This window comes from Nyctibius grandis, chromosome 10 (assembly GCF_013368605.1).
Source record: "Nyctibius grandis isolate bNycGra1 chromosome 10, bNycGra1.pri, whole genome shotgun sequence".
Taxonomy (NCBI): domain Eukaryota; kingdom Metazoa; phylum Chordata; class Aves; order Nyctibiiformes; family Nyctibiidae; genus Nyctibius; species Nyctibius grandis.
The window spans coordinates 13002262-13119796 of NC_090667.1; the positions used below are offsets into that span (position 1 = coordinate 13002262).

The 117535-nt window shown below is 60.5% G+C and overlaps 4 protein-coding genes across 9 annotated transcripts in view; 3 read left to right on the forward strand and 1 right to left on the reverse strand.

Annotated features, from left to right (window-relative positions):
- The window catches only part of PHF1 (PHD finger protein 1), an 11324-nt gene extending 5452 nt beyond the window's left edge, over nucleotides 1–5872 (forward strand). Inside the window, exons 6-12 of the mRNA XM_068409293.1 lie at nucleotides 95–288; nucleotides 402–469; nucleotides 1710–1841; nucleotides 1982–2041; nucleotides 2137–2193; nucleotides 3992–4051; nucleotides 5439–5872. Of these exons, the coding sequence (XP_068265394.1) occupies nucleotides 95–288; nucleotides 402–469; nucleotides 1710–1841; nucleotides 1982–2041; nucleotides 2137–2193; nucleotides 3992–4051; nucleotides 5439–5676 (809 nt within the window). The 3' untranslated portion in view covers nucleotides 5677–5872. The remainder of the gene's footprint in view (nucleotides 1–94; nucleotides 289–401; nucleotides 470–1709; nucleotides 1842–1981; nucleotides 2042–2136; nucleotides 2194–3991; nucleotides 4052–5438) is intronic.
- On the reverse strand, nucleotides 5767–11705 carry CUTA (cutA divalent cation tolerance homolog). 3 transcript variants are annotated; one of them, XM_068408778.1, is made up of 7 exons: nucleotides 11646–11705; nucleotides 10716–10761; nucleotides 8444–8652; nucleotides 7464–7523; nucleotides 7176–7221; nucleotides 6229–6278; nucleotides 5767–6134 (listed from the first exon to the last, which is right to left on the reverse strand). In XM_068408778.1, exons 2-7 carry the CDS (start codon nucleotides 10731–10733, stop codon nucleotides 6035–6037), a joined length of 483 nt encoding a protein of 160 aa, XP_068264879.1. In that variant the 5' UTR covers nucleotides 10734–10761; nucleotides 11646–11705; the 3' UTR covers nucleotides 5767–6034. The 3 variants fall into 3 exon arrangements, with proteins under 3 accessions (XP_068264879.1, XP_068264881.1, XP_068264880.1); XM_068408780.1 differs by lacking the exon at nucleotides 10716–10761 and having other exon boundaries at nucleotides 8444–8610; nucleotides 11646–11702; XM_068408779.1 differs by lacking the exon at nucleotides 10716–10761 and having other exon boundaries at nucleotides 11646–11683.
- A 2830-nt stretch (nucleotides 11706–14535) lies between these two features.
- SYNGAP1 (synaptic Ras GTPase activating protein 1) lies at nucleotides 14536–52412 on the forward strand. Of its 4 annotated transcripts, XM_068409069.1 has the most exons (20): nucleotides 14536–14605; nucleotides 16391–16512; nucleotides 16609–16714; nucleotides 22427–22524; nucleotides 24071–24192; nucleotides 28686–28839; nucleotides 28919–29017; nucleotides 29977–30531; nucleotides 32565–32709; nucleotides 33436–33580; nucleotides 33665–33901; nucleotides 34862–35063; nucleotides 35896–36071; nucleotides 36364–36405; nucleotides 37207–38050; nucleotides 39518–39691; nucleotides 42469–42680; nucleotides 46143–46243; nucleotides 48948–49016; nucleotides 52274–52412. In XM_068409069.1, exons 1-20 carry the CDS (start codon nucleotides 14584–14586, stop codon nucleotides 52405–52407), a joined length of 3759 nt encoding a protein of 1252 aa, XP_068265170.1. In that variant the 5' UTR covers nucleotides 14536–14583; the 3' UTR covers nucleotides 52408–52412. The 4 variants fall into 4 exon arrangements, with proteins under 4 accessions (XP_068265170.1, XP_068265171.1, XP_068265173.1 ...); XM_068409070.1 differs by lacking the exon at nucleotides 48948–49016; XM_068409072.1 differs by lacking the exon at nucleotides 52274–52412 and having other exon boundaries at nucleotides 46156–46243.
- Nucleotides 52413–55362: 2950 nt separating this feature from the next.
- ZBTB9 (zinc finger and BTB domain containing 9) lies at nucleotides 55363–59225 on the forward strand. Its single transcript, XM_068409073.1, has 2 exons — nucleotides 55363–55387; nucleotides 57539–59225. Exon 2 carries the CDS (start codon nucleotides 57555–57557, stop codon nucleotides 59223–59225), a length of 1671 nt encoding a protein of 556 aa, XP_068265174.1. The 5' UTR covers nucleotides 55363–55387; nucleotides 57539–57554.
- Nucleotides 59226–117535: the final 58310 nt, after the last annotated feature.

Here is a 117535-nt window from a genome sequence, read left to right on the forward strand (position 1 = left end):
ATCCCCCCCCAGCACCCCAAGTTTTTAGGGACCCCCCCCAGCTGATCCCCTTCCCCTCCAGCACCCCATGGTTTTGGGACCCCCCCCCATTCAGCACCCCTATTTTTTGGGGTGCCCCCCATATTTTGGGGCCCCCCACCCATTTTTGGGGTGCCCCCCCCCAGGGTGGACGTCGCCCACCTCCTCCTCTACCACCTGAGCGTCTGCTGCAAGAAGAAATACTTCGACCTGGAGCGCGAGATCCTGCCCTTCGCCAACGCCAACTGGGACGCGCTGCTGCTGGGGCAGGTACCGGGGACCCCCCCGCCCCCCAAACCCCGGAGGGGGGCCCGGGGGGGGGGGGGGTTGGGCTCCCCCTGACCCCCCCTTTGTGTTAATCCCCCCCCCCCCTCCCCTCGCAGCTCGCTGACACCCCCAAGGCCGAGCGCTACGGGCACCTCCTGGGGGCTCTCAGCAGCCACAAGGACAGGTGAGGGCACCCCAAAACCCCCCCCAGACACCCAAACCCCCCCTCGGACCCCCAAAACCCACCCCCGGGCCCCCAAAACCCCCCTGAACCCCCCCAAAAACCCCCCTGAACCCCCCCAAATCACTGATGACCCCCCAAAACCCCCCTGTGCCCCCCAAAACCCCCCCCGGACCCCCAAGTCGCTGCTCCCCCATACCTGCACCCCCTGAAACCCCCCTGTACCCCCAAAACCCCTCCAACCCCCCCAAACACTCCCCGAACCCCCCCAGGGCCCCCCAAACCGCCCTGCCCCCCCCCCAGACCCTCCTGAACACCCCCAAAACCCCCCCTGCACCTCCAAATCCCCCCAAAGCCCCCCCCAAACCCCTCCAGCCCCCCCAATCCCCCCTTACGCCCCCCCAAAACCCCTCAAGCCCCCCCCTTAGCCCCCCTCAACCCCCTCAAATCTCCCTCCAGCCCCCCCAATCCCCCCTTACACCCCCCCAAGCCCTTGCAGTCACCCCAAAATCCCCCCAGCACCCCAAAAACCCCTCAGAGCCCCCCCAAATCCCCCACTTATCCCCCCTATAGCCCCCTTAGCCCCCCTCAACCTCCCCAAATCCCCCCCAACCTACTCAGAGCCCCTCCTGCCCCCTCAAACCCCTCCAGCCCCCTCAACCCCCCCAAATCTCTGCCAAAACCCCCCTTAGACCCCCAAACCCCCCAACCCCCCCTTATCTGCCCCCAAAACCCCCCTTATCCCCCCCAACCCCCCTTCAGCCCCCCACAAGAGTCTCCCAAACCCCCTCCTTAGCCCCTTCCAACCCCCCCAAGCCCCCCAACCCTCCCTTATCTGCCCCCAACCCCCCTTATCCCCCCCAAACCCCCCCAGCCCCCCCAAAACCCCCCCTTAGACCCCCAACCCCCCCCAGAGCCCCCCAACCATGCCTTATCTGCCCCCAACCCCCCCTTATCCTCCCAAACCCCCTTCAGCCCCCCCCAGAACCCCCCAAACCCCTCCAGCCCCCCCAACCCCCCTTATCTGCCCCCCAAACCCCCCTTATACTCCCCAACTCCCCTTCAACCCCCCCCAAGAACCCCCCAAACCCCTCCAGCCCCCCAAAAACCCCCCCAGAGCCCCCCAAATCCCCCCTTAGCCCCCCTTAAGCCCTCCAGCCCCCCCCAACCCCCCCAAACCCTCCTTATCTGCCCCCAAACCCCCCCTTATCTGCCCCCAACCCCCCCTCGGTGCCCCCCCCAGGTTCATCTCGGGCCGGGAGATCAAGAAGCGCAAGGGCCTCTTCGGGCTCCACACCCGCGCCCCCCCCCCGCTGCCCCCCCACTTTTTGGGGGGGGCCCTCGCCGCCGCCCCTCCCCCGCTCCCCGCCACCAGGTGACTCAGCCCAGGGAGGTAACGGGGGGGGAGGGAGGGGGGGGAGGATTTGGGGGTGCCCCCCCACCCCCCTCCCCAAAATTTGGGGGGGGCCCCCCCATAATGGGGCACCATAAAGAGGGGGGGGGTCCCTCTTCCAGCGTCGCCCCCGTGCAGGGTAAAGGGGGGCCCCGCCGGCGCCCACCCCCCCGCCGCACCCAGGTAAGTGCCCCCCCCCCAAAAAAAACAGCACCCTGAGATTTTAGGGGGGGGGCCCCTGACCCCCCCCCTCCCCATTTTTCCCCCCCCCGCCCCCGGGCCCCCCCGGAGGCTCCTACAACTTCCGACGCACCGAAGCGCGGTGCCCCCCCAGGTGGGGGGGGGGGTGGGGGGCAGGGGGGGTTTGGGGGTGCTGGGGGGTTTGGGGGGGTTTTGGGGGTCTAGGGGAATTTTGGGGGGGTTTTGGGGGTGTTTTGGGGGGGGTCTGGGGGGATTTGGGGGGGGTTGAGGGGGTTGGGGGTGCAGGGGGGTTTGGGGGGCCTAGGGTTTTTTTTGGGGGGGGGGGTTGGGGGGGGTCTGGGGGGACCTGGGGGGTTTTGAGGGTCTGGGGGTGGTTTGGGGGGGGTTGAGGGGGTCTGGGGGGGTTTTGGGTGTGCAGGGGGGGTTTGGGGGGTCTAAGGGGGTTTGGGGGGGGGTTGAGGGGGGTCTGGGGGGACCTGGGGGGTTTTGAGGAGCTGGGGGGAGTTTGGGGGGGCTCTGGGGGGATTTGGGGGAGTTTGGGGGGGTTTGGAGGGGGTCTGGGGGGGGGTTGGGGGTGCTAGGGGGGCTCTAGGGGGCTGGGGGGAGTTTGGGGGGGGTTTGGGGGGGGTCTGGGGGGACCTGTGGGGTTCTGAGGGTCTGGGGGTGGTTTGGGGGGGGTTGAGGGGGTCTGGGGGGGTTTTGGGGGTGCAGGGGGGGTTTGGGGGGGTCTAAGGGGGTTTTGGGGGGGGTTGAGGGGGGTCTGGGGGGACCTGGGGGGTTTTGAGGAGCTGGGGGGAGTTTGGGGGGCTCTGGGGGCATTTTGGGGGAGTTTGGGGGGGTTGGAGGGGGTCTGGGGGGGGTTCGGGTGCTGGGGGGGCTCTAGGGGGGCTGGGGGGAGTTTGGGGGGGGTTTGGGGGGGGTCTGGGGGGACCTGTGGGGTTCTGAGGGTCTGGGGGTGGTTTGGGGGGGGTTGAGGGGGTCTGGGGGGGTTTTGGGGGTGCAGGGGGGGTTTGGGGGGTCTAAGGGGGTTTTGGGGGGGAGGTTGAGGGGGGTCTGGGGGGACCTGGGGGGTTTTGAGGAGCTGGGGCGAGTTTGGGGGGGCTCTGGGGGGATTTGGGGGGGTTTGGAGGGGGTCTGGGGGGGGGTTGGGGGTGCTGGGGGGCTCTAGGGGGGCTGGGGGGAGTTTGGGGGGGGTTTGGGGGGGGGTCTGGGGGGACCTGTGGGGTTCTGAGGGTGGTTTGGGGGGGGTTGAGGGGGTCTGGGGGGGTTTTGGGGGTGCAGGGGGGGTTTGGGGGGTCTAAGGGGGTTTGGGGGGGGGGGTTGAGGGGGGTCTGGGGGACCTGGGGGGTTTTGAGGAGCTGGGGGGAGTTTGGGGGGGCTCTGGGGGGATTTGGGGGAGTTTGGGGGGGTTTGGAGGGGGTCTGGGGGGGGGTTGGGGTGCTGGGGGGGCTCTAGGGGGGCTGGGGGGAGTTTGGGGGGGGTTTGGGGGGGGTCTGGGGGGACCTGTGGGGTTCTGAGGGTCTGGGGGTGGTTGGGGGCGGTTGAGGGGGTCTGGGTGAGTTTTGGGGGTGCAGGGGGGGTTTGGGGGGTCTAAGGGGGTTTGGGGGGGAGGTTGAGGGGGGTCTGGGGGGACCTGGGGGGTTTTGAGGAGCTGGGGGGAGTTTGGGGGGGCTCTGGGGGCATTTTGGGGGAGTTTGGGGGGGTCTTGAGGGGCTGGGGGAAGTTTGGGGGGGAGTTGGGGGGGTCTGGGGGTACTGGGGGGGGGTTTGGGGGGCTGGGGGGGGTTAGGGGGTCTAGGGGGGTTTTGGGGGGGTCTTGGGGGGGCTCCGGGGGGGCTGGAGGGGTTTTGGGGGGACTCTGGGGGGGTTTGGGGGGGTCTGGGGGGTTTTAGGGTGCTGCTGCCCCCCCCCATTGTCCCCCCCCCCCCCCAGCGCCCCCATCCGCATGTTCGCCTCCTTCCACCCCTCGGCCAACACGGCCCCTGGGCGCAGGTGGGCACTGGGGGGACTGGGCTGTACTGGGAGGGCCATACTGGGGGGGCTGGGCCATACTGGGAGCAGTGGGAGGCCATACGGGGGGGCTGGGCCATACTGGGAGCACTGGGAGGCCATACCGGGGGGGCTGGGCCATACTGGGAGCACTGGGAGGCCATACCGGGGGGGCTGGGCCATACTGGGAGCACTGGGGGGCCATACCAGGGGGCTGGGCCATACTGGGAGCACTGGGGGGCCATAGGGGGGCAGAGCGGGCTGGACTGGGAGGGCTGGGCCATACTGGGAGGGCCATATAGGGACCCTGGGACCATATAAGCCCCCTCTTGGGCTATATGGGACCCCCAGACCTATATAGGGACTCCCCCCACCCCACAGGACATAACAGGGGCCCCCTGGGCCATATGGGACCACCCCAGGGCCATATGGGGACCCCTGGGACATATAGGGATGCCCTGGGCCATATAGGACCCCCCCCCAGGGCCATAGGGGCTCCTCAGGACCATAGAGGACCCCCCCCTCCTCCCTGGGCTATATGGGACCCCCAGGGCTATATAGGGACACCCCTGGGCCATAACCCCCCAGGGCTATATATGGACCCCCCAGGACATGTAGGATCCCACAGGGCTATATAGGGGACCTCCCTGGGCCATACAGACCCCCCCCGGGCTATATAGGTGACCCCTGTGGGCTATATGGGACCCCCAGGTCATATAGGGACCCCCCTGGGCCATAAGAACCCCCCTGGGCTATATGGGACCCCCAGGCCATATGGACCCCCCCAGGGCTATATGGACCCCCCCCAGGCTATATGGGACCCCCAGGACATATAGGACCCCACAGGGCCATACAGATCCCCAGGGCTATATAGGGGACCCCCCTGGGCTATATGGACCCCCCAGGGCTATGTGGGACCCCCAGGTCATATAGGGCCCCCCCCAGGCTATATGGGACCCCCAGGTCATATAGGGCCCCCCAAGGCCATATGGACCCCCCTGGGCTATATGGGACCCCCAAGTCATATAGGGCCCCCCCTGGGCCATATGGGACCCCCAAGGCTATATGGGACTCCCAAGTCATATAGGGCCCCCCCTGGGCCATATGGGACCCCCCAGGACATATACGACCCCGCAAGGCCATACGGACCCCCCTGGGCTATAGGGGACCCCCAGGTCATATAGGGACCCCCCTGGGCCATATAGGGCTCCCCCCGGGGTATATGGGACCCCCAGGCCATATGGACCCCCCTGGGCTATATACGGGCCCCCCCCGGGCTATATAGAGCCCACCCAGGCCATATAGGGCCCCCCAAGGCCATATGGACCCCCCTGGGCTATGTGGGACCCCCCCCCCGGTCCCCTATAGCCCCTCCCCCCCCCCCCCACAGCACCGCCGCCAGCCCAGACCCGGACCCCGAAAGTCCCGAACGTCCCCCCGGGCCCCTCCCCCACCCTTCACCCCTCCCCCCCCCGCGCCCCAAACGCCGCCGCCGCCCCTCCCCCCACTCCCCCGCCCCTCCCCCACCCGCCCCCGCCCCTCCCCCCACCCGCGTCCTGGCCCGGCGCGTGACGCTGGACGGGACCATCCAGTACCTGGTGGAGTGGGGGGGGGGCGGGGGGCTCTGAGGCCCCTCCCCCACCCCTGTGAATTGGGGGAGGGGGAGGGGCACCCCCAAACCCCTCCCCCCCGCCCCTCCCCCACCTCCAACCCCCGGCTCAAAGCAAGAAAAAGTTTATTTTTATCATTATGGAGAATATTTAAATGAGGGGGGAGGGGCGGGGTGGGGGAGGGGCGGTGGGGGAGGGGCAAGACCCCCCCCTCCCCCCCCCAATAAATGGCTCAAGGTCAACGTGGCCTCGTGTGGTTTGTGGGGGGCCCCTCCCCCCAAGTGCCCCTCCCCCAATATGCCCCCTCATTTGCATGTCCTCGCCCCTAATTTGCATATCTTCACCCCTAATTTGCATATCCCCCACCGTGGGGGGGTCACGGGGGGATGCTCTCGGCCACCCAGCGCAGGTACGGGGGGTTGCCCTGGGCCACCGGCACGGCCACCACCTCGGCCACCTCGTAGGGGTGCGCGGAGCTGGGGGGGGACACAGGAGGGTGTCGGGGGGGGGGGGGGGTGGCACCGTGTCACCCCCCCCGGTGTCACCCTGTCACCCCCCCCCGGGTCTCACCGGATGAACTCGGCCAGCGCCGGGATCCTGGAGCTGCGGGTCTTGATCATCTAGGGGGAGAGGGGACACGTGGGGACAGTCGGGGACATTGGGGACACCGCGGTGACACCATGGGGACATGCCAGGGACACCCTAGGGACATTGGGGTGACCCCAAGGACACCCCGGGGACACCTTTGGGACAGGCCAGGGACATCCGGGACATCACGGAGACATTGGGGACATCACGGGGACACCATGGGGACACGCCAGGGACACCCTAGGGACAGGCCAGGGACACCCTGGACATCATGGGGACATTGGGGACACTGTGGTGACACGCCAGGGACATCTTTGGGACAGGCTGGGGACACGTTGGGGACATTGGAGACATCCCAAGGACACCATGGGGACACCTTTGGGACAGGCCAGGGACATCCTAGACATCATGGGGACATTGGGGACACCGCAGGGACATTGGGGACACCCCGGTGACACCATGGGGACACACTGGGGACACCCCAGGGACGTTGGGGACACCCCGGTGACACCATGGGGACACACTGGGGACACCCCAGGGACGTTGGGGACACCCCGGTGACACCATGAGGACACACTGGGGACACCCCAGGGACGTTGGGGACACCATGGTGACACCATGGGGACATGCCAGGGACACCTTTGGGACAGGCTGGGGACACCCTGGGGACATTGGGGACATCCCAGGGACACCTTTGGGACAGGCAAGGGACACCCTGGACATCATGGGGACATTGGGGACACCATGGACATTGTGGGGACACTGGGGACACTGTGGTGACACGCCAGGGACACCTTTGGGATGGGCTGGGGACACCCTGGGGACACTGGGGACACCACAGGGACACACCAGAGACACCTTTGGGACAGGCTGGGGTCACTGGGGACACCCTAGGGACACCCTGGGGACACCGCGGGGACGTCACTCACCAGCAGGACCTCACTGTCCTCCTCCACCTTCCCCTTCCACTCGTAGCTGGGGGGTGACAGGGACATGGGGGGGGACACGACACATCCCCCGTGTCCCCAATGTCCCCCCCGTGTCCCCCCACATCCCCCATGGCCCCCATGTCCCCCCCGTGTCTGCAATGTCCCTCCCCGTGTCCCCACATCCCCCGTGTCCCCCCACACCCCCATGTCCCCAATGTCCCCCCCGCGTCCCCAATGTCCCCCCAGTGTCCCCAATGTCCCCCCAGTGTCCCCAATGTCCCCACTCACACGGAGGTGACGTGGGGCAGGATGTTCACACAGGCCGCCAGGCGCTTCTCCACCATCGCCCTGGGGGCAGCGGCACCCGCGTCACCCCCTGTCACCCCCCGCGTCACCCCCCGTCACCCCCCATGTTACCCCGTCACCCCCGTGTCACGCCTTCTCACCCTGTGTCACTGTGCCACCATGTCACCCCCCAGTGTCACCCCTTCACCCCTGTGTCACCCCGTCACCTTGTGTCACCATGTCACCCCCCCGTGTCACCTCGTGTCACCCCCATGTTACCCTGTCACCCCCGTGTCATGCCCTCTCACCCTGTGTCACCTCGTCACCCCCCCAGTGTCACCCCTTCACCCTCGTGTCAACTCATCACCCCCGTGTTACCTTGTCACCCTGTGTCACCCCGTCACCCTGTGTCACCATGTCACCCCCCCAGTGTCACCCCCTCACCCTGTGTCACCCCGTCACCCTGTGTCACCATGTCACCCCCGTGTCAACTCACCACCCCCGTGTCACCTCATGTCACCCCCGTGTCACCCCATCACCCCCGTGTCAACTCACCACCCCCGTGTCAACTCATGTCACCCCGTGTCACCCCATCACCCCCGTGTCAACTCACCACCCCCGTGTCAACTCATGTCACCCCGTCACCCTGTGTCACCCTGTCACCCCCGCGTCATGCCCTCTCACCCTGTGTCACCATGTCACCCCTGTCACCTCATGTCACCCCCCAGTGCCACCCCTTCACCCCGTGTCAACTCATGTCACCCCCGTGTCACCATGTCACCCCCGTGTCACCTCATGTCACCCCCCAGTGTCACCCCTTCACCCCCTTGTCAACTCATCACCCCCGTGTCACCTCATGTCACCCCATGTCACCCCCCCGTGTCACCCTTCATGTCACCCCCACCATCCCCTGTGTCACCCCTCCTTGTCCCACCCCCACCCGTGGTGTCACCCACCCACCCAGTGTCCCCCCGTGTCCCCACCTCGCCAGCTCCTTGGCCACCGCCTCGTTGGGGCAGGTGACGAAGGCGGCCGAGAGGCTGCCGGGGACGTAGGGGGCACCGGGGTCACCGGGGTCACGGGGGTCACCGGGGTCCCCCCCGGGGTCGCGGTGGCCCGAGGCCATGGAGAGCAGCCGCCGTCCCAGCGCCTGCAGCAGCGGCGCCGTCGTCACCAGCGCCAGCGCCAGCACCTGGGGGGAGGCACACCCGCCCTGTCGCGACAGAAACCATGTCGCGACAGCCGCATCGTGATAGCTGCCACGTCGCGACAGCCGCCACGTCGCGATAGTCACATCACGATAGCCACCACATCACGATAGCCGCCATGTCGCGACAGCCACATCACGATAGCCGCCATGTCGCGACAGCCACATCATGATAGCCACCACATCACGATAGCCGCCACGTCGCGATAGTCACATCATGATAGCCACCACATCACGATAGCCGCCACGTCGCGATAGTCACATCATGATAGCCACCACATCACAATAGCCGCCATGTCGCGACAGCCACGTCACGATAGCCGCCACGTCGCGATAGCCACGTCACGACAGCCACGTCGCGACAGCCGCCATGTCACGACAGCCACATCGCGACAGCCGCCACGTTGCGATAACCACGTTGCGACAGCCGCCATGTCGCGATAGCCACGTCACGACAGCCACATCGCGACAGCCACATCACGACAGCCACGTCGCGACAGCCACGTCGCGACAGCCACGTCGCGACAGCCACGTCGCGACAGCCACGTCGCGACAGCCGCCATGTCACGACAGCCACATCGCGACAGCCGCCACATTGCGATAACCACGTCGCGACAGCCGCCACATTGCGATAACCACGTCGCGACAGCCGCCACATTGCGATAACCACGTCGCGATAGCCACCACATTGCAATAGCCACATCGTGATAGCTACCATGTCGCAACAGCCATGTCGCGACAGCCGCCACGTCGCGACAGATACATCACAATAGCCACCATGTCGCGATAACCATCACGTTGCGATAGCCACGTCGCGACAGCCGCATCACGATAGTCACCACGTCACAATAGCCACCACGTTGCAACAGCCGCATCGCGATAGTCATCACGTCGCGACAGCCGCCATGTCGATACCCACCATGTTGTGACAGCTATGTCACAATAGCTGGCATGTCGCGATATCCACTGTGTCATCACAATACCCGCCGTGTCGCCGTACCCACCACGTTGCAATACCCACGTCATGACAGGCACAACACTGCCGTCTCGTGATAGCCGTGTCACGACAGGCACCACACTGTGATACCACCGTGTCACGGTATCTGCTGTGTCACCATCCCCGCCATGTCACGACAGCCACCGCATCCTGATACTGCCATGTCGCGACAGCCGCCACGTCGTGATAGCCGCCGTGTCATCACACCCGCCATGTCACGATAGCCACCGCATCAGACTGCCATCTCGTGACAGCCATGTCACGATAGCCACTGCGTCACGATACTGCCACGTCGTGATAGCCGCTGTGTTGTGATACCCCTGCCTGCCATGTTGCCATACTCACCATGTTGCAGTACCCATGTCACGACAGCCACCACGATACTGCCACATCGTGACAGCCATGTCACAACAGCCGCCATATTGCCGTACCCACGTCACAACAGCCACAATACCACGTCTTGACAGACCTGACTGCCATGTCAAGACAGCCACCGTATCGCGATATCACATCACAACACCGGCTGTGTCACCACGCCCATTGTGTTGCAATACCCACCATGTCACGACAGCCACCATATCGTGACACTGCCATCTCATGATAGCCACCATGTCACAATACCTGCCCAGTCACGGGCACAGTCACCTGCCTGTGACACTCAACACGTCGCGATACCCAACATGTCACGACACCTGCTGCATCACGATACCCAGCATGTCGTGACACCCACCATGTCACGATATGCACTTACCTCCTGTCCACAGCATTACGACACCTCCTGTGTCACGATACCCACCACAATGCCCCCCATGTCGTGAGACCTGCGCCCGGCACCACGACAGTCGCCATGTCGCGATACCCGCTGTATCGCGATACCCAGCTACAACACCATGACACCCACCACGTCGCGATACCCCACCCCCCCCATCGCGACACCCACCACGTCACGACACCTGGCCCCACACCACTGCGCCCATCACACTGCGATACCCCCCTCCGTCGCGATACCCCCCTCTGTCGCGATACCCCCCCCCCCGGGGCCGGTACTCACAGCACAGGCCACTCTCATGGGGGGCGGGAGCCGGCGCTGTCCCCTCCTGCCGCGAGAGCCCCACGGCTGCCCCATAGCGACCCCCCGGCCCCCAAACTGCCCCCCAGCTCCCCCTATACTGCCCCCCCACCCCCATATATCGCCCCCCACCCCCCTATACTGCTCCCCCAGCCCCATATATCGCCCCCCAGCCCCCTATACCGCTCCCCCAGCCCCATATATCGCCCCCCACCCCCCTATACAGCCCCCCCAGCCCCACATATCGCCCCCCACCCCCTATACAGCCCCCCAGCCCCATATATCGCCCTCCACCCCCCTATACCGCTCCCCCAGCCCCATATATCGCCCCCACCCCCTATACAGCCCCCCAGCCCCATATATCGCCCCCCACCCCCCTATACCGCTCCCCCAGCCCCATATATCGCCCCCACCCCCTATACAGCCCCCCAGCCCCATATATCGCCCCCCAGCCCCCTATACCGCTCCCCCAGCCCCATATATCGCCCCCACCCCCTATACAGCCCCCCAGCCCCATATATCGCCTCCCACCCCCCTATACCGCTCCCCCAGCCCCATATATCGCCCCCCACCCCCCTATACCGCTCCCCCAGCCCCATATATCGCCCCCCACTCCCCTATACCGCTCCTCCAGCCCCATATATCGCCCCCCACCCCCCTATACCGCTCCCCCAGCCCCATATATCGCCCCCCAGCCCCCTATACCGCTCCCCCAGCCCCATATATCACCCCCCCATCCCCTATACTGCCCCCCAGCCCCATATATCGCCCCCCACCCCCCTATACCGCTCCCCCAGCCCCATATATCGCCCTCCACCCCCCTATACAGCCCCCCAGCCCCATATATCACCCCCCCATCCCCTATACTGCCCCCCCCCGCCCCATACATCTCCCCCCACCCCCCGCCCGTACCCGCCGCCGCACGCGCCGCTCGGCCGCCGCCCCCACGTGACCCAGCCGGCCCCGCCCCCTCCCCCACTGCGTGTCACCGCGGCCCCGCCCCCTCCCGGTGACGTCAGCGCGCGGCCGGAAGCGGAGGGGGGCCACGTGGGGGCGGGGGAGGGGCGTGAGGAGGGGGAGGGGCGGGTGGGGAGGGGGAGGGGCGGGTGTGGGAGGAACTGGGATGGGGCCACTGGTGTCACTGGTCTCACTATGTCACTGGTGTCACTGGGGGCACTGGTGCCACTGGTGTCACTGGTGCCACTGGTCTCACTGGTGTCACTGGTCTCACTGGTGCCACTGGTGCCACTGGTGCCACTGGTCTCACTGGTCTCACTGGTGCCACTGGTCTCACTGGTGTCACTGGTGCCACTGGTCTCACTGGTGCCACTGGGGGCGCTGGGGTTGGGGATTGGGAGTGCTGGGGACACTGGGATGGGGAACTGGGGTTACTGGGAGCACTGGGAGGCACTGGGACAGGGACACGGGGAGCAACTGGGAGACACTGGGACAGTGTCACTGGTGCTGGTGTCACTGATCACTGGTGCCACTGGTGTCACTGGTGCCACTGGTCTCACTGGTGCCACTGGTGCCAATGGTCTCACTGGTGTCACTGGTGCCACTGGTGTCAGTGGTGACACTCGTCTCTACTGGTGACACTGGTCTCACTGGAGGCACTGGGGGCACTGGGGGCGCTGGGGTTAGGGGACTGGGAGTGCTGGGGACACTGGGATGGGGAACTGGGGTTACTGGGAGCACTGGGATGGGGACACGGGGAGCAACTGGGAGACACTGGGACAGTGTCACTGGTGCTGGTGTCACTGATCACTGGTGCCACTGGTGTCACTGGTGCCACTGGTGTCACTGGTCTCACTGGTGCCACTGATCTCACTGGTTGTCACTGGGGACACTGGTGTCACTGGTGCCACTGGTGCCACTGGTCTCACTGGTGTCACTGGTGCCACTGGTGTCACTGGGGGCACTGGGGGCACTGGGGGCACCAGTGTCACTGGTACCACTGGTCTCACTGGTGTCACTGGTGCCACTTGTCTCACTGGTGCCACTGGTCTCACTGGGGGCACTGGGGGCGCTGGGGTTAGGGGACTGGGAGTGCTGGGGACACTGGGATGGGGAACTGGGGTTACTGGGAGTACTGGGAGGCACTGGGACAGGGACACGGGGAGCAACTGGGAGACACTGGGATAGTGTCACTGATCACTGGTGTCACTTGTGCCTCTGGTGTCACTGGTGCCACTGGTCTCACTGGTGTCACTGGTGCCACTGGTGCCACTGGTCTCACTGAGGGCGCTGGGGTTAGGGGACTGGGAGAGCTGGGGACACTGGGATGGGGAACTGGGATTACTGGGAGCACTGGGACTGGGACACAGGGAGCAACTGGGAGGCACTGGGACAGTGTCACTGGTGCTGGTGTCACTGATCACTGGTGTCACTGGGGGCACTGGGGGCACTGGTCTCACTGATCTCACTGGTGTCACTGGTGCCACTGGTCTCACTGGTGTCCCTGGTGCCACTGGTCTCACTGAGGGCGCTGGGGTTAGGGGACTGGGAGTGCTGGGGACACTGGGATGGGGAACTGGGGTTACTGGGAGCACTGGGATGGGGACACGGGGAGCAACTGGGAGACACTGGGACAGTGTCACTGGTGCTGGTGTCACTGATCACTGGTGTCACTGGTGCCACTGGTGTCACTGGTGTCACTGGTGCCACTGGTCTCACTGGGGGCACTGGGGGCACTGGGGGCACCGGTGTCACTGGTCTCACTGGTGTCACTGGTGCCACTGGTCTCACTGGTCTCACTGGTCTCACTGAGGGCACTGGGGGCGCTGGGGTTAGGGGACTGGGAGTGCTGGGGACACTGGGATGGGGAACTGGGGTTACTGGGAGCACTGGGAGGCACTGGGACAGGGACACGGGGAGCAACTGGGAGACACTGGGACAGTGTCACTGGTGCTGGTGTCACTGATCACTGGTGTCACTGGTGCCACTGGTGTCACTGGTGCCACTGATCTCACTGGTCTCACTGGTGTCACTGGTGCCACTGGTGTCACTGGTGACACTCGTCTCACTGGTGCCACTGGTGCCACTGGTCTCACTGAGGGCGCTGGGGTTAGGGGACTGGGAGTGCTGGGGACACTGGGATGGGGAACTGGGGTTACTGGGAGCACTGGGACCGGGACACAGGGAGCAACTGGGAGGCACTGGGACAGTGTCACTGGTGCTGGTGTCACTGATCACTGGTGTCACTGGTGCCACTGGTGTCACTGGTGCCACTGGTCTCACTGGTGTCACTGGTGCCACTGGTCTCACTGGGGGCACTGGGGGCGCTGGGGTTAGGGGACTGGGAGTGCTGGGGACACTGGAATGGGGAACTGGGGTTACTGGGAGCACTGGGACCGGGACACGGGGAGCAACTGGGAGGCACTGGGACAGTGTCACTGGTGCTGGTGTCACTGATCACTGGTCTCACTGGTGCCACTGGTCTCACTGGTGTCACTGGTCTCACTGGTGCCACTGGTGCCACTGGTGTCACTGGTCTCACTGGTGTCACTGGGGGCACTGGGGCATTGGGGGCACTGGTGTCACTGGTGTCACTAATCACTGGTGCCACTGGTCTCACTGGTCTCACTGGTGTCACTGGTGACACTGGTGCCACTGGTCTCACTGGTGCCACTGGTGCCACTGGTCTCACTGGTCTCACTGGTCTCACCGGTGCCGCCGCTCTCGGGCCCATCACGGCGCCGCCCCCGCCCCTCCCCCCGCCCCGCCCCTCCCCCTCCCGTGACTCCGCCCCCCTCCCCCCCTCCCCCCGCCCCGGTCCCGCCCCCCGCCCCCCGCCCCTCCCCCCCCGGGTCCCCCGCGCCGCCCGGGGGCAGCGCGCGCCGGAGGAACCATGTCCTATGTCCCCTTCCGAGGTACCGGCACCGGGGGGGGGAGGGGGGGCGACACCGGGAAGGGGTGGGGGAGGGGGCACCGGGGGGGTGGGGGAGGGGCAGCACCGGGCCTGCAGCCGGTACCGGGCGGGGGCGGCCCGGGGTGGGGCCGGGATCAGGCCCGGGGGGGGGAGGGGGGGGACACCGGGAGCGGGGCGAGAGGGGGTGCCGGTACCGGGGGGGGGGGGAGCAGCGGGGGATGCCGGTACCCGGTGATGGTACCGGGGGGGAGCGGTACGGGGGGGTGTCGGTACCGGGATGGTACCGGTACCGGGGGCTGCCGTTACCGGGGTGATACCGGTACCGGGGGCTGCCGTTACCGGGGGGATACCGGTACCGGAGGGTGTCGGTACCGGGGTGATACCGGTACCGGGGACTGCCGTTACCAGGGTGATACCGGTACCGGGGGCTGCTGGTACCGGGGTGATACCGGTACCGGGGGATGCTGGTACTGGGGGTGATACCGGTACCGGGGACTGCCGTTACCGGGGGGATACTGGTAGCGGGGGATGCTGGTACTGGGGGTGATACCGGTACCGGGGGGGTGCCGGTACCGGGGGATGCTGTTACCGGAGGGTGCCGGTACTGGGGTTTACCGGTACCCGGGGAGATACCGGTACCGGGGGATGTTGTTCCAGGGGTGATACCGGTACCGGAGGGTGCCGATATGGGGGTGATACCGGTACCGGGGGCTGCTGGTACTGGGGGATGCTGGGATTGGGGGATACCGGTACTGGAGAGGGGGTGGATGCTGTTACCGGGGTGATACCAGTACCGGAGGATGCCGGAACCGGGGGCTGTCGGTACCGGGGTGTTACCGGTACCGACGCTGCCGGGGGCCCGTTCATCCCCGCGGCCCGGGGGGGGGCGGGGGGGGTCCGGGGTCCCCGGGGACCGGCCTGACCCATTTCGGAAACGGGGCCGGGGCCGGGACCGGGGGGGGGACCCGGGCGACCGAGGGGGGGACCCCGATGTGGGGGGGGGGGCACCCAGGGGTGCGGGGGGGGGGATCCGGGGGGCTGGGCCTTGCCCATCCCCCACCCCCGCCCCCCGGTACCGGCAGCTGGATTGGGGGGGGTGGGGGAGGGGAGGACCGAGGGGCCCAGGCCTGACCGACCCCCCCCCAGGACCACCCAAGGGGGGGCACCCAGGTGTTCAGGGGGGCACCCAGGTGTCAGGGGCACCCAAGGAGTACCCAGGTGTCAGGGGGCACCCAGGGAGCCAAGGAGCACCCATGTGTGGGGGGGCACCCAGGTGTTGGGGGGGCACCCAGATGTCACGGGGGGCACCCAGGTGTAGGGGGGGGCACTCAGGCACCCAAGGGAGCACCCATATATCGGGGGGGCACCCAGGTGTGTGTGGGGAGCACCCAGGCATCGGGGCGGGCACCCAGATGTTGGAGTGGGCACCCAGGTGTTGGGGGGGAGCACCCAGGTGTCAGGGGGCACCCAAGGGAGCACCCATATATCGGGGGGACACCCAGGTGTGTGTGGGGGGGCACCCAGGTGTTGGGGGGGGCACCGAGGTGTTGGGGGGGCACCCAGATGTTGGAGTGGGCACCCAAGGCAGCACCCATACATCGGGGGGGGGGCACCCAGCCCTCCGTCCCCCCCCCCGCCCCCCATCCGTGGGTGCCGTTGCCGGAGCAACGCCGGGATGCAGGATGCTCCTTGGCAGCACCCATGGGTGGGGGTGCAAACAGCTGGCTGGGGGGGGGTCAGGGTGGCCTGGGGGTGACCCCCCCGTTGTTGGGTGCCCCCCACCCAGATGTGCGAGGCGCCCCCCTGGCCCGCGGGCCCTACGGCCCCTCCCCCTACGAGCGCCCCCCCTGGAACCCCCGATTCTGCATCATCTCCGGGAACCAGCTGCTGATGCTGGATGAGGAGGAGGTGAGGGGGGGGGGGGGAGGGGTGGGTGGGGGATGGGTGGGGGGGGGGGTCCTGCACCCTCTAACCCCCTCCACCCCCACCCTAAAACCGTTCCAGATTCACCCGCTGCTCATCCGGGACCGCCGGAGCGAACCGTGCCGGAGCAAACTGCTGCGCCGCACCGTGAGCGTCCCCGTGGAGGGGCGCCCCCACCCCGAGCACGGTACGGCCGCCCCTCCCCCACCCATGGCACCCCGCCCCCACCCCCGGCACCCCCACACCCCCCATGGGTGGGTGCACTTTGGGTGGGGGGGGTGGGTGGGGGAGGGAGGGAGGAGGAGGCGGCTCAGCATCCCCCCCCCCCCCCATCATCACCAGCCCTGGGCGCCATCCCATAATGCTCGCGGCGCTGCGCGGCAACCGTCGCCACGGCAACGAGGTGGCTGGTCCTACCCCCCCCCCACCACCACCCAGCCCCCACCCAGCCCCCACCCAGCCCCCACGCCCTCATCCAGCCCCTCCCCCCCCCCAAAAGGGGGCCTTCACCCCACCCCTCCCCCACCCACCTTGGCCCCTCCCCCCCGAGGGACCCCAGGGCCGGGGTGTCCCCTCCCCCCCACCCAAAGGTGACCCGGGTGTCCAGGACCTTGACCCCACCCCTCCCCCACCCACCTTGGCCCCTCCCCCCACCCCCCTTATCCTCTCCCCTCCCCCACCCTGACCACCCCCCTCCCCCCCCCGAGGGACCCCAGGGTCAGGGTGTCCCCTCCCCCCATCCAAAGGTGACCCGGGTGTCCAGGACCTCGCCCCTCCCCCCCCCCAAGGGGGACCCGAAGGTTCAGGTGCTGCCCCTCCCCCCCCAAGGCCACCCACGGGGCAACACGAGGCTTGGGGACACCGAGGGGACACGGCGGTGCCCCTCCCCCCCGGGTAAAGGGGTTTGTCCCCCGGGGGGGGTTGGGCGAAGGGGACACCACGGTGACAGGGGACACGGGCCACCCCCGCGGCCACCGCGGCCACCAGCAGCTGCCACCACCGGGGCCACCAGCCACGGCCACTGTCACCAGGGCCACCCCCCGCCACCACCACTGCCACCGGTGTCACCAGTGCCACCATCCACTGCCACCACCACTGCCACTGTCACCAGTGCCACCACTGCCACTGTCACTGGTGTCACCAGTGCCACCATCCACTGCCACCACAACTGCCACTGTCACCAGTGCCACAACTGCCACCATCCACTGCCACCACCACTGCCACTGTCACCGGTGTCACCACTGCCACCACCACTGCCACCACCACTGCCACTGTCACCAGTGTCACCACTGCCACCACCCACGACCAGTGTCACCAGTGCCACCCCCGCTACCACCACTGCCACTGTCACCAGTGCCACCACTGCCACTGTCACCGGTGTCACCAGTGCCACCATCCACTGCCACCACCACTGCCACTGTCACCAGTGCCACAACTGCCACCATCCAGTGCCACCACCACTGCCACTGTCACCAGTGCCACCATCCACTGCCACCACCACTGCCACTGTCACCGATGCCACCACTGCCACTGTCACTGGTGTCACCACTGCCACCATCCACTGCCACCACCACTGCCACTGTCACCAGTGCCACCACCACTACCACCTGTGTCATCGTGGCCACTGTCACCGCTGCCACCATCTACTGCCACCACCATCCCTGTCACCACCACCGTCCCCACTGTCCCCACCGCCACCACCACCAGTGCCACCAGTTCCACTGTCCCCAGTGCCACCACTGTCACCACCACCAGTGTCCCCACCGCCCCCCCCGCCATCACAGCATGGGGGGGACCAGCCACGTGCCACCCTGGTCACTGTCACCATCGCTGCCACCACTGTCACCAGCATCACCGTCCCCGCTGCCACCACCACTGTCCCCAGTGCCACCGTCACCACCGCGATCCGCTGCCACCAGCACAGCACGGGGGGGACCAGCCACGTGCCACCCCCACTGTCACCACCAGTGCCACCATCATTGTCACCAGTGCCACCCTCCCCTGCCACCATCCATGACCACCACCATCGTCACTGTCACCGCTGTCACACCTCCCCATCCCCACTGCCACCACCATCACCATCACCGGTGCCACCAGTGTCACTGTCCCCAGTGCCACCATTGTCACCACCCCCATCACCACTGCCACCACTGCCATCGCCGCCAGTTACCAGTGCCACCAGTGCCAGTGCCACCAATGTCACTGTCCCCACTGCCACCACTGTCACCAGTGCCACCAGTGTCACTGTCCCCACTGTCCCCACCGCCACCACCACCAGTGCCACCAGTGCCACCACCACCAGTGCCACCAGTCCCACTGTCCCCACTGCCACCACCACCAGTGCAACCAGTGTCACTGTCACCACCACCAGTGCCACCACTGTCCCCAGTGCCACCAGTGCCACCATCACCACCATCACCAGCACCACCAGTGCCACCACTGTCACCATCCCCAGTGCCACCAGTGCCATCAGTGCCACCAGTGTCACTGTCCCCAATGCCACCACCACCAGTGCAACCAGTCCCACTGTCCCCACTACCACCACTGCCACCATCACCAGTGTCCCCAGTGCCACCAGTGTCACTGCCACCATCACCAGCACCACCAGTGCCACCACTGTCACCATCCCCAGTGCCACCAGTGCCATCAGTGCCACCAGTGTCACTGTCCCCAATGCCACCACTGCCACCAGCACCATCAGTGCCACCACTGTCACCATCACCAGTGCCACCAGTGTCCCCACACTGCCACCACTGTCACCATCACCAGCACCACCAGTGCCACCACTGTCACTGTCCCCACTGTACCCACCAGTGCCACCACCACCAGTGCCACCAGTGCCACCAGTCCCACTGTCCCCAGTGCCATCACTGCCACCACCACCACCAGTGTCACTGTCACCACCACCAGTGTCACTGTGCCCACTGCCACCACTGACACTGTCCCCAGTGTCCCCACCGCTGTCCCCCTTGTCGCCCCTTCCCCCCCCCTGTCCCGCGGGTACCCGCGGGACAGGGGGGGGAGGGGCCGGGGCCACCCGGGCACGAGACCCCGCGCGCGCGCGGCGGCGGGGGCGTGGCCACGTCTCCCCGGCAACGCTCGCCCCGCCCCCTCCCCCCCCTCCCCCCTCCTCCCCCTCCCCCGGGCCGGGGCGGGGCCGCGCGCGCGCCCGAGGGGAGGGGGCGGGGCCGGAGGGGGGCGCGCGGCGGGGGCGGAGCGTGCGCGCGCGCGGGGCGGCGGCGGCGGCGGGGGGTGAGTGTGCAACGGCCCCGGGCGAGTGTGTGACGGGGGGCGAGTGTGAAACGGGGGGGGCGAGTGTGTCACGGGGGGCGAGTGTGTGACGGCCCCGGGTGAGTGTGCGACGGGGTAAGTGTGCAAGGGGGGCGAGTGTGCAACGGGGGGGCGAGTGTGCGACGGGGGGAGCGAGTGTGCAACGGCACCGGGTGAGTGTGCGACGCAGGGCGAGTGTGCGACGGGGGGGGCGAGTGTGTGACGGCCCCGGGTGAGTGTGCGACGGGGTGAGTGTGCAAGGGGGGCGAGTGTGCAACGGGGGGGGGCGAGTGTGCAACCCCCCAGTGGTGAGCGTGCAACGGCAGGAGGGAGCGTGCAGGGCTGGGGGGTGAGTGTGCAAGGCTCAGGGGTGACAGGGAGTGTGCAAGGTTCTGGGGGTGAGTGTGCAAGGGTCGGGGGTGACAAGGGACCGTGCAGGGCTGGGGGTGAGTGTGCAAAGCTCAGGGGTGAGTGTGCAGGGCTCAGGGGTGACAAGGGACCGTGCAGGGCTGGGGGTGAGTGTGCAAGGGTCAGGGGTGACAGCGAGTGTGCAAGGTGACAGGGAGTGTGCAAGGTTCTGGGGGTGAGTGTGCGAGGCTCAGGGGGTGACAGCGAGTGTGCAAGGTGACAGGGAGCGTGCAAAGCTCAGGGGTGAGTGTGCAAGGCTCTGGGGTGACAAGGGACCGTGCAGGGCTGGCGGTGAGTGTGCAAGAGTTGGGGGTGACAGCGAGTGTGCAAGGTGACAGGGAGCGTGCAAAGCTCAGGGGTGAGTGTGCAAGGCTCTGGGGGTGACAGCGAGTGTGCAAGGTGACAGGGAGCGTGTGGGGCTCGAGGGGTGACGGGGAGCGTGCAAGGCTCTGGGGGTGAGCGTGCAAGGCTCAGGGGTGACAAGGGAGCGTGCAGGGCTGGGGGGGTGAGTGTGCAAGGGTCAGGGGGTGACAGCGAGTGTGCAAGGTGACAGGGAGCGTGTAGGGCTGGCAGTGAGTGTGCAAGGCTTTGGGGGGGTGACAGGGAGTGTGCAAGGGCAGAGGGGTGAGTGTGCAAGGCTTTGGGGGTGAGGGTGAGCGTGCAAGGTGCCAGGGAGTGTGCAGGGCTGGGGGTGAGTGTGCACAGTCGAGGTGTGACGGCGAGTGTGGCCGGCTGGGGACGAGCGTGCGAAGCTGCAGGTGTGAGCGTGCAGGGCCAGGGGTGAGCGTGCAAGGCTGGGAATGAGCGTGCACGGCTGGGGGTGAGCGTGAAGGGCTCAGAGGAACGAGTGTGCAAGGCTGGAACGTGCATGGCTGCGCTGGTGAGCGTGCACAGCTCCGGGGGTGAGTGTGAGTGTGCAGAGCGCCGGGGGTGAGGGGGGGGCATGCACGGCCGGGGGTGAGCGTGTAAGGCTGGGGGTGAGCGTGCAGGGCTCAGAGGGGGCTTGTGCACGGCCGGGGGTGACGGTGAGTGTGCAAGGCCCGGGGTGAGTGTGCAGGGCTGGGGGTGAGCGTGCACGGCGTGGGGGGGGGACACTATGGCTCAGGGGTGAGTGTGCATGGCTCCTGGTGCGAGCGTGAGCGTGCACGGCCTGGGATGAGCGTGCGAGGCCCGGGGTGAGCGTGCAAGGCCTGCGTGAGCGTGCAAGGCCCAGGGTGAGTGTGAGCGTGCGAGGCCGGGGCCGAGCGTGCCCCCAGCCCCCTGCACCGCCCGCCCGAGCGTGCCCGGCCCCCCCTGACCCCCTGCCCGGCACACGCGTGTGCGAGGCCCCCCCCGACCCCCTGCCCATCACACGCGTGTGCGAGGCCCCCCCCGTGACCCCCTGCCCGGCACACGCGTGTGCGAGGCGTGTGGGGATGCTCCCGGGGGCCGCTCCCCCCCCGGGTGCCCCTGGGCCTCGTGGGGGGCCCCCGGGGCGCCCTTAGGGTGGGGGGAGGCACCATGTGGGGGCCCCCCCCCCCCCCCCCCCCCCCAGCCGGGCCCCCCCTGGGTGCTGAGGGGCACCCTGGGGCCCCCCCCCGGCCCCCGCCTCGGCCTCGAGGGCGGCAGCAGGACCGTGGCCGGTAGGAACTGGGGGGGGCGACCCCGAGGTGGGGGGTAGGGGGTGGGGGGGGGCAGAAATTGGGGGGGGGGGCAGAAATTGGGGGGTCTGGGGGGGCAGATTTTGGGGGGGTCACGTTTAAGGGGCTATTGGGGGGGCAGAATTGGGGGGGGCAAAAATTGAGGGGTCTGGGGGGGGACAGAATTAAGGGGACCCCAAAATTGGGGTCAGAGTTTGGGGGGGGTCAAAGTTAAGGGGACATGGGGGGGGGTAGATTTGGGGGGGGGGGCAGATTTTGGGGGTCTGGGGGGGGCAGATTTGGGGGGGGCAGATTTTTGGGGCCCCCAGGAGCGCAGGGACACCCCTTGGTTGGGGGGGGGGGAGGGAGGGGGTGGGTGACATTGGTGACGGGGGGGAGGGGCCCCATGACCCCATGGTGACCCCGTGACCCCCCATCCCCCCCCTGGACACCCGGGTCGCCCCCCAGCCACCCCCCTCCCCCCCCCCCATGACCCCACATGCCAGGGTGGGGGGAGGGGGGATGTGGGGGTGCCCCCCCCGTCACGTGGCCCCCCCCGTGGCCCCGCTGTCCCCTCACCCCCCCGTGTCCCCCCCCCCCAGATTACCACGGCGGCCGCTCCCGCAGGAAGAGCGTCCCCGGGGGGAAGCAGTTCAGCATCAACATGGACGCGCCGCCCGCGCCCCCCTTCCGGCCCTCGGTGAGCACACGCCTGGCGCCGTGGGTACCGCGGCCCGCACACGCCTGTTGTCATGGTTACCGCATCCTGCACACGCCTGTTGTCACGGTTACTGTGGCCCGCACACGCCTGTCGTCATGGTTACCCTCATCCCGCACATGCCTGTCGCCGTGGTTACCCTGCGCCTGCACACGCCTGTTGTCATGGTTACCGCATCCCGCACACGCCTGGCATCATGGTTACCCTCATCCCACACATGCCTGTCGTCATGGTTACACTCATCCTGCACACGCCTGTCGCCATGGTTACCCCCGTCCCGCACACGCCTGTCGCGTGGTCACCCTCATCCCACACCTGCGTGTCCCCGTGGTCACCATGATCCTGCACATGTGTGTTGCCACGGTTATGCCATCCTGCACGCGTGTGTTGTCGTGGTTACCGTGTCCCTGCACATGCGTGTGGCCCTGGTTGCACATGGTTACCCTGGTCCTGCACATGTATGTTTCCATGGTTACCCTCATCCGGACACGCCTGTTGCCATGGTTACCTATGTTGTGGTTCCCCTCATCCTGCACATGTATGTTGCCGTGGTTACCCTGGTGCTGTACATGCCCCAACATGGTTACCCCGCTCCTGCACACGCGTGTTGTCATGGTTACCCCGCTCCCGTGTCTCCATGGTTACCGTGGCTGCGCACACGCCTGTCGCCGTGGTTACCGTGGTCCTGCACGTGCCTGTTGCCGTGGTTACCCCGCTCCTGCCCACCTGGTGACCCCACTCCCACACACGCCTGTTGCCATGGTAACCCCAGTCCTGTGCTACCCATCGCCATGGTAACCCCAGCCCTGCCCGTTGCCATGGTAACCCCGGTCCTACCCCAACCATCACTATGGCAACCGCGGTCCAGTGCTCCCCATCACTGTGGTAACCCCAGTCCTACCCGTTGCCATGGTAACCCCAGCCCTATATTACCCATCACCAAGGGAACCCCAGGGCTGTACTACCCGTTGCCATGGTAACCCCCATCCCATACCAGCTGTTGCCATGGTAACCGTGGCCTTACGCTACCCATCACCATGGTAACCCCGGCCCTGTACCACCCATCACCATGGTAACACTGGTCCTATGCTACCCGTTGCCATGGTAACCCCAGTCCTATACTCCCCATCACCATGGCAACCCCTCCCCTATACCACCCATCACCATGGCAACCGTGATGCTCCCCATCACCACGGTACCTAGTCCTATCCGTTGCCATGGTAACCCCAGGCCTACACTACCCGTCACCATGCTACCCTACTCCCCGTTGCCATAGTAACCCCGGGCCTAGCCCACCCGTTGCCATGGTAACCGCGCTCCCCATCCCCATGGCAACACCCCCCCCCCACCCCACTACCCAGCCCCATCCTTCACCCCCACCCAGCCCCAGCGCTCCCATGGTTCCCAAACCCCCCAAACCCTCCAACCCCCCCCAGTCCCCCCAGTCCTCCCAGTCCCCCCCAGTCCCTCCCAGTCCCCCCAGTCCCCCCAGTCCCCCCCGGCCTCCCCTCAGCCGCCTGTACCCCAGCAAGGCTTCCTGAGCCGCCGCCTGAAGAGCTCCATCAAGCGCACCAAGAGCCAGCCCAAGCTCGACCGCACCAGCAGCTTCCGGCAGATTCTGCCCCGCTTCCGCAGCGCCGACCACGACAGGTGGGGACACGGCGGGGACACAGCGGGGACACCACGGGGACACCATGGGGACACCGCGGGGAGCTCCCGGCCGAGCGTGGGGATGCTCCGGGTGTGGGAGGTGGTTGTGGGTTGGGGGTGACGTGGGGATGGGCCTGTCCAGGTGGCACCAGGGTGGAGGTGGGGACAGTTGTGGTGTCTGGATGTCCCCAAGTTGAAGATGGGGACAGTTGTGGTGTCTGGATGCCACCAAGGTGGACGTGGGGACAGTCCTGATGTCGAGGTGGCACCAGGGTGGAGGTGGGGACATTTGTGGTGTCTGGATGCCACCAAGGTGGACATGGGGACAGTCCTGATGTCGAGGTGGCACCAGGGTGGAGGTGGGGACAGTTGTGGTCTCTGGATGCCACAAAGTTGGAGATAGGGACAGTTGTGGTGTCTGGATGCCACCAAGGTGGACTTGGGGACAGTCCTGATGTCCAGGTGACACCAGGGTGCATGTTGGGACAGTCTTGGTCTCTGGATGTCCCCCAGTTGGAGATGAGAACAGTTGTGATATCCAGGTGCCACCAAGGTGGACTTGGGGACAGTCCTGATGTCCAGGTGACACCAGGGTGCATGTTGGGACAGTCTTGGTCTCTGGATGTCCCCCAGCTGGAGATGAGAACAGTTGTGATATCCAGGTGCCACCAAGGTGGACTTGGGGACAGTCCTGACGTCCAGGTGACACCAGGGTGCATGTTGGGACAGTCTTGGTCTCTGGATGTCCCCCAGTTGGAAATGAGAACAGTTGTGATATCCAGGTGCCACCAAGGTGGACTTGGGGACAGTCCTGATGCCCAGTTGGCACCAGGGTGGGCATGGGGACAGTCCTGATGTCCAGGTGGCACCAGGGTGGACTTGGGGACAGTTGTGGTCTCTGGATGCCACGAAGGTGGGCATGGGGACAATCTTGATGTCCAGGTGGCACCAGGGAGCATGTTGGGACAGTCTTGGTCTCTGGATGTCCCCCAGTTGGAGATGGGGACAGTCGTGATATCCAGGTGCCACCAAGGTGGACATGGGGACAATCTTGATGTTGAGGTGGCAGCAGGGTGCATGTGGGGACAGTCATGGTCTCTGGATGTCCCCAAGTTGGAGATGGGGTCAGTTGTGGTCTCTGGATGCCACCAAGGTGGACATGGGGACAGTTTTGCTGCCCAGATGGCACCAGGGAGCATGTGGGGACAGTTGTGGTCTCTGGATGTCCCCCAGTTGGAGATGGGGTCAGTCTGGATGCCACCAAGGTGGACATGGGGACAGTCCCGATGCCCAGGTGGCACCAGGGTGGACATGGGGACAGTCCTGATGTCCAGGTGGCACCAGGGTGGACTTGGGGACACTTGTGGTCTCTGGATGCCACGAAGGTGGACATGGGGACAGTCCTGATGTCCAGGTGGCACCAGGGTGCATGTGGGGACAGTTGTGGACTCTGGATGTCCCCCAGTTGGAGATGGGGTCAGTCTGGATGCCACCAAGGTGGACATGGGGACAGTCCTGATGCCCAGTTGGCACCAGGGTGGGCATGGGGACAGTCCTGATGTCCAGGTGGCACCAGGGTGGACTTGGGGACACTTGTGGTCTCTGGATGCCACGAAGGTGGACATGGGGACAATCTTGATGTCCAGGTGGCGCCAGGGAGCATGTTGGGACAGTCTTGGTCTCTGGATGTCCCCCAGTTGGAGATGGGGACAGTTGTGATATCCAGGTGCCACCAAGGTGGACATGGGGACAGTTTTGCTGCCCAGATGGCACCAGGGAGCATGTGGGGACAGTTGTGGTCTCTGGATGTCCCCCAGTTGGAGATGGGGTCAGTCTGGATGCCACCAAGGTGGACATGGGGACAGTCCCGATGCCCAGGTGGCACCAGGGTGGACATGGGGACAGTCCTGATGTCCAGGTGGCACCAGGGTGGACTTGGGGACACTTGTGGTCTCTGGATGCCACGAAGGTGGACATGGGGACAGTCCTGATGTCCAGGTGGCACCAGGGTGCATGTGGGGACAGTTGTGGACTCTGGATGTCCCCAAGTTTGAGATGGGGACAGTTGTGGTGTCTGGATGCCACCAAGGTGGACATGGGGACAGTCCCGATGCCCAGGTGGCACCAGGGTGGACATGGGGACAGTCCTGATGTCCAGGTGGTACCAGGGTGGACTTGGGGACACTTGTGGTCTCTGGATGCCACGAAGGTGGACACAGGGACAATCCTGATGTCCAGGTGGCACCAGGGTGCATGTGGGGACAGTTGTGGTCTCTGGATGTCCCCCAGTTGGAGGTGGGGACAGTTGTGGTGTCTGGATGCCACCAAGCTGGACATGGGGACAATGCTGATGTCCAGGTGGCACCAGGGTGGTCTTGGGGACAGTTTTGCTGCCCAGGTGGCACCAGCATGGACATGGGGACAGTCAAGGTCTCTGGGTGTCCCCAGGCTGGCATCTTGGGGACACATTGGGGACCGGGTGGCACCGACGCTGTGGGTGGGAGCCGGGTGCAGGAGCTGGCCTGGCACCCGGGCCGGTGTCACCGTCACCGTCACCGGAGCCACGCATGGGGTACGGTCCCCTGTCCCCGGGGGTCCCATGTCCTCGGTGTCCCCTTGAGGTGTCCCTTGTCCCCAAGACATGGTCCCCAGGGGATGGCATCTCCTGTCCCCATGTCCCCAGAGGGGCCCCACGTCCCCAGGACAAGGTCCCCAGGGGATGGCATCTCCTGTCCCCTTGTCCCCAAGGGGGTCACTTGTCCCTGTCCTTAGGGGACACAAGTCCTCTGGGGGGGTGTCCCTTGTCCTCTGTCCCCAAGGAGTGTCCCTGAGGTGTCCCCTGTCCCCAGCACCAACCCTTGTCCCCTACCCCCATTGAAGGGGCGATGTCCCTTGTCCCCTGTCCCTTGGGATGTCCCCTGGGGGTATGTCCCTTGTCCCCAGGGGGGTGTCATGGCATGTCCCCTGTCCCTTGGGGTGTCCCCTGTCCCCAGGGGGATGTCACAGCGTGTCCCCTGTCCCTCGGGATGTCCTTTGGCAGGGGGTGTCCCTTGTCCCCAGGGGGAGGGGGAGGGGGGTACCCGCTCGCCGGGGTATTTTTAGCCATGCCACCCCCGCCACACTGGGTGACGGTGACACGGTGATGGTGACGGAGCCGTGGCCGTGGGGACGTGGGGGACGGGGCGAGGCCGCTGCTTACGCAGCCCCGGGGCTAAATATAGCGCCCAGGGGCGGCTCGGCTGGGGGGGGGGGGGCTGGGTGCCCCTGGTTTGGGGTGCCGGGTGCCTGGGTGCCCATTTTGGGGTGCTGGGTGCCTGGGTGCCCATTATGGGGTGCTGGGTGCCCCTGGTTTGAGGTGCTGGGTGCCTGGGTGCCCATTATGGGGTGCTGGGTGCCCCTGGTTTGAGGTGCTGGGTGCCTGGGTGCCCATTTTGGGGTGCTGGGTGCCTGGGTACCCCTGGTTTGGGGTGCTGGGTGCCTGGGTGACCATTTTGAGGTGCTGGGTGCCCCTGGTTTGAGGTGCTGGGTGCCCGGGTGCCCCTGGTTTGAGGTGCTGGGTGCCTGGGTGCCCATTTTGAGGTGCTGGGTGCCCCTGGTTTGAGGTGCTGGGTGCCTGGGTGCCCATTTTGGGGTGCTGGGTGCCTGGGTGACCATTTTGGGGTGCTGGGTGCCTGGGTGCCCCTTATGGGGTGGTGGGTGCCCCTGGTTTGAGGTGCTGGGTGCCCATTTTGGAGTGCTGGGTGCCCCTGGTTTGAGGTGCTGGGTGCCTGAGTGCCCATTTTGGGGTGCTGGTTGCCTGGGTGCCCCTTTTGGGGTGCTGGGTGCCTGGGTGCCCATTTTGAGGTGCTGGGTGCCCCCGGTTTGAGGTGCTGGGTGCCCGGGTGCCCCTGGTTTGGGGTGCTGGGTGCCTGGGTGCTCCTTTTGGGGTGCTGGGTGCTTGGGTGCCCATTTTGGGGTGCTGGGTGCCCCTGGTTTGAGGTGCTGGGTGCCTGGGTGCCCATTATGGGGTGCTGGGTGCCTGGGTGCCCATTTTGGGGTGCTGGGTGCCCAGGTGCCCCTGGTTTGGGTGCCTGGGTGCCCATTTTGGGGTGGGGGTGCCCGGACCCTTGCCCACCCCCCCGTGATCCCATCGCGGGGCTGGAGGTGACGATCGGGGTCCCCCCCGGGTCCTTTCCGGGTGCCAGGGTGGGTCCCTCCCCTGACGCCTGAGGAGGTGACGTTGGGGGTTGGGGTCCCTCCTGGGTGTTCCCCCCCCATGTCCCCTCCCCCCATGTCCCCCCCCCCCCGGCCCTGACTGTGTCTCTCTCTGTCCTGGCGCCGCGGACGCGTCCCCCCAGGTGCCGCGCGGATGCCCCAGGTACCCCCCGTCACCTCCCCAGCTCGCATGCCACCACCACCACCACCACCACCACCACCACCACCACCCTGGGCACCTCCCCCCCCACCCCCCGCCACCCCCCCCCGAGCATCCCCCCCCGTGTCCCACCCCCCAGGGCCCGCCTGATGCAGAGCTTCAAGGAGTCGCACTCCCACGAGTCCCTGCTGAGCCCCAGCAGCGCGGCCGAGGCCCTCGAGCTCAACCTGGATGAAGACTCCATCATCAAGGCCGTCCACAGCAGCATCCTGGGCCAGGAGTTCTGCTTCGAGGTACGGTCCTGACCCCCCCCCCCCCGTCACCTCCCCGATGTCACTGTGGGGTCCCGTCACCGGTGTGGGTCACCCGCAGGTGACCACGGCCTCGGGGACCAAGTGTTTCGCTTGTCGCTCGGCCGCCGAGAGGGACAAGTGGATTGAGAACCTGCAGAGGGCGGTGAAGCCCAACAAGGTGAGGGGGTGGGCAGGGGGTGGGGATGGGGATGGTCAGCTGGTGGGGATGGGGATGGTCAGCTGGGGGTGATGGTCAACTGGTGGGGATGGGGATGGTCAAGTGGTGGGGATGGGGGTGGTCAAGTGGTGGGGATGGAGATGGTCAACTGGTGGGGATGGGGATGGTCAAGTGGTGGAGCTGGAGATAGTCAGCTGGTGGGGATGGTCAGCTGGTATGGATGGGGATGGTCAGGTGGTGGGGATGGAGATGGTCAACTGGTGGGGCTGGAGATGGTCAAGTGGTGAGGATGGAGATGGTCAGCTGGGGGGGATGGTCAACTGGTGGGGCTGGAGATGGTCAAGTGGTGGGGATGGAGATGGTGAAGTGGTGGGGATGGAGATGGTCAGGTGGCGGGGATGGTCAGCTGGTGGGGATGGGGATGGTCAAGTGGTAGGGGTGGAGATGGTCAAGTGGTGGGAATGGGGATGGTCAAGTGGTGGGGATGGAGATGGTCAAGTGGTGGGGATGGAGATGGTCAAGTGGTGGGGATGGAGATGGTCAACTGGTGGGAATGGTCACCTGGTGGGGATGGGATGCTCAACTGGTGGGAATGGGATGGTCACCCAGTGGGTATCATCAACTGGTGGGCGTAGGGATGGTCACCGGTGGGGATGAAGTGGTCATCTGGTGGGGGTGGAGATGGCCAGCGGGTGGGGATGGAGATGGTCGCTGGTGGGGATGTCCCCAGGGGTCGCCCTGGCCCTTGGGGTCACCGTGCCCTGGGGTGGCTGCTCCTGGTGTCCACTCTCAACTGGGGGTTGTCCCTTGGGGTCACTCCTGCCCCAGGGTCACTGTCTCCATCTACCCCCACCCCCAGCTCTCCCTGCCACCCCAGGCCCTACCACCACCACACCCCACGCCCCGTACCCAGATACCCTCACCCCCTGGTGACCACCCTCCCTCCCACCCCTCCTCAGGACAACAGCCGCCGGGTGGACAACGTCCTGAAGCTCTGGGTGATCGAGGCACGGGACCTTCCCCCCAAGAAGCGTTACTACTGCGAGCTGTGCCTGGACGACATGCTCTACGCCCGCACCACCAGCAAGGCGCGGACCGACAACGTCTTCTGGGGAGAACATTTCGAGTTCAACAACCTCCCGGCCGTCAGGACCATCCGGTTGCACCTCTACAAGGACACCGATAAGAAACGCAAGAAGGACAAGAGCAACTACGTGGGGATGGTGAGCATCCCCATCGCCAGCGTCACCGGGCGCCACTTCGCCGAGCAGTGGTACCCCCTGAGCCAACCCAGCGGCAGCAAGAGCAAGGCGGGTTGTCCCGCTCTGCGCGTGAAGAGCCGCTTCCAGACCATGAGCATCCTCCCCATGGAGCTCTACAAAGAGTTCGCCGAGTACGTCACCAACAACTACCGGATGCTTTGCGCCGTCTTGGAACCCGTCCTCAGCGTGAAGAGCAAGGAGGAGGTGGCCTGCGCGTTGGTGCACATCTTGCAGAGCACCGGCAAGGCGAAGGTGGGGGGGGTTGTGGGGCGTGGGGAGGGGTGGGGTGGTGGTGGGGTGGAGGGAGGGAAGGTGGAGGATGGAAGGAGGATGGATGGAGGATGGTTGGATGGATGCAGGATGGATGGAGGACAGATGATGGATGGATGGATGGTGGATGGATGCAGGATGGATGGATGATGGATGGGTGGAGGATGGATGGAGGATGGATGGATGGATGGATGGAGGATGGGTGGAGGATGGATGGAGGACAGATGATGGTTGGGTGGACAATGGATGATGGATGGATGGATGGATGATGGGTGGAGGATGGGTGGAAGGAGGATGATTGGATGATGGATTGATGGACGGATGGATGGTGGATGGATGGATGGATGATGGATGGAGGATGGGTGGAAGGAGGATGGTTGGAGGATGGATGGATGATGGGTGGAGGATGGGTGGAGGAGGGATGGAGGACAGATGATTGATGGGTGGACAATGGATGATGGATGGATGGATGGATGGATGGATGATGGGTGGAGGATGGGTGGAAAGAGGATGGTTGGATGATTGGTGGATGGATGGATGATGGATGGATGGAGGACAGGTGGAGGATGGATGGAGGACAGATGATGGTTGGGTGGACAATGAAGGATGGATGGATGATGGGTGGAGGATGGGTGGAAAGAGGATGATTGGATGATGGATGGATGATGGGTGGAGGATGGGTGGAAGGAGGATGGTTGGATGATGGATTGATGGATGGATGGATGGTGGATGGATGGATGGTGGATGGATGGATGATGGATGGATGGACGATGGATGCAGGATGGATGGAGGACAGATGATGGATGGGTGGACAATGGAGGATGGATGGATGGATGGGTGGAGGATGGGTGGAAGGAGGATGGTTGGATGATGGATGAATGGATGGATGATGGATGGATGGAGGATGGGTGGAGGATGGATGGATGGGTGCCACACCTCAAATCCTGTGTTCAGTTTTGGGCCCCTCACGACAAGAAAGATCTTGAGGTGCTGGAGCGAGTCCAGAGAAGGGCAACGGGGCTGGTGAAGGGTCTGGAGCACAAGTGTGATGAGGAGCGGCTGAGGGACCTGGGGGGGGTTTAGCCTGGAGAAAAGGAGGCTGAGGGGAGACCTTCTCACTCTCTACAACTGCCTGAAAGGAGGGTGTAGCGGGGTGGGGATCAGTCTCTTCTCCCAGGTCATAGGATGAGAGGAAACAGCCTCAAGTTGCCCCAGGGGAGGTTTAGATTGGAGATCAGGGACAAGTTCTTCCCCCAAAGGGTTGTCAAGCGCTGGCACAGGCTGCCCAGGGCAGTGGTGGAGTCACCGTCTCTGGAGGGATTCAAAAGCCGTGTAGATGTGGTGCTGAGGGACATGGGTTAGTGGTGGACTTGGCAGTGCTGGGTTAACGCTTGGACTTGATGGTCTTAAAGGTCCTTCCCAACCAGAATGTTCTGTGATTCTAAGATTGATGAATGATGGATGGATGGTGGATGGATGATGGGTGGACAATGGATGATGGGTGGAGGATGGATGGAGGACAGATGATGGATGGAGAATGGGTGGATGGAAAGAGGATGGATGATGGAAAGAGGCTGGATGGATGGATGGAAGAAGAATGGATGGATGGATGGATGGATGGATGGAAGGATGGAGAATGGATGGACAGACAGATGGGGGACGAATGGAGGATGGACAGATAGAGAAGGAATGGACAGAGAACAGTGGAGGATGGATGGAGGATGGATGGAGGCTGGAGGGTTGAGGATGGGTGGAGGATGGACGGAGGACACGTGGAGAATGGATGGATGGAGGATGGATGGAGAAGGGATAGAGGACAGCTGGAGGTTGGATGGAGGACAGATATGGAGGATGGAGGGATGGATGGATGGAGGACAGATGGATGGATGAATGGATGGATGGATGAACAGAAGATGGAGACAGGACACAAGGATGGACCGAGGGTGGGCTGGGCCAGCCTGGCCGGGCTGCCAGAGCGCAGGCAGGCATTGGGCTGCCCTGACGGCCGTGGGCAGGACTTCCTGTCGGACATGGCCATGACGGAGGTGGATCGCTTCATGGACCGGGAGCACCTCATCTTCCGGGAGAACACCCTCGCCACGAAAGCCATAGAGGAGTACCTGAAACTCATCGGCCAGAAATACCTCAAGGACGCCATCGGTGAGCTCCACCGGCACGAGGGGGGTCCCCGTCATGGCCAGGGGTCCCCATCATGGCCAGGGGTCCCCATCATGGCCAGGGATCCCCCCGACGTGGCTGTGGGATGGTGGGTGGTCCCCACACATGGTCGTGTCCCCATTGGTGTGGCCATGGGACAGTTGGGTGGTTCCTTCTCATGGCCATGGGACAGTGAGATGGTCCCCTCTCATGGCTGTGTCCCCATTGTTATGGTCATGGGACAGTTGGGTGGTTCCTTCTCATGGCCATGCCCCCATTAGGGTACAATTGGGTGGTCCCCAGTCCCTGCTCATAGCCAGGTCCTCATGGGCATGGCCACGGGATGGTTGGGCGGTCCTTTCTCATGGCCATGTCCCCCTTGGCATGGCCATGGGATGGTTGGGCGGTCCCTTCTCATGGCCGTGTCCCCCTTAGCATGGCCACGGGATGGTTGGGTGGTCCCTTCTCATGGCCACGTCCCCCTTGACATGACCACGGGATGGTTGGGCGGTCCATTCTCATGGCCATGGGACAGTGAGATGGTCCCCTCTCATGGCTGTGTCCCCATTGTTATGGTCATGGGACAGTTGGGTGGTCCCTTCTTACGATCACGTCCAACAGGGGATGGTTGGGTGGTCCCTTCTCATGGCCATGTCCCCAACGGGCGGGCCTGGCCGTGGGACAGTGGGGTGGTCGCTGGTCCCCTCTGATGTCCCCGTCCCCGCACAGGTGAGTTCATCCGGGCGCTGTATGAGTCGGAGGAGAACTGCGAGGTGGATCCCATGAAGTGCTCGGCCTCCACCTTGGCCGACCACCAGGCCAACCTCCGCATGTGCTGCGAGCTGGCGCTCTGCAAGGTGGTCAACTCGCACTGGTGAGTCCTCGGGGCTGGGGACATCCCCTGACGTCCCCACCGCGGGTCTCTGACCATGTCATCGTCCCTCCCCGCCCCACGCAGCGTGTTTCCACGGGAGCTGAAGGAGGTCTTCGCCTCCTGGCGGCTACGATGCGCCGAGCGAGGCCGCGAGGACATCGCTGACCGGTTGATCAGCGCCTCGCTCTTCCTGCGGTTCCTCTGCCCCGCCGTGATGTCCCCCAGCCTCTTCGGCCTCATGCAGGAGTACCCTGATGAGCAGACCGCCCGCACCCTCACCCTCATCGCCAAGGTCATCCAGAACCTGGCCAACTTCACCAAGTGAGCGCACAGCGTGATGGAGGGAGCGGTGACAGTGGTCAGATGGTGGGGGATGCATGTGGGCGGGGTGGAGAACGGAGGGATGGTGGTGGGAAGGTGGATCCATAGGTCTACGGGTGGATGGATGGGTGGAATCATGGGTGGGTGGAGAGCAGATGGATGGGTGAGGTGGTGGATGGACAGAAGATGGGTAGATGGAAAGAAGGTGGGTGGATGAGTTGATGGATGATGGGTGGAAGATGGATGGATGAGTTGACAGGTGAGTTTGAAGGAAGATGGGCAGATGGAGATAAGATGGATGGGTGAGTTGCTAGATGATGGGTGTAAGATGGACAGATGAGTTGATGGATGATGGACAGAAGATGGATGAGTTGGATGGGCAGAAGATAGAAAATGGATGAATGAGCTGGTGGATAGATGGAAGACAGATGGACAGAAGATGGAGGGATGAGTTGATGGATGAGCAGAAGATGGAGGAAGGAGTTGATGGATGGGCAGAAGATGGAGGAAGGAGCTGATGGATGGGCAGAAGGTGGGTGGATGGAAAAATGGATGGATGAGTTGGTAGATGAATGGATGAGTTGGTGGATGATGAGTTGATGGGTGGGTGAGGTGGCAGATGGAGGGGAGATGGATGGCCAGAAGATGACTAGATAGCTGGAAGATGGGGGGATGAGTTGATGGGTGTAAGATGGATGGATGAGTTGGGTGGAGAGAATATGGATGGAGTTTGGATGGATGGATGGATGGACGGATGGAAGATGGATGGATGAGTTGGTGGACAGACGGATGGAGAACAAATGGACAGCAGAGCTGGATGAAGGCCAGACGTGGCTTCAGGAAGGGATGCCTGGAAGCTGGAGGGACAGCAGGGACAGAGGGTGGTGGGCAAGGCCGGTGCGGGGGGACAACAGCCATCGGGGGGGGCTAACGCAGACCGTGGTGAGCGCCTGTCCGCAGGTTTGGCAGCAAGGAGGAGTACATGGCCTTCATGAACGAGTTCCTGGAGCTGGAGTGGACCAGCATGCAGCAGTTCCTCTACGAGATCTCCAACCTGGACACCCTCACCAACAGCACCAGCTTTGAGGGCTACATCGACCTGGGCCGGGAGCTCTCCACCCTGCACGCCCTCCTCTGGGAGGTCATGTCCCAGCTCAGCAAGGTACCCCGGTCACCTGGGATCCCCAGTGGTAGGAGGGGTCACCTGGACACCTGGGTCCTCTCCTGCGTGGTGATCAGGGGCCTGGGCACCTAGGTTCTCCTTCAGGGGAGGTTTTGGGGTCCTGGGGTGTCCCTGGGTGGGTGTTTTGGGGTCCTGCCTGCATGTGCCCGCCAAGGGGAGGTCATTGAGGTCCCATCCACCCATATCCCACCATGGAAGGTCATTGAGGTCCCATCCACCCATGTCCCACCATGGAAGGTCATTGAGGTCCCATCCACCCATATCCCACCATGGAAGGTCGTTGAGGTCCCATCCACCCATGTCCCACCATGGGAGGTCATTGGTGTCCCAGCCCCCTGTGTCCCACCACACAATGTCATTGGGGTCCCATTGACCCATGTCCCATCACAGGAGGTCATTGGGGTCCCATCAAAGCATGCCCACCCAGGGAAGGTCCTTGGGATCCCAGCCCCCCGTGTCCCACTATGGGAGGTTGTTGGGGTCCCATCCACCCCTACCCCCCCAAGATGAGGTCATTGAGGTCCTATCCACCCATGTCCCCCTAGAGGTGGTCATTGAGGTCCCATCCACCCATGTGCCCCTAGAGGTGGTCATTGAGGTCCTATCCACCCATGTCCCCCTAGAGGTGGTCATTGAGGTCCCATCCACCCATGTGCCCCTAGAGGTGGTCATTGAGGTCCCGTCCACCCATGTCCCCCTAGAGGTGGTCATTGAGGTCCCATCCACCCATGTCCCCCTAGAGGAGGTTACTGGGGTGCTGGGGGGTGGCGTGGGACGTGTGTGGGGACACGTGGCTGACCTGCCCCCCCAGGAGGCCCTGCTGAAGCTGGGCCCGCTGCCCCGGCTGCTGACGGACATCAGCGTGGCCCTGCGCAACCCCCACCTGCAGCGGCAGCCGAGCCAGGGGGAGCGGCTGCCCCCCAAGGGGCTGGTGCTGCGGGGGCCCTCAGCCGACCTCCAGCCCTACCTCGTCCGCGACCTCAACAGGTGGGGACCCCCGAGAACCCCCCTATGGCCCCCCACATCCTCATGGTACCTCCACATCCCCATGGTATCTCCACATCCCCATGGTATCTCCACATCCTCATGGTACCTCCACATACTTGTGGTACCTCCACATCCTCATGGTATCCCTACATCCCACCTCCATGTCTCCCCCACTGTGTCCTACCATGTCACTGTGGTGTCCCCTCCATGTCACCCCGGTGCCCCTCAGTCTCACCTGGGGTGTCTCCCCCCACTGTGGGTCCTCATGGTCACCTGCTCTCTGCCCCCACAGCTCTGTTGACCTCCAGTCCTACATGGTGCGGGGCCTCAACAGGTAGGTGACAGGGACGGGGATGGGATGGGGACAATGATGGGATGGAGATGGGATGGGTACAGGGGTGGGATGGGGATAATGATGGGGTGGGGATGGGGACAATGATGGGATGGTGATGGTGATGGGATGGACGTGAGGTGGTAATGGGATGGGGATAGGGATGGTGTGGGGACAGGGATGGGGATGGGGATGGCGATGAGGATGAGGATGGAGGCAGGGATGGGATGATGGAGATGGGGTTAGGGATGGGATGGAGATGGGCCTGGGATGGGGATGGAGATGGAGATGAGGATGGGATAGAGATGGGATGATGATGTTGGGGATGGAGATGGGACTGGGATGGGATGGGGATGGAGATGAGGATGGATGGGGATGGGATGATGATGGAGATGGGGTTGGGGATGGAGATGGGACTGAGATGGGATGGGGAAGGAGATGAGGATGGATGGGGATGGGATGATGATGGAGATGGGGTTGGGGTTGGAGATGGGACTGAGATGGGATGGGGAAGGAGATGAGGATGGATGGGGATGGGATGATGATGGAGATGGGGTTGGGGTTGGGGATGGAGATGGGACTGAGCTGGGATGGGGAAGGAGCTGGAGATGGAGCTGGAGCTGGAGATGAGGATGGGATGGAGATGGGATGATGGTGATGATGGCGATGGGGTTGGGGATGGAGATGGGACTGGGAAGGGGATGAGGATGGGATGGGGATGTGGCTGAGGCCACCTTGGGGAACCTCTCTCCGGCCCCACCTCGCTAGAGGTCCCATCCCCACCTTAACCCCCGCTCCCCCCAGCTCCATGGAGGTGCCCCGCCTGCCCTCCCCGCCGCAGGAGAAGGGCCCGCAGGAGGTGCTGGTCCTGAGCCGCCCCCCCTTGGCCCGCTCCTCCCCCGCCTACTGCACCAGCAGCTCCGACCTGACGGAGCCCGAGGGGGGCCGGGGGGCTCTGGGGGTGGGCAAGAGCGTCTCCATGTTGGACCTCCAAGATGGCCGCGTCGACAGCGTCCCCAGCTTGCCCGCCGAGCTGCTGGCCGCCGGGGGGCCGGCGCCGGGAGGGGCCGGCGGGGGGCTGCGTCCGGGCCGCCTCTCGCAGGGCAGCGCCTCCAGCCTGGCCCCCCCTCGGTTAGGGGTCCCCGAGCCGGGGGCGGGGGGGCCGCAGTTGCGCGTCCCCCTCTCTTTCCAGAACCCTCTATTTCACTTGGCGGCCGACGGACCCTTGCGAGGCCCCGAGGCCGGGGTGGGGGGCGGCGGGGAGGGACATTTCGTGCCCCCCCTGCACGGGTACAGCAAGAGCGAGGAGCTGGCGGCGCCGCCCCCCAAGCACATCACCCACAGCCACAGCTACAGCGACGAGTTCGCCCGGCCCGGGGGGGACTTCGGCCGGCGGCAGCTGTCCCTGCAGGACACCTTGGCCCCCCCCCAGATCACCATCGGGGCCCCCCCGCCCCCCACCCCTCGGGGGGCTCGGGCGGGGAAGGGCGGGGGGCCGGCGGCGCTGGGGGTGCCCTCCAAACCGCGGCCGGCCAGCGGGAACCTGCTGGCCTCCCCCGAGCCGGCCTACGGACCCCCCCGCTCCCGGCAGCCCTCGCTGGCCAAGGAGGCGTCGGTGGCCGGGATGAAGCCGCCGGTCACCAAGCAGGTTGGGGAGGGGAGTCATGGGGGGTGTGTGGGAGGGTGGAGGGGCGTGGTGGGGATGGAGGACATGGGGACATGGTGGGGTTGGAGGACATGGTAGGGATGGAGGACATGGAGATGTTGGGGGGATGGGGGACATGGTGGGGCTGGGGGACATGGTGGGGCTGGGGGACATGGGGACATGGCGGGGATGGGGGACATGGTGGGGTTGGAGGACATGGTAGGGATGGAGGACATGGAGATGTTGGGGGGATGGGGGACGTGGTGGGGATGGGGGACATGGGGACATGGTGGGGATGTGGGACATGGTGGGGGTGGTGGGGATGGAGATGTGGTGGGGTTGGGGGACATGGTGGGGCTGGGGGACATGGTGGGGTTGGAGGACATGGTAGGGATGGAGGACATGGAGATGTGGTGGGGATGGAGGACATGGAGATGTTGGGGGGATGTGGGACATGGTGGAGATGGGGGACGTGGTAGGGATGGAGAACATGGTGGGTATGGTGGGGTTGGAGGGACACAGTGGGGATGTGGGACATGGTGGGGTTGGAGGACATGGGTACATGGTGGGGCTGGGGGACATGGTGGGGATGGGGGACATGGGGACATGGTGGGGATGGGGGACATGAGACGTGGTGGGGATGGGGGACATGAGACGTGGTGGGGATGGAGGACATGGAGATGTTGGGGGGATGGGGGACATGGTGGGGATGGAGGACGTGGTGGGGATGGAGGACATGGAGATGTTGGGGGGATGTGGGACATGGTGGGGCTGGGGGACATGATGGGGCTGGAGGACATGGAGATGTTGGGGGGATGGAGGACATGGGGACATGGTGGGGATGGGGGACATGGGGACATGGTGGGGATGGAGGGACACAGTGGGGTTGGAGGACATGGTGGGGATGGAGGTACATGGAGATGTTGGTGGAATGGGGGACATGGTGGGGATGGGGGACATGGGGTTGGAGGACATGGGGACATGGTGGGGATGGGGGACATGGAGATGTGGTGGGGATGGAGGACATGGGGACATGATGGGGATGGGGGATGTGGTGGGGACATGGGGGCTATGGGGGACATGGAAGATATGGGGGACATGGGCCCATGGGGGACAAGGTGGAGATAGAGGGACGTGGTGGGGCTGGAGGACATGGAGATGTGGTAGGGATGGAGGACATGGAGATGTGGTAGGGACGGAGGACATGGAGATGCGGGGCTGGAGGACATGGGGACATGTTGGAGATAGAGGACGTGGGGATGTGGTGGGGATGGAGGACATGGGGACATGGGGACATGTTGGAGATAGAGGACGTGGGGATGTGGTGGGGATGGAGGACATGGGGACATGGGGACATGAGGGACATGAGGGGGCACGGAGATATAGGGCTGCTGTGGGGACAAGCTGTGGGGACAAGAAGGCCCGAGCCCGTCCCCGTGTCCCCCTCACCGCCCCCCGTGACCCCTCCAGGCCTCGCAGACGCCGTCGACGCTGAACCCGGTGATGCCGGCGGCGGAGCGCACGGTGGCCTGGGTGTCCAACATGCCCCACCTCTCGGCCGACATCGAGAGCTCCCACATCGAGCGCGAGGAGTACAAGCTCAAGGAGTACTCCAAGTCCATGGACGAGAGCCGGCTGGACCGGGTAGGGACCACCGACGGACCACGGGGTGGGGGCAAGGGACCCAGGGGTCCAGGCCACAGGAGATGACCCTGGTGGACCCAGGTCCCAGGAACCCAAGTGTCCAGGCCACAGGAGATGACCCTGATGGACCCAGGTGTCCAGGCCTTAAGAGATGACCCTGATGGACCCAGAGACCCAGGCCTCAAGAGATGACCCTGGTGGACCCAGGTCCCAAGAACCCAGGGGTCCAGGCCTTAGGAGATGACCCTGGTAGACCCAGAGACCCAGGCCCCAAGAGATGACCCTGATGGACCCAGGTCCCAAGAACCCAGGCCCCAGGAGATGACCCTGATGGACCCAGGTCCCAGGAACCCAAGTGTCCAGGCCATAGGAGATGACCCTGATGGACCCAGGTCCCAAGAACCCAGGTGTCCAGGCCCCAGGAGATGACCCTGATGGACCCAGATCCCAAGAACCCAGGTGTCCAGGCCATAGGAGATAACCCTGATGGACCCAGGTCCCAAGAACCCAGGTGTCCAGGCCCCAGTAAATGACCCTGGTAGACCCAGGTCCCAGGAACCCAAGTGTCCAGGCCACAGGAGATGACCCTGGTGGACCCAGATCCCAAGGACCCAGGACCCAGGAGATGACCCTGATGGACCTAGGTCCTGGCGACCCAGGTGTCCAGGCCCCAAGAGATGACCCTGAAGGACACAGGGACTCAGGTGTCCAAGCCTTAGGAGATGACCCTGAAGGACACAGGGACTCAGGTGTCCAAGCCTTAGGAGATGACCCTGGTGGACCCAGAGACCCAGGCCTCAAGAGATGACCCTGATGGACCCAGGTCCCAAGAACCCAGGGGTCCAGGCCTTAGGAGATGACCCTGGTAGACCCAGAGACCCAGGCCCCAAGAGATGACCCTGATGGACCCAGGTCCCAAGAACCCAGGCCCCAGGAGATGACCCTGATGGACCCAGGTCCCAGGAACCCAAGTGTCCAGGCCCCAAGAGATGACCCTGAAGGACCCAGGTCCCAGGAACCCAAGTGTCCAGGCCTTAGGAGATGATCCTGGTGGACCCAGAGACCCAGGCCCCAAGAGATGACCCTGAAGGACCCAGGGACTCAGGTGTCCAGGCCTTAGGAGATGACCCTGGTGGACCCAGAGACCCAGGCCCCAAGAGATGACCCTGATGGACCCAGGTCCCAAGAACCCAGGTGTCCAGGCCACAGGAGATGACCCTGGTGGACCCAGATCCCAAGAACCCAAGTGTCCAGGCCACAGGAGATGACCCTGGTGGACCCAGGTCCAAAGGACCCAGGACCCAGGAGATGACCCTGATGGACCCAGGTCCCAAGAACCCAGATGTCCAGGCCCCAAGAGATGACCCTGAAGGACCCAGGGACTCAGGTGTCCAGCCCCCAGGAGATGACCCTAATGACATAGGTCCTAGGGGCCCAGGCCTCAGGAGATGACCTTAATGGACATAGGTGTCCAGGCCCCAGGAGATTACCCTGATGGACCTAGGTCCCAGGGACCCAAATGTCCAGGCCCCAGGAGATGACCCTGATGACATAGATCCTGGTGACCCAGGCTCCAGGAGATGACCTTGATGGACCTGGGTGTCCAGGCCCTGAGAGATGACCCTGATGGACCCAGATCCCAGGCACCCATGTGTCCAGGCCCCAGGAGATGACCCTGATGACCCAGGTCGTGGGGGCTCAGGTGTCTGGACCCCAGGAGATGACCCAGATGGACCCAACTCCTGAGAACCCAAGCGTCCAGGTCCCAGAGGATGACCATGATGGGCCCAGGTGTCCAGGCATCACTTCTGGTGGAAACCAAGGTGGCCAGGCATCACTCTGGGGGGGACCCAGGTGTCCAGGTGTTTGGGTGTCATCTTGGTGGCTCCCAGGTGTTTTGAGTGTCACCATGGTGGGGATCCAGGTGTCCAGGCGTCACCACAGGTGATCCCAGGTATTTGGGTGTCAACATGGTGGAGTCCCCAGTGTTTGGGAGGACCTGGGTGCTTGGGCATCACTGTTGGGGGAACCTAGGTGTCCAGGTATCACCACAAGTAGTCCCAGATATCTGGGTGTCACCATGGTGGGGTTCCCGGTGTTTGAGTGTCACCATGATGAAGACCTGGGTGTCTGGGCATCACCGTTGGGGGAACCTAGGTGTCTGGGTGTCACCACAAGTGGTCCCAGATGTCTGGGTGTCACCATGGTGGGTTCCCTCATGTTTGGGTGTCACCATGGTGGGGTCCCCAGTGTTTGAGTGTCACCATGATGAGAACCTGGGTGTTTGGGCATCATCACTGTGGGAACCTACGTGTCCAGGTGTCACCACAAGTGGTCCCAGATGTCTGGGTGTCATCTTGGTGGGGACCCTGGTGTTTGGGTGTCACCATGATGAGAACCCTGGTGTTTAGGTGTCACCATGGTGGGGTCCCTGGTGGTTGGATGTCACCATGATGAAGACCTGGGTGTTTGGGTGTCACCATGATGAGAACCCTGGTGTTTGGATGTCACCATGGTGGGTTCCCTCATGTTTGGGTGTCACCATGGTGGGGTCCATCGTCTTTGGGTGTCACCATGGTGGGTTCCCTCATGTTTGGGCGTCACTGTTGGGGGAACCTAGGTGTCCAGGTGTCACCACAAGTGGTCCCAGATGTCTGGGTGTCACCATGGTGGGTTCCCTCATGTTTGGGTGTCAACGTTGGTGGAACCTCGGCGTCTGGTGGTGGTGGTGGAGCTGGGGAGATGCCCCCAGCGCCCTGCAGTGTGGGCTGTGGCAGGTGAAGGAGTACGAGGAGGAGATCCACTCGCTGAAGGAGCGGCTGCACATGTCCAACCGGAAGCTGGAGGAGTACGAGCGGCGCCTGGTGTCGCAGGAGGAGCAGACGAGCCGCATCCTGCTCCAGTACCAGCACCGCCTGGAGCAGAGCGAGAAGCGCCTGCGGCAGCAGCAGGCCGAGAAGGACTCGCAGATCAAGAGCATCATCGGCAGGTGAGGGAGGGCCCCGGCCCCGGGGACACCGAGGGGACAGCGGGGACGTTGGGGAGGGAGAAGGGATGGAGGTGGGGGAGGGTGTGGGGGGACTTAGGGGGGTTGGGGGGTGTGGGGGACGTGGGGACGCAGAGGGATGTGAGGGACGTGGTGGGACGTGAAGGATCTGGGGATGGAGGGGGACATGGGGACATAGAGGGACATGGATGACATGGGGACAGAGGGACACGGGGGGACACAGAAGAACGTGAAGGACGTAGAGGGAGATGGGGACATAGAGGGACATGAAGGACATGGTGGGATGTGAAGGATCTGGGGATGGAGGGGACATGGGGACATAGAGGGACACGGAGGATCTGGGGACACAGAAGGACACGGTGACACAGAGGGACATGGAGGACATGGGGACACAGAAGAACGTGAAGGACGTAGAAGGAGATGGGGACCTAGAAGGACTTGGAGGCAATAGATGGATGTGGAGGATCTGGGGACACAGGGGGACATGGGGACATAGAGGGACGTGAGGGACGTGAGGGACATGGGGACAGAGGGACATGGTGACACAGAAGAACATGAAGGACGTAGAGGGACATGGGGACACAGAGGGATGTGAGGGACATGGTGGGACATGAAGGATCTGGGGATGGAGGGGGACATGGGGACACAGAAGAACATGAAGGACGTAGAGGGACATGGGGACACAGAGGGATGTGAAGGACATGGGGACAGAGGGACATGGGGACACAGAGGGACATGGAGGACGTAGAGGGAGATGGGGACATAGAGGGACATGAAGGACATGGTGGGACATGAAGGATCTGGGGACAGAGGGACATGGGGACGCAGAAGAACATGAAGGATGCAGAGGGACATGGGGACACAGAGGGACATAGAGGACATGGGGACAGAGGGACATGGGGACACAGAGGGACATGGAGGACATGGTGGGACGTGAAGGATCTGGGGATGGAGGGGGACATGGGGACGCAGAGGGACATGAAGGACATAGAAGGACATGGGGGTTGTAGGGACACAAAGGCACATGGGGACACCGAGGGACATGGTGGACATGGGGACACAGAGGGGGACGTGAGGACATAAAGGGACCTGGGGACACAGAGAGACCTGGGGGACAGAAGGACACGGAAGATATGGGGTGACAGAGGGACATGGAGGATATGGGGACACGTGGGAACACAGAGGGACTTGGGGACACAGAGAGACACGGGAGAGACGTGGCCATGGCAGGACATGAGGGACACAGAGGGACACGGTGGACATGGGGACGTAGAGGGACATGGGGGTGTCCCCTCATGTCCCTGCATGTCCCCAGGGTGGTGGCAATGTGACCCCCGTGCGGCCTGTCCCCGCCATGTCCCTGTGCGTCCCCGGGGGGTGGCAGCTGGGGGGGGGTCCCTGGGGGTGGCACTGTGACGCTGGGGTGTCCCTGCTACATCTCCGGGGTGTCCCCACGTGTCCTTGGGGTGGTGGCAGTGGGTACCCCGGGTGGGTGTCCCTAGGGGGTGTCCCTGGGGATGGCAGCGTGTCCCCGAGGGGTGTCCCCAGGGGTATCCTCATGACCTGAGGTGCCCCCAGTGGTGTCCCCATGTCCTTGGGGTGTCCCCTGGGGTGTCCCCATGACCCAAGGTGTCCCTGGGGTGTCCCCAAGGGTGTCCCCATGTCCTTGAGTTGTCCCCAAGGGTGTCCCCATGACCCGTGATGTCCCAGGAGTGTCTCCATGTCCTTGGGGTGTCCCTGGGGTGTCCCCATGACCCGAGGTGTCCCTGGCATGTCCCAGGGTGTCCCTGGGGTGTCCCCAAGGGTGTGCCCAAGGGTGTCCCTATGACCCGGGATGTCCCCAGGAGTGTCTCAATGTCCTTGGGGTGTCCCTGGGGTGTCCCTAGGGTGTCCCTGGGGTGTCCGCATGTCCTTGGGGTGTCCCTGGGGTGTCCCCAAGAGTGTCCCCAAGGGTGTCCCCATGACCCGGGATGTCCCCAGGAGTGTCTCCATGTCCTTGGCGTGTCCCTGGGGTGTCCCCATGTCCCTGGGCTGTCCCCAGGGGTGTCCCCATGTCCTTGGGGTGTCCCTGGGGTGTCCCTGGGGTGTCCCCAGTGGTGTCCCCATGACCCCAGTGAAGCCTGGCCACGGGGGAGGGTGTCCCCAGGCGACGTCCCCAGGGTTGGCAGCGGGCCCCCGGGGGGTGTCCCCGTGTCCCCCGGGGTGCCCCCCCCCGGGGGTGGCAGCATGACCCCGGTGAAGCCTGGCCCCGGAGAGGGTGTCCCCAGGGGTGTCCCCATGTCCCTGGGGTGCCACTGATGTTGTCCCCATGTCCCTGGGGTTGTCCCTGGGAGTGTCCCCATGAGCCAGGGTGTCCTTGGGTTGTCTCCGGGGGTGTCCCCATGTCCTTGGGGTGTCCCCAGGGGTGTCCCCATGACCCGAGGTGTCCCTGGCGTGTCCCAGGGTGTCCCTGGGGTGTCCCCAAGGGTGTCCCCAAGGGTGTCCCTATGACCCGGGATGTCCCCAGGAGTGTCTCAATGTCCCTAGGGTGTCCCTGGGGTGTCCCTAGGGTGTCCCTGGGGTGTCTACATGTCCTTGGGGTGTCCCTGGGGTGTCCCCAGGGGTGTCCCCAGGGGTGTCCCCATGACCCCAGTGAAGCCTGGCCATGGGGGAGGGTGTCCCCAGGCGACGTCCCCAGGGTTGGCAGCGGGCCCCTGGGGGGTGTCCCCGTGTCCCCCGGGGTGCCCCCCCCCGGGGGTGGCAGCATGACCCCGGTGAAGCCTGGCCCCGGAGAGGGTGTCCCCAGGGGTGTCCCCATGTCCCTGGGGTGCCACTGATGTTGTCCCCATGTCCCTGGGGTTGTCCCTGGGAGTGTCCCCATGAGCCAGGGTGTCCTTGGGTTGTCTCCGGGGGTGTCCCCATGTCCTTGGGGTGTCCCCAGGGGTGTCCCCATGACCCGAGGTGTCCCTGGCGTGTCCCAGGGTGTCCCTGGGGTGTCCCCAAGGGTGTCCCCAAGGGTGTCCCCATGACCCGGGATGTCCCCAGGAGTGTCTCAATGTCCCTAGGGTGTCCCTGGGGTGTCCCTAGGGTGTCCCTGGGCTGTCCCCAGGGGTGTCCCCATGTCCTTGGGGTGTCCCTGGGGTGTCCCTGGGGTGTCCCCAGTGGTGTCCCCATGACCCCAGTGAAGCCTGGCCATAGGGGAGGGTGTCCCCAGGCGACGTCCCCGGGGTTGGCAGCGGCCCCCGGGGGGTGTCCCCGTGTCCTTGAGGTGTCCCCAGGGGTGTCCCCATGACCCAGGGTGTCCCTGGGGTGTCCACAGGGGTGTCCCCATGACCCCAGTGAAGCCTGGCCGTGGGGGAGGGTGTCCCCAAGCGACGTCCCCGGGGTTGGCAGCGGGCCCCCGGGGGGTGTCCCCGTGTCCCCCGGGGTACCCCCCCCGGGGGTGGCAGCGTGACCCCGGTGAAGCCTGGCCCCGCAGGCTGATGCTGGTGGAGCAGGAGCTGCGCAGGGATCACTTGGGCGCCCACGACCCCTCCGAGGGCCGGCGGCGGCTGCTCGACGCTCAGGTGGAAATTACAATGTCATTGCTCTGCTCCGTGTGACATCGGCCATCCCACGCCGCGCTGGGGACGGGGCCCGGGGCGGGCACCCATGGGTGGGGGCACCCATGGGTGGGGGGGTGGGCACCCCTGGGTGGGCGTGTGGGCACAATTTGGGGGGGGGTATTTGGGATCTATGGGCATCCATGGGGGGTTATGGGCATCCATTGAGGGAGGGGGGTGGGGATTGTGGGGGCACCCATGGGTGGGGGTTATGGGCACCCATGGGTGGGGTGTGGGGAAGCCCCAGGGGGGGTATGGGCACCCCTGGGTGGGGGTGTGGGCACACTTTGGGGGGGGTATTTGGGGTCCATGGGGGGTTATGGGCATCCCTTGGGGTGTGGGGATGAGGATTGTGGGGGCACCCATGGGTGGGGGGGGTGGGGGCACCCATGGGTGGGGGGGGAGGGCACCCCTGGGTGGGCTTGTGGGCACAATTTGGGGGGGTATTTGGGGTCTGTGGGCATCCATGGGGGGTTACGGGCATCCCTTGGGGGTGTGGGGATTGTGGGGGCACCCATGGGTGGGGTGTGGGGAGCCCCAGGGGGGTTATGGGCACCCATGGGTGGGGGGGTGGGCACCCCTGGGTGAGGTGTGAGGAGCCCCGGGCGGGTTATTGGGGGTCTCTGGGCACCCATGGGGGGGTTATGGGCATCCCTTGGGGGGGTGGGGATTGTGGGGGTGCCCATGGGTGGGGGTGTGGGGATCCCTAGGGCATATGGGCACCCATGGGTGGGGGTGGGGGCACCATTGGGTGGGGGTGTGGGCACACTTTGGGGGGGGTATTTGGGGTCCATGGCGGGTTATGGGCATCCCTTGGGGGTGTGGGGATTGTGGGGGCACCCATGGGTGGGGGTGTGGGCATCTCTAGGAGGGTGTATGGGCACCCCTGGGGGAGTATTGGGGGTCTCTGGGCACCCATGGGGGGGTATGGGCATCCCTTGGGGGGGGGATTGTGGGGGCACCCATGGGTGGGGGTGTGGGCATCTCTAGTGGGGGTGTGGGGAGTCCCATGGTGGGGTATGGGCACCCCTAGGGGGTGTTATTGGGGGGGGTCTGTGGGCACCCATGATGGGGACGAGGGATGGGCACCCATGGATGGGGGTGTGGGCACCCCTGGGGATGGTATTGCGGGTCTATAGGCACCCCTGGGGGGGTTTATTGGCACCCATAGGTGGGGGGGCTGGATATTGGGGTCTATGGGCACCCATGGGGGGTATTGTCACCCCTGGGGGGGCGGTTGGTGACCTATGGAGGGGGGGAGGCTGTGGTCACCCCTGGGGGATGGAGGGGGCCAGGGCTGTCCCTGGGGGGGGACATGGTGGCCCCTGGGCGGGGGGGACCTGGGGACCCATAGGGGGATGTTGGGGGGGGGGGGGAGGACAGGGCCACCTTTGTGGGGGGGGACATGTGAGGGGACCCCTGGGGTGGATATGGTCACCCCTGGGGGGACATAGGGACCCCAGGGGGGCGACACAGCCACCCCTAGGGGGGACGGGGCCACCCCCAAGGGGGACAAGGTCACCCCCAAGGGGACATGGTTACCCCTGGGGGGGACCCAATGGGGACGGGGCCACCCCCAGTGGGGACAAGGTCACCCCCAAGGGGACATGGTTACCCCTGGGGGGGACCCAATGGGGACAGGGCCACCCCCAGTGGGGACAGGGTCACCCCTGGGGGGGGACAGGACTGTACCCAGTGGGGACAGTGTCACTTCCAGTGGGGACAAAGCCACCTGGGGGGGGACCTGGGGACCCCTCGGGGGACAGGGCCACTCTCAGGGGTACACAGTCACCTCCAGGAGGGGACAAAGCCACCCCTGGGGGGGACATGGTCACCCTTGGTGTAGGTCAGGGCCACCCCTGGGGGGTCAAAGTGACACCTGGAGGGGACAGGGCCATCCCCAGTGGGGACAGGGCCACCCCTGGGGGGTCAAAGTGACACCTGGGGGGGACAGGGTCACCCCTGGGGGGTCAAAGTGACACCTGGGGGGGATAGGGCCATCCCCAGTGGGGACAGGGCCACCCCTGGGGGGTCAAAGTGACACCTGGGGGGGACAGGGCCATCCCCAGTGGGGACAGGGCCACCCCTGGGGGGTCAAAGTGACACCTGGGGGGCACAGGGCCATTCCCAGTGGGGACGGGGCCACCCCTGAGGGTCAAAGTGACACCTGGGGGGGGGACAGGGTCACCCCTGGGGGGTCAAAGTGACACCTGGGGGAGCACAGGGCCATCCCAAGTGGGGACAGGGCCACCCCTGAGGGTCAAAGTGACACCCGGGGGGGACACACAGGGCCACCCCAGTGAGGACAAGGCCACCCCTGGAGGGACATGGTTACCCCCAGGGGACACAGGGCCACCTCCAGGGAGGACACCAGACGGACATGGAGGGGGGGTGACAGAGCCAGAGCCCCCCCCCCTCCCCCTTTCAGCCTAGGGACAGGGCCACCACCGTGTCCCCAAGGCCACTTCCCCCCCCCCCCAAGTGACGGAGCCGGTGACGGACCCCCTCCTTGGGTTGGGGTCACCCCCAGCCACCTCAGGGCCACCACCCCCCCCCCCAAGGCCACCACCGGGACACGGCGTGTCCCCAAGCCCCCCCAATCCCCCCGCGGGGACGAGCGTGTCCCCCCGCGGTGGCCCTGACCCCCCCGTGTCTCTCTTCGTCCTAGCTGTCCGTCAGGTAGCGCGGGCCAGCCCGGCCATTGTCACGGGACCCTCGGCCTCCGGTGACACGCCAGGTGGGTCCTCCCGTCCCCGTCTCCCCATCCCCATAGGTAACGCCCAGGGGACATCGGGGAACCCTTGGGGATGTGTCCCCCATGTCCCTCCTGTGTCCCCATGTCCCCAAGGGACACTGGGAACCCTTGGGGACATGGATCCAGGTGTCCCCTTGTCCCTCTTGTGTCCCTCAGGGACACTGGGAACCCCTGGGGACATGGATCTGGGGTGTCCCCAAGACCCTCTTGTGTCCCCATGTCCCTCAGGGACACTGGGAACCCTTGGGGACATGGATCCAGGTGTCCCCTTGTCCCTCTTGTGTCCCTCAGGGACACTGGTAACCCTTGGGGACATGGATCCTGGATGTCCCCAAGACCCTCCTGTGTCCCCTTGTCCCTCTTGTGTCCCTCAGGGACACTGGGAACCCATGGGGACATGGATCCAGGTTGTCCCCAAGACCCTTCTGTGTCCCCATGTCCCTCAGAGACACTGGGATCCCTTGGGGACATGGATCTGGGGTGTCCCCATGTCCCTCCTGTGTCCCCATGTCCCTCAGGGACACTGGGAGCCACTGGGGACATGGATCCTGGATGTCCCCAACACCCTCCTGTGTCCCTCAGGGACACTGGGAACCCTTGGGGACATGGATCTGGGGTGTCCCCAAGACCCTCTTGTGTCCCCATGTCCCTCTGGGGACATTGGGAACCCTTGGGGACATGGATCCAGGTGTCCCCTTGTCCCTCTTGTGTCCCTCAGGGACACTGGGAACCCCTGGGGACATGGATCTGGGGTGTCCCCAAGACCCTCTTGTGTCCCCATGTCCCTCAGGGACACTGGGAACCCTTGGGGACATGGATCCAGGTGTCCCCTTGTCCCTCTTGTGTCCCTCAGGGACACTGGTAACCCTTGGGGACATGGATCCTGGATGTCCCCAAGACCCTCTTGTGTCCCCATGTCCCTCAGGGACACTGGGAACCCTTGGGGACATGGATCCAGGTGTCCCCTTGTCCCTCTTGTGTCCCTCAGGGACACTGGTAACCCTTGGGGACATGGATCCTGGATGTCCCCAAGACCCTCCTGTGTCCCCTTGTCCCTCAGGGACACTGGGATCCCTTGGGGACATGGATCTGGGGTGTCCCCATGTCCCTCCTGTGTCCCCATGTCCCTCAGGGACACTGGGATCCCTTGGGGACATGGATCTGGGGTGTCCCCATGTCCCTCCTGTGTCCCCATGTCCCTCAGGGACACTGGGATCCCTTGGGGACATGGATCTGGGGTGTCCCCATGTCCCTCCTGTGTCCCCATGTCCCTCAGGGACACTGGGAGCCACTGGGGACATGGATCCTGGATGTCCCCAACACCCTCCTGTGTCCCTCAGGGACACTGGGAACCCTTGGGGACATGGATCTGGGGTGTCCCCAAGACCCTCTTGTGTCCCCATGTCCCTCTGGGGACATTGGGAACCCTTGGGGACATGGATCCAGGTGTCCCCTTGCCCTCTTGTGTCCCTCAGGGACACTGGGAACCCTTGGGGACATGGATCTGGGGTGTCCCCAAGACCCTCTTGTGTCCCCATGTCCCTCTGGGGACATTGGGAACCCTTGGGGACATGGATCCAGGTGTCCCCTTGCCCTCTTGTGTCCCTCAGGGACACTGGGAACCCTTGGGGACATGGATCTGGGGTGTCCCCAAGACCCTCTTGTGTCCCCATGTCCCTCTGGGGACACTGGGAACCCTTGGGGACATGGATCCGGGTTGTCCCCAAGACCCTCCTGTGTCCCCATGTCCCCCAGGGACACGGGGAACCCTTGGGGACATGGATCCAGGTGTCCCCTTGTCCCTCTTGTGTCCCCCACGGACACTGGGAACCCATGGGGACATGGATCCAGGATGTCCCCAAGACCCTCTTGTGTCCCCATGTCCCTCAGGGACACTGGGAACCCTTGGGGACATGGATCTGGGGTGTCCCCATGTCCCTCTTGTGTCCCCATGTCCCTCAGGGACACTGGGAACCCTTGGGGATGTGGATCCAGGATGTCCCCAAGACCCTCCTGTGTCCCCATGTCCCTCAAGGACACTGGGAACCCTTGGGGACATGGATCTGGGTGTCCCCATGTTCCTCTCTCCCCCTGGGGACATGTCCCCCGGGTGTCCCCATGTCCCTCCTGTGTCCTGGCAGGACCTTGTCCCCGTCCCCGACATCCCCCTCCCGATCCATCCCAGGGGACACGGATCTGGGATGTCCCCATGTCCCTCCCCTTGTCCCATGTCGTGTCCCCCCCCCAGCACCTGTGACAAGGATCTGGGGTGTCCCTGACCCTCCTGTGTCATGGCCAGGACATGCCATGGGGACGTCCTTGTCCCCTCCTGATGTCCCTTGTCCCCTGTCTGTCCCAAGGGACATGGATCCAGACTGTCCCCATGTCCCTGCTGTGTCCCCATGTCCCCCAGGGACACTGGGAACCCTTGGGGACATGGATCCAGGTGTCCCCATGTCCCATCTATGTCCCCAAGGGACACTGGGAACCCTTGGGGACATGGATCCAGGGTGTCCCCATGTCCCTGCTGTGTCCCCATGTCCCCCAGGGACACTGGGAACCCTTAGGGACATGGATCCAGGTGTCCCCATGTCCCATCTATGTCCCCAAGGGACACTGGGAACCCTTGGGGACATGGATCTGGGGTGTCCCCATGTCCCTGCTGTGTCCCCATGTCCCCCAGGGACACTGGGAACCCTTGGGGCCACGGATCCAGGTGTCCCCATGTCCCCTTGGGGCCACCAAGGAGCCCTTGGGGCCACCGCTTCGGGCTGTCCCTGTCCTGCTTACGTTCCCCATGGGGGTGACACCAGTGGGGACAAGTGTCACTGTCCCCTCTGGGGGTGGCCGTGGGGGGGTGGGGGGTGGGGGGCCACCCACCGTCCCCCAGCGCTGGCGCCCGCCGTCACCCGCCTCGTCTCCATCCTCGTGTCTCGTGTCTGTCCCCATCTCACCTCACCTGGGCTTGGCGGGGGCGGGGTGGGGGGGAGGTGACACGTGCGTCCCTGTGCCATGTCCTGTCCGGGGTGGCGGGGTTGGGGACATTTTTTGGGATGGGCGGGGGGGGGGTGTCCTGGCAGCACCGGAGGGTCCCCCAGAGCCACCGCAGGTGAGTGTCGCGTGGCGGTGGGGTGGGGGTGGGGGGGTGGCCTAGGGTGGGGGCTTGGGGACACTTGGGGACACTTTTAAGGGGGGGGTGGGGACAGGGGGGGTGAACGAGCCCCCTCGGTGCCTTGCAGGAGAGGCAGCTTTCCGCCGTGGGTGCAGCAGACCCGGGTGTGAGCTGGCCCGGGGGGGGCTGCGCCCGGCCCCCGCCTCCGCCCCCGCCACCCCCGATCACGGCCAACGGCGACCTGCGCGGCCCCGCTGCTGAGCACTGACCCCCGCCCCGGGGGTCACCGCGGGGGGACCCCCCCGAGCCCCCCCCTGACCCCCCCCGGTGACCCCCGGGGAAGAGGAGGAGGAGGAGGAAGGAGGGGGGGGGGGGGGGGCATGATGTAGAGCTCCCCCCCCCCAACTCCTGCCTCGGCCTCGTGCGACACGGGGGGGGGGGATTCGTGCGAGGGCGTCACGTGCAACAGGAGTTGGGGGGGGGGGGATCGTGCAAGGGCTCCTCATGCAACGGATCCTCGTGCAAGGGCTCCTCCTGCAACGGGGGGGGGGGGCCCTCTTGCTACGGCCCCCTCGTGCAACGGATGCTTGTACAACGGCTCCTCGTGCGACAGGAGTGAGGAGGCCTCGTGCAACAGCTCCTCGTGCAAGGGCTCCTCGTGCAATGGATCCTTGAGCAACAGGAGGGGCTCGTGCAAGGGCTCCTCGTGCAATGGACGCTTGTGCAAGGGCTCCTCGTGCAAGGGCTCCTCGTGCGACAGGAGCAGGGAGGCCTCGTGCAAGGGCTCTTGGTGCAATGGCTCCTCATCCAATGGATCCTCGTGCAACGGCTCCTCATGCGACAGGAGCAGGGAGGCTTCGTGCAAGGGCTCGTCGTGCGATGGGAGTTGGGGAAGCCTCGTGCGACAGATCCTCGTGCAACAGCACCTCAGGCGAGGGGAGCGGGCGGGCTCCTCGTGCACCAGCTCCTCGTGCACAAGGACTGGGGCGACCTTGTGCACTGGGAGCGGGACGGTCTCGTGCACCGGCTCCTCGTGCACCAGGATCAGGCCAGCCCTCGTGCACCGGCTCCTCATGCATCGGGACTGGGGGGGGGGGACACCCACACACACACGACCCTCGTGCATCAGGATCACGGTGGCCTCGTGCAACGGGATCGGGGGGCGGCCTCGTGCAACGGCTTCTCGTGCTCCAGGCCTGGGCGTCCCTCGTGCATCACCTCCCCATGCACCAGGACCAGGCCAGCAACAACCCCCCCCCCCTCGCTCCGCCGACTCCCTCCTCCTTGTGCATCACCCTCCTCGCACCAGGACCGCGTCCCCCCCCTCGTGCACCAGCTCCTCGTGCATCACCACCCCTCGTGCACCAGCCTCCTCATGCACCGGCACCGGCCCTTCCTCGTGCGACGCCTCCCTCGTGCATCACGCCCCCCCCCCCCCCCACGTGCACCAGGACTGGACCTTCCTCGTGCATCACCATCCTCGTGCACCAGGACCCGTGCGACACCCCCCCCCGTGCAGCAGCCCACCACCCCCCCCCTTTTCTTTTCTCTCTCCCTTGTGCATCGTCCCTCGTGCATCGCACGCCCCCTCCCCTCCGGGCACCAGGAGCCGCAGGACCCCCCCCCCCAACCTGTGTGTCCAGCTCCGTCGTGCAAGCGGCTTCACTGTGCACCAGGACTGGGGGGTCACCGTGCACCAGGACCGGGGTGTCCCCGTGCAATGGCCCTGGGGTGGCTCTGGGGTGGCCCCATGACCCCGTGACACCCCCCCCCCATCCCCCCCTGCACTGGGGTGGGGGGGGGGGGTCCTTGTGCATCATCCTGGGACCCCCCCCCCATTCACCAGGACCCCCCCGGTGCACTGGGACCCCCATTCATGGGACCCCATTCACTGGGACCCCCCCCCAGTGCACCAGGACCCCCCCTCAGTGCACCGGGACCCCCCCCCGGTGCACCGGGACCCCCATTCACGGGACCCCATTCACTGGGACCCCCCCCCGGTGCACCGGGACCCCCATTCACGGGACCCCATTCACTGGGACCCCCCCCCCGGTGCACCGGGACCCCCATTCACGGGACCCCATTCACTGGGACCCCCCCCGGTGCACCGGGACCCCCATTCATGGGACCCCCATTCACTGGGACCCCCGCCCAATGCACCAGGACCCCCCCAGTGCACCGGGACCCCCATTCACTGGGACCCCCCCCCCCCAGTGCACCGGGACCCCCATTCACGGGACCCCATTCACTGGGACCCCCCCCCAATGCACCAGGACCCCCCCCCCAGTGCACCGGGGACCCCCCCACCATTCACCGGGACCTTCATCCACCGGGATCCCCCCCCACACCATGCACTGGGACCCCCCAGTGCACCGGGACCCCCGGTCACCGCCTCCCCCCTCATTCACGGAGACCCCCCCACCCACCGGGCCCCCCCTCTACTTGCCGTGCACCGGGACCCCCCCAACGCACCGGGACCCCTCCCCGGTGCCCCCCAGCCCCCCCTCTCGCTTCACCGCCCCCCCCCCCCCCCCGCCCCGTTCAGGCCCCCCCGGTGCCCCCCCCGGGCCCGGCGCCCCCCCGACAATCGCGGCCCGCGGGCGGCCCCAGGGCGGGGCTGGGCTGGCTCCACCCCCCGCCGGGGCCGCCACCGCCCGCGGAGCCTTTAATAAACTCGGATCGGTCTTGTAGCCCCGCCTACGGGGGGCGGGGCCTGGGCAGGGGGGGCCAATCGGGGGGCGAGGGCTGGGGAGGGGGCGGGGCTGAGCGAGGGGGCGGGGCTGAGGGAGGGGGCGGGGCTGAGCGAGGGGAGGGGCCTGCTGGGGTGGAGTTAGATAAGGGGCGGGGCTTGGAAAGGGGAGGGGCTTATAAGGGGGCGGGGCTTCCAGGGGCAGGGAGGGCTTGGAGGAGGTGGGAAGGGGCGGGGCTTCCCGTGGGAGGGGGAGGGGGCGAGAGGCCCCTAAACGCGGAGTGGGCGGGGCTTGGGAAGGGGGCGGGGCTTGCTAAGGGGCGGGGCTTGGGAAGGGAGTGCAAAGACAGGCGCTGCCCGCGGGGGGGGGGGCGGGGCTTTCCTGGTGACGTCACCGCTCTTCCCGCGGGAGGGGACGGGGCTTTCCTGGTGACGTCACCGCTCTCCCCGCGGGAGGGGGCGGGGCTTTCCTGGTGACTTCACCGCTCTGCCCGCGGGAGGGGGCGGGGCTTTCCTGGTGATGTCACCGCTCGGATCCGCCGGCGGCCGGAGGTGAGCTCGGGGCGCGCGGTCAGATGATGGCACCGGGGGGGGGGGGGTGGGGTGTCGGTCCCGGGGGTGTCGGGGGGGGTCCCAGGGGGTCCCAGTGCCGCGGGCGGGGGGTGGCGATGGGGCGAACTGGGGGGGAGGGCAGCGAGGCGGCCCCGGGGCTATAGGGGTCACCCCCGGGGCAAGGGGGCACCCCATGGGGCAAATGGGGCACCCGAGGGGGCATCAGGGCACCCTGTGGGGCACCAGAGCAGGCTACGGGGCAACTGGGCACCAGAGAGGGCAACTGGGCACCCGAGAGAGCAACTGGGCACCAGAGAGGGCAACCGGGCACCTCATGGGGCATCAGAGCAGCCTACAGGGCAACTGGGCACCCAGGGGAGCAACTGGGCACCCCACGGGGCAGTAGAACAGTTCATGGGGCAACAGGGTGGCCCATGGGTCAGTAGAACGTTCATGGGGCAACAGGACACCTGATGGGGCAACTGGGCACCCCGTGGGGCAAGGGGACACCCCATGGGTCAGTAGGACAGTTCATGGGGCAACAGGACACCTGATGGGGCAACTGGGCACCCCATGGGGCAAGGGGACACCCCATGGGTCAGTAGAACGTTCGTGGGGCAACAGGGCATCCCATGGGTCAGTAGAATGTTCATGGGGCAATGGGACACCTGAGGGGGCAAGGGGGCACCCCATGGGGCAAATGGGGCTCCCGAGGGGGCAACAGGGCACCCTGTGGGGCATCAGAGCAGGCTATGGGGCAACTGGGCACCCAGGGGGGCAACTGGGCACCCCATGGGTCAGTAGAATTGTTCATGGGACAACAGGGCACCCAAGGGGGCAACAGGGCACCCAGGAGGGCAACTGGGCACCCCATGGGTCAGTAGAATGGTTCATGGGACAACAGGGCACCCAAGGGGGCAACAGGGCACTCCATGGGGCAACAGGGCACGTGATGGGTCAGTAGAATGGTTCAGGGGGCACCAGGACAACCCATGGGGCAACAGGGCACCCCATGGGGCAACAGGACACCTGATGGGGCAACTGGGCACCCCATGGGTCAGTAGAACAGTTCATGGGGCAACAGGGTGGCCCATGGGTCAGTAGAACGTTCATGTGGCAATGGGACACCTGAGGGGGCAACAGGACATCTGATGGGGCAACTGGGCACCCCATGGGTCAGCACAATATTTATTGGGCAATAGGGTGGCCCATGGGGCAACAGGACACCTGATGGGGCAACTGGGCACCCCATGGGGCAACAGGAAACTCCATGGATCAGTAGAACGTTCATGGGGCAACAGGGCGCCCCATGGGGCACTAGAGCAGTTTATGGGGTAACAGAGTGGCCCATGGGGCACCAGGGCACCCCATGGGTCAGTAGAACATTCATGGGGCAACAGGGCATCCCATGGGGCAACAGGACACCTGAGGAGGCAACTGGCACCCCATAGGGCAATGGGTCACTCCGTGGGTCAGTGGAACGGTTCATGGGGCAACAGGGCACCCAAGGGGGCAACTGGGCACTCCATGGGTCAGTAGAATGGTTCATGGGGCAACAGGGCATGTGATGGGTCAGTAGAACAGTTCAGGGGGCACCAGGACAACCCATGGGGCAACAAGGCACCCCATGGGGCAACAGGACACCTGATGGGGCAACAGGGCACCCCATGGATCAGTAGAACAGTTCATGGGGCAACAGGACATCTGATGGGTCAATAGAATGTTCGTGGGGGCAATGGGACACCTGAGGGGACAACAGGACATCTGATGGGGCAACAGGGCACCCCATGGGTCAGTAGAACATTCATGGGGCAACAGAGCACCTCATGGGGCAACAGGGCACCCCATGGGTCAGTAGAACATTCATGGGGCAACAGAGCACCTCATGGGGCAACAGGGCACCCCATGGGTCAGTAGAACATTCATGGGGCAACAGAGCACCTCATGGGGCAACAGGGCACCCCATGGGGCAACAGGGCACCCCATGGGGACCTAAAGCACCCATGGGTCAGTAGAACATTCATTGGGCACCAGGACACCCCATGGGTCAGCAGAACATTCGTGGGGCACCAGGGCACCTGATGGGACCCCAGGACACCCCAGGGGGCAGCTGGGTGCCCCGCAGCCCACGTGACAGCCCTGTCCCCGCAGGCCCGTGGCAGGGACGATGGCGGCGGAGGGCGGGCAGGTGCAGATCTCCTTCCCCCAGCACGCGGCGGCGCTGCTGGAGTCCCTCAACCGCCTGCGCCTGGAGGGGAAGTTCTGCGACGTCACCGTCCACGTCGGTGGCCGCGTCTTCCCGGCCCACAAGAGCGTCTTGGCTGCCGCGTCCCCTTTCTTCCACGACAAACTGCTGCTCCAAGATGGTGGGCGCTTGTTGCTGCCCCCCGCTATCGACCCCGACGCCTTCGAGGGGCTCTTGCACCTCATCTACTCGGGGCGGTTGACGTTGCTGTTGGAGGCCCTGCCCGGTCATCTCTTGGTGGCCAGTGGTCTCCAGATGTGGCACGTGGTGGATCAGTGCTCGGAGATCCTGAGGGAGTTGGAGGGCGGGGCGTGTCGGTGGGCTGGGCGGGGCACTGAGGTGACGTCATCATCATCATCGTCATCAACTGGCCGTGGTGGTGAGGCTTCATCATCGTGGACCACCACGCGTGGTGGAGATGGGTCTTCACGTATCACCCATGGTGGAGAGGGGGCTTCATCATCATCATCATCCTCCTCCTGGACCACCCATGGTGGAGATGGGTCTTCATGCACCACCCACGGGGGAGATGGAGGATCATCATGGACCACTCGTGGTGGAGATGGGTCATCATGGCCCAGCCGTGGTGGCGATGGGTCTTCGTCATCCTTGTGGACCACGCGGGGTGGTGACGGCTCATCGTGTCCCACCCGTGGTGGTGATGGAGCATCCTCGTGGTCCACCCGTGCTGGTGATGGATCTTCATCGTCGTCATGGCCGGCGCGTGGTGGCGATGGCTCTTCGTGGGCCCCCCGCGGCGGTGACGTGGCGCCGCCGTCCTTCACCAAGGAGGGGGGCGAGGAGGTCCTCAAAATCCACGTGGCCGCTGATGTGGCTCCAGCGACGACATCATCCCTCAGCTCCCTCCTGAAGGACACCGGCGAGGAGGTCCTCAAGATCTGCGTGGAGGAGGAGGAGGAGGAAGAAGAGGAGGAAGAGGATGAGGGCGGCCACCGCCGCCGCCACCGCCCCACCGACGCCCTCCAGATCGTGCTGGAGGAGGAGGAGGAGGAGGAAGACGGGGCTCCCAGAGACACCCGCGGCCCCCCCAAGATCTTCTACGTCAAGCAGGAGGCGGGTGACGCCGCTGAGGGCCTCCTGCCGCCGGCGGAGACGGCGGGTGGCTTCGCGCCGGCGGAGGTGAGCTACGTCATCCCGCCGCCGGTGCCGACGGGGAACCCGCTGGTGACGCCGGGGGGGGCGGCCATCTTCCCGCAGCCATCTTGGAAACCGGTGGATCTCCACGGGAATGAGATCTTGGGGCGCGGGCAAGCCCTTCACGCCCCGGTGAAGCTTGGGGCGGCTCCCGACGGCAAACGCTTCGGGTGTTTGTGCGGGAAGCGGTTCGCCGTGAAGCCCAAACGGGACCGGCACATCATGCTGACCTTCAGCCTGCGGCCCTTCGCCTGCGCCGCCTGCCACAAGCGCTTCAAGCTCAAGCATCACCTCACGGAGCACATGAAGACGCACGACGGCGCCGGGCGGGCCTGCGAGCGCTGCGGGCGCCGCTTCCGCCTGCACAGCGGCTTGGCCAAACACCGGCCGCTCTGTCAGGGGGTGCGCTGGGGTGGGGGGTGCTGGGCCTGCGAGTGATGGGGGGGTTGGCTGGGGTTTGGGCCCAGTTCAGGGCTTGGGCCCAGTTCAGGCTCTGGGCCCAGTTCAGGTCACAGCCCAGTTCAGGCTCTAGGCTCATTTCAGGCTCTGGGCGCAGTTCAGGCTCTGGGCCCAGTTCAGGCTCTGGGCCCAGTTCAGGCTCTGGCCCAGTTCAGGCTCTGGGCCCAGTTCAGGCTCGGGCCCAGTTCAGGCTCGGGCCCAGTTTAGGCCTCTGGGGCCCAGTTCAGGGCTCTGGGCCCAGTTTAGGGCTCTGGGCCCAGTTCAGGCTCCATACTGGTTTGGGGATGCAGCCCTGTCCCAGCTCAGGGATTTGTCCCAGTTTAGGGCCAGCTCCCAGTTCAGGCCCTGTACCGGTTTGGGGCCAGCTCCCAGTTCAGGTTCCGGTCCCCGCCCTCATCCTCCTTCCGCTCCCGCACCGGCCAATCAGCGCACGCAGAGCGGGAGCGCAGTAGCCAATGGCAGTGCGCGGGGCGGGACGGTCGTTGCCGTGGGGACCTCACTGCCGCCCGGCCGGGTCGCCACGGCAACGGGTGACCATGGCAACGGCGGCGGGTGCCCGCCGGGTCCTGCTGCCCGCCCGCAGCCACCCCGGGGGACCCCTCTGTCCCCATGGGGGTCCCCAGTGTCCCCCCTCACACCCCCTGGGGACACCCCTGTCCCCATGGGGGGCCCCAATGTCCCCCCCAGACCCTCCTGTCCTTCTTGGGGAACGAAGGTGCGAAAAAGGGGCAAAGCTGTAAAAAAGAAATAAAATTGTGTTGGGTCACTGGGGAGAACCAGTAAGTGACTGGGCCAAACTGGGATGGTGCTGCCACCCGGGAGGTGACATGGGGTGATGAGGGGGTCCCACCAGTGCTACACTGGGATGGCACTGTCATCTACGGGGTGACACATGGTGATGTGGGGTCCCACCAGTGCCAAACTGGTCCAAACTGGGATGGCACTGCCACCTGGGAGGTGATATAGGGTGACGTGGGGTCCTACCAGTTCTGGACTGGTCCAAACTGGGATGGGACTGTTACCTATGGGGTGACATGAGGAGTCCCACCAGTGCCAAACTGGGATGGGACTGTCACCTCTGGAGTGACATGGGGGTCCCACCAGTGCCAAACTGGGATGGCATTGTCATCTACTGGGTGACACACACGAGGTGGGCTCCCACCAGTACCAAACTGGGATGATGCTGCCATCTATGAGGTGACATGGGGTCCCACCAGTGCCAAACTGGGATGGCACTGTCACCTCTGGGGTGACGTGGGGATCCCACCAGTGCCAAAATGGGTCAAACTGGGATGGGACTGCCACCTATGGGGTGACATGAGGGACTCACCAGTGCTGGACTGGGCCAAACTGGGATGGGACTGTCACCTACTGGGTGACACACAGGGAGGTGGGCTCCCACCAGTGCCAAACTGGGATTGCACTGTCACCTCTGGGGTGTTGTGGGGGTCCCACCAGTGCCAAAATGGGCCAAACTGGGATGGTGCTGTCATGTATGGGGGGAACACGGGGTCCCACCAGTGCCAAACTGGGATGGCACTGTCACCTACTGGGTGACACAGGGTGATGTGGGCTCCCACCAGTGCCGAACTCTGGGTGCAAGTGGTCCCTGTGTCAAGGATTGGGGAAAAAGGGGAGTTCCAGTAGCCCCCCGGATCCCAGTTCCCCCAGTAGCCCCCCCAGATCCCAGTGCCCCCAGTAGCCCCCAAAGATCCCAGTTCCTCCCAGATCCCAGTTCCCCCAGCAGTCCCCCGGATCCCAGTTCCCCCCAGTAGCTCCCCAGATCCCAGTTCCCCCAGCAGCCCCCAGATCCCAGTTCCCCCAGTAGCCCCCTGGATCCCACTTCCCCCAGTAGCCCCACAGATCCCAGTTTCCCCAGTAGCCCCTAGGTCCCAGTTCCCCCAGTAGCCCCTGGATCCCAGTTCCCCCAGACCTTGGCAATGGGGGTCTCCAATCACCCCCCCAGCACCCTTTGGTGCCGCCCCCCCGGGTGCTGGTGGGGGAGGGGGGGTCTGGGTGCTGGGGGAGGGGGGACCAGACGCCCTGGTCCTGCCCAGGCGCTGCCAGACACTGTGCAGGCAGCGGGCAGGCAGCACCCGCCCAGGACCAGTACAGGGGGGTTACTGGGACCAGTACAGGGGGGATACTGAAACCAGTTAATAGGGGGGATGGTGAGACCAGTTCAGGGGGATACGGGGACCAGTTCAGGGGGGATATTGAGGGGTGGAGGGGGGGATGGGACCAGCTGAGGGGAAGAATGGGTACTGGGACCAGTTCAGGGGGGATACTGGGAAGAGATCATGGGGAGGATGCTGGAACCAGTTCAGGTTCGATATTGGGACCAGTTCAGCGGGCATACAGGGACCAGTTCAGGTGTGGGTGGGTGCTGTGACCAGTTCAAGGCAGAAATGGGTGCTGGGACCATTTCAAGAGGGGATACTGGGAGAAGATGGAAGTGAGGATGCTGGGACCAGTTCAGGTTGGATACTGGGACCAGCTCAGGGGGCATACGGGGACCAGTAGAGGAAGGATGCTGCGAGGAGATGAAGGGCGGGGTGTGGCTGACAGGACCAGCTGAGGGCAAGAGTGTGTTACTGGAACCTGTTCAGGGGGGATACTGGGACCAGTTCAGGGGGGATACTGGGAGGAGATGAAGGGGAGGAAGGTGGACCCAGTTCAGGGGGGATACAGGGACCAGTTCAGGCCTGGGTGTGTGCTGAGACCAGTTTAAGCCAAGAATGGGTGCTGGGACCAGTTCACGGGGGATACTGGGATCAGTTGAGGCCCATTTTCTGTATCGGATTTAAAACCCTGGAGGGAGGTGGCAGGGGTACACAGGGAGGACCCTGAACATGTAGCGAAGGTTATGGGAACTAGAATTGAAAATCATGATCCAGATTGGAAAGATTTGCAAATTATTTTGAATAACTCGGTGATTTTCGAGTTAAAACGACTGATTTTGGCCAAGGCCAGCGAGGAGGCTGAACGAGTGCGTGTTCAAGCTGCACAAGCAGGACGGATAGATGAACATTTTCCTCCCAACAACCCTAATTGGGACCCCAACAACCCTAATTGGGACCCCAATGTTCCTGCTCAGAGGTTGCTATTGACCGAATACCAACGATTGATTTTGCCGGGGTTGGGAATGCTGTTCCAAAGTCAGAACTGGTCTAAATTGTATCAGGTCGTTCAGGGAAGGAACGAGGATCCCTCCTCTTTCCTTGAAAGACGAACAGAGGCTGCAAGAAAATACACCGATTTGAATCCAGAAAATGATGTAGATGCTGCCTCGTTAATACACATTTTTATGGGACAATTTAGTGCAGATATAAAACAAAACTTGCAGAAAATAGAGGGGGCAGATGCTCGCTCGTTGGACAAAATGTTAGAGAATGCCTGGAAAGTGTGTAAAAACAGAGAAAAGGTAGAGGAAGAAAGAAAGAAAAAAAAAAGTGTTTAAAAACAACCAGCAACTGGCAGCAGCTACAGCCCAGGAAAATAATAGGGTGAGAGAACGGAGTTATCGGGGGAGGCCAAAGGGAAGAAAAATCTTCCGATAAAGTATGAGGGGCTGGAAAGCAGTTAGAAAAAAATCAGTGTCCTGGAAAAAGGAGTGTCCGTAATCAGGCCGGCGAGGCCTTGGGGAGATGCCGAGGAAAGCTGCTAAAGTGATGGGTTTAGATTCAGAGTGGGGAGGAGCGGGGGAAGGATCGAAACCCTCCCCAAGAGAACCCCTGGTTATAGTAAGGTGGAAAATGAGAAAGTAAAATTTTTAGTACATGTGGGAACTACCTATTCAGTATTAAATACATGCAAGGGTAATTTGAGTGATCAAAACGTGCCAATTATTGGTGCCATGGGGCAGAAAGAAGATCGGTCGTTTTTCCAGCCTTTAAAATTTGGAATTGGGAAAAAAAGGGTGTTAACCCATCAATTTCTCTCCATACCAGATTGCCCCATGCCGCTGTTAGGATGAGAAATGCTGAGTAAATTGAATGCACAAATTACCTTTACAAAAGGAAAAATCCCAAACCATATCCCTGAAAATAAAGCTTTGGATGCCCAAGTTTTTATATTACAGAAGGCAGCCGAGTTACAGGAGATACCAGAAGAAGCTGTGACACCTCTCGTATGGGCTCCAGGAACACCGGGACGATCCCGAGCGGCACAACCAGTAATCATCCAGTCAAAACCAGACGCTGGACTGGTAAGATGAAAGCAACTGAAACAAGAGCTTAGAGCCTTTCTCGGGATGGCCGGATGGTGCTGCCTGTGGATAATGAATTTTGGACTCATTGCCAAATCCTTATAGGAAGCTGTACAAGGGCAAGGAAACCTCCTTGTTTGCACCCAGAGGTGCATTTGTAAAACTAAACCAGACTTTAATGAGTGCTCCAGCTCTGGGCCTCCCGAACTTAGAAAAACCATTTGATTTGTACATGAAAGACTGCGTATTGCTCTGGGAGTGTTGGCCCAGAGACTGGGATCATGGAAAAGGCCTGTGGGATACTTTTCAAAACAACAAGACAGTGTCAGTAAGGGATGGCCAACACGCCTCCGAGCAGAGACCTTTATCAGGAGCAACACAGAGAAGAAACAATCCAGAAGACTCTTGGCAAATAGACTTTTCCGAATTACTGCGGCAAAATGGGTATCGGTATCCTTTAGTAATGACAGACACTTTCACAGGCTGGCATGAAGCTTTCCCTTGTTGCACCAAGAGAAGTAACAAAAATATTACCTAAGCAAATAATACTGAGATTTGGGACACCTCTAGCACTATCTTCAGACAGGGGCCCACACTTTATAGCAGAGGCTGTTCAAAATTTAGCTGAAGTGTTAGGGGTAAAATGGGACCTCCATACCCCACGGAGACCTCAATCAAGTGCAAAAGTTAAAAAAAAAAAAAAGAAACAAAGCTTAAATAAACAGATGAGTAAAAATTTGCCAAGAGGCCCAGATAAAATGGTTGTGTGCTTTACCCTCAGCTTTGCTACGAATCCTAAAACTAAAGAAAAGGTTAGTCCTTTTGAAATCATTTCTGGTAAACCCTATCAGGTGACAGAAACAGGAGTTAATCCTGCGATCATGGGGAAACATCCGAAAGAATATGTTGTCTCTCTAGGAAAGGTTTTGTCCTCTCTCCACAGGTACATCACTGTGAGCGCACCACTATCCCTAGACATGCCTGTGCATCAATACCAACATGGAGACAGGGTGTACCTGAGGACACGGGCAGACGAACCACTAAAAGAGAAGTGGAAAGGACCTTTCCAGATGTTGCTCACCACCTACGCAGCTGTCAAGCTCGAGGGAGTCACTCCGTGGGTACATCACAGCAGGATCAAACCAGCCTCATCACCAGAACGGACTGTAAAACAAGAGGGACCTTTACGTTTAAGACTAACCCGGGGATCACAAGGTTCTGGGTTCTCTCCCTTGCAGTGATGTTCGGAAATGCAGAAATTGATACAGGTGGAGAGGCCAAGACAGACATAGATGAGAACTTAATTCTAACTCTGATACAAGGGTTTGGTAGAATGAACAATCTTACTGGTGTAACAGCCCAGTTCCTCCTTCAGCCACTCAGCCTGTCCCCTGGGGTCACAACTTGAATGGGGATTTCAAAGGTTCCTTTTACCAGGACTGACGGCTTTAGAAAGTCGGATGCTAATAGAAAATCTAACGTGGCAAGTAGAATCTTTATCAAGAGCCACTCAAAAGGGATTCCAAACTGTTAACAAACAGATCCAAGCCAATACTAAAATGACTCTGCAAAATAGACTGGCCTTAGACTTGCTATTAGTCAAAGAACAAGGAGTGTGTGGATACCTTAAGTTAGACAAAGAGCACTGCTGCATCCACATCCCAAACATCACTGATAACCTGCAAGAGCAATTGGATAAAGCGAAGAGAGTAGCAGAAGACAGCAGGGTAATCAGGGATGCAGCAGAAAATAGTTGGCTCAACAAAATCCTGCAAGAATTAGGTGGATTGTCTCTAAAAGGATGGTTAGCCGCATTGTTAGAGGGAATAGTTAATGTAGTTGTGATTATAGTTATTCTAGGGATCCGCGTGGGTTGTGTTAAGAGAATCATTGAGAAAAGTATATGGAAGTAGTGAGATAATAAATCTAACTGCTTCCAAAGGGGGGAATTGATACCAGACGGTTCAGTTCAGCAATGGTTTAGCAAGAGTAGGCCTCAGGTTTAGCAACGGGTTAGCAAGAGCAGGCCTCACAGCAGGCCTCAGAGCAGGCCTCAGAGGAGGCTCTAAAAGGCCTGCTCTGTGCTACCTTTACACAGAACAAACTTTCCCGTCAATAGTTTTCCTTTTAGCTAGAATAATAGAGAATAGCAATAGGTTCTGAAGCAAACTGCATGTTTTGTAGATAGAGTTTGTTTATGGGATTGATAACAAGGTTCTAGTAGACAATGATTCATGCTGTTTATGCTTAGTCTTAGAAAAACAAAGGTCTCTGCTAATTATGAAAGGGCCAAAAGACAAAAGTGTAGAGAACTTTGTGATGTCTAATTTAACTTGATTCATAAACTGTTGTGTCAGAGGAGAGAGAAGTCCAAAACAAGAAGGCCTCGACCATGCTTGTGCACAAGCACGATTTAAGGGGGGTTTGTGACCCTCAGAGCCCACCCCAGACCCTTCCCCAATTTAGTACGCGTGTGTAAAGACATTACCTAATGCAGCACAGACCGTATTATGCATAAGTTTTTTTTTTGGAAGGGGTGGGCTTTTCTTGGAATTCTGTATATAAGGAGCAAGCTTTTGTCCCTGGGTGTGCATGCGAGGAGGAGAGATCCCCCGTGCACCCAGCGCTGCAATAAACCAGTGTCGGCTTCTCAACTCTCATTGGGGTTAGAGAGTTTCCTTGGGTACTATTTTCCGGTAACAGGAGCAGTTCAGGGGGCATACGGGGAGCAGTAGAGGAGGGATGCTGGGAGGAGATGAAGGGTTGCGGAGAAAAGGACTCAGCACACGATCCCATGTGAATCCAGCAGAAGCCGTTTATTACCAGACAAGCCCCTTTTTATACCATTTTTGCTTCTGTATGTGCAGAAGGGGGTTCAAAGGTAGGTTTGGGGGATTCACGGGGCATTTGGGGGCCCCCCACCTGCAGGAGCATCCCAATCTCCTCCAGCACGTCCTGCTGGGAGGCATCCGGGGGGAACAGGCAGTTGAAGCTGAAATCAGAGCAGACGTCACCACGGTGCTCGCGGCCCACGGGGGACGGGCAGGAGGGTTGGGGGGGCCCCAAAACCCAACTTTGCCCCTCCAAATCCCCTAAATCAAGGGGATTCGCCCTAAAACCCCCTCTATTAAGTGGGGTCCCCCCCAATCCCGGGCAGGCACAGCACGAGGCTCCTCTCGTCACCGGGGGTATGTGGAGGGGCCCCGGCCCCCGCTGCCGGCCCCGCTCCTGCGGCAGCACCGGCTGCGTGTGGCAGAACACCTGGATGGTGCCCTGGGGAGGGGGCGGTAAAGAGGGGGTTGGGGACATGGAGGGGGGACCCAGGGGACATGGGAGTTGTTGGAGACACCCCGGGGGGGGTGTTGGCCACACCTGGAACTCCTGCAGCTCGTTGAGCAGGTGGCGCCCCTGCATCTCCAGCGCGTGCAGCTGCTGCTCCACCTGCGCCATCGTCCGCTCCTGGGCCATGGCCTCCCCCTCCAGGGCCTGCAGGGGGACCTGGGCCTGTGCCAGCTGTGCCTGGGGGGGGCAGTAATGGGGGGCGGGGCAGAAACCAACCCCCACCGTGGGCTCCTGAGCCCCCCCCTCACTTTTTGGGTGCAAAAGCGGCCAAATTGGTGCCCAACCCCCCCTTTTCTTTGCAGGGGGAAGGGGGGAGGCCCCCCCCAAATGCTCCCCCCCCATAACGTACCTCTGCGTTCTGCAGGCGGGCAATCAGCCTCCGCATGTACCCCACAGCCTCCTCCAGTGCTGGCTCTGCCTGCGCCGCCTCCGCCTCCAGCCGCTGCTTTGCCTCCTCCAGCTCCTTGGCCTCGCGACGCCAGCAGTCCCGCTCCTCCCGGCATGCCACCACCTCCACCTGCAGTCTCCTGGGGTCGGGGCGCGGGGTGTTAAACCCCACTTTTTGGGGGCACCCCGATATTTGGTGGGGGGAGGGGGATGGCACACACTCACTGCAGGCGCAGGGCGAGGTGGCTCTCGCTGGCCTCGCGCTCCCGCACGTACCCCCGCAGGGTGTCCACCAGGTGCCGGAGGTCACGGTTTTCGGCCTCGAGCCCCTGCATCAGCTCCCGGTATGCCCCCAGCTCCACCTGCAGGTCAGCCGCTTGGCCCCTGAGGTCCCCAGAGGGTCGTTTGGAGGCAGGGGGGGCACCTGTGGGGGGGGACATGGAGAGGGGGGTTGGGGACATGGGGAGGGGGGCCCAGGGGACACGAGGGGTCGTTGGGGACACCACGGGGGCAGTTGGGACATGGGGACACGGCAAGGGAGGGCCTGGGGGACACCGAGGGGGGAGCTGGGGACACCACGGGGACACGGGAGACATGGCAGGGGGGACCCTTGAGACATGGGGAGGGCTGGGGACACGGGGGGCGTTGAGGGGCACTAGGGGACGTGGCGGGGGGTGTCCCCTGTCACTCACCCCCCCGGGGCGCTGCTGGGGGGACAGGGGGGGTGTGATTTACCGGGGAACGGGCGCCCCGGTAACCCCACCCCGGACCCCGGTAGCACTCCCCCCACCCCCCCGGTGTAACGCCCCTGGTTATAACATACATGCTGTGGCCGCTGAGACGGCGGGTATGGCTGGGACGGCGGGGCCGGGCTGGGCCCTTTCCTGTGGGGGGAGAATGGGGCTGAGGCCGCGCCGGGGCTCCGGGGACCTGCTGGGGGCTCCGGGGCCTCCCCCTGCCTCACCTGCTCCTGCTCCTGCTCCGGCAACGCTGCTGCCTCCGGGCCGGGGCCGCCGGGGCAGGGGGGATCAGGGCCGGAGTCGGAGTCGGAGTTGGGGCCGGGGTCGGGGCCGGTGTCGGGGCCGGGGCCAGAGTCGGGGCCGGGGTCCCGGTCAGGGTCCCGGCCGGGGTCCCGGTCGAAGCCACCGGCCGTCTCCATGTCGCCGCTCGGGGCCGCGCCCGCAGCAACCGGACAAACCGCCGCCACCGCTCTCTGCCCCGGGCACCTTTAAACCGCCGAGCGCCGCGCGCTGATTGGCCGAGCCACAACCAATCGCAGCCCTCGCTTTGCTCCGTCGGCCCTGCCCCGTAACGGCTCCACCAATCGGCCAAAAATTGGCCCCGCCCACCCTGAATGAAAGCCCCGCCCCCATTCTCGGACCCTCCAAACTGGGAGCCCCCCCCAGCCCCATTCCTTGAGGAGGCCCCCCCCAAATGCCCCCCTCCCAAATCCTGCCCTCACCACCCCATTGCACTCTGTGGGGGGTGTCCAGCTTTGGGGGGGTCCCCTAGATCCCACCCCCCCTCAGGCCCCCAGCATGTGATGGCGAGTGACACGGGGGCTCCCCCAAGCCGACCGCCCCGCCAGCCCCTGGAGCTGCCGTCGCCACCAAAGTGAGCCCTGAAAACTGGGGAATAATTTTATGCAGATTTATTCAAATTCCTTCAAATTAACTCCACCATTTATTTACCCCCGCACAGAAAGGGGGGTCTCTCAAGAAGAGGACAGAGAAGGGGAGCCCAGGGGACATGGAGGGGAGGCCCAGGGGACATGGGGGTTGTTGGGGGCACCATGGGGGTGGTTGGGGACACAGAGGTGGACCCGAGTGGGCCCAGGGGACATGGGGGGGTGTTAGGGACACCCCGGGGGGGCATTGGGGACACCTGGAGCTCCTGCAGCTCGTTGTGCAGGCGGCGCCGCTCCATCTCCAGCGCGTGCAGCCGCTGCTCTCCCTGCGCCAGCGCCCGCTCCTGGGCCATGGCCTCCCCCTCCAGGGCCTGCAGGGGGGCCTGGGCCTGGGGGGGTGGTAATGGGGGGGGAGACAGTGGTTATGGGGGGGGACAGGGTGGTTATGGGGGGGGAAGAGTGGCTGGGGGTGGGAATGGTGGTTATAGAGGGGGACGTGGTAATTGGGGGGGGGACACGTGGTAATTGGGGGGTACGACACACGGTAATTGGGAGAAAACAGCCCTGGGGGGGTGGAGAAGTGGCCCCCAACATTGGGGGGTGGCAAAATATGGCACTGGGGGTGCAGGAATCCAGTCCGTGTCAGGGTTTGGGGGGGCAAAAATCAGCCCTGAGTGGGTGGGAAATCAGCCCCTGTCATGGTGGGGGGGCAAAATTGGCCCCCATCATGGTTGGGGGGGGCAGAAACCATCTTGGGTGGGGCAGTAACCAGCTCCCATCATTGGGGGGGGCAAAATATGTCCCTGGGGGGGCAGAAAACCAGCTCCCATCACAATGTGGGACAAAACCCAGCCCGGGGTGGGGAAGAAAATCAGCCGCTGTCATGGGGTGCAAAAACATCTGGGGGGGGGGGCAAAATTGGCCCTCATCATGGTGGGGGGGTGCAGACACCAGCTTGGGGGGGGCAGAAACCAGCCTGTGCTGGGGTGGGGGCAGAAAACATCCCTGGGGGGGTGGAGAAGTGGCCCTCATAATTACCGGAGGGGGCAAAAGATGGCCCTGGGGGGGCAGAAATCAGCCCCTGCCATGGTGGGGGGGCAGAAACCAGCTCAGAGGGGGCAGAAACCAGACTCTGTCATGGTGGGGGGACAAAATATGGCCATGGGGGTGTTGGGGGCACGAGGGGAGCAGTTGGGGACATGGGAGTGATACCAGTTTAGCAACGGTTCAGCAAGAGCAGGGCTCAGAGCAGGGCTCAGAGCAGGCCTTAGAGCAAGGCTCAGAGGAGGCCCTAAAAGTCCGACTCTGTCTTTTGTGCCATAAACTGCCCCAGGAACCCCCCCAAACTGACCCACAGGGCCTCAAAATGCCTCAGTGACACCCTAAACTGCCCCACAGGTCTCCAGATTACCCCAGGGTGTGGAAGACCCTCAGCCTGCAAAGAGCTGTGCTTTACTTGGGGAGCATAAGATTTGCTTGGGAACACTGCACTGAGAATAGTTTTTGCTTGCTTCTGAGATAAAGGAGCCGAGACCAGTTCACAGGGCTCTTTGAGGCATGTAACAAGTAAACATGTGTTGAAGGCCAGTTCTGAACACAGAGCTGAAAACAGGAATGGTTGTTGATGTTTTGAGCCCAGGACACTGTGGGCTCTTCCCAGGATGAGTGATGAGTGCTTAGCGTGTGAATGTTGATGTTATCTTGAACTGCCTAGTCTGGCTCCTGCATTGTAGCAGTTAAATAGAGTAGTAGCATAACAATAAAAGGCAAGGGCCTTTCGGCTTCAGGCCCTTGCATCCTCGATCTCAGTCTGTGCCTTCCTTGCCGCCCGCCACAAATGGCGCCCGAACAAGGTTGAAGATTAACGAAGAAGCGGCGGTGACTCTGATCGAAGGATTGTCAGGGGCTAGCGCACGCCAGGACCGGAGAGTCCCCAGGACCTGAGAGTCCCCAGGATCGGAGAATCCCCAGGATCAGAGAATCCCCAGGACCGGAGAGTGAGTCCCCAGGACCGGAGAGTGAGTCCCCAGGATCGGAGAATACCCAGGACCGGAGAGTCCCCAGGACCGGAGAGTCCCCAGAATCAGTGAGTTCCACGATCGCAATAAACATGGGACAGGCTAGTTCCCAAGAGCATAAGCTCTACACTGAGGTATTACAGCGTATATTACGCGAACAGGGCTATAAGGTCCAATTAGCGAAATTGGTGCAGTTATTAGTATGGATCAAAGACAACTGTACCTGGTTCCCTGTATCAGGGACTTACGATGCAAAGATTTGGGCGAAAGTGGGAGTAGAAATACAAAAACGGAACACGTTGCAGTCTGATATTCTACAGGATTTAGAAGCAATGTGGAGGGTTGTTTTTACAGCACTCTCTGCACTCCAGCCTGCAGAGGAGTATTTGCAATCTCTGGCATCCACTCCTATTAACACCTTAGTGGATGTGAAGGAGCAACAGGAGCCTGTATATGAAACAGTCTCCGGAGAATCAGACGATCCTTACGATCTTGATTTCACAGATCCAGACATACAGTCCAATTTATACCCACCATTAACATCGGTAAAAGAAACGGCTGCAGCCGTCCCTTCGGTGCGGGGGGTCTCGCAGCCGGCAGCAGCAGCGGCAGCGGCTACGGGCAGAGCACAGTTAACACCAACAGCTCCTCCGTATCCTGCGTCTGCCGAGCCACCTATTGGCTTTGCTGAAAAGGCATCAGAGTCTCATGTAACGAAATACAAAACGCTGGCAGAAAATTGTAGAGAGGAAGCTGCTCGTAAAGGAGATTTTGCCATGCTGACGGCGATGCCGGTAATCTATCGTCCAAATCATTCTCCTGAGTATCGCTACCTTAGTTATGAAATGATTAAGGAAGTACGGGCTGCGGTGAGAGACTATGGTTTGCACAGTAACTATACTTCAAATTTAGTAACAGTCATTGGGGAATCCTATACTATGACACCACATGATTGGAAGTCACTTTTACGGATGATTTTAACACCTGCACAATATTCAGTGTGGCTGGCAGAGTACCAGGAGGCTGTTTCTGCAGACACTTTGGAAAATAGGCAAGAATATTTGGGAGTTAATCAGTATGAGACACCAGAGGTACAGGCACGGTTACCTCGGCAGCGTTTACAACAGATTTCTGCATTGGCTTTAAAGTGCCTGAAAAGCTTTCCGGAGGCAGGGAAACGCCAGCCCTCTTTTGTGGCAGTCAGGCAAGGAGCTCAAGAACCCTATGTTACATTTATTGATCGTTTACCAACAGCACTGAGCAGGCAGATTGATGATGAAAATACAGTAGAAACGCTGTTATTACAATTGGCTTATGAAAATGCAAATGCAGATTGTCAAAGAATTTTGGGCCCTCTAAAAAACTCTTACAAAAGTATAGCAGAATTTATTAAAGCTTGTCAGAATGTGGGTTCTGAAGAGCATAAAGCTACTTTACTTGCAAGTGCCTTGGCTCAGCAACTCGTTGTGGGACGAGCAGAAATGAAATGTATTGAGTGTAATCAAATGGGGCATATTAGAAAGAACTGCCCAAAGCCGACAGTAAAGAAAAAAGATGAACAGTCCCACAATTTGTCAGTTAGTGGTCTCTGCTGCAATAGAGCCGACTCAAAGTGTTTTTAAACAGTCTCTTATTTGCCATTATATGGATGACATTCTCATTGCAGCTTTGACACAGACAGAACTGATGAAAACTGTAAATCATCTAAAAGACTCCTTACAACAATTTGGGCTTCATATTTCCCCAGAAAAAATATAAACAGAACCGCCCTGGAAGTATTTCGGATGGGTACTGTTTACCAGAACCTTACGGCCACAACAACTTCGTTTGGTAAACAATATCTCTACATTAAATGATTTGCAGCAACTATTAGGGACAATTAATTGGATTCGTCCTGTGCTGGGTATTTCTATTGAACAGTTAAGTACCCTGTTTAACACCTTGAAGGGGGATTCAGATTTAACTTCGCCTCGAATCCTTTCTGACAAAGCAAAACAGGAATTGGCATTGGTAATTCAAAAACTTACAACTTCCCAAGCAGGACGTATAATCTTACACTTGCCTCTTCTATTTTTTGTGATTCACACGAAATTCCAGCCTTATGGGCTATTTGCTCAATTGACAGAATCACAGCAATTAGTTACCCTAGAATGGATTTTCTTATCACACACCTTTACAAAAACAATTACGTCTCCTTTGGAGATGGTCATTATGGTGATTCAGAAAGGACGGTTCAGGATACAGCAGCTGACAGGTCAAGACCCTGACATTATTTACCTACCCTTTCATAAGGAAACGCACATTACTCTGATGAGGGACAGCCTTGAATTTCAGGCTGCTCTGGCTGATTATTTGAATGATATCCATTTTACTTTGCCACGGAATAAAATCTTGCAAGCCTTACCTTCCCTCTGTTTACAGCCACAGAGAGTGATGGTGCCTCACCCTATACCAAATGCAAAAACGGTTTTTACAGACGGCTCAGGTAAAACAAAGAAGGCCGTAGTGGCCTGGAAAGAAAAGGCACAATGGCAGCACACATCAGTTACTGTGGAAGCGTCCACTCAGATTGTTGAATTGTCTGCAATACATTTAGCTCTGACATTGTTTGCAAGCGAACCTATTAATATTGTATCAGATTCACTATATGCTGTTGGCGCTATTACCCACTTAGAAGCTGCATTTATCAAAGAAATTAGCAATCAAGAGCTGTATAAACTTTTCCTTGCTATTGCAACTCTGCTTCAGCAACGACAGCATCCTTGCTTTATTGTTCGTATTAGGTCTCACACTCGCTTGCCAGGACCTCTGGTAGAAGGGAATGCAGTAGCTGATAAGTATACTGTTTTGCCCATAACATCATCCTCCCTTACTCAACGATTTCAACATGTACAATTATCTCACTCCTTTTTCCATCAAAATGCTCGCAGTTTACAGAAAGAATTTGCTCTCACAAAAACGCAGGCTCGTGATATTATTCGGGCATGTAACGATTGTCAACTATATAATACTGCAACTTATCATGATGGTGTAAATGTCAGGGGACTGAAGGCTAATGAAATTTGGCAAACAGATGTTACACATTATCCACCTTTTGGCAGGCAAAAGTATGTTCATGTTACTGTGGATACCTTTTCTGGTTATGTTGTTGCTTCTGCAGCTACAGGGGAACGGACTCAGGATGTTAAGAAACATTGGACAAGGTGCTTTGCACTTATGGGCCTCCCTAAACAAATAAAAACAGACAATGTATCTCAAGCAGCGGCCTTATTCCTACAACAGTGGGGTGTGTCTCACGTTACAGGTATCCCGCACACCCCCACCGGACAAACCATAATTGAACGGACACATCAAAACTTGAAACACATCTTGCAAAAACAAAAAAGGGGGAGTGTAGCCACAGCTCCTCAAGAACAATTAGATATGGCTGTGTTCACTTTAAATTTTCTAAATCGGTCATCTTCTCGATTAGATACCACGGCAGTGGAACGACATTTTCAGGCTAAAGTTCCCTTTACACAAAATCCTAAGGTTTGGTATAAAGATCTGCCAGGCCCAACTGATTGGCGTGGAGCAGTAGAATTGTTGACATGGGGGAGGGGATATGCTTGTGTTTTACTCCCAACAGGTCCTCGTTGGCTACCTGCGAGATGCGTGAAGCCATACCATGAGCTGGAGAAACCACAACCAGAACCCGGTACCAGAAATGCAGACGCTGAAAGCACAGGGACCACGCAAGCGATGTAGAACAGTCAACCTGACACCCAGCATTACTTGGGGAATGCTGAAATGACTGGATGAGCACGCAAGTAGCATGCTGCGAGGGGTCTTGGGTGGTCTCTGGTGGTCGTGGTCCCCCCATAGTTGTGCTGTCTGCTGTGTGACTTCGCTTCCACGCAAGCGTGGTTAAGGCCTTTCTGTTGACACATGCTGGTGGCTCTGAGGAGAAGATACTGTTTTGGTTCTCACAGCAGTTATCTCTTCTAGAGCGTGTGAATCAAGTAAATTTGGACACTACAGGGATGTTGTTCACAGTCTTGTTTATCTTTGGCCCTTCTTTGTAACTAGTGATGCTACAGCATTATTGTATAGATATCTATGTTTATTCCTTTTTCTATATGTATTTATTGCATGCCTCTGTAGATTACTCTGCTCTACACTCCGCAAGCCAAATGTGCACGTCCAGCTTTGCACTCCCCAGGAGAAGCAGTCTCATGAGCGAGGGGGTGGAATGTGGGAATATAGCGGAAGATTGGCGAGGAGGATTGTAAACACGCTCAAGTGACTTGCACCTGGGGTGTCAAAAAAACACATATATCATACTACTAACTGTTATTTAGTCTTGTGTGCTGGACAAGTAGAGCATCTTCATTCAGATAACATAGGCCTGTGATAAGACTCAAGGGCACCTAATTGTTTATGCCTGAGATTCCTGCCCTGCTGTGAGAAAGATCAAAGCACAGTGGAAAAATGCCGCCTGGCAGAAATCCCTAATATACAGGCGAAGGCAGCAGGCCCGGAATCTCTTTCACTTTCTCTCTAGCAGGAACTGAACTCCGCGGTGCCTGCGTCCCTGCTTGTGTGCCTTTACCCCGGGTGCTGCTTCACAGATCTCTCGGTTTGCAAGTTCTTCACTTTACCTGGTCTGCAATCAGAGGACTCTGAAAAGCCGAAGCCCACATCATGACCACCCTTGTCATCAAATAAACAAAAAAGGGGGAAATGTGGAAGACCCTCAGTCTGCAAACAGCTGTGCTTTACTTGGGGAGCATAAGATTTGCTTGGGAACACTGCACTGAGAATAGTTTTTGCTTGCTTCTGAGATAAAGGAGCCGAGACCAGTTCACAGGGCTCTTTGAGGCATGTAACAAGTAAACATGTGTTGAAGGCCAGTTCTGAACACAGAGCTGAAAACAGGAATGGTTGTTGATGTTTTGAGCCCAGGACACTGTGGGCTCTTCCCAGGATGAGTGATGAGTGCTTAGCGTGTGAATGTTGATGTTATCTTGAACTGCCTAGTCTGGCTCCTGCATTGTAGCAGTTAAATAGAGTAGTAGCATAACAATAAAAAGCCTTAGGCCTTTCGGCTTCAGGCCCTTGCATCCTCGATCTCAGAGTCTGTGCCTTCCTTGCCGCCCGCCGCACCAGGGCACCCTCTAAACTGCCCCACAGGACCTCTAACTGCCCCAGGAACCCCCAAAATGCCCCACAGGGCCTGAAGATGCCCCAGGAACCTGCAAAACTGCCCCACAGGGCTCCCACTTCAGGCCCTGTACTGGTTAGGGGCCAGCTCCCAATTCAGGCCAGCTCCCAGTTCAGGCCCTGTACTGGTTTGGGGCTTTTTGGGGGATATTGTTACAATACTGTTATAGGTAGCGGGAAAAATCAAGGGCAAGGTTAAATTGCAACATGACAAAGAAGGGATTGAGAGATGCTGACTCTACAGGCCCTGTACTGGTTTTGGGCCAGCTCCCAGTTCAGGCCTTGTACTGGTTTGGGGCCAGCTCCCAGTTCAGGCCCTGTACTGGTTTGGGGCCAGCTCCCAGTTCAGGCCCTGTACTGGTTTAGGGCCAGCTCCCAGTTCAGGCCGTGTACTGGTTTGGGGCCAGCTCCCAGTTCAGGCCCTGTACTGGTTGGGGGCCAGCTCCCCATTCGGGACAGCTCCCAGTTCAGGCCCTGTACTGGTTTGGGGCCAGCTCCCAGTTCAGGCCCTGTACTGGTTTGGGGCCAGCTCCCAGTTTGGGACAGGTCCGAGTTCAGGCCCTGTACTGGTTTGGGGCCAGCTCCCACTTCAGGTCCTTTACTGGTTTGGGGCCAGCTCGCACTTCAGGTCCTGTACTGGTTTGGGGCCAGCTCCCAATTCAGGTCCTGTAATGGTTTGGGGCCAGCTCCCTGTTCAGGCCCTGTACTGGTTAGGGGCCAGCTCCCACTTCGGGGCAGCTCCCAGTTCAGGCCGTGTACTGGTTTGGGGCCAGCTCCCAGTTCGGGCCCTGTATTGGTTTGGGGCCATCACCGTGTTATGGCCCTATACTAGTTTGGGGCCAGCCCCCAGTTCAGGCCCTGTACTGGTTTGGGGCCAGCTCCCAGTTCAGGCCGTGTACTGGTTTTGGGCCAGCTCCCAGTTCAGGCCCTGTACTGGTTTGGGACCAGCTCCCAGTTCGGGGCAGCTCCCAGTTCAGGTCCTTTACTGGTTTGGGGCCAGCTCCCAGTTCAGGCTCTGTACTGGTTTGGGGCCAGCTTCCTGTTAAGGCCCAGTACTGGTTTGAGGCCTGCTCCCTGTTCAGGCCCTGGAGTTGTTTGAGGCCAGCTCCCAGTTCAGGTCCTGTACTGGTTTGAGGCCGGCTCCCAGTTCAGGCCCTGTACTGGTTTGGGGCCAGCTCCCAGTTCAGGCCCTGTACTGGTTTGGGGCCAGCTCCCAGTTCAGGCCGTGTACTGGTTTTGGGCCAGCTCGCAGTTCGGGCCCTGTATTGGTTTGGGGCCATCAACCTGTTAAGGCCCTATACTAGTTTGGGGCCAGCTCCCAGTTCAGGTCCTTTACTGGTTTTGGGCCAGCTCCCAGTTCAGGTCCTGTACTGGTTTTGGGCCAGCTCCCAGTTCAGGCCCTCTACTGGTTTGAGGCCAGCTCCCAGTTCAGGCCCTGTACTGGTTTTGGGCCAGCTCCCAGTTCAGGCCCTGTACTGCTTTGGGACCAGCTCCCAGTTCGGGGCAGCTCCCAGTTCAAGTCCTTTACTGGTTTTGGGCCAGCTCCCAGTTTAGGTTCTCTACTGGTTTGGGACCAGCTTCCTGTTAAGGCCCTGTACTGGTTTGAGGCCTGCTCCCTGTTCAGGCCCTGGAGTTGTTTGAGGCCAGCTCCCAGTTCAGGCCCTGTACTGGTTTGGGGCCAGCTCCCAGTTCGGGCCCTGTATTGGTTTGGGGCCATCACCGTGTTATGGCCCTATACTAGTTTGGGGCCAGCCCCCAGTTCAGGCCCTGTACTGGTTTGGGGCCAGCTCCCAGTTCAGGCCGTGTACTGGTTTTGGGCCAGCTCCCAGTTCAGGCCCTGTACTGGTTTGGGACCAGCTCCCAGTTCGGGGCAGCTCCCAGTTCAGGTCCTTTACTGGTTTGGGGCCAGCTCCCAGTTCAGGCTCTGTACTGGTTTGGGGCCAGCTTCCTGTTAAGGCCCAGTACTGGTTTGAGGCCTGCTCCCTGTTCAGGCCCTGGAGTTGTTTGAGGCCAGCTCCCAGTTCAGGTCCTGTACTGGTTTGAGGCCGGCTCCCAGTTCAGGCCCTGTACTGGTTTGGGGCCAGCTCCCAGTTCAGGCCCTGTACTGGTTTGGGGCCAGCTCCCAGTTCAGGCCGTGTACTGGTTTTGGGCCAGCTCGCAGTTCGGGCCCTGTATTGGTTTGGGGCCATCAACCTGTTAAGGCCCTATACTAGTTTGGGGCCAGCTCCCAGTTCAGGTCCTTTACTGGTTTTGGGCCAGCTCCCAGTTCAGGTCCTGTACTGGTTTTGGGCCAGCTCCCAGTTCAGGCCCTCTACTGGTTTGAGGCCAGCTCCCAGTTCAGGCCCTGTACTGGTTTTGGGCCAGCTCCCAGTTCAGGCCCTGTACTGCTTTGGGACCAGCTCCCAGTTCGGGGCAGCTCCCAGTTCAAGTCCTTTACTGGTTTTGGGCCAGCTCCCAGTTTAGGTTCTCTACTGGTTTGGGACCAGCTTCCTGTTAAGGCCCTGTACTGGTTTGAGGCCTGCTCCCTGTTCAGGCCCTGGAGTTGTTTGAGGCCAGCTCCCAGTTCAGGCCCTGTACTGGTTTGAGGCCGGTTCCCAGTTCAGGCCCTGTACTGGTTTTGGGCCAGCTCCCAGTTCAGGTCCTGTACTGGTTTGAGGCCGGCTCCCAGTTCAGGCCCTGTACTGGTTTGGGGCCAGCTCCCAGTTCAGGCCCTGTACTGGTTTGAGGCCAGCTCCCAGTTCAGGCCCTCTACTGGTTTGGGGCCAGCTCCCAGTTCAGGCCGTGTACTGGTTTGGGGCCAGCTCCCAGTTCAGGCCGTGTACTGGTTTGGGGCCAGCTCCCAGTTCAGGCCGTGTACTGGTTTTGGGCCAGCTCCCAGTTCAGGCCGTGTACTGGTTTGGGGCCAGCTCCTAATTCAGGTCCTTTACTGGTTTGGGGCCAGCTCCCAGTTCAGGTCCTTTACTGGTTTTGGGCCAGCTCCCAGTTCAGGTCCTGTACTGGTTTGAGACCGGCTCCCAGTTCAGGCCCTGTACTGGTTTGGGGCCAGCTCCCAATTCAGGCCCTGTGCTGGTTTGGGGCCAGCTCCCAGTTCAGGCCCGGTACTGGTTTGGGCCAGCTCCCAGTTCGGGCCCTGTATTGGTTTGGGGCCATCACCCTGTTAAGGCCCTATACTAGTTTGGGGCCAGCTCCCAGTTAAGACCCTGTACTGGTTTGGGGCCAGCTCCCAGTTCAGGCCCTGTACTGCTTTGGGACCAGCTCCCAGTTCGGGGCAGCTCCCAGTTCAGGTCCTTTACTGGTTTGGGGCCAGCTCCCAGTTCAGGCCCTGTACTGGTTTGAGGCCAGCTTCCTGTTAAGGCCCTGTACTGGTTTGAGGCCTGCTCCCTGTTCAGGCCCTGGAGTTGTTTGAGGCCAGCTCCCAGTTCAGGCCCTGTACTGGTTTGAGGCCGGCTCCATGTTCAGGCCCTGTACTGGTTTGGGGCCAGCTCCCAGTTCAGGCCGTGTACTGGTTTGGGGCCAGCTCCCAGTTCAGGCTCTGTACTGCTTTGGGACCAGCTCCCAGTTCGGGGCAGCTCCCAGTTCAGGTCCTTTACTGGTTTGGGGCCAGCTCCCAGTTCAGGCCCTGTACTGGTTTGAGGCCAGCTTCCTGTTAAGGCCCTGTACTGGTTTGAGGCCTGCTCCCTGTTCAGGCCCTGGAGTTGTTTGAGGCCAGCTCCCAGTTCAGGCCCTGTACTGGTTTGAGGCCGGCTCCATGTTCAGGCCCTGTACTGGTTTGGGGCCAGCTCCCAGTTCAGGCCGTGTACTGGTTTGGGGCCAGCTCCCAGTTCAGGCTCTGTACTGGTTTGGGACCAGATCCCACTTCGGGGCAGCTCCCAGTTCAGGTCCTTTACTGGTTTGGGGCCAGCTCCCAGTTCAGGCCCTGTACTGGTTTGGGGCCAGCTCCCAGTTCAGGCCGTGTACTGGTTTGAGGCCAGCTCCCAGTTCAGGCCGTGTACTGGTTTGGGGCCAGCCCCCAGTTCAGGCCCTGTACTGGTTTGGGGCCAGCTCCCAGTTCAGGTCCTTTACTGGTTTGGGGCCAGCTCCCACTTCAGGCCCTGAACTGGTTTGGGGACAGCTCCGAATTCAGGTCCTTTACTGGTTTGGGGCCAGCTCCTAATTCAGGTCCTTTACTGGTTTGGGGCCAGCTCCCAGTTCAGGCCCTGTACTGGTTTCGAGCCAGCTCCCAGTTCAGGCCCTGTACTGGTTTGCGGCTGGCTCCCTGTTCAGGCCCTGTACTGGTTTGGGGCCAGCTCCCAGTTCAGGCCCTGTACTGGTTTTGGGCCAGCTCCCAGTTCAGGCCCTGTACTGGTTTGAGGCCGGCTCCCTGTTCAGGCTCTGTACTGGTTTGGGGCCAGCTCGCAGTTCAGGACAGCTCCCAGTTCAGGCCCTGCACTGGTTTGGGGCCAGCTCCCTGTTCAGCCTCTGTACTTGTTTGAGGCCAGCTTCCAGTTCAGGCCCTGTACTGGTTTGGGGCCAGTTCCCAGTTTGGGGCAGCTCCCAGTTCAGGTCCTTTAATGGTTTGGGGCCAGCTCCCAGTTCAGGTCCTGTACTGGTTTGAGGCCGGCTCCCAGTTTAGGCTCTCTAATGGTTTGGGACCAGCTTCCTGTAAAGGCCCTGTACTAGTTTGGGGCCATCTCGCAGTTCAGGCCGTGTACTGGTTTTGGGCCAGCTCCCAGTTCGGGCCCTGTATTGGTTTGGGGCCAGCTCCCAATTCAGGCTAGCTCCCAGTTCAGGTCCTTTACTGGTTTGGGGCCAGCTCCCACTTCAGGCCCTGAACTGGTTTTGGGCCAGCTCCCAGTTCGGGCTCTGTATTGGTTTGGGGCCAGCTCCCTGTTAAGGCCCTATAATAGTTTGGGGCCAGCTCCCAGTTCAGACTCTGTACTGGTTTGGGATCAGCTTCCTGTAAAGGCCTTGTACTGGTTAGGGGCTAGCTCCCAGTGCAGGCTAGCTCCCACTTCAGGTCCTTTACTGGTTTGGGGCCAGCTCCCATTTCAGGCCAGCTCCCAGTTCAGGCCCTTTACTGGTTTTGGGCCAGCTCCCAATTCAGGCCCTGTACTGGTTTGGGGCCAGCTCCCAATTCAGGCCCTGTACTGGTTTTGGGGCCAGCTCCCAGTTCAGGCCCTATACTGGTTTGGGGCCAGCTCCCAGTTCAGGCTTTGTACTGGTTTGGGGCCAGCTCCCAGTTCAGGCTCTGTACTGTACTGAACTCTGTCCTGTTACCGCCTCCAGTTTGGCAGTGTCGGAAGCCCTGGGATCTGCCCTCTGAGGCAGCGACACACGGGGATAAAGCTGTTGTAGAACTACCAGTAACGTGGCGTGTGATGAGAGACACTGTACGAAAGGTGAAGCAGCAGCAAGACAAGGAGGGAAAAGGAGAAAATCCGGAGTCTCCTCATCCTCCTGTGTTGAGGGAATTCCTGTGTTCCCTCGGGACCCCGGGAAAGTGTGGGAGGCTGTAAAATCATCGGCAGCTCAGGAGGGGGAGTGGGAGGTGGTGGAGAAACTGGGAGGCATGGGAGGGGATGCGGTTGGGTCTGCGCCTGGTCCTTCTGTTTACCCTGTGATTTTTAACGATCCTGCCGTGGGTCGGCCTCACACGCACGCTCCTTTCTCGTGGAAAGTTGTACAGGATTTGCAAAATATGGTATAAATTCTCCTCCAAGTCTGCAAACGTGAAGGTTGTTGACAACGGAGACTTTGACTCCTTGGGGTTTTAAGCAGCTGGGAAGGATAATTTTCCAGCCTGTGCAGCTTACGGTGTTTGTGTCAAATTGGAGAAGGGCTTGTGAAGCTCAGGCGGTGGTAAACTTGCGATACAGTCAAGATGCTCCTCGGTGTGGTGATGGAGCAGATGTCTTAATGGGAGAGGGTCAGTTTGCTAATCCTAATCATCAGGCACAACGGTCTCCTCTTGTTTTAGATCAGATTAAGACGTTTGGTGTGCAGGAGATTGTAAAAACTGCACCACTGGCACCTCCAGGGCGCAGATACACCACCGTGAGACAGGGACCCAAAGAGCCGTTTTTACCCTTTGTCGAGAGGTTACAAGAGGTGGTTGAGAAACAAGTTTTTGACGCAGATTTGCCAGAGACATTGACAACGCAGCTCGTTAGGGATGATGCTGATTGTCAAAAGATCATTAAAGCTTTACCTGGAGAACCAGGTTTGAATGCTATGATAAAGGCTTGTGCAAAAGTGGGTGCTGGGGAACATAAGGCTCAGGTTCTGGCTGCGATGAGAACTCAGGTGCTACGGTGACATGTGCCACTTTAAAATGACCATGAGAGAGTGGTATGAGTTCTCAGAAATGAATTATGAGTTTTCAGAACTTAATGAAAGATGAGCAAACACATTGTGCTTTCTTTTCTCACCACCCAGCAGCTCTGCCTTTCTCCAGCAGGTGGTAGTGCAAACCCAGGTTCAATTTTTGTTTTCACAGAATCACAGAATCAACCAGGTTGGAAGAGACCTCAGGGATCATCGAGTCCAACCGTTGCCCTGACACAACCCTGTCAACTAGACCATGGCACTAAGTGCCATATCCAGTCTTGTCTTCAACCCCTCCAGAGATGGTGACTCCACCGCCTCCCTGGGCAGCCCCTTCCAATGGCTAATGACCCTTGCTGAGAAGAAATGCTTCCTGATGGCCAACCTGACCCTCCCCTGGCGAAGCTTGAGGCTGTGTCCTCTTGTCCTAGCGCTGGTTGCCTGGGAGAAGAGGCTGACTCCCACTTCACTACACCCTCCCTTCAGGTAGTTGTAGACTGCACTAAGGTCACCTCTGAGCCTCCTCTTCTCCAGGCTGAACCCCCCCAGCTCCCTCAGCCGTTCCTCACAGGTCAGACCCTCCAGACCCTTCCCCAGCTTGGTCGCCCTCCTCTGCACTCGCTCCAACACCTCAACACCTTCCTTGAAGTGTGGGGCCCACAACTGGACACAGGATTCGAGGTGCGGCCTCAGCAGTGCCGAGCACAGAGGGACGATCCCTTCCCTGGCCACACTATTCCTGATAGAGGCCAGGATGCCATTGGCCACCTGGGCACGCTGCTGGCTCACGTTCAGCCGCTGGCAATCAGCACCCCCGGGGCTCTTTCTGCAAAAAAACCTCCTTGTTTGCACCCAGAGGTGCATTTGCAAAACTAAACCAGACTTTAATGAGTGCTCCAGCTCTGGGCCTCCCGAACTTAGAAAAACCATTTGATTTGTACATGCAAGACTGCGTATTGCTCTGGTTTTCTTGTATGATTGTTTCTAACGTTTTTATGTGCTATGAAGGTTTATCAGATTCAGGGCACTGCTTATCATCAAAGGACGGATGCGATGTCGGGAGCTTGTGGCCAGAGATCCTGCATCACTGACCGTTCCTATCGCAGCTCAGTACTTTGAGTGGTGTATGGCCAATGGATCCATGAAAGGCAGGTCCTGCTTGACCAACCTGGTCTCCTTCTCTGACAGTGACCCGCTCAGTAGATGAGGGCAGGGATGTGGCTGGATCTATCTAGACTTCAGTGAGGGATTCGACACTGTCTCCCACAACATCCTCCCAGACAAACTGGCTGCCCAGGGCTTGGATGGGGGCACTCTTCGATGGGTTAAAAACTGTCTGGATGTCCGAGCCCAGAGAGTGGTGGGGAACGGGGCAAAGTCCAACTGGCGGCCAGTCACTAGCGGTGTTCCCCAGGGCTCAGTACTGGGGCCGGTGCTGTTCAATATCTTTACAGATGATCTAGACGTAGGGATGGAGTGCACCCTCAGTGAATGTGCAGATGACCCCAAGCTGGGTGGGAGTGTGGATCTGCTGGAGGGTAGAAAGGCCCTACAGAAGACCTTCTAAGGTGACTTAGGTGACTTAGGTGACTAAGGTCACCTCTGAGCCTCCTCTTCTCCAGGCTGAACCCCCCCAGCTCCCTCAGCCATTCCTCGTAGGTCAGACCCTCCAGACCCTTCCCCACCTTGGTCACCCTCCTCTGCACTCCCTCCAACACCTCAACACCTTCCTTGAAGTGCGGGGCCCACAACTGGACACAGGATTCGAGGTGCGGCCTCAGCAGTGCCGAGCACAGAGGGACGATCCCTTTCCTGGCCACATTAGTCCTGATAGAGGCCAGCATGCCATTGGCCTTCTTGGCCACCTGGGCACCTTGGCCACCTGGATGGATCTGGGACAACAGGCAAGGCGGGCCTTGTCTGGTATGCTGATGGCAAGTGGGAATCTCTGGTAGTACAACAAGAGGGTTCATCTCAGGTGGTGGAATTACGAGCTGTAGTAGAAGTATTCCAGAATTTTCCCACTCCCTTTACTTTGGTCCCTGGTTCAGCACATGTGGGACAGATCTGTCCTAGAGCACACACGTACTCAGGGGGGTTTTGCATTGCTGCGAGCACTATGGCAAGAAATTCAAATCCCCATAGGGATGCTGAGACCAGTTCAGGGGGGATAGTGGGAGAAGATGAAGGGGAGGATGCTGGGACCAGTTCAGGGGGGATACGGGGACCAGTAGAGGAGGGATGCTGCGAGGAGATGAAGGGTGGGGTGTGGCTGACGGGACCAGCTGAGGGCAAGAGTGGGTTACTGGGACCTGTTCAGGGGGGATACCGGGAGGAGATGAAGGGGAGGATGCTGGAACCAGTTCAGGGGGGATACAGGGACCAGTTCAGGCCTGGGTGTGTGCTGAGACCAGTTTAAGCCAAGAATGGGTGCTGGGACCAGTTCACGGGGGATACTGGGACCAGATGAGTCTCATTTTCTGTATCGGATTTAAAACCCTGGAGGGAGGTGGCAGGGGTACACAGGGAGGACCCTGAACATGTAGTGAAGGTTATGGGAACTAGAATTGAAAATCATGATCCAGATTGGAAAGATTTGCAAATTATTTTGAATAACTCAGTGATTTTCGAGTTAAAACGACTGATTTTGGCCAAGGCCAGTGAGGAGGCTGAACGAGTGCGTGTTCAAGCTGCACAAGCAGGACGGATAGATGAACATTTTCCTCCCAACAACCCTAACTGGGACCCCAACAACCCTAATCGGGACCCCAACAACCCTAATTGGGACCCCAATGTTCCTGCTCAGAGGTTGCTATTGACCGAATACCAATGATTGATTTTGCACGGTGTTGGGAATGCTGTTCCAAAGTCAGAACTGGTCTAAATTGTATCAGGTCGTTCAGGGAAGGAACGAGGATCCCTCCTCTTTCCTTGAAAGACGAACAGAGGCTGCAGGAAAATACACCGATTTGAACCCAGAAAGTGATGTAGAGGCTACCTCGTTAATACACATTTTTATGGGACAATTTAGTGCAGATATAAAACAAAAATTGCAGAAAATAGAGGGGGCAGATGCTCGCTCATTGGACAAAATGTTAGAGAATGCCTGGAAAGTGTGTAACAACAGAGAAAAGGTAGAGGAAGAAAGACAGAAAGAAAAAAAGTGTTTAAAAACAACCAGCAACTGGCAGCAGCTACAGCCCAGGAAAATAATAGGGTGAGAGAACGGAGTTATCGGGGGAGGCCAAAGGGAAGAAAAATCTTCCGATAAAGTACCAGGGGCTGGAAAGCAGTTAGAAAAAAATCAGTGTCCTGGAAAAAGGAGTGTCCGCAATCAGGCCGGCGAGGTCTTGGGGAGATGCCGAGGAAAGCTGCTAAAGTGATGGGTTTAGATTCAGAGTGGGGAGGAGCGGGGGAAGGATCGAAACCCTCCCCAAGAGAAGCCCTGGTTATAGTAAGGTGGAAAATGAGAAAGTAAAATTTTTAGTAGATGTGGGAACTATCTATTCAGTATTAAATACATGCAAGGGTAATTTGAGTGATCAAAGCGTGCCAATTATTGGTGCCACGGGGCAGAAAGAAGATCGGTCGTTTTTCCAGCCTTTAAAATTTGGAATTGGGAAAAAAAGGGTGTTAACCCATCAATTTCTCTCCATACCAGATTGCCCCATGCCGCTGTTAGGATGAGAAATGCTGAGTAAATTGAATGCACAAATTACCTTTACAAAAGGAAAAATCCCAAACCATATCCCTGAAAATAAAGCTTTGGATGCCCAAGTTTTTATATTACAGAAGGCAGCCGAGTTACAGGAGATACCAGAAGAAGCTGTGACACCTCTCGTATGGGCTCCAGGAACACCGGGACGATCCCGAGCGGCACAACCAGTAATCATCCAGTCAAAACCAGACGCTGGACTGGTAAGATGAAAGCAACTGAAACAAGAGCTTAGAGCATTTCTCGGGATGGCTGGATGGTGCTGCCTGTGGATAATGAATTTTGGACTCATTGCCAAACCCTTATAGGAAGCTGTACAAGGGCAAGGAAACCTCCTTGTTTGCACCCAGAGGTGCATTTGTAAAACTAAACCAGACTTTAATGAGTGCTCCAGCTCTGGGCCTCCCAAACTTAGAAAAACCATTTGATTTGTACATGAAAGACTGCGTATTGCTCTGGGAGTGTTGGCCCAGAGACTGGGATCATGGAAAAGGCCTGTGGGATACTTTTCAAAACAACAAGACAGTGTCAGTAAGGGATGGCCAACACGCCTGCGAGCAGAGACCTTTATCAGGAGCAACACAGAGAAGAAACAATCCAGAAGACTCTTGGCAAATAGACTTTTCCGAATTACTGCGGCAAAATGGGTATCAGTATCTTTTAGTAATGACAGACACTTTCACAGGCTGCCATGAAGCTTTCCCTTGTTGCACCAACAAGGCAAGAGAAGTAACAAAAATATTACCTAAGCAAATAATACTGAGATTTGGGACACCTCTAGGACTATCTTCAGACAGGGGCCCACACTTTATAGCAGAGGCTGTTCAAAATTTAGCTGAAGTGTTAGGGGTAAAATGGGACCTCCATACCTCACGGAGACCTCAATCAAGTGCAAAAGTAAAAAAAAAAAAGAAACAAAGCTTAAATAAACAGATGAGTAAAAATTTGCCAAGAGGCTCAGATAAAATGGTTGGCTTTACCCTCAGCTTTGCTACGAATCCTAAAACTAAAGAAAAGGTTAGTCCTTTTGAAATCATTTCTGGTAAACCCTATCAGGTGACAGAAACAGGAGTTAATCCTGAGATCATGGGGAAACATCCGAAAGAATATGTTGTCTCTCTAGGAAAGGTTTTGTCCTCTCTCCACAGGTACATCACTGTGAGCGCACCACTATCCCTGGACGTGCCTGTGCATCAATACCAACCTGGAGACTGGGTGTACCTGAGGACATGGGCAGATGAACCGCTAAAAGAGAAGTGGAAAGGACCTTTCCAGATGTTGCTCACCACCTACAAGGCTGTCAAGCTCGAGGGAGTCACTCCGTGGGTACATCACAGCAGGATCAAACCAGCCGCATCACCAGAACGGACTGTAAAACAAGAGGGACCTTTACGTTTAAGACTAACCCGGGGATCACAAGGTTCTGGGTTCTCTCCCTTGCAGTGATGTTCAGAAATGCAGAAATTGATACAGGTGGAGAGGCCAATGCAGACATAGATGAGAACTTAATTCTAACTCTGATACAAGGGTTTGGTAGAATGAACAATCTTACTGGTGTAACAGCCCAATTCCTCCTTCAGCCACTCAGCCTGTCCCCTGGGGTCACAACTTGAATGGGGATTTCAAAGGTTTCTTTTACCAGGACTGATGGCTTTAGAAAATCGGATGCTAATAGAAAATCTAACGTGGCAAGTAGAATCTTTATCAAGAGCCCCTCAAAAGGGATTCCAAATTGTTAACAAACAGATCCAAGCCAATACTAAAATGACTCTGCAAAATAGACTGGCCTTAGACTTCCTGTTAGTCAAAGAACAAGGAGCGTGTGGATACCTCCTGTTACTCCAGGAGTACTGTGTCACTCCAGTCTTGAAAAAGGGCAAGAAGGAGAACCCGGATAACTATAGACCGGTCAGCCTCACCTCCATCCCCGGAAAGGTGATGGAACAACTTGTTCTTGATGCTGTCTCTATGCACATCAAGGATAGGGAGATCATTAGGGGCACTCAGCATGGAATCAGCAAGGGGAAGTCATAGAGCCACGAAGATGATTAAGGGAGTGGAACATCTCCCTTATGAGGAGAGGCTGAGGGAGCTGGGTCTCTTTAGCTTGGAGGAGACTGAGGGGGGACCTCATTGATGTTTATAAATATGTAAAGGGCAAGTGTCATGAGGATGGAGCCAGGCTCTTCTCAGTGACATCCCTTGACAGGACAAGGGGCAATGGGTGCAAGCTGGAGCACAGGAGGTTCCACTTAAATATGAGGAAAAACTTCTTTCCGGTGAGGGTGACTGAACACTGGAACAGGCTGCCCAGAGAGGTTGTGGAGTCTCCTTCCCTGGAGACATTCAAAACCTGCCTGGACGCGTTCCTGTGTGATATGGTCTAGGCAATCCTGCTCCGGCTGGGGGATTGGACTAGATGATCTTTCGAGGTCCCTTCTAATCCCTAACATTCTGTGATTCTGTGATTCTGTGATTCTGTGACCTTAAGTTAGACAAAGAGCCCTGCTGCATCCACATCCCAAACATCACTGATAACCTGCAAGAGCAATTGGATAAAACGAAGAGAGTAGCAGAAGACAGCAGGGTAATCAGGGATGCAGCAGAAAATAGTTGGCTCAGCAAAATCCTGCAAGAATTAGGTGGATTGTCTCTAAAAGGATGGTTAGCCACGTTGTTAGAGGGAATAGTTTATGTAGTTGTGATTATAGTTATTCTAGGGATCTGCGTGGGTTGTGTTAAGAGAATCATTGAGAAAAGTATATGGAAGTAGTGAGATAATAAATCTAACTGCTTCCAAAGGGGGGAATTGATACCAGACGGTTCAGTTCAGCAATGGTTTAGCACGAGTAGGCTTCAGGTTTAGCAACGGGTTAGCAAGAGCAGGCCTCACAGCAGGCCTCAGAGCAGGCCTCAGAGCAGGCTCTAAAAGGCCTGCTCTGTGCTACCTTTACACAGAACAAACTTTCCCGTCAATAGTTTTCCTTTTAGCTAGAATAATAGAGAATAGCAATAGGTTCTGAAGCAAACTGCATGTTTTGTAGATAGAGTTTGTTTATGGGATTGATAACAAGGTTCTAGTAGACAATGATTCATGCTGTTTACACTTAGCCTTAGAAAAACAAAGGTCTCTGCTAATTATAAAAGGGCCAAAAGACAAAAGTGTAGAGAACTTTGTGATGTCTAAATTAACTTGATTCATAAACTCTTGTGTCAGAGGAGAGAGAAGTCCAAAACAAGAAGGCCTCGACCATGCTTGCGCACAAGCACGATTAAAGGGGGATTGTGACCCCCAGAGCCCACCCCAGACCCTTCCCCAATTTAGTACGCGTGTGTAAAGACATTACCTAATGCAGCACAGACCGTATTATGCATAAGTTTTTTTTTTGGAAGGGGTGGGCTTTTCTTGGAATTATGTATATAAGGAGCAAGCTTTTGTCCCTGGGTGTGCATGCGAGGAGGAGAGATCCCCCGTGCACCCAGCGCTGCAATAAACCAGTGTCGGCTTCTCAACTGTCATTGGTGTTAGAGAGTTTCCTTGGGTACTATTTTCCGGTAACAGGAGCAGTTCAGGGGGCATATGGGGACCAGTAGAGGAGGGATGCTGGGAGGAGATGAAGGGTTGTGGAGAAAAGGACTCAGCACACGATCCCATGTGAATCCAGCAGAAGCCGTTTATTACCAAACAAGCCCCTTTTTATACCATTTTTGCTTCTGTACGTGCAGAAGAGGGTTCAAAGGGGGTTTGGGTGGTTCAGGGGGATTGGGGGGTTCAGGGGGGGTTTGGGGGCCCCCCACCAGCAGGAGCAGCGCGATGTCCTTGAGCACTTCCTGCTGGGAGGCGTCTGGAGAGAACAGGCGGTTGAAGCTGAAATCAGAGCAGACGTCACCGTGGCACTTACAGCCCATGGGGGACGGGGAGGAGGGTTGGGGGGGCCCCAAAAACCCAACTTTGCCCCTCCAAATCCCCTAAATCAAGGGGATTTGCCCCAAAACCCCCTATATTAAGTGGGGTCCCCCCCAATCCCGGGCAGGCACAGCACGAGGCTCCTCTCGTTGCCGGGGGGGATGTGGAGGGGCCCCAGCCCCCGCTGCTGGCCCTGCTCCTGTGGCAGCACCGGCTGGGTGTGGCAGGCACCTCCTGGATGGTGCCTGGGGAGGGGGTGTCAAGGAGGCGGGGTGGGGACATGGAGGCGGGGACCCAGGGGACATGGGGGTTGTTGGGGACACCCCGGGGGGGGCGTTGGCCACACCTGGAACTCCTGCAGCTCGTTGTGCAGGCGGCGCCCCTGCATCTCCAGCGCGTGCAGCCGCTGCTCCCACTGCGCCAGTGTCCACTCCTGGTCCGTGGCCTTGCCCTCCAGGGCCTGCGCCAGCTGTGCCTGGGGAGGGCAGTAATGGGGGGGGGGGCAGAAACCAACCCCCACTGTGGGCTTCTGAGCCGGGCCCATTTCTATGGGGGAAGAACGGGGCTGAGGCCGCGCCGGGGCTCCGGGGACCCGCTGGGGGCCTCCCCCCGCCTCACCTGCTCCTGCTCCGGCAACGCCGCTGCATCCGGGCCGGGGGCTGACGGGGCCAGGGGGATCGGGGCTGGAGTCGGGGCCGGGGCCGGAGTTGGGGCCGGAGTCAGAGCCGGGGTCCCGGTCGGGGTCCCGGTCGGAGCCACCGGCCGTCTCCATGTCGCCGCTCGGGGCCATTCCCGCAGCAACCGGACAAACCGCCGCCACCGCTCTCTGCCCCGGGCACCTTTAAACCGCCAAGCGCCGCGCGCTGATTGGCCGAGCCTCAACCAATCGCAGCCCTTGCTTTTGCCCCCACATCTTGCCCCCCCCATACCCTGCATGAACCCCCTGGTCCAGCACCCCCCAAACTGGGACCCTGCCCCCAAACTGGGACACCCCCCTCCTTGCATGAGCCCCCCCCAAACTGGGAGCCCCCCCCAGCCCCATTCCTTGAGGAGGCCCCCCTCAAATCCCCCTCCCAAATCCTGCCCTCCCCACCCCATCGAAGTGTGTGTGTGTGGGGGGTGTCCCACTTTGGGGGGTCTCAGGATGTTGGGGGAGCCCCAGCCGCGACCTCACCCCCATGGGGGCGGGAGCCCAAAAACCCCACTTTGCCCCTCAAAAACCCAAATTTGGCCCCCAAAAACCCAACTTTGCCCTTCAAAAACTGAAATTTTCCACCCCAAAAACCCAACTTTGGCCCTCAAAAACTCAACTTTGCCCCTTGAAAACCCAAATTTGCCCCCCAAATGCCCTAAATCAAGGGGAATCTCCCCAAAACCCCCTATATTAAGTGGGGTCCCTTTGGGGTTGGGGGTGCTGGGGGGTTGTCAGGGTGCCCTGGGGGGGGTCAGGGTGCTCTGGGTGGGGTCAGGGTATCCCAGGGTTCTTGGGGGGTCCCCATTGGGGTTGGGGTGTTCTGGGTGGGGGGGGATTGGGAGTTGGGGGGTCCCATTGGGATTCAAGGGTCCTACTGGGGTTGGGGTGTCCTGGGGGGGGTCAGGGTGCTCTGGGGATCTTGGGGGTTTCTGATTGGGGTTGTGCGGTCTTTGTGGGGGTCAGGGTGCTCTGGGGGGGCTCAGGGTATCACAGGGGTCTTGGGGGGTCCCCATTGGGTTTGGGGTGTCCTGGGTGGGGGGATTGGGGTTGGGGGGGTCTCATTGGCATTGAGGGGTCTTGGGGGGGTCCTGGGAGGGGTCAGGGTGCTCTGGGGGTCTTGAGGGTTCCCCATTGGGTTGCGGGGTCTTTGGGGGGGTCAGGGTGCTTTGGGTGGGGTCAGGATGCCCTGGGGTTCTTGAGGGGTCCCTACTGGGGTTGGGGCATCCTGGGTCGGGGGACTGGGGTTGCTCTGTTGGGGTTGGGGGGTCCTGGGGGGGGTCAGGGTGCCCTGGGGGTCCCCATTGGGGTTGGGTGGCCTTTGGGGGGTCAGGGTGCTCTGGGGGGGGGTCAGGGTGCCCTGGGGCTCTTGGGGGGTCCCTATTGGGTTAGTGGGTTCCTGGTGTCCCCAGGACCGTGGGGGTGCTCCTGGGGGGGGTGTGGGTGACACATGGACCCCCCCGGTGACCCCCCCTGTGTCCCCGCTGCCCCGGCGGGTGCTGATAACGTGCAGGGCGGACGCGGGGCGCTGGGCCCTGGCTCTGGGGGCCCGCCTGCCCGTGGCCTCCCCCGAGCTGCTGCTCACGGGGCTCCTGCCGCAGCGCCTCCAGCTGCGGCCCTGCCTGCTGTGCCCCCCCCGGGACACCCCCCCAGGGGACACTCGTCACCTCCAGGGGACACCTGGGGCCCCCCAAAGGTTTTGGGAAGGAGCAAGATGGGGGCGCAAGCGATGACACCCCCCCAACCTCCCCCCCCCTCCTTGGGGACACCCTTGGGGACACCCGGTGACCCCCCCCAATAAAGAAGGTTTTGGTAGTAAAAATGGGGGTGATTGTGGGGACAGGGGACACGGGGGTGTCACCTCCCTGGTGGGGGACACCAAACTCCCCTGAACTGAGGGGACACAAGGGTGTCACCTCCCTGGTGGGGTGGGGGACCCCAACCCCCTCCTTTTGGGGGGACATAGGGACACATGGGGACAAGGAGGGGACATGGGGCAGGGTGACACACACGTTGGGGACAAAGTGACACAGAAGCAGGACTGCAGCAGTGACGTCTTGATGCCACCGGTCCCCAACGATGCCACCGGTCCCCAACAATGCCACAAGTCCCCAACGAAGCCATCGGTCCCCAGCGAAGCCACCGGTCCCCTACTGCAGTCCCTGTGGCAGCAGCCCCGGGGAGGGCAGCAGTGGCATCTTGGCAGCACTGAGCCACGGTGGTGGCCACGGTGGCACTGGGGACACCGGGGGTGGCCACCAACCCCCGAGCCACCCGCAGCGTCCCCAGGAGGTGGCCCTTGGCCAGGCGGGCGCTGGCGTCCCACAGCGCCTCGGCCACTGCCACCGCAGCCAGCAGGTCCTTGGGGACACCAGGACCCTCCTGGGCCACCCCAAGAGCCTTAGGGCCACCGTGTCCAGCAGCCATAGTAGCCACGGTGGCCTCGATGTCCTCGAGGCGGCGCCGCAGGTGACAGTAGAAGCGGGTGGCCCCGTGACAGGCGGCCACCAAGCGTCCCAGGGGCTCGTCGGCCACCGCCACCCGCCGTCCCTGCTCCGCGGCCACCGCCGCCTCCACCGTTGCCACCGCCATCTTCTCGGTGACCTCGGTGGCCACCTGCAGCCTTGCGCTGGCCTCGGCCACCCGTGTCCTGTGGGCTACCACCTCCAAAGCCACCAGCAGTGCCCGGGTGGTCGCCAGCAGCCCCTGGCGTGCCTCGTCCTCCTGTTTCAGCGCCTCTGCCAGGTGGCCCGGTGTGACGCCGGCGGTGGCCCCTGCGGTGGCCGCGGTCCTGCAGGCGTCCCTCAGGTGCTCGGTGTCCCCTGCCAGCGTGGCCCAAGTGGCCTCCACCGAGGCCACCACCTCCCGCCACTCGTGGGTGACGGCCGCCACAGTAGCCCAGGCATCCCCCGTGGTGGCCCTGGGGACAATGGAATCCCCCAGTGGGACCGGGGTGGCCCTAATAGTGGCCTCTGTGGTGGCCCTGGTGGCCCCGGCAGTGGCCAGGGCACGTCGGAGGCAGGTGGCATCACCGTGAAGGTGCTCCATGGCCCGGCGGATGCTGGCAACAAGGGCCACCAGCCCGGCCCGCAGCGAGCCCGCTGGCCTGGCCAGGGGGACGTCCCCTGGGGTGGCCCCCAGCTAACCCAGGATGGCCACCACGGTCATCAGTGGCTCCAGCAGCTCTGGGGACACCTGGGGGCAAGGACATGGCCAGTGGCAGGGTCCCCCATGTCTCTCATCCCCTCCTGGGTTTCCCCCATGTCCCTTGTCCCCTCTGGTGTCCCCTGTCCCCTCTGCTGTCCCCTGATGCCACCGTGGGTTTCCCCCATGTCCCCTGTCCCTTCTTCAGGGTTCCCCGTGTCCCTTGTCCCCTCACTGGAGATCTCTGTGGCCTTTGTCCCATCGGGGGTCTCCTGACGTCACCCTAGGGTCCCCCATGTCCCTCATCACCTCCTCGGGGACCCCCCATGGCCCTTGTCCCCTCTGGAGTCCCCTGATGCCACCCTGGGGTCCCCCCATGGCCCTTGTCCTCTCCGGAGTCCCCACCGGCCACCCCCTTCCCTGTCCCCAACACCCCATGTCCCCTCTGTCACCCTCGTCCCCTCTGCCACTGCCCTGTCCCCCTGTCACTGTCCCCTCTGTCACTCTGTCACCCCCCCGCCACCCCATCCCGTCCCCCTGCCACCCCTGTCCCCTCTGCCACCCCCCCTGCCACCCCGTTCCCACCGTCCCTGTGTCCCCTCTGTCATCCACGTCCCTTCTGCCACTGCCCTGTCCCCACTGTCCCCATCCCATCTCTCACCCCCATTACCCCGTCCCCTGTCCCCCTGCCACCCGTCATGCTCCTGCCACCCGATTCCCTGTCCCCACCTTCCTTCTGTCCCCTCTGCCACCCCCCTGCCACCCAGGTCCCCCCCCACCTCATTCCCTGTCCCCACCGTCTCCGTGTCCCTCTGCCAGCCCCGTCCCCTCTGCCACCACTCCCCTGTCCCTCATGTCCCCATCCCTCCCTCCCTGTCACCCCCTGCCATCCCCTGTCCCCTCTGTCACCCCCCTGCCACCCCCACCCCCCCTGCCATCTCACCGAGATTTCTCCCACCTCAGAGGGGACGATGGCCCTGGTGGCCTCAGGGGTCTCCATAGGTGGGGACACGGCGGTGGGGACACGGTGGGGACACGGTGGGGACACGGGCGGGATCCGCTCCTGGGCCTGGGCTGGGCGGGGCTGGATGAGGGGACGCTGCCAGCGGGGCCACTGCCAGCAGGGACGTCACCCGCCCCGTGACCCCGCTACGGCTGCCCACCCCCTCCTCCGTGTCCTCCCCCTTGTCCCCAGAGGGACCCCACTGTCCTCGGTGTCCCCCGATGTCCCCAACAGTGCCCCATGGTCCCTGATGTCCCCAATGCAGCCCTGTGCTGCCTGATGTCCCCCCCCGATGTCCCCAATGATGTCCCAGCACGGCCACCCACTGTCCTCAGTGTCCCCCCAATGTCCCCCTGTGATTTCACAAAGTCCCCACAGCCCCTGATGTCCGCCCCTGTCCCCAACGCAGCCCCGTGTCCCCCCTCAATGTCCCCAGTGGGGCCCCAACACAGCCACCCGCAGCATTCAGCATCCCCCCCCATGTACCCTGATGTCCCCAACGTGTCCCCAAGTGCTGGCTCTGACACATCCCCAACATGTCCCCCAACGCTGGCCCCGATGGTGGCCTTAGTGTCCCCAACGTGTCCCCAGCGCTGGCCCTGATGATGTCCCCAGTGTGTCCCCAGTGCTGGGGCCAAGGTGGCCTCAGAGATGTCCCCAACACAGCCCCAGTGATGTCCCCAGTGTGGCAGCAGCTTGTCCCCAGTGTGTCCCCAGTGCTGACCCCCAGCATGTCCCCAACATGGCCCCAGTGATGTCCCCAGTGCTGTCCCCTGCTGATGGCCCTGCTGTGTCCTCACCATGTCCCCCACGGCTTGGGGACATCCAGCCAGGTGCCCTTGGGGACACTGGGGACAGTCCTGAGCCCTCTGACAGGGACGGCTTGGGGACATCCCCCCACCCGGTGTCCTCAGAACGGGGTGGGGGTGTCCCCTTCCCCCGGTGTCCCCATGTCCCTGTCATGTCCCCAACCCCCAGTGACAGGTCGGGGGCTCTGCGTGTCCCTGAAGTTTATTGAGGGGACAGGGGACAGTGTCACCAACCCGTCCCTGGTGTCCTTCAGCCACAAAGGGGACATCTCCAAAGTCCCCAGGTGGGACAAGAGACATCCTGGTGGCCCTGATGTCCCCAGGAGGAGGGACATCCAGGTGTCCTCAGGTAGGACAGGGGACAGCCCTATGTCCCCAGGACGGAGAAGGGACATCGGGGTGTCCCCAAGATGAAGAGGACCCTCCTGGTGTCCCCAGATAGGACAGGGGGCATCACGATGTCCCCAGGATGAGGAGGACCCTCCTGGTGTCCCCAGATGGGACAGGGGGCATCACGATGTCCCCAGGACAGAGAAGGGACATCGGGGTGTCCCCAGGACGAGGAGGACCCTCCTGGTGTCCCCGTCCCTATTTTTCCCCTGGCAGAGCCCCCAGCACCCGGGCCAACCTCTGCATCCCCTCCTCGTCCCCCATCGTTGTCCCCAAGGCCACCACGGCGTCCCCAAGGGCCCGGGCGGTGGCAGGGAAACCCCAGGCCACCTCCGGGTCCTGGGTGACAGCGTCCAGCAGGGCCCTCAGGTGACTGACGACCTCCTCCATCGTCCCCAGGGTGACGTTGGCGGCGGCGACAGCCTCGGTGGCCTCGGTGGCCTCGGCGGTGACAGCGGCGGTTCGGGCCAGGTGGCGGTAGCGGTGACCGTGGTGACACTGGTGGCCGGCAGCAGTGGCCAAGTGGAGCCTGGATGTCCCCGCGCCCCACAGGGCCACCTGGCACACGAGGGCGACTGTGGCCAGGCAGGGGACAAGGTGACTCTCCTGGGTCACCCCCAGCGCCTCCCACACCACGTCCAGGGACACTGCGGGGACACTGGGAGCACGGGGAGTCACCGGGGGGCCTCGGGCCCTCCCAGTGTCCCCAGTCCAATCCCAGTGTCCCCGGTCACCTCCCCGTGTCCCCCATCCCAGTGTGCCCAGTCCCATCCCAGTGTCCCTGTCCCCTCCCAGTGTCCCCCATCCCAGTGTCTTCAGTCCCCTCCCAGTGTCACCAGTCCCATCCCAGTGTCCTCAGTCCCCTCCCAGTGTCCCCAGACCCCTCCCAGTGTCCCCCATCCCAGTGTGCCCAGTCCCATCCCAGTGTCCCCAGTCTTGTCCCAGTTTCCCCCAGTCCATAGCGATTGAGGCAGGGGAAGCTCTATAGTGGTCTACACTGGTCTGTAGAGCATTCTACTGGTCTTTACTGGTTCCTACTGGTCTACAATGGCTCCTACTGGTTCCTACTGGTATAGACTGGTCTGAACTAGCCTGTAGAGCTCCTTACTGGCCCATAATGCTCCAGAATGGTCTATACTGGTCAGGGCAGGGGAAAGTCTCTACTCGCCTGTACAGCTCCTTACTGGTCCATACTGGTCTTTACTGGTCTGTAGGATTCTCTACTGGCATTACTGATCCAAGCAGATCCGTAGCGCTCCCTACTGGTCCCTACTGGTCTGAACTGGTTCAAACTGGACAGGACAGGGGAAAGTCTCTACTGGTCTGTAGAGCTCCCTCCTGGTTCATACTGGTCTGTACTGGTCTGTAGGGTTCTCTACTGGCATTACTGATCCAAACGACTCCATAGGGCTCCCTACTGGTCTGAACTGGTCCCTACTGGTTTAAACTGGTTCAAACTGGTCAGGGCAGGGGAAAATCTCTACTGGTCTGTAGAGCTGCCTCCTGATTCTTACTAGTCTGTACTGGCGTTACTGATCCAAACGACTCCATAGGGCTCCCTACTGGTCTGGACTGGTCCCTACTGGTCTCTACTGGTCCATACTCACGCAGCGGGGAACAGACCAGCATCAGCACCAAGGCGACAGTCCGGATGACCCACGGAACCCGGCGCTGCCGCCGGTTCCTCCTCAGTTCCTGTTCCAGCTTGGCGGTCCCGGCGTCGGCGGCCACCCCCAGCGCCCGGTAGAGCCATTTGGCATCGAGCCCCGGCGTCCCCACCGCCGTTCCCGCCGCCGCCGCCACCGCCGCCACCACAACCCCCTCCAACCTCTGCAACGCCTCCTCCGCCGCCGCCAGTGCCTCCTTCGCCTCCTCCAGCCTTGCCATCACCTCCTCTGGTGTCCCCAACGCCTCCGCCAACGTCACCAGCGCCCGCAGAGCCCGTTCCAAAGCCAGCGAGGCCAAGGCCACTGCCGGGGACAGCGGCGGAGGGGACATCCTGCGGGGGACGTGCAGGAACCCACCCGCTTCCCTTTCCACAACCACAGAGGGACCCACGTGCCCGGGTGTGGCTTCGTGTCCCACAGACCGGGGTGCGGGGTCCCCACCCTGAGCACTCACCTCCCTCGGGGGCCGTCCCCACCACCGGTGGCACCTACGTCACTGCCGCTCCTGCACCCATAAGGGCACCAGGGTGACGGGAGGGACCCAGCAGATGGGTCCTGCCACCCCATGTACCCCCCCAGGGTGCAGATTTACCCCCTCAGGGGCCTGATTTACCCCCTCAGGACCACATTTACCCTCTCAGTGCTCAGATTTACACCCTCAGGGCCCTGATTTACCACCTCAGGACCACATTTACCCTCTCAGAGTCCAAATTTACACCTTCAGGGCCTCATTTACCCCCTCAGAGTCCAGATTTACACCCTCAGGGCCTCATTTACCCCCTCTGTGCCCAGATTTACCCCCTCAGGGCCCCAGATTTACCCTCTCAGGGCTCAAATTTACCCCCTCAGGACCCCATTTAGCCCCTCAGGACCCTGATTTACCCCCTCAGGACCCCAGATTACTCTCTCAGAGCTCAAATTTACCCATTCAGGGCCCAGATTTACCCCCTCAGGACACCATCTACTGCTTCAGGACCCTGATTTACCCCCTCAGGACCACATTTACCACTCCAGGACCCAGATTTATGCACTCAGAACCCCATTTATTCCCTCAGGGCCCTGATTTACCCCCTCAGGGCCACAGATTTACCCTCTCAGAGCTAAAATTTACCCCCTCAGGGCCCAGATTTACCCCTCAGAACCCCATTTACCCTCTCAGAGTCTAGATTTACACCCTCAGGGCCACATTTACCCCTCAGGACCCTGATTTATCCCCTCAGGGCCCCATTTACCCCCTCAGGGCCCTGATTTACCCCCTCAAGACCACATTTACCCCCTCAGGGCCCCATTTACCCCCTCAGGACCCCGATTTACCCCCTCAGGACCACATTTACCCTCTCAGAGTCCAAATTTACACCCTCAGGGCCTCATTTACTCCCTCAGTGCCCAGATTTATCCCCTCAGAGCCCCAGATTTACCCTCTCAGGGCTCAAATTTACCCCCTCAGGGCCCCAGATTTACACCCTCAGGACCACATTTACCCTCTCAGAATCCAGATTTACCCACTCAGGACCACATTTATTTCCTCAGGGCCCTGATTTGCCCCCTCAGGACCCCAGATTTATCCTCTCAGAGCTAAAATTTACCACTTCAAGGCCCAGATTTACCCCCCAGAACCCCATTTACCCTCTCAGAGTCCAGATTTATACCCTCAGGACCACATTTACCACCTGAGGACTCAGATTTACCCCCTTAGGACCACATTTACCCCCTCAGGACCCTGATTTACCCCTCAAGGCCCCATTTACCCCCTCAGGGCCTGATTTACCCCCCTAGACCCCAGTTTCTACTCCAGGCCCCACCCCTCGAGCTCTGATTGGCGGAACATCCCTGAGGGGGCGGGATGAGCAGCGTCGCTCTCCGCCCACCCCCTCCCCCGCAGATGCCGCGGCGCAGCCTCGCATTGGCCAGCGGGAAGGCGGGACCTTAGCCCCTCCGCCTCTCATTGGCTGTTGTTTTCCCGCCTCAGAGGTGAGGGGGGTGGGCTCTGCACTCGGCTCCGCACGCTGATTGGTTGCGCCCTGCGGAGCGGGAGAGCGGGAGAGCGGCAGCGGTGGCGCATTCCCGGCGTGCAGCACGCGGTCGTGAGGGGGGTGTGGGGGTAGTGGGAGGCACTGGGAGGCACTGGGAGCATCAGTGTGGGGTACTGGGAAGGACTAAGGCTGGGGGGCGGGGACTGCGAGTAACTGGGAGGCACTGGGAGCAGGGAGGGCCAACTGGGAGTCACTGGGAATATGAGGATGCGGTTACTGGGAGGCACTGGGGGTACTGGGAGCCACTGGGACCATGATGAGAGCCACTGGGGTCTACTGGGAGTTACTGGGAGCATGTTGGCGTGTACTGGGAGCCACTGGGAATATGAGGGAGCGGTTACTGGGAGTCACTGGAGGTACTGGGATGGTGAAGGAGGGGAATGGGGAGCCACTGGGGGCTACTGGGAGTTACTGGGAGCATGTTAGAGTGTACTGGGAGTCACTGGGAATATGATGGGGTGATTACTGGTAGTCACTGGTGGAACTGGGACCCCCTGGGACCATGAGGGTTGAACTGGGAGTTACTGGGGGCTACTGGGAGCATGAAGAGGGGAACTGGGACTCTCTGGGGACTGTGGGGCGTGGTACTGGGAGGTACTGGGAATAGGGGGATACTGGGAGTTACTGGGGCTGCGGGGGGGCAGTAAACTGGGAGCCACTGGGGTTACTGGGACTGTTGAGGGGGATGGGACTGGGAGTCACTGGAACATAGCAGGTTGAACTGGGAGTCACTGGTGGTTACTGGGAGTCAATGGAGGTTACTGGGACTGTGAGTAGTGGGGAGCAGGCCCTCACTGGGGGTTACTGGGAGGTACTGGGACTGGAAATAGGGGAGTGCTGGGAGTTACTGGGGCAGTGGGTGTGGTTACTGGGAGGTACTGGGACTGGGAATAGGGGAGTGCTGGGAGTTACTGTGAGGTACTGGGACTGGGGGACTGGGAATTATTGGACCCATGGGGGGTTACTGGGTCATACTGGGACTGGGAATTGGGGAGTGCTGGGAGTTACTGGGGCCATGGGATCGTTACTGGGAGGTACTGGGACTGGGGTACTGGGAATTATTGGACCCATGGGAGGTTACTGGGTCTTACTGGGACTGGGAATAGGAGGGTACTGGGAGTTACTGGGACTTACTGGGAGTCATGTCCCCTCCCCTCAAGGTGCCACCAATGGCTCAGAGTCCCCCAGTCACCCTCGTCCCCCCGTCGCACTTCCTGCTCCGCCCCCCCAGTGCCAGGTAAGGGCTCCCAGTAACCTCCCAGTTACCCCCTGGTGCTCCTTGTAATCCTCCCAGTTCTCCCAGTAACCCCCCAGTGCACCCAGTTGCCCCCCCATGTATTCCCTAATTGTTCTTACTGTACTTTTGTATTCCCAGTAGCTGCCCAGTAACCTCCCTGTGCTCCCAGTAACCTCCCAGTAACCTCTAAATGTTCCCAGTAACCTCCCAGTACCCCTCAGTGCTTCCCAGTAGCCATCCCAGTAACCCCCAGTCTTCCCAGTAATCACCCACTAACCCTCCCAGTGCACCCAGTAACCCCCAGTGCTCCCTGGAATCTCCTGGTTTCTCCCTCTAGTGCTCCCAGTAACCCCCAAGTGTTCCCAGTAGCCACCCAGTCCCCCTCAGTGCTGCCCAGTAGCCTTCCCAGTAACCCCCAGTGCACCCAGTAACCTTCAGTGCTCCCTATAATCCCCCAGTCTCCCCCTCCAGTGCTCCCAGTAACCCCCGCAATGTTCCCAGTACCCCTCCAGTGTTCCCAGTAATCCCCTCCAATAACCTTCCCAGTGCTCCCAGTAACCCCCAGAACCTGGACACCCAAGTCCCCATTGGCAGGCCCCTGGAGGCGGAGCTTGATGCTGTGAGGGGGCGGGGCCAAGCGCGGGGGGCGGAGCCTGATGAGCAGCCCCTGGAGCAGGTGAGTCCGGTCCCCTGGGGACAATGTCCCCTCCCCTTGGGGACACGGTGGGCCTGGCCCCAGGGTGGCCCCAGGATGGCCCTGTTCCCCCTTGTCCCCAGGGTGTCCCCATGTCCCTCTGGTGTCCCCACGGTGGGGGGGACATGGTGGCCCTGTGCCCTGTCCCCACCATGTCCCCACATCCCCCGTCTCTCTGGTGTCCCCGCGATGTCCCCACACTGTCCCTGTCCCCCCCCAGTGCCAGGCCCAGGTGCTGCTCCAGGCCCGGCTCTGCGCCCTCGGCCACGTCCTGACCCTGCAGGAGCGGGAGCTGGGCCGCGAGGTGGGGGGGTCAGGGTGCCCCTGGGGGGGTTTATGGGATGCTGGGGGGGCACAGGGTGCCCCTGGGGGGGGCTTTTGGGGTGCTGGGGGGCACAGGGTGCCCCTAGGGGGTTATGGGGTGCTAGGGGGGCATAGGGTCCCCCTGGGGGGGCTTTTGGGGTGCTGGGGGAGTACATGGTGCTCCGGGGGGGGGTATGGGGTGCTGGGGGGCACAGGGTGCCCCTGGGGGGTTATGGGGTGCTGGGGGGGCACAGGGTGCCCCTGCGGGGGTCTTTTGGGGTGCTGGGGGCACAGGGTGCCCCTGGGGGGTTATGGGGTGCTGGGGGGGCACAGAATGCCCATGCGGGGGTCTTTTGGGGTGCTGGGGGGGCACAGAGTGTCCCTGGGGGGTGGTTATGAGGTGCTGGGGGGGCACAGGGTGCCCCTGGGGGGGTTATGGGGTGCTGGGGGAGCCCTGAGGTATAAGGGGGGGGTCTGGGGTGACAGGAGGGGGTCTTGGGTGCCCTTGGGGTGGCCATGGGTGTGTTGAGGGGGGGTTGAGTGGCTTTGGGGTGTCTCTGAGTGCTTGGGGAGGGTGCCCCAGAGCACCCCCATCTCCCCCTCTCCTCCCCCCCCCCAGTTGCCCCCCAGCGGGGTCCCCGTGGCGGTGGCCCCCCCGCCATCTGCTGTCACTCCTGGGGTGCTGGCGGCAGAAGGTCTTCGCCCTCTTGGTGCAGCTGCGGGTGCAGGAGGAGACACAACGGGGGCTGTGGGCGCAGGTTGGGGGGTCAGGGTGCTGGGGACCCTCCCTGGGGGGGGCTGGGTGCTATCTGGGGGAGCTGGGGGGCACCTGGACACCTGGGTCCCTCCTGGGGTGGCACCTGGGTCCCATCTGGGGGGGTTGGGGGGCAGCTGGGTCCCTCCTGGGGTGGGACCTGGGTCCCATCTGGGGGGGTTGGGGGGCACCCAGATGCCTGGGACCCATCTAGGGGGGCTTGAAGGACACCTGGGCACCCAAGTCCCTTCTGGGGGTGGCACCTGGGTCCCATCTGGGGGACTTGGGGGGCACCTGGACACCTGGGTCCCTCCTGGGGTGGCACCTGGGTCCCATCTGGGGGGGTTTGGGGGGCACCCAGATGCCTGGGACCCATCTCGGGGGTTTGTGGGGCACCTGGACACCCAAGTCGCTCCTGGGGGTGGCACCTGAGTCCCATCTGAGGGGGTAGGGCAGCACCTGGACACCTGGGTCCCTCCTGGAGTGGCACCTGGGTCCCATCTGGGGGGTTGGGGGGCACCCAGGTGCCTGGGACCCATCTGGGGGGAGTTTGGGGGGCACCTGGGTGCCATCTGGGGGTCCCCTGTTCCCTTTTGGGGGGCTCCTGGGTGTTCTGGGTCCCCCCTGGGTGACTCCTGGCACCCCGGGTTCCTCAGGTGGGGTCGCTGGGGACAGCGGTGGCAGCGGGGACACGGCGGGTGACGCGCCTGGAGCTGAGCCTGCGGGAGAGGGCGGCCAGTGCCGAGCTGTAGCGTCGGGACGCCGAGGTCAGGGGGCACATGGGGGGACACAGGGAACATGTGGGGACCTGCTGGGGACATGGGGGGACACGGGGGACATGTGGGGACCTGCTGGGGACATGTGGGGACCTGCTGGGGATGTGGGGACCTGCTGGGGACATGGGGGGATACGGGGGACATGTGGGGACCTGCTGGGGACATGGAGGGACATGTGAGACATGTGGGGACCTGCTGGGGACATGGGGGGACACGTGGGACATGTGGGGACCTGCTGGGGATGTGAGGGGACACAGGGGACATGTGGGGACCTGCTGGGGATGGGGGGGCGAGACACTGGGGACATGGGGATGGGTCAGCGATGGCTTGGGGACGTGGGGACACGTTGGGGACATCAGAGGAGACCACTTGGGGAGGGGCTGGGGACACCCTGGGGACATCGGTGACCAACGGGCGTGTCCCAGTACGTGGCCGGGGACATCCTGGGGCCACGGGAGGGTCTGGGGACAGGTTGGGGACGTGGTGGCACTTGTCCCCAGCGCTTGGCGCAGGAGGTGACGCGGCAGCGGGGACGGGCAGAGGCGGCTGAGGAGGCACTGGGGGGACTGGCCCAGGCGGCTGCCAGGTACTGGGAGTGACTGGGAGGAACTGGAGTGACTGGTGACACTGGGGAGGCACTGGGGGACAACTGGGAGGGACTGAGGGACAACTAGGAGGGACTGGGGTGACACTGGGGAGGGACTGGTGACACTGGGAGGGACTGGGGGGGACTGGTGACACTGGGAGGGACTGGGGGACAACTGGGAGGGACTGAGGGACAACTAGGAGGGACTGTGAGGGAGTGGGAAAGAAACGGGGGGGGGGACTGGGAGGGACTGGGGTGACACTGGGAGGGACTGGGGTGACACTGGGAGGGACTGGGGGGGATTGGGAGGGACTGGTGACACTGGGAGGGACTGGGATGACACTGAGGAGGGACTGGTGACACTGGGAGAGACTGGGGGGGATTGGGAGGGACTGGTGACACTGGGGAGGGACTGGGGTGACACTGGGGAGGGACTGGTGACACTGGGAGGAGACTGGGGGGGATTGGGAGGGACTGGTGACACTGGGAGGGACTGGGATGACACTGAGGAGGGACTGGTGACACTGTGAGGGACTGGGGGGGATTGGGAGGCACTGGGAATACTGGGAGGGGACTGGGATGGGGACAGGGATGGGGACACTGGGAGGTCACCAGTGTCCCTGTCCCCACGTGTCACTGGTGGTCCCATCCCCGTGTGTCCCCTGCCCCATGTGTCCCTGTCCCCGTGTCGTGTCCCCCCCCCATCCCTGTGTCCCCACTGTCCCCCTTGTCCCCAGGCTGGCCGGGGTGGTGACAGCGCGCGAGGCTGAGGTGACAGAAGCCACCAGGACCATGGTGACCCTCAGCGGGCGCCTGTGACGGGCAGGACAGCGGCTCCGTGTCCTTCAGGGTACGGGGACACGGGGACGGGGAGGGGACACAGGGACAGGAAGGGGGACATGGGGACAGAGAGGGGGACACGGGGACGGGGAGGGGGACATGGGGATGGGGAGGGGGACACGGGGACAGGGAGGGGGACACGGGGACAGGGAGGGGGACATGGGGACAGGGAGGGGGACACGGGGATGGGGAGGGGGACATGGGGACGGGGAGGATGACATGGGGATGGGGAGGGGGACATGGGGACAGGGAGGGGGACATGGGGACGGGGACACAGGGACAGGAAAGGGGACAGGGGGACACAAGGACAAGAAGGGGGGACACAAGGAGGGCGACATGGGGACAGGGCAGAGGCAGGGAGGGGGGACGGGGACATGGGGACAGGGAGAGGGACACGGGGACAGGGACATGGGGACAGGGATGGGGACATGGGGATGGGGAGGGGGACACGGGGACAGGGAGGGGACACGGGGACAGGGAGGGGGACATGGGGACGGGGAGGATGACATGGGGATGGGGAGGGGGACATGGGGACGGGGAGGGGGACATGGGGACAGGGACATGGGGACAGGGAGGGGGACACGGGGACAGGGAGGGTGACATGAAGATGGGGACACAAGGAGGGAGACATGGGGACAGGGGACACAAGTGAGGAGGGGACAAGGATGTGGGGACAGGGAAGGGTTGGGGACACGGGGACAGGGTTGGGGAGATGGGGACAGGGACGGGACAGGCGTGAGGACAGGAACAGGGTGGCCCCTGATGCCACCGTCACCCCTCCTCCTGCGTGGGTGGCCCTGGCTTCACCCTGTCCGCAGGGCTGATGACACCAGTGTCACCCTGTCCCCAGGGCTGGTGGCCCCGGCGGTGGCCTTGGACCGGCCACGGTGGCAGCGGGGCCTGGCGGGAGACGAATGAGTGACAGAGGAGGGGCCACCTTGTGGGGTGACGGTTGGGGGACACCAGGGGGGCCTGGGGGTGGCATGGGGACCTTAGGGGTGACATGGGGATCCTGGGGGTGACATGGGGACTCTGGGGGTGGCAGCGGACCCCATGGGTGACATCGAGACCCTAGGGGTGGCAGGGGACCTTGGAGGTGACAGGGGACCCTGGAGGTGACATGGGGACCTTGGGGGTGGCAGGGGACCTTAGGGGTGACATGGGGACCCTGAGGGTGGCAAGGGACCCTGTCCCCACCCTTGGGTACCCCGGGGGTGACATGGTGGCACTGTCCCCACCCTGCTGGCCCTGACCCACGTGTGGCGCTGGGGGGGTGACACGGTGACACTGTTCCCAGCCCGGTGGCCAAGGTGACAGGCAGCGCCCACCTGCTCGTGGGGATGGTGGTCAAGGTCCAGCACAGCGGTGAGTGGGGACACGTTGGGGACACCAATGTCCCACCCATCGCTGGTGGGACATGAGGGGACATGGGGCAGGTGCCAAGGGACGCACTTGGGGACACCATGGGGCCCCAGTGCCACCCTGGGGGTGAGCGGTGGCTGCCATGTGCCCCCCGCGGTGTGTCCCTGTCCCCGCAGCGGTGGCCTTGGGTGTGGCTGAGGAGGTGACACACGGCCAGGTGACAAAGGACACGGTGACACGGGACGAGGTGAGGTGGTTTGGGGACACGGGTGGGGATGGGGGGGACACAGGGACATGGGGCGGTGGTGGCACGGGGAAGGGGTGACAACTGGGGACACTGAGTGAGGCACTCGGGGACAGGGGTGGCTGCTGTCCCTGTGTCACCCCTGATGTCACCCCCAGGCCACCCCCTGCGAGGACAGCATGGGGCGCCTCCCCGGCAGAGGTAGGGGTGGCCCGTGTGGCACCTGCAAGTGTCCCCATTGGTGTCCCCATGTCTCCTCAGTGTCCCCCTCCGTGTCCTGTGACACCCCTGGGTGCCGCCCAATGTCACCCCCCATGTCCCAAATGTCACCGCCATGTCCCCAATGTGTCCCCAATGTTCCCCCAGCCCTAAATGTCCCCCCATGTCCCCAGTGTCGCCCCATGTCCCGTGTCCCCCCCATGTCCCCAACGTGTCCCCAATGTCCCCCAGCGGCGCCGCCATCCTTGAGGATGATGGGGATAACGGGGACAAAGGTGACGCCCCCTGACCCCCGAACACCCCAGTGAGTTACCTCCAACCACCCCAACCGGGGAGGGCACCAGTATGGCCCAGTCTGGCACTGGTGGGACCCCCTCGTCACCCCGTGTCACCTCCCGGGTGGCAGCACCATCCCAGTATGGCCCAGTCTGGCACTGGTGGGACCCCCTCATCACCCCGTGTCTCCTCCAGGGTGGTAGCACCATCCCAGTATGGCCCAGTCTGTCACCGGTGGGACCCCCTCTTCACCCCGTGTCACCTCCCCGGTGGCAGCACCATCCCAGTATGGCCCAGTCTGGCACTGGTGGGACCCCCTCGTCACCCCGTGTCACCTCCCCGGTGGCAGCACCATCCCAGTCTGTAGTTGTTAGTGCCTCTGTCTGTTACCCTGCCCTACACCCCGCCAGCCAAAGGCGCCCGCCCAGCTTTGCCCTCCCCAGGAGGTCTCTTGAGCGCGGGGCTGGAATGTGGGGATGTAACGGCAGGTTGGCGAGGAGGATTGTAAACACGCTCAAGTGACTTGCGCCTGGGGTGTCACAAACCGCGTCTATCACACTACTATCACACTACTAACGGTTGTTGAGTCGTGTGTGCTGGACGAGTAGAGCATCTGCATTCAGGTAACACAGGCCTGTGATAAGACTCAGGGGCACCCAATTGTTCATGCCCGAGATTCCTGCCCTGCTGTGAGGAGAACAAAGCGCAGTGGAAAACTGCGGCCTGCAGGAAACCCCCAACACCCAGGCGAAGGCAGCAGGCCCGAGATCTCTCTCACTGTCTCCAGCAGGAACCGAGCTCCGCGGTGCCGGCGTCCCCACTTGCGGGCCTTTGCTCAGGGTGCTGCTTCGGAGATCCCTCAGTCTGCGAGTCCTTCACTTTACCTGGTCTGCAACCAGAGGCCTCTGAAAAGCCGAAGCTACATCATGGCCACCCTTGTCACTGAATAAACAAAAAAGGGGGCAATGTGGCAGCCCCTCGGCCTGCACACAGCTGTGCTTTACCTGGGGGGCAGCGGGGTCGCTGGGGAACGCTGCATTGGGAATAGTTTTTGCTATGATAAAGGGGCCGAGCCCAGCTCACGGGGCCTTGTGAGGCCTGAAAGAAGTGACCCTGTGTTGAAGGGCAGCTCTGGACACAGAGCTGGGAACAGGGACCGGCTGTTGGTGTGTTGAGCCCAGGACACTGCGGCTCTTCCCAGAACGGGGGATGGGTGCTCAGTGTGTGAGTGTTGGTGTTACCATGAGCTGCCCGCTCCGGCTGCTGCACTGGAGCAGTTCAATAGGGCAGTGGAATAACAACGTAAAAGCCTCAGGTCTTTGGCTTCGGGCCCTGGCCTCCTCGATCGCAGAGTCTGGGCCTTCCTTGCCGCCCGCCACAAGCCCCCAGATCCCAGAGCCCCCAATAACCCCCTGGATCCCAGTTCCCACAGTAGCCGCCCAGTAGCCTCCAGGTCCCAGTCCCCCCAATAGCCCTCATATCCCACTTCTCCCCCAGTAGCTCCTGAAACAGTTGGGGTCCCCAGAGCAAGGGATGTTGAAAATACCTTAGACACTCAATTAACATAGATATACAAAACAAAGGGAAGCTTTTACAATTCGAAAAGTGGTAACGGCTGTAAGATAAGGAGGCACCAGGACAGTCTCACTTCAGATGGCTGGGCCTTGGGCTGAGCGGATGCACAGGAAGACAGAGATAAGGGAATTTGCAGCCTCAAAGGACGTGGCCTACCTGATCCACCGGCCTTCATCTGAAGACCCCCGCCGACGACTGCGCATGCGAATGGACATTTGCCTATCTCTTGGCTATGGAAATGAGTTCTCGGAAATACTATGACTATGTATAACTTTATGGCATATAGTCTCTGAAAATTTACCAAACCGGTGGAGCACTCATGGTGGATAATCCCCAGTGCTGCCCAGCGCTGCAATAAAGAATGCCTGCTTAATAACACACTCTGGTGTTATTGAGTTTTCTTTCGGACTCCTTACCCAGCTGCACCTCGCTTCCCACTTCAGTGAGGAAAGTTAGAAAGCAAGGGGGTTTGGAGATCTCCGATTTTTGTATCAGTTTTGGTGAGCCAGCCAGGAGACTCTCTGTCCGGCTGCAGGACCCCTGGGTCGGAGACTCCCTTGGCCGGCCCCGGAGACTTCTCTGGAGGGACTCTCCAATTCAGCCGATGCGTGCGGGGACAGACAAGGACCACTGGTAAGAAAAGGCATTCCTTCTGTGTTTGTTATGTTTTGTTTTGTTTTTGTTTCTGTTTTTGGGACCGGTCATTTGGAGCTACTCATAAGTCGCGGTTCATGAGAACCCTGCCGGGTGGCATACGTTTGCATGTACGATTTGTATTAATCTTCTGGTTAGTGCGATCGTTTGTTTGTGCATTTGTATCTGGAGCTGCTCATAAGTCGCGGTTCGTGAGAACCCCGCCGGATGGCACTTGGTTACATATGCGTAGTAATACGTATGTGTTTGGTATACGCGTATTTGAAAATCTTTGAATAACCTGTGTCGACATTGGTCATCTGGGGAGTAGCAGCTGCTGTTGTTAACTTTGTAATCTCTGTACGTTTGTTGGTCTCCCCGAGGTTTTGGCGGGGGGGCGAGTGAATGTTCGGAGGAAAATTTGTTTATTGTAACTTGACTTTGTATCTGAATTTGTAGGATTGTGTGAGTGAGACGTACAAATACGTACAAAGCGAGTGCGGAGTCCAGATCCGCGGTTCTGTTATCCCGCGAGGGAAAGAGCCGAAGAAGGACAAAGTGATTGATAAATGTGTGAACCTGAAATACTGTGGATGTAGTAATTGTTAATCGTTGTGTCTGTGTGTGTAAGTGTTCGGGCCCCAGTCCCTGTCTCTGTGTGTTATAAATTTTTGAATGGGAAACCAAGAGGGTGGAGTTTTGAAAAAGAGCCCTTTGGGCTGCATTCTGACTCACTGGAAAGATATTGGGGGACCACCTGGAGGAAGTGCGAGTCGTAAGACTCTGATAAAATATTGCAATCAGTGGTGGCCTTTATACAAGTTATATGACGGAGAAAAATGGCCTGTTAATGGAAGTTTAGATTACAATACTTTGTTACAACTTGTGTTATTTTTAAGAAGGGAAAGAAAATGGGATGAAGTGGGTTATGCAGATATGTTCTTTACTCTGTGGAATCACCCAGAGTGACAAAAGGAATGTGGAATTAATTTAGCACCCCAGGACCCTATGATCCTGGTGATAGGAAAAAGAAAAAAAAAAAAAAAAAGCCAAATGGGAGGTTAAAAGGATGTTGCTTGGCTTGTAGTATTGTACAAAAGTGTTTAAGGGTTGGTGCACAGAATGAAAGATTAGATAGAGAAGGAGATGCTGCTGGGAATTATCAGGATGATCCTGAAAAGGTTGCGAAAGGATCTGAGCTAATTGTGAAAACCCAGGAGCCTGACTGGGAGGATGTGGATGCAATGTTGGGTCCTGCGGGGAATGCGGTGTTTGTGAAAGTGGCCAGAGCCCAGGTGCAGGCTCTGATTCTGGCTGGAATTCTGCCGGGAACAGTGGATGTCTGTTTTTGGGACAATCGGCAGATGATATTAGGAGAAAGCTACAGAAAGTGCAAGGAATGGATGCGAGAGATTTAGAGAGGCTGCTGGAGACTGCATGGCAGGCGTGTCGGAATAGGGAGCCTCGGAGGGGGAGAGTGAGGGCGCAGCGGCTGCCGGTGCTGCAGTGCCTGCTCTGCGCAGCGCGGCGGGGGCCAGAGACCCTCTGGAACTTACCGGGAAATAACACTAACGCTGTGAGACGACGAAGTGCAAGTGCCCCACCGAGGGGAAATACACCCCTCCCGAAAAAATCAGTGTGTGTATTGTAAGCAGATGGGGCATTGGAAAAGGATTGTCCGAAACTGAAATGGGTAATGGTTTCTGGTCTAGGAGCTGACTGACTGGAACCAGGGGAATCTTCCCTAGCAGAAGCCTTGGTAAAAATGCAGCTTGGGAAAGGAGAGAAAACTGTAGAATTTCTAGTAGATACAGGTGCCACCTTTTTCAGTATTGAATCAGACCTTACTGTCAATAAGTAAACAAAACGTTAACATTGTGGGAGCAACTGGGCAGGTTGAGAAAGCTTTCTTTTTGAAACCATTCGAATTGAAAATTGGAAAAAGTGTAGGAATTCATAAATTTCTCTACCTGCCTGATGCTCCTAGGCCACTTTTGGGAAGAGACTTGTTAGAACAATTGAACGCTGAAATAAAATTTTAAAATGGAGAAATTGAGTTTCAAATACCAGAAAAGAATCACATTGAAATTTTAAGTTTGGCTCTCACTGAACGCCAAATTAGGGAGGAAATTATAGAGGAAATAAAGAACCAGGTATATCCAGGAGTGTGGGCCTCAGGAATGCCTGGAAAAGCTAAAAATGCAGAATGGATTGTTGTCAAACTTAGAGAGAACACGGCCTGTTAGGATAAAACAATATCCCCTGAAGTGGAAGATAGGCGAGGAGGGAAAAGTATTCTAGATGACTTGCGTACTTGGCAGGATCCCTTAAAGCGACAGTGTCGCCCTCCTGCCCGCTTTAAACTTCAGCTTGCGCCCTTCGGCCTGCTTTAACTTTGGCTTGCGCTTCTAATCTGCTTTAAGTTTGCCTCGTTTCTGCTGTGTAGCCCGGACAGGTCTGATGTGTATCACGTGTCTGTATTATGTGTTCACCTCTGAGGGACGTACGGGGTGGGAGGTCTTGTGTGTGGAGTTCGGGTTTTCTGTGTGTGCCTCTCAGGGACGACTGGGGTGGGGGTTGTGTGACGAAAATGCCTGTTTAGCCAGAGCCTTGTGAAGATTTACGTGCCGCCTCCCTGAGGCGATTACCCCCGCACTTGTGTTTGTAGACCAGAACTTCATCAGAACTTTGTGGCTTGTGTGCCTGCATTGTGTAACTGGTGCATCCGAATTCTGTGTGGAAAATTGCTTGGTAACTAGGATCTCGTGTGAAACCTGTTTGTGCGTCCTGATTGTCAGGGTCCTATACTTACTTGCAAGTATCCTTGGTGATGAAAATAACATTGCTAGACATAAAATCTCTTAGATCTCATTGCACACGTTTTTCCCCAAAGCACGCATGCGCCTTCCAGCCCTTCCGGGAGCAGGTGCCGGAGCATTCCTTATTGGGTTGGGGGTGTGGAAATCCATTTTCCTACTGCGTATGCAGACCCCAACTCCATCAGACCAGGGCAGCGTGGCCACCAGTCTCTCGGTCGCAACGCAGGCAGCAAACTCATCTGTGAATAGCCAAACGAATCGTAAGAATTAAAAAGGACAGAATGTGGCTGTCACCAGGAGCTGCAATTACGCTTCTGGTTGCACTCTTCCTTTCAACTTTTATTTTAATCATTCTTGGAATACTTAATCTTCTGGCTTATTATGGTTATGATTTATCCTGTAATTGTCACTGGCCTTGTGTTTGCAATTGTGGACAATCACCTCCTTCTGATCCCCCAGAGCCATAAACCTCCACCATGGCCTGAGATACTTTCTATTCTCTTTCAATTGTTGAGATATTGTTAAGTTTCTGTTCTCTTTAAACTGTTGCTCTTTAGATTGTTAAGATATTGTTAAAAATTTGCCACGATTGTTAAGATATTGTTAAGATAATTACTATGTACATAGCAAGACGGTGGACAAAGCTGTCCACCCGGTATGTAAGTGTGTCCTGTTTTATTTGTTATGTGGAACAATATTTTAAGTTTGCTTTATTGTTAAAATACAAATTTCCATATGAGGGCTGCCACATTTTTCAATATAACTTTCATGAGAGAGATAAAGAATGTTTGCCTACACCTTTCTGTTTGAAAAAGCAATAAGCAGTATTTTAAACTAAGGTCTGAAGACTAATTTTGTTTGAATTTATTTCTGTCTGACAAATTGTCGATTGACATATTGAAGTTGTTAAACGATGAAACAAAGAGGCATTGCCTTCGTGTAGTATTCTTTTCATGACTGCCAAGTGCCCAGTGAATTAAGCACATTCTGTTTTAACACGTTATGTGGTTGTGTAATGTTGTTGTCCTTATTGTGTATTGTCACCGTTAATACTGTACAACTCGTACCTACCTCATCACCGGGTGGCATCGAATACACCAACCGAAGCCATCCGTTGTACAAATTGTTTGAATCTGTTGATTGTTTGCATTTTAGAATTATAGCCAACTGATTGTAAAAAAGTTCAAATGCTCTTTTCCTACTTTACTATCCTTTTCTTCTCCCACCACCACGGGATCCCGAAGACGGGGATCTGGGACAACATAACAAACTTTGAGCCACGGGGTGGTGTGGAGGACCATAAAATGGACTCTTTGGGGCAGACAGCAGGTGCGTTTAGTTATTTTGGGATAAGTGCGCATGTTCTATCTGCCAGCGACAAGCTCTGTTACCGAGGCCTGTGGACACACATCCGTTGGAGGAGACCTACATGGAGACACATGACACGACTCCATGGACTAGCCGCAGGATCCTTACAGCCTCCCTGCTTCCCCCCCCGCTGCTGCTGCTGCTGCTGCTGCTGCTGCCCCCTGCCGCCGCCTGCCTTCTCCTCCGGGCGGTGCCTACTTCTGCTTCTTCGTCTGTACACCCCCCGCACCGAGGAAAGAGGACCGACGGCACAGCGCTGGATCTGTGGTGGTGACTAACCCTGCTGCTCCCTCCGCTCTCCTGCTTAGTTTTCTCCTCTCACTTCCTACCTTTCCTATTGCTTTGTTTTCTCTCTGCCCTCTCGTTCAATAAAGCGGTCTGAGTGGCAGCATCTGATCTTGTTTATGCCTTAATGTTGTTCTCTCTTCAGAGTATAACACACCTATTTTACCTGATAAAAATCCTGATGGCAAAACTTATCGATGGGTGCAGGATTTGCGAGCAATAAATTAGATAGTTAAGGGTTTGTATCCGGTAGTGGAAAACCCATATACTTTGCTGAGCAGCTTAAAGGAAACCTATGAATGGTTTATGGTCACCAGTGCATTTGTTTAAACCTGGGAATTGGGTTTACGTTAAAAATATTTCAGGTAACCCTCTCGAAGAGAAATGGAGCAGTCCTTTTCAAGTTTTGCGGTCAAGCTTGAGAAGCACATTGCCTGGATCCACTGCTTGAGAATCAAGAAGGCACCCGAAGGACCATGGAAATCCCAGCTCACAGAACCCACATCCGTAAAGTTAACTCGAGCCTGTTAATGATTATATTGTGTTTCTGTTTTGACACCACCTCTGATATTGTTAGTGTTTGTCATTATACTAACAGCTTTAAATTGCCTTTTCTGGTATAAATTGAAGAAATTAGCTATGGAAATTTGGATCCTACCTAAGGTAATGAAATATGAAAACTTGGAACCTTTGTAAAAGAATTTACAAGTAACAAGTAAAGGGGGGAACGAAACAGTTGGGGTCCCCAGAGCAAGGGATGTTGAAAATACCTTAGACACTCGATTAACACAGATATACAAAACAAAGGGAAGCTTTTACAATTCGAAAAGTGGTAATGGCTGTAAGATAAGGAGGCTCCAGGATAGTCTCACTTCAGATGGCTGGGCCTTGGGCTGAGCGGATGCACAGGAAGACAGAGATAAGGGAATCTGCAGCCTCAAAGGACGTGGCCTACCTGATCCACCGGCCTTCATCTGAAGACCCCCGACGACGACTGCGCATGCGAATGGACATTTGCCTATCTCTTGGCTATGGAAATGAGTTCTCGGAAATCCTATGACTATGTATAACTTTATGGCATATAGTCTCTGAAAATTTACCAAACCGGCGGAGCACTCATGGTGGATAATCCCCAGTGCTGCCCAGCGCTGCAATAAAGAATGCCTGCTTAATAACACACTCTGGTGTTATTGAGTTTTCTTTCGGACTCCTTACCCAGCCGCACCTCGCTTCCCACTTCGGTGAGGAAAGTTAGAAAGCAAGGGGGTTTGGAGATCTCCGATTTTTGTATCAGTTTTGGTGAGCCAGCCAGGAGACTCTCTGTCCGGCTGCAGGACCCCTGGGTCGGAGACTCCCTTGGCCGGCCCCGGAGACTTCTCTGGAGGGACTCTCCGATTCAGCCGATGCGTGCGGGGACAGACAAGGACCACTGGTAAGAAAAGGCATTCTTTCTGCGTTTGTTATGTTTTGTTTTGTTTTTGTTTCTGTTTTTGGGACCGGTCATTTGGAGCTACTCATAAGTCGCGGTTCGTGAGAACCCTGCCGGGTGGCATACGTTTGCATGTACGATTTGTATTAATCATCCGGTTAGTGCAGTCGTTTGTTTGTGCATTTGTATTTGATTTTGACATTTGCATGTAGGATTCGTATTAATCTTCTGGTTAGTGCGATCGTTTGTTTGTGCATTTGTATTTGGAGCTGCTCATAAGTCGCGGTTCGTGAGAACCCCGCCGGGTGGCATTTGGTTACATATGCGTAGTAATACGTATGTGTTTGGTATACGCGTATTTGAAAATCTTTGGATAACCTGTGTTGACACTGGTCATCTGGGGAGTAGCAGCTGCTGTTGTTAACTTTGTAATCTCTGTACGTTTGTTGGTCTCCCCGAGGTTTTGGCGGGGGGGCGAGTGAATGTTCGGAGGAAAATTTGTTTATTGTAACTTGACTTTGTATCTGAATTTGTAGGATTGTGTGAGTGAGACGTACAAATACGTACAAAGCGAGTGCGGAGTCCAGATCCGCGGTTCTGTTATCCCGCGAGGGAAAGAGCCGAAGAAGGACAAAGTGATTGATAAATGTGTGAACCTGAAATGCTGTGGATGTAGTAAATGTTAATCGTTGTGTCTGTGTGTGTAAGTGTTCGGGCCCCAGTCCCTGTCTCTGTGTGTTATAAATTTTTGAATGGGAAACCAAGAGGGTGGAGTTTTGAAAAAGAGCCCTTTGGGCTGCATTCTGACTCACTGGAAAGATATTGGGGGACCACCTGGAGGAAGTGCGAGTCGTAAGACTCTGATAAAATATTGCAATCAGTGGTGGCCTTTATACCAGTTATATGACGGAGAAAAATGGCCTGTTAATGGAAGTTTAGATTACAATACTTTGTTACAACTTGTGTTATTTTTAAGAAGGGAAAGAAAATGGGATGAAGTGGGTTATGCAGATATGTTCTTTACTCTGTGGAATCACCCAGAGTGACAAAAGGAATGTGGAATTAATTTAGCACCCCAGGACCCTATGATCCTGGTGATAGGAAAAATAAAAAAAAAAAAAAAAAAGCCAAATGGGAGGTTAAAAGGATGTTGCTTGGCTTGTAGTATTGTACAAAAGTGTTTAAGGGTTGGTGCACAGAATGAAAGATTAGATAGAGAAGGAGATGCTGCTGGGAATTATCAGGATGATCCTGAAAAGGTTGCGAAAGGATCTGAGCTAATTGTGAAAACCCAGGAGCCTGACTGGGAGGATGTGGATGCAATGTTGGGTCCTGCGGGGAATGCGGTGTTTGTGAAAGTGGCCAGAGCCCAGGTGCAGGCTCTGATTCTGGCTGGAATTCTGCCGGGAACAGTGGATGTCTGTTTTTGGGACAATCGGCAGATGATATTAGGAGAAAGCTACAGAAAGTGCAAGGAATGGATGCGAGAGATTTAGAGAGGCTGCTGGAGAGTGCATGGCAGGCGTGTCGGAATAGGGAGCCTCGGAGGGGGAGAGTGAGGGCGCAGCGGCTGCCGGTGCTGCAGTGCCTGCTCTGCGCAGCGCGGCGGGGGCCAGAGACCCTCTGGAACTTACCGGGAAATAACACTAACGCTGTGAGACGACGAAGTGCAAGTGCCCCACCGAGGGGAAATACACCCCTCCCGAAAAAATCAGTGTGTGTATTGTAAGCAGATGGGGCATTGGAAAAGGATTGTCCGAAACTGAAATGGGTAATGGTTTCTGGTCTAGGAGCTGAGTGACTGGAACCAGGGGAATCTTCCCTAGCAGAAGCCTTGGTAAAAATGCAGCTTGGGAAAGGAGAGAAAACTGTAGAATTTCTAGTAGATACAGGTGCCACCTTTTTCAGTATTGAATCAGACCTTACTGTCAATAAGTAAACAAAACGTTAACATTGTGGGAGCAACTGGGCAGGTTGAGAAAGCTTTCTTTTTGAAACCATTCGAATTGAAAATTGGAAAAAGTGTAGGAATTCATAAATTTCTCTACCTGCCTGATGCTCCTAAGCCACTTTTGGGAAGAGACTTGTTAGAACAATTGAACGCTGAAATAAAATTTTAAAATGGAGAAATTGAGTTTCAAATACCAGAAAAGAATCACATTGAAATTTTAAGTTTGGCTCTCACTGAACGCCAAATTAGGGAGGAAATTATAGAGGAAATAAAGAACCAGGTATATCCAGGAGTGTGGGCCTCAGGAATGCCTGGAAAAGCTAAAAATGCAGAATGGATTGTTGTCAAACTTAGAGAGAACACGGCCTGTTAGGATAAAACAATATCCCCTGAAGTGGAAGATAGGCGAGGAGGGAAAAGTATTCTAGATGACTTGCGTACTTGGCAGGATCCCTTAAAGCGACAGTGTCGCCCTCCATGCCCGCTTAAACTT

Bases quoted from the DNA above. Each gene is read 5' to 3' on its own strand.
- SYNGAP1 (XM_068409069.1), top strand. From the start codon at position 14,584: ATGTCCTATGTCCCCTTCCGAG. The intron at 35,064-35,895 runs GTACCCCGGTCA...CTGCCCCCCCAG, and splicing joins TCATGTCCCAGCTCAGCAAG to GAGGCCCTGCTGAAGCTGGG. The intron at 36,406-37,206 runs GTAGGTGACAGG...CGCTCCCCCCAG, and splicing joins ATGGTGCGGGGCCTCAACAG to CTCCATGGAGGTGCCCCGCC.
- ZBTB9 (XM_068409073.1), top strand. From the start codon at position 57,555: ATGGCGGCGGAGGGCGGGCAGGTGCAGATCTCCTTCCCCCAGCACGCG.
- CUTA (XM_068408778.1), bottom strand. The intron at 7,524-8,443 runs GTGGGGACACGG...CGCTGCCCCCAG, and splicing joins GTGGCCAAGGAGCTGGCGAG to GGCGATGGTGGAGAAGCGCC. The intron at 6,135-6,228 runs GTGAGACCCGGG...GTCCCCCCCCAG, and splicing joins GCGCTGGCCGAGTTCATCCG to CTCCGCGCACCCCTACGAGG.